The sequence below is a fragment of the Grampus griseus genome (genome assembly GCF_964374135.1).
Source record: "Grampus griseus genome assembly, chromosome: 6".
In the NCBI taxonomy this organism is placed as follows: domain Eukaryota; kingdom Metazoa; phylum Chordata; class Mammalia; order Artiodactyla; family Delphinidae; genus Grampus; species Grampus griseus.
In genome coordinates, this window is record NC_139000.1 from 95,387,060 (window position 1) to 95,531,238 (window position 144,179).

At 38.9% G+C, this 144,179-nt stretch overlaps 1 protein-coding gene across 1 annotated transcript; it reads right to left on the reverse strand.

The window, feature by feature from the left end:
* Positions 1 to 5,477: 5,477 nt before the first annotated feature.
* SPTLC1 (serine palmitoyltransferase long chain base subunit 1) lies at positions 5,478 to 80,389 on the reverse strand. Its single transcript, XM_082657546.1, has 15 exons — positions 80,331 to 80,389; positions 77,572 to 77,679; positions 74,503 to 74,597; positions 53,840 to 53,933; positions 53,195 to 53,267; positions 36,930 to 37,062; positions 29,169 to 29,298; positions 25,466 to 25,555; positions 19,895 to 20,002; positions 17,631 to 17,726; positions 17,176 to 17,272; positions 16,020 to 16,074; positions 11,785 to 11,902; positions 8,486 to 8,559; positions 5,478 to 6,856 (listed from the first exon to the last, which is right to left on the reverse strand). Exons 1-15 carry the CDS (start codon positions 80,385 to 80,387, stop codon positions 6,763 to 6,765), a joined length of 1,422 nt encoding a protein of 473 aa, XP_082513672.1. The 5' UTR covers positions 80,388 to 80,389; the 3' UTR covers positions 5,478 to 6,762.
* Positions 80,390 to 144,179: the final 63,790 nt, after the last annotated feature.

Genomic DNA, 144,179 nt, shown 5'->3' on the forward strand with positions numbered 1-144,179 from the left:
TTTTTTAAAAAAAAATTTTTCTTTGGCTGCACTGTGGAGCATGTGGGATCTTTGTTCCCCGACCAGGGATTGAACCTGTGCCCCCTGCATTGGGAGCGTGGAGTCTTAACCACTGGACCGCCAGGGAAGTCCCTCCCTGTGGATCTTCTAGCATGTTCAGAAGAGGTTTCCATCAACACAGCTGGTTGGAGCATTTGACCTCATCAGGTAGTTTCTGCCTGAGAGAATTAAGGTCTCCATCAACATGTTTGAAGGCTGTATGGTGCAGATACAACTGTGCTGATTTTAAAATATGATAAGTTGATTCTAACATTCTTCCGGAAGAGAAAAAGTGTGAGAATGTCAAAGAACATTTTGAACTAGAGAAAGATAGGAGACTTGTCCTACCAGATACAAAAACATATTAGAAATCAACAATAGTTGGAAAGTTCTGATGTTAGCCAAGGCAAGACAAACGGCTCTCCAAGCAGCTATGGATCCACACGAAGAAGTATTTGAAGGAGAAAGGATGGTCTTTTTATAATTCTGGAGTGGGGACATCTTTTTAGCAAGGCAAAATTTCCAGGCCATAATGGAAGAGACTGGAGGACTTGATAGCATAAAAATTTGAAATAGTTGTAGAGAGAAAGATAACAAACTCAAGAAAAGAAATAAAAAAAAAACTTCTCATATAGATACCTGATAAAACTATTTGTTGGTCTCTATCCAAAGAAAGACTTTGCAAACTCTTGGACTCAAGATTCCAATTCTAAAATCCACATCGTAGAAGCACCCACAGAGGCACATATAGTTACATGTTCCAGGATGTTCATTTCAGCATTGTTTGTCATAGGAAAAAAATAAGAACCTTACATGTCTACAAAAAGAACATTAGTCAAATAAATTGTAACACATCCAAACTACAGAATACTCTTCATAAAGTAAAAGGAATGAGGGTCTGGTATAGAAAAATTCCTAGGTTAAGTCAGAACAAGGAACAAGAACAAGGCTGTTGCTCTGCATTTTAAAAAATCTATTTGAATATAGCTATATATGTAAATAGAAACCGGTCCTGAAGGATCTCCAATGAACTGTGAATAAGAGTTACCCCTGGGAAGGGGAGTGGAATGGGTGGAAATAGGATTTTCAAGTTTTATTCTTCATGCCTCCTCTTTGTTCGGATGTTTAATTTGAACATGTAATCACTGTGTAATTTTAAAAATGTAAACAACAAGAAAGCAAGGCTCCTCATCCCCAGGGACGGAGAATAAGGACTTTGCACATCCATCTAAGCTGGGGAGTCAGACGAGCCAGGAGGCCACCCAGCCACTAAGGGACAGAAAACAGATGTGGAGGAACCGTGGGCCACGTGCACTCACCAATCCCCTGGTGCTCAGCTCCAAGCAGAGACTGTGGGTCGATTGCACAGGGCAAATGAGGGTTTTCTCTTCACTTGAACAAAAGAAATCAAGAATGTGGAAGAGGCAGATGTGACAGCCATAAAATGATGTATCACCCACAGATCTGAGGCCGTGGAAATGGCAACTCGGGCCTGTTCTAACTCAACTCAGCTCAGCGGCAGCAGTGTTAGGATGCTCAGATAGAGAGACATCTCTGCTATCCCGGTAGGGGATTCAGGCCTGCCTGCATGCAGGCAGCCTGTTGCGAGGCCTGGCCTCCTGACCTCTACTTGTTCTGAGCTTGTGAGCTGAGAAAGGGCTAAGCTGAAAATACAAGTCTTGCTTACCTGCAAGGAGCTGGGAAACCCGACAACACACCACACCTTCCCTGCCTCTTTCACTTTCAGTGGCATCAGATCCTAAAGAAACACGCTGGGAATTTGAACAGAGGTCTCCCTCTTCAGCTCCAGCCCCCAGGGTGGGTGGGGCACTCAGTTTCTCAGCTTTCTATCAGCTCCCGTGTGGGAGATGGAGGGGTGGGCTTGGAATTAACTGCCAGGAGATCTGGATTGTCAACAGAACATGCAGGAAGCTGGTTCTAAGCCGTGCATGTGAATTAAAGGGACAGAAATACTCCTTCAGTCTTCAGTATTTGGGGTAGCTTCCATAAAGCAGTTGCAGGAAAAATCATGGACCTGGATGTCATGTAAGTCCTAAGCCCTCCTGGAGTGATTTCTTACTGAATCATATAAGAGGTAAGAGATCTGCACTCCTGTATCGAGTTCTTTTTGCCAATTTGTCTCATTTACATTATTAATAATAACACATATTTTGTACTTACTACACATCAGGTGTGATTTAAAGTATTTGCATGTATCGTCTCACCTAATTCTCACAATGGCTCTGTGGGCTGGGGCACAATTACTCTCATTTCACAGATGTAGAAACTGAGGCACAGTCAGTTGAAGCCACTCTCCAGGTTCACACGGATGGCAGGTGGTGATGCTGGTTCTTGTCTAGATGACCTGACTCCAGGGCTTCCTCTGCACTGTGCATGGAACCCTCAGCAGCCTCCTCAGATGTCACGGGGTCTGTGGACTAAATGAGTGTGAGAGGACAAAGGGGCCCATGGTGACGAGCAGCATGAAGGGCGCCTCCAAGGAAGTTCTTGGAAGCCATTAAGCAGGGGAGAGATGGCGTGGGGCTCAGGGGGACAGTCGCTCTGAGGATAAGTACCAACAATCGGGGGAATAGAACCCTATATTTGAAGTTTTCTGGCTTGTGCATTTTCATCAAAATAGGATATTGGTTGGTGTGAGGCCGAACAAAGGGGCCTCCACATCCCCTGTGGGAAAGTTGTGTATGGGTAGTTCTTTCTCAGTGACAGAGGTCTGGAGCCAAGGAGAATTTTCCAACTTGGCCTGGGAAACACTATGACAGCAGGAGGATTTAAGATAATTCAAATATAGTCCTTCAGCCCAACTCTCTATTTCATAGAAAGAACTTGTTCAGTGAGGAGTAGGGTCTGGTCCAAGGACTCATGGCTATTGAGTAAATGAGCTAGGACCAGACCCTGTTCTGTTTTCGAATTTGCCTTGGGCTGCCTCCTGTTCTGTTATGGCACGTGGGCCACGTGCACTCACAAACCGTGCACATCACAAAGGGGATGAGGAACCCAGCAGGAACCACCTCTGTGCTGAGGCCTGCCAGCCCATGCACGTCACAGACTTCCAAATGTTCATCATGGACAACACAGATAAGAGAGTATTTGCTGTAATGACTGGAAGAAAGTCAGTTCATTAGTAGTTACGTTCATTATCAGAGATTTGTACTTGATTCAACGGTTTCTAGTATATTCAGAGAGTTGTGCGCCCATCACCACAATCCGGTTTTAGAACACCTCCTGGAAAGGTCCCCGGGGCTGACAGTCTTCATCAGTCAATCCCATTCTCACCCCCAGCCGCAGGCAACCACTAACTTATCTTCTTTTTACATTGCTCTGGACATTGAATATACATGGAATCACATAATTTCGTGGTTGTTTTCATCTGGTTTCTTCACTTACCAAAATGTTTTCTTTTTTGAGATTTATCCATTTCTTTTTATTGCTTTTATTTATTGTATTCCATTGTATGAATATACTGCTTTCTGTTTACTCATTCATCAGCTGGCAGACATTTGACTATTATGAATAATCCTGCTATGAATAGGGCTTCCCTGGTGACGCAATGGTTAAGAATCTGCCTGCCAATGCAGGGGACACAGGTTCGAGCCCTGGTCGGGGAAGATCCCACATGCCACGGAGCAACTAAGACCATGCGCCACAACTGCTGAGCCTATGCTCTAGAGCCTGCGAGCCAACTACTGAGCCCACGTGTTAAAACTACTGAAGCCCGCGCGCCTAGAGCCTGTGCTCCGCAACAAGGGAAGCCACTGCAACAAGAAGCCCACGCACCACAACAAAGAGTAGCCCCCGCTTGCTGCAACTGGAGAAAGCTCGCACGCAGCAACGAAGACCCAATGCAGCCAAAAATAAATAAATAAAATAAATTAAAAAAAAATCTTATGAATACTTGTGTACAATTTTTTGCACAAACATGTTTTTCTCTTGGAAGTGGATTTGCTGGCCCACATGACAAATTTATATTAAGAAACTGCCAAACTTTTCCAAAGTAGTTGTACCATTTTACCTTTCCACCAACAATGTAGTTTCCAATTTTCTCCGCATCTTGCCAATATTTGGTGTTATCTGTCTTTTTGATTTTAGTCATTCTAGTGAGTGTGTAATAGTATCTTTGTAGTTTTAATTTGCATTTCTCTGATGACTAATGAGGTCGAATACGTTTTCATGAGTTTAGATATTTGAATGTCTCTCTTGATGCAATGTCAAGTCTTTCACCATTTTAAAATTATGCTTTTGGATTTCTTATTTTGGGGCTGTGTTCTTTATATTTATGGATACACATGTTTTATTACATATGATTGGCAAATATTTTCTCACAGTCTGTGACCTGTCTTCATTTCTTTCAAGCTGTCTTTTGAAGAACAAATTAAACAATGAATTAATGAAGCTTAATTTACTAATTTTTCCTTTTATGGCTTACGCTTTTGGTATTGTATCTATGTTTGCCTAACCAAAGATTTAAAATATTTCCTCCTGTGCTTTCTCTTAGAAGTTTCGTAGTTTTAAGATTTATATTTAGGCCTGTGGTCCACGTGTCCTAACCTGACTCAAAGCCCCACTTTTCCTGAGCTAGAGCCTTCTGTGGACAATAGAAAGGGAGCCGTTGTGGGTGGCTTCCTTCTCCCCTGGGGGCAACTGCTGAGTGGAAACCGGCTCAAAAGGTTTCCATGCTGCTCACCCAGCCACTGCCTTTCTAAACAGAGGTCCGTTGATAGAGCACTTCAGAACCCTCTCTCTCTCACTGTTTCTAAAACAGCAATTTGTAAACTGCTTGAGGTTTGAGATGACTGTTGTTTCTCAACATTTTGCTTGTTTCATACAAATTTATTGCTTCTAGTAGATATTTTCTGTGGTGTGTATTACCAGATTGTGGTCACTCTATAGCTTTAATATAAAGACTCTATTTTTGGTTCGTGTTGATGTGTTTCAAGGATTGAAGTTAAATAATGTGTGAGCATTAAATAATGTTAATAAAGTTAAATAATGTCCACCATCTTTTCCAGGAACGTCCAATCATTTTTTTTTTTGAGTCCAATCATTTTTTAAATGTAGCAATAAACTAGATTATTGCAATTTTGACTTATAGAGTATTATAAAAGTAGCTGAAAAGTTACAATCCTAATCTGTTTATAAAAATAATAGGTCTGGTATTTTTGTAGTCATAAGTGGCCAAGGGTTAAATCAATAGGAACCAAGGAAATTTCAGATATGTACATTGAAGAAAGGCACTAAGAAATTAAATTAATATTTTCCAAAAACCCCCACGACACAAACACACACACACACACACACACACACACACACACACACACACACAGAATACTACCCTAGGCCTGCAGAATTTAAAATCAAGAGACTATTCTGTTGAATAGATTACATATGCAACACACTGATTATCAGGAATGTAGGTTTATTTCATTAAAAAACAAAACAAAACAAAACAGATTCATCCCCCAAAGAGTACTGTATCCTTTAAAGCAGCAGCAATCACAAGGCACATATGTACAAAATACCTCGGGCAAAATAGAAACTAAAAATTAAAAAAATATGTTATTTAAAAAGATGTTGAAGACCATTTGTTAATATGAACATATATTATAAAATGACATTTTTAATATAATTTTATTCCTTTCTCTTTAATAAGAGATGGAGTAATAGCGTAATATTTTTGTAGTACCTTATGGCACATATCACAAACATTTATACCACCCAACTTGGTTTGCTAAAGAAAAAACAAATAGCTGAAACACAGCTTAAAAATTTTATTTTTAGTGCTTTCACATCTTTTTTAGATATCTGGAATTCATAAACTGAAAAGAAATAAAGGTCTCATTTTCTTTAGCTTAGAAAAAAAGCTTGTAGTTATACGTCCCTATACAAAAAACAACACATTCTAGATATTCTAAAATATCAAGGACATGATTTCTATTTTGGGATCATCACAATAATCCTCCTCTGAAAACAGATTAGAAGTCAACACATAACGAATGTACAGGTCAATTATACTAAAATAAAATCGCATTTGATTTAAATTATTGCTCACTTAGGAAGTATAATGACTATTCTCTGGTTAGGGATGCTAAGATTCACTGTTAGAAATGGTGCAACATCAGTATTTAGTGTATATAAAAATTCTAGGATTCAAATATATTATAATGAAAAATTTATAATGATCACACATAAAGTATTCTTTATATATTAGCCACCATTGAGCTTCACATGACGAAGACTGAAAAAGATGTGGTTGAATTAGATCTTCAATACATTTTGTATCATATATGCTGAAGTGCCTCTAAGCTTTAATGTTGCAGAAAATTTTCTATGAGATATTAAGGAGTGCTCACAATCTTTATCATTAGAAGGGAAAGAAGATACACTGAAGCTCCATTTTTAAACAATGACAACAAAAAAAAGAATATAAAATACTAGTATTAATAAAACGTTTAAATAGTACTAAACAGCACAATTTAAATATCAATTATATGCTGTCATTAGTTTTTCTCTTAAGAAAATCAGTTCTTGGGCTTTTGGATTTGTTTTCTTTTAAGTACCCAGCATCCTTTTCATGGTCATACACTGAGTCGATATCCACACCATCTAGTGACACCCTATGTGGTTCCCGCAGGCCCCCTCTGGCTCACTCTGCAGTGACTCAGGTCTGTCTGCATGTTGCGTGGTGAGAGGCCACCAGGCCCCAGACTAAAGCAGCACGGTCTGGGCCACCTTGCTGATTGTGGTCGCAGCTTTCTCTAGTTCCTCTTCTGTTTGTTCCACTGTGACCACAACCCTAATGCTGAGAAATAATAAGGGACACAAAAGACAGTCAAATGAGAGTCTATACCAAGGGTCAGCCTGCCACCTGTTTTTGTGAATAAAGCTCTTCTACTGGAACATGGCCTACTGTCCATAGCCACTTTCTCACTGCCCCGGCAGGGTTGCGTAGTTGTGGCAGGGACCTTGTGTCCTGCAAGCTGAAAGTATTTTACTATCTGCTATTTACAGGAGTTTGCCGTTCCCTGCCTGGACTAGTAGCGATCTAGTCAAGGTAACCTTGCAGTAGGGCTCTGCCCAGGGCCGGCAGGAAACTCTGTCCTTTAAATCTACCGCTGCAAGCAGTATCAGGCCCAAAGCAGGAAGTCAACGTTTCTCATATTAATGAGTGTGTGGTTGTTCATAAGTGTAATTCAATTAAGTCATATAGAGGCTCTACAATACTCTGATGCGAGGCAGAAATTTTCAAGTTTTCAGGAAACTGAAGACAAGAAATATCAGCCTGACAGGGCACTTCTACCCCTGTCCCTCTCACTCCCCTCTGCAAACACCTGCATCAGCCACTGGACACATACACACTGAGTTGGGCTGGGCCCAGAGTCCTGAGGGCACAAAATGACGGTGGCCCCTGTCCTCATGAAACACAGGATCACAACTTTGGATGGTGTAACTAGAACGGAGAGAGCAGGATCTTTAGGGTGCTTTCGAGCTGCTGCCAGAACAGTCTTCCAGAACCCAGCCCAGTGCTCCACGCCTGCACAGCGCTGACTTTGTGTGCTCTCGTGGGTCTCTCCCAGACTCTTCCAGGCTCCCTCTCCATGGTGCCTCTCAAACCTGTGCTCTGGGCTCCCCAGGTGCACCTGTAGGTCTCTACGCCACTGCAGACCCTGCTGGAAGGCCTGATGCCCACCCCAGCTTGTTTGATATGCTTGATTTTGCAGGCTTGGCTTAAGTGTCTCCTGTTCTAGGAAGCCTCAGCCCGTCCCAGGCCAGAACTAACCATGCCCTCCTCCTCTGTGACCTCCCTGACCTGTGTCATGACCCTGAAACCCTCAAGCTCTGGGTGTCGACCTTCTTGGACTACACTGTTTAAGTGCTTAGGGGACAGAATCAGGTGTTGAATGAACGCCAATTTTAAATCATGAGTCAAGGTGCCTTCCCACTGAGGGCTGCTTGAACCTCTGTAGAGGTTTTCCCCACTGTCACTTTGCCTTTCCTTGGGTGTTTAATACATATTTGTCAGATGAAGTACCACATAGTGCTTGGGCCAGAGGTGGGATGAGCAGCAACCCCCAGACTGTGCCCCCTCATACACACCGTAAGGACTATCCTGGTGGCGGAAACAGCTGGCCCAGCACATGCTACCGCAGCACAGTGGTAGGTCGTCGCCAATGCGAACCTGGGCTGTCCCAGTTCGTTCTTGGGATTGCAGATGTGTCATTAAGTTAATTACAGAGTCCTGAGGGCATTTTCAATTAAAATGGGAAAACATCTAGCTTAAGAACAGAAACAGGTGATGTTCTATCTTTTAACAATACACATTCTTCCTTATCCTGTGACAGTCGTTCAAAAAATTTCAAAACATAATACATTTCATACAGAGTTTAAAGTAGAAAACAATGACTCAGGTCATAATTTTAAGTCTACCAACCTTGGAGGAGGGAGATACTTCTCTTCTTTCTCCAGGTAGCGCGCCTGAGTTAACGCGATGCCTCTGTCCATGCACTGTATGAGGAAAAGGAATACATTTGCAACCTGGACTGCAGACACTGATCATTAAAACAGGAAGGTGCAGTGAAATGCTACTCTCAATAGTAGTTTTAATTCATTTTTCCAATTATAACTGCTAGAAGACAGAACAAAATACCACAGAATCATCTTGAGAGCACTGTTCTACAGAACTTCCTGCAATAATGGAGGTGTTCGCCCTGTGCTGTCCAGGACGGCAGTCAGGGGCCCACGTGGCTCTCGGGCACTTTGAGATATGGCTAGTGCAACTGTAACACTGAACTTTGAATCTGACTTAATTTAAACAGCCATAGGTAACTAGTGTTTACCACTTTAGGCAAAGCAGAGTTAGGACAGGGGGAAACAGGACCAACAAAGCCCCGGAGGCTAACCAAGAGCTGCACTTAGTAACGCCAGCAGAATCATTTCAGAGAGGAACTGCTCACACGTCAAATATCAACAACACCTCTGATTCCCATGTGCTACACTCGGACACAGTGCTACCAAGCACAGAAGAGTCTGGTGTCACATTTTGCACAGCTTTCCAATACATCAGCTACCTGCCAACATTTTTTAAAAAATTAAATAATCGCTATCAAAATAAAGCATAAAGTCAGACGAGGGTAATGGTTTATAAGGGTTACTCCTTGGGGTGATGAAACGTTTTGAAATCAGTGATGGCTGCACAACCCTGTGAGGATACTAAAAACCACTCAACTGTATACTTTAAAGAGTGAATTTTATGGAACGTGAATTGTATTTTTAAACAAATGAACAAACAAACTAACAGTCAGCTAGAGCAAGGGGTGTTGTAAAGGAAAGAACAATCACTACCAGCGTGTGGCAGTGCAGGTATTTGCCTGAAGAGGGGCCATTCTGTAAGCTGTGAGGCAAGGTTTTCCTCTGCTAGGAAAAGATGGAAAACAATGGCAGGCAATGTCTTTTGCTGATTCTACATTCTGGAAGTCTACTTGGAAAAGTTAACTCCTTCTGCAAACATCTGGACTGGCTCTGTTTCTAGTCCTGTCTAGTTAAGAAACAGTATAAACCATAGCTCAGTTTGTAAAAACTGTTTTATCAGGAAGTCAACAAAAATTTGGCAGAACTGCTCAGTTCTGCAAAGCTTAAACAAGAACTACGGTGTCATGATCCTTTTTTCTCTTTCAAATATTGAAAAGAAAAAGCAAAGAGGAACAGGACAAAAGACTTATTAAGATGGAAGCTGCAATGATGCAAAGAAACTCTAAGAGTTTTCCTCTTCCTTCCTACAAATGCAGTTTCCAGATAGTATTCTGTTCCCTTCCCCAGAGCCTGTTCTCTCCTCATTCAATTCTCAAGGTGATTTCCTGAAGACAGCCAATATCCAGCGGGAGCCCACAGATGTAATTTTGGGATCTGTGAATTGTCCAGACTCACTTTTTCTTTTTGTTATGAGGATAACCTATGTAAGAGAAGTATCGAGTCACTTGATTCACATGCCCTTTCTGAGTCTCCCTCTGGAACAGAGTTGCAGTAAGACCTTAGCTGTCGCTACTTAGTGAGAAAAGAACCGAGGTGGATCTGACTGGAACTGACACCCTGGCACCTAGAGAAGGCCCACGTCCTGTGACACAAAGTCACCCTGAGGGGGGTTGGAGGGGAGGCTCTGGGATAATAACGGCGTCACCACAGACTCCAACATAGGACATGCAGCTTCACAAGGCTGCTCTGGCGGCAGTCAGCGTCAGTCACACCACCCGGCAACTCAGTTAGAAAACAAACTCAGCTGTCACATGAAGGTAATGTCATAATTTGACTCTTACTAGGCTTGTCTGTTCTGCTTATATTTGTTATAAATTTGTTTTGGTATTACATTTGTATAGGAGCTCTAATTAAAAGGATGTTGTACTTCCTTTTATAGCTTATACATTTAAGTAATATGACAATAAAAACACCGAGGCAGTAAAAAAGGTCTGTGGGATGCTTTTCCCCTTTAAAGAGTTTTTTTTCATGTTTGCAGAGCTGCACCTGAGGAGACATCCGTGACATTTCCTCACCCAGCGAGGCGAGAGCCACTCCAGCCTGTTCATTCATAATCTGACACGTTTCCTTAATTAGGAATCTCATATTCTGGGTTTGGTTTTATTTTGTTTTTTTAGGACAACTGACTCTGGAAGGCCACAAGTTGCAAGAAGCTCTCCACGAATCAATGCTCCACAAATTGCAAGAAGCTCTCCACGAATCAATGCCTGCAGGTACTGTGGTTCACACATCGTAGGGTACAGGTCAGCTGAAGCCAGAGGCTGGCTTAGCACCACAGTCTCCATACTGAGCAGCCACGTGACTGCCTGCTGTGCCACAGCCGGGCAGGGGCACATGGCAGACTTGACCGTCACTACTACCCTGATGCCTGGCAGCACGGACTCAGGGAAGGAGCCTCTGAAAGGAACCGTCAGGACAAGCAGGACAAGGAAATTCTCAAATACATACTCCACGTATTTCAGATTCAAGTACAAGGCAGCACCCCCCTCGGTGCTCAGTGCTGCAGGGCCACTTGACCATTCTTTAGAAGGAGGAAAGTGAGGAGAGAGGACTTGGGTGAAAGCAGCTCTACTGAACAGTAAAAGGCCAAGGGATCTTCCCTAGTGATGTGTTTCTTAGTTAATAACTAAGGTACACTTAGTAGTAAGACTTTCAGAAGTCAGACATTTAAATCAAGCTCCCAAGTTAGGCATGGTAAAGGAGTGGCTCTTCTTCCTTCCTTTTTGGTTACAAGATTATTTCGACCTGTTTCTGAGCTATGCTGGGTGTTCAGCCCCAGTCAGCTGTCCGGTGTTGTGCGCCATCACCATACACAATGCCATCCCCACCTACATGTACAAAAGCCTGGCTTTGTAAATAGTAAGCAACTGGGTTTTCTGGAAGACTAATTATTCAGAGTGGAAGCAAAGTGTATTTTAATACAATGTGGCAAAGAACACAACTTCAATGTGAACTGAAAATTGACCCAATGGAATAACCTGCAGCCTGTCAGCAGAGACTGCTACAGACTCCACTGGGCAGGGACAGATGTCGGGAAGGCTGGGCATCGGAACAATTCCATGTCACCAGAGGGGTAACCACAATTTCTGTTGTACCCAATCTCTTAGGGCAAAGAGAGCATTCTTAAAAATGGCCTTAAAAATTGCTTGGGTTCAGGGTAGAAGAGTACGAAGAGATTCACCCGAATAACTGGATACTCACTTGAGTTACTATTTCCTGAAGTAGTTTAACATCTCTTTCTCGACACCCAGTGCTCTCTTCCAGCTGGAGGTGAAATGCTGGAGAAATGGACTCACCCACCACTTTTAATCCAGAAATGCTGAGGAAGGGTAACACACACACAAGCATAAATCCTCTTCCGAGCTCAGATTTCTCACATATAAATAATTTTACAAAGTCTGCATTAATGAAGGTGACAGAAACTTGGGACTTCCATGGGAAACATCATGTGGTGGGATTCCAGATCTGACAAAGGGAGGTAAAAATGCACGCTCTGGGCAGTGCTTCCTAGTCTAGGACACCCTGCAGCATGGCTGGGAAGAGGATTCCCGGTCCCGCGGGACCCTCCGGCTCACATTTCACAGAGAACACGTGCGTCATCCCCAGCCTCCCACCAGACGGTCTACGCGCCTCACCCACCTTGGCTGGGGCCAACCCCTCCTCGAGGGGCCCCTTGCAGGCCCACTCAGCCCTGGGCCTCTGTCCTGTCGCTTCCTCTCACCTGCTCTCTCCTGTTCTTGCACGGTTAGCACCAGACACGCCCGGTCCCAGGTCCAGGGGGGGCCTCCCTCATCACCCACTTTAGGGAAGTGTCTGCACCATCATTTTCTATTACCTCTGTTTCCTCCATGGATAACATATTATAATTGATAATGTTGCTTCCTTATTTTCTAAATCTTTAGTTTGTATCTTGTCTTTTATAAACAACAGGGATAATTTCTGACACTAAAATTTTATACTTTGATCACCAACAGTATATTTAGGTTGTAAAGCTGTCTTCTTGTGTACATGTTTAATTTTAAATTTTTCTTGAATTACAATTATTTTCTTCTCTCTTAGGATTAACAGCACAGAAATCTGCTGTTTCTCAGGAAGGAAGGGAGATTTCTTTAGGGGTGAAAGCCTGTATTTTCAAATGATTATTGCAGTGTTATGAGAACAGTAGGCCATATAATTTAGCCATGTATGGTTTGATTTCTGACCTATCTCCTAGGACAAAAAGAGTGATACATGTCTATTTGAAATTGGGCTAAACATTTTAAATGGCTTTCATTTAGTCTGCTTTACCTGGAAAGATTTGCTTTTCCCTTAGAATGAAATGAGCACAAAAAGCACTTGCTGGCATATTCGATTCTTCAAACATGTTTAGGACTCAACAAGCTTTTACTGAATGACTACCTGTGCCGAGTATCACATGAAGTGAGGAAGCTAAGCTCACCTGCCTTTCAAACCACCCTTGAACATCATTAATTTGTGTCTACTTTCTTTAAATGTAATGCATCACACTAGGATCTCTCAGTAAATCAGGTTGCAGATTTGAATCATGGAATCTTAGACTCTAGGGCTTCTGGAATATGGGGAAACCTTATAGATCAGTTGTTTTACTACTGTAGAAACTAAGAAATATGCTTTCAAAACCCATTTCTTAGGTGAATTTTGAATGTGTTAAACTTGTACACAAAGAAGTATTAATTGTTTTAGGTCATGTACTCTCAGGGAGAACTTAAAAAATTACTTTTCAAATTGCATTTCATATGAATTAAATGGCCTGGATTTTCCTTGATACAAACAAGGCACCTATAAGCCCAATCGAGCTTATTATTTGATCAAATGGGCTCATCTCACATGTTAGGTGGAGCAAGTTGGTGTGAGAAGGAATGAAACAAAATGCCCTCTTTCTGGCTGCCTGGATGCTGCATTAAAGTTTAACTAAAACCAAATGGACAGAGAATTATAACTTGAGTTCAGAAAGTTAGAAGTTGTGTTTCAGAGCCTGTTATACTTAAAAAAAGCATTTCTGGAGAGCACATTATTTACCATATTATTTTACCCATTTTACCAAATGGAAATACTAAACACTGGTCTAGGTCCTAGGGATAGAACAATCAACAGTTCAGACGTGGTCTCCATCATGTGCTTAGTGTGGGGAAAGCGCTGGACATGAATAATTATCTGTTAGAATTTAGGAGCTCTTCAAGATTCCAGCAAGGACCCAAAGCAGCATAGGCCGCTGACTTCCTCTCCCAAATGCAACCTCAGAGATGAGAGAAGCAAATCACTGATTAGAGGAGACTAAAAAAAATTACTTAGAACTGAACACTGAAAATACTTACTGCCTTTGAAATGTTTATCCTTAAGATATTTATTGGAAGATAATAACACCAATAACCTAAATGTAAAAAGCTAAAAAAGAGTAAAAAAACACAATTCAATGAAACAAGAAAGTAGAGAAATAAGGGAAAAAAAATCAATCAGAGAAAACAAAATATGAGTAAAAAACAAAATCAAACTTAAAAAACGTGCTGGGCAAAATCCTGGACAGATTATCATAAGAATGAAAACGACAGAAACAGAAAATAAAAAGGGGAAATAACAGACACAAGAGAGATAATCACAGACTATGCCCAGCCCAAAGGCCCCAAGTCTAGAGAGTCTTACAGAGGAGTCCTGCTCAACTTTGAAGACACAAATAATCAAGCCTGGTCTTATACAATGGCTCCATAACGCAGGGAAGTGGAAAAACTGCTCAATATTTTATTGAGGCTACCACACATTGATTCCTAGGTTATGTAAGGTTGTTGTAACAAAAGATTATAGGCCCATTTAAATTATAAATATGGATATAAAAATTCAAAATTCTAACAGGGCAGAAAAATATACTGTAATCAAGGAGGGATTTACTCAGGAATGCAAGGATGTTTTAACATCAGAAAATACAGTCATCCCTCAGTAGTCACAGGAACATTCTGGGTAAAGTGCCGTAGAGGTGGGTTTCAGTAGTTTCGAGTGTACATGAGAGGTGAGGATGTGGAGAGGGCATAAACAACTCTGGAAAAAGACTGGCTATAAAGAGAAGCAGAGCAATGGGCTAGTTGCTAGAGGGGAGTATGGGGCCACAGGAAAGAAGAATTTAAGACAAGATAGGGCAGGGTGTACTTGAATGCTAATCAAATGACTCAGGAAAGGGGAGAGACTGAAGAGAAAGGAGAGGAGACAACCAAAGGCACTTGGTCCTTAAGAAAGAAGAGCTGTGATAGATGGAGGAACGTTTCTTTGGCTATAACACGAGGGAAGACTGGTTCGGATACCCGCAGGTGTGCAGGTCTGTGAGGGAAAATGAGGGAGTTCCCAAGCGACAGCATGAGGCAAGGCTGTCAGCTAAAACTGGGTGGAGTGAGACAGAGGGTTAGGGATTTTGGAGAGAAGAAAAAGTGTGAAAGAACTGGGAAAAGTAGAGGATTGGATTTAAAAAATAAACAAATTAACACTCATAGAATAAAGGGCATCTGAGGTAGGTGTTCATGAATTGACAGTGACTCCAATGTGCTAGGCTGAACTGGTTTATTAATATTTCATAAGCCAATGTAACTGGAAACAATAATATCTCTCTACCATAAATCATACAAGGACTTTTGTTAGGATCAGAAAGTCAGACCCAACTTCAATTATTTCTCCCCCTACTTTATCGGGAACATCTGTGACCCACTTATTTATTAACTGTCCTTTTTAGAAAAGTTTCTAGTTTCCATATCTGGCAATAGGGATAGGACTTCCATGACTGAAAAGGCAGGTTTCAACTTGGAAAGGCAAAAAGAAACCACAGGCAAGGTGAGATCATTTTCTGTAAGATAAGAAATCTGCCTGAAGATGTCACTAGCCTCAATTTTTTTCTCAATTCTAGAGGAATCTTAAAGAACTACTCTTGTGTTGTTAAAACAAAAGTAAACAGAACACTCATAAGATTCACTTCTATTTCACTTGTTTCTTTTTCTTGAAGTAGCTTAAAATAAATCAGTAATTTTCTAAAAAGCAGCATGGACAGTATGAACCCACTGTCATCCTTTTATCCTTACAAGATGTGTGGAGATTCGCCAGTGTTCATGCTGGTTATTTCTGGTGGCAGCATGTTGTGTTATTTTTTTTCATCTTTGTTACCTTCTGTACTGCTGTAGTATTTTACCAACGAGCTTGTATCATTTTTAGAAAAACAAAGTTATGATATTTTAAAACAATGACAAAATGAATGCTCTGGTTTCACACACAGAGACAAATTTGAATGAACTGTGTTTTTGGTTTCTTAGCTGCAATTTAGACAAACTGACTCAAGCCTATTAAATGCACAGAAAACCAAAGAGGTGACATTCAAAATTTTTCACAAGTTGTTTAAATGTTGTGCAGATAAACTTTTGAGTTGGTTGAAAATATGTAAAACTCACCCTTGTAAAGCTTTATGAATTCGTTTGCACTTTTCCTTCAACACTGCAAAAATATCTGAAGGAAACAAATACATTAGTACATTTGGAAGACTGCATATACTAATCTAAAAATGTTTTTAAAGATCCAGTTCATCAATTTAAAATGCAGCAAATCCTTCTGCCCACTAATAACACATAAATAGACTGCCAGTAACTCCTCTGAAGGTCCCCAACTTTCATCTGTGGCATATACTAGCTGGCACCTGCTCACCCAACTTTCAGCAAAATCTGGGATGAGGTTTTCCACAACAAAACAATGGCTCTTGTTCTTATTAAGATACTATAAATTATCTGGCCAAGAACAAAAGGGTACAAATATATTAAATATTTCTGGACCCTAAACAATTTGGGAAAAAATAGACATTGCAGTAATGTTTATGATCTCTTCTTGATATTTTCACTTTCTTTTAAGGAAAATCCACAAACTGAAATATCTGAGGAGACAGGAGTGGCAGGTATCTGACAAGCAAGCATGTGAATGTGCACACAGAAACACTCACTTTTACTGATTCTCTGAATTAAAACCAATGCTGAATCTTTAGAAATTTATAAAATTTAAAATTACAAATACCAGGCCTGCTTTTCCATTTTCCTTTTAGCCTTTGGTGAGGAGGCGCTATCACAGCCCCAAACCACATTTTAAATTGAGTCGACTGCCCATTAAGCAAGCTTTAATAGTTGGTAAACCTGTATGGCCTCAGCACCAACTCATGAATCAAAGGCTGATGAGGAAAACTAGACAACAGTTATAAAATTACAAGTACCAAGAATTAGCATACTTCAGCTAATTTCTCAAAAAACCCCGAAAAACTAAAGGATGACTGGCCCAGAGCTAGTCCCTCCTTTTCCTGGCATCTCTGCCCACCAAGGGAGCGAGCTTTGCTTTGGCTCTGCCTTCACCTCCAGAAACACGAGAGAAGCTCTAACCCGAAACCCTGAGGCAGGGACAAAACTTCTTCACCATCATTTTTCCCATAAATTGCCAGATAACGTAATTCAGAGCCAGAGCTTTGTCTGGGAAATCATTTCCTCCAGCTAATTTCTCCAAAAAGGCAAACCAGCAGCATGGCTAACATGACTTGAAATATCTTTGACTTCCTGTGTTTAAAGGTTATACCTGGATTTTCTTCCATGATGTTGAGGGCCTCAATTGCAGCAGCAGCTAAGAGGGGAGGTAATGAAGCTGAAAAGCAGTATCCCTGGCCGGAAAGTCGCTGAGAAGAAACACACAAGTTATAAAACATAAACACTTTTTTTTGTCTTTGTTTTCCTTTGGCTAAAAAAACTAAAGGCACCAAATCTCTGCACTCCCTATCAAATAGCACGTACAAATGGTGAGGTGGTAAGACCCAGGCATGTACAGAAGTTATGTAACAAAACCAAAACTTTTTTAGAAAGGGAGATAATTTCTAAATGTAAATATTTTGAATGATTCTTTAACAAATCTACTTCTAAATAAAAATTGTGTGACAAACTAAGTTAGAATGAAATTTTGTAATAGCAGTTACATTTTTAGTTGACCAATGGAGCAACAGGTTTCAGTTTTTACTTCTGTTTTTAAAAAGAACCCACCTGATGGTCAATTACAAAAGACCTGCCGCAGCAGAAACCCCCAATAGAAGCAAGTGAATTCTCCATGTTGGCACTGATAAGATCAATATCATCAATCTGTCAGAAAAGAGGGACAGCGGGAGTTATTTCTCAATTTAAAGAAAAGTTGGGGGGGAAGGCCAATGTCAATCCTAGAGACAAAATTTCAGCACTAATCATGTCAACATCTGGATTCAAACTACCTCCTTGAAAATAAAGGGTAAGTCATACAAAATCAATCGTTAAAAGGACCAATGTTTCATAGCCCACCTCTGAAGATGTCTCACTTTATACTTTTTTGCCATTCCATCATTCATTGACAATTTATTCACCGTGGAAGAGCTAGATAAAAGATGAAATCTAAAGTTGTTTGATACTAAACATATTCAGAGGTACAAGATAAGATCATTTCCTTGCTAAAACAGTGGTCTCAGCTGTCCTTCTCCACAGAAGGTACTTGAGAGAAATAAAAAGAAATCTATCAGGGTTTTGAACACTTTGGAGCAAGTACTACATTCCATTTACCTTTTCTACCTTTTCAAAAATGAAATCAATTTATCCAAACATGATGGCAATGGGCCATCATGGGCTCTGACCAAAATGGACCAACTGGGCAGTGGATGAACCTAGTGTGCCCACTGGGCTCCTGAGTACCCACTACATTCTCAACAGCTCAGCACTCCTTTGGTCCTCACCTTCTGCTCCAGCCCCCAGCACCAAGTTCCACCCTGCATACAGCAGCCATTCTGTAATTACTCACTGATGGCCATAATAATGACTGGTCAGATCACATCTGGTGTTTTCCCAAGTGTTCCACAGATCCAACAAGGAAACCTGTGCACTATTCTTTTTTTTAACCTTTCATTATGAAAAATTTCAAACATATACAAAAGTATAAAGAATCCCCATCACCAGATTCAATAATTATCAACTTATGGACAATCCTGTTCCACGTATAAGCCCCCTACTGCCCTCTTCATTTCTTTGGAGCAAATCTCAGACTTTTTATGTTTTCATCTATAAATATTTCAGTGTGCATTTCTAAAAGATACGCACTCTTTCAAAAACATTACCACACTTAAAAAATGAAAAATTTCTTAATATCAAATACTGAGTGTTCAAGCATCTGTCTCACAAAGCTTGTTTTTCACAGTATTTGTTTGAATTAGGGTCCAAATAAGGTTCATACATTCTGCACTCTTACTCAAGCCATTATAAATACTACCTCTGAGACAACTGCTGGAAGCAGTGAGAAAACTAGAACAGTGAAATTAGATAGTGCTTTTTCCTTCTTTAAAATGTTCATGCCTTAAAAATTGCTCTGGTGTAAATTTTACTTGAATTACATTTCCATTTATCTTAAATTCTTCAGTGCGTTTCATTGCCAAATGTCAGTTTGTCTTTGAAGAGTATGCTTCAGTCAACTTGGTGTGATATTCATTCTGCTCTACATTTTTCTCTAGGTCTGTATGGGTAGAGGGATGCAAATAATCTAAGGTGAGTTTATGTTTTATAGTTCAACATTTTAACACAAGTTGCAAAACTTTTATGCACAAGATTTGGAGAAAAGCTTCCTTCACATCAACCACACAGAGGTGGGTAAGGACAGGTTCTGCAGATGGGCCCACACTGTTCCTCTCTGAGGCTCTAGGAGCAAAACCCACTAAGAGTGGGGCTAGTTGAGGCTCATTTCCTTTCAGCAAAAGAAACAATGAAAAACTCACTCCAGTTGTCTGGGACCTTGAACGGCTTTGTGAATCCATGCTGGTGGTATTTCTATTTTATATATATATATATATATATATATATATATATATATATATATATATATATATATATATCACCCCCATACACACAAATAAAAATACAGAATTTTAAATATTAGAAAGAACATCTTTTCACTGCTTTGATACTTTCTAAAGGACAACTTAGAGAATTCTTACTGATTTTAAAGAAAAAATGGAAGGCAAATTTAACTGTTTCTAGAGAAGAAACACTGAAAGCTGGGATCAAATGTTACCATGTAAACAGAACACAAATTCTATGATTAGCCACTGAGTTCCAAGGGAAGATAGGGACCCTGGTCTGGCTGACCCAATCCTCTGTGGGCTCAGTGAAGTGACAGACACCAAAGCTGCACCCTGCACATTGATGAGGAACACTGTCTTGTGCCCATGAAACCTGCCCAGCAGGATGGAACTGCATGGTTACTGTAAGAGGGAATGTTCCAAAAAAGGAGAGCTTACATCGATTCCAAAATGTTCAGTGACTCCTCGGCCATGCTCCCCCAGGACTCCAAACGAAAGGCTTTCCTCCAGAAAGATCCTTGCTTTATATTTGTATTTTAACTTAACCTAAGTGGTAAATAAACACAACTTTAAAATACTGAAAATTCATAAAATTCATATTTGTGAATCTGCCTACATGCTAAAATTTATTTGTAACCTCCAAATCGATACTTAGGGCATATTTGCAGGGTGGTGAAAAACTCTGAGTCACCTGAAATGCACCTTCCCAGCTGAGTTAACAGGCTACTGCTTCAGCTTATATTGCAAACAAGTGTCCTTTTCACATTCTGTTTACTGCCACATTTTTCGCATTTTGTGCTTTTCTTTGTGATTTTGTTGTTTAAAATGGCCCCCAAGCACAGTGCTGAAGTTTGGCCTAGAGTCCCTAAGTGCAAGAAGGCTGTGATGTGCCTTATGGAAAAAATGTGTGTGTTACATAAGCTTCATTCAGGCCTGAGTTATAATACTGCTGGCTGTGAGTTCAATATGAATAAATCAACGATACATATTAAATAAGGTGTCTTTAAACAGAAACACATATAAAACAACATTATGTATTGAGTGACTGATGAAAATGTTGTGACTAGAGGTTTGCAGAAAACTAACTCTGTATTTGCCCTAGGAGCAAAAGTTCAGTATTTGCAGCAGTTTTACAGAACATAAATACACACACACACACACACACACACACACACACACACACACTTTATAGAACATAACTACCATGAATAATGAAAAATAACTGTATTTTAGATGCTCTAAAATGGTTCAATTTAACTCAGTAATACAGACAGCACAATGCCAATTTTTAAAGAAGGAACTGTTAAGACATTATGAGTACAGACATGTAACCTATCTGTTAAATACTGGTCTGATTATACATAAAAACTCCTAGAGAAATGTTGTAAATATTCTTCCCTCAGAGGCACTGTTCCAATTTAGATTCATTTTTTTAATCCAGAAAAAGTTTTCATTAATATGTTTTTTAATCTTATTTTTCCCCCTTTGCTTTCCGGCTTATAAGAAAGTCCTTTCCCATCTAAGGTTTAGATGCATATTTATCTATATGTTCTTCTAATTATTTCATAAATTTTTTGGTTTATACATTGGGAGGCTGAACATATGTACAGATTTTTTCCCCCTAGTGTTTAACTGATTTACCCCTTTATGATATGTATGTGATAAGTTTCACAGCTGAATTAAAATACAGTGATTATCAACCACTAAATTTTTATATATATAACATGAGAAGTTGGGCTCTTAAATCTTTCCATGACTCATGTAATCTTCTCTCGTGCCAGAATCATAATTTTAGTTATTAAATGTTTAATTACTATCATTTTTTCCACTGAAACTATAGAAATAATGCACAGAAATATATAAGATGGGTTGATGTCTCATATCCTGAGTCTGATAATTTATTTTTTAACCATCAAGATTTTACAGGCTAATCTTGTGAATCAACATGAAACTGGGAGAGGGGTCCTCACTGGGCTTTTAGCTGAGTTTTCATTAACAATGAACAAATTGATTTGGGGAGAATTACAACTTTTCAATACTGATTCTTTCCCATCCATTAATATGAGGTATTATATGAGTGAGATAGTTTCTAAAAACTACGTTTTAGAAAATATTTAATAATATCATCACAGTACTGGAACACAAATAGACAAGTAAAACAAAACAGGAATCCTTTTGTCAAACCCTAATTTGTATCCTGTAATTTTACATACTAAGTACTTTAGGTACTTGATCTGTTCCTACACTTTACATTTTGTTTCATTGGCTATATATTTGCCCATCAGTACTGCTTTATTATTGTACCCCTGTAACATACAGTTCTAGTATCTTGTGGCCGACTATCTCTCCTACATTATTCTATCAGTCTTTGACACTCACAAAAGGAAGGAGAGGAAAACAAATCTTCTCTTTTACTGACATTTAGGATGTATCTAGATTTCCTCAAGAAATAGTGAAAAACTAAAAAAATAAGATATGAAACCTTTATTTTGAATCCCTACTCAATTGATGGACTCATAGATTCAGATTTTAATGGTCAAATGCAATGGTGGTTTATTACAGGAAAATCAGTGTAATACATCATATTAATAGAATGAAGGATAACCACATGATTAACTCAGCTGAGGCAGAAAAAGCATCTGACAAACCCCAAATCTCTCATGAGACAAGCATTCAACAAATAGGAAATAGGAGGGAACTTCCTCAACTTGATAAAGGGCATTTATGGAAAACCCACAGCTAAAATCATACTCAATGGTGATGGCCTGAAAGCTTTCCCCTTAAAGAGCAGGAATGACACAAGGACACTCACTCTTGTCACTTCTAGTCAGCACTGTACTGGAAGTTCTAGCCAGAGCAATCAGGCAAGAAAAAAAAAAGAAAAGCATCCATCCTTGGAAAGGAAGAAGCAAAACTAGCTCTATTCACAGATGACATGATCTTATATACAGAATACGATCCACAAAAATACTGTTTCAGCTAATAAACAAGTTCAGCAAAAGTTGAACGATGCAAGATCAATACACAAAAGTCATCTGTATTTCTATAATTAGTAGTGAACAATCCAAAAAGGAAATTAAGAAAACCATTCCATCTATAATAGCATAAAAAAGAATAAAATACTTCGGAATAAATTTAACCAAAGAGGGGCTTCCCTGGTGGTGCAGTGGTTGAGAATCTGCCTGCTAATGCAGGGGACACGGGTTCGAGCCCTGGTCTGGGAGGACCCCACATGCCGCGGAGCAACTAGGTCCGTGAGCCACAACTACTAAGCCTGCGCGTCTGGAGCCTGTGCTCCGCAAAAAGAAAGGCTGCGCTAGTGAGAGGCCCGCGCACTGCGATGAAGAGTGGCCCCAGCTTGCCACAACTAGAGAAAGCCCTCGCACAGAAACGAATATGCAACACAGCAAAAATAAATAAATTAATAAACTCCTACCCCCAACATCTTCTTAAAAAAAAAAAAATGTAACCCAAGAGGTACAAGACTTTACAGTAAAAACCACAAACCATACTGAAAGAAATTGAAGAAAACTGAAATAAATGGAAATACATTCCATGTTCATCAATGACAAGACTTAGTATCATTACGACGGCAATACTTCCCAGAGTAATCTAAATATTCACTACAATCCCTATAAAAAAATCTCAATGTAATTTTTTACAGAAATGGAAAAGCTGATCCTAATATTCAAATGGAATTTCAAGGGACGCCAAATAACCAAAACAATCTTGAAAAAGAACAAAAATGGAGAACTCACGTCTTGATTTCAAAGTTTACCACAAAGCTACATGAATTAAGTAATTAAGCATGGTACTGGCATAAGGCTAGACATATAGACAAATGGAATAGAACTGAGAGTCCAGAAATAAACCCATATACCTACAGTCAATTGACTTTGGCAAGGGTGCCAAGACCATTCAATGGGAAAACAATAGTTTCTTCAACAAATGGTACAGGGACAAATGGATAACCACATGCAAAAGAATGAAGCTGAATCCCTCTCTCACAGAATATACAAAAATTAAGTCAAAGTGGATCAAAGACCTAAAATAAGAGTTAAAACTATAAAAATCTCAGAAGAAAACACAGGGGTGTATCTTCATACCCTGCAATATATTTCTTAGATATGACACTAAAAGCACAAGCAACAACAAAAAACTACATAAATTGGACTTTGCCAAAATTAAAAACTTTTGTGCATCAAAGGACACTATCAAAGAAATGAAAAGACAACCTATAGAAGGAGAGAAAATATTTGCAAATCATGTACCTGGAAAGGGTCTAGTACCCAGAATACATAAAGAACTTTACAAAAAGACAACCCAGTTTAAAAATGGGCAAAGGACTTCTACAAACATTTCTCCAAAGATATACAAATGGCCAACACAAGAAAAGTGGCCCAACACTATTAGTCATTCATGAAATGTAAATCAGAAATGCAAATATACTTCACACCCACTAGAATGGCAAAAATTAAAAAAAAAAAAAGTATACATTGGTAAGGATGTGGAGAAACTGAAACCCTCCTCCATTGCTGGTGGGAATGTAAAATGGTATAAGCCACTGTGGAAAACAGTATGGCAGTTCCTCAATAAGTTAAAAATAGCATTACCACATGATCCAGCAATTACACTGCTAGGCACATACACAAAAGAGTTGAAAACAAGGATTCAAACAAATACTTGTACATGAATGTTCACAGCAGCACTATTCACAAATGCCAAAAGGTGAAGCAATCCAAATATCTGTTAACAAAAAAACCAAAATGTGATATACCCACACAATGGAATATTACTTAGCTTTAAAAAGGAATGAAGCGAAGAGTAGCCCCTGCTTGCCAAAACTAGAGAAAGCCCACACACAGCAACGAAGACCCAACGCAGCCAAAATTAAATAAATTAAAAGAAAAAAAGAGGAATGAAGTACTGATAAATGATGCCACAAATTGGATGAACGATGAAAACATTATAAGTGAGTGAAGCCATAGTCATATATTATATGATTCCATTTATCAGAAATACCCAGAATAGGTAAATCCATACAGACAGAAAGCAGACTGGTGGGGGCTGGGGGCAAGGAAAAATGCGGAGTGATTGCTTAATGGGTACTGGGTCTTCTCTGGGAGTGACAAAAAAGTTTTACAACTATCTAGTTGATGAGTGCACAACACTGCGCACGTACTAAATGCCACTGAACTCTACACTCTAAAATGGCTAGTTTTATGTTATGTGAATTTCACCTAAAAAAAAATCTCAACAGTCATGGTTTCTAAAGACAGTGTACTGTATCCCCTTTTAAAAAGCTGAGTTTTAAAAAGTACATATTATATGATTTCATTTATACGAAGTTCTACAAAAAGCAAAACTACAGGAACAGAAAGCAAGTCAACAGTGGCTTGCAGCCAGGAATGGGGTACTGATTACAAAGGGGCATGAGGGACTTCTGGAGTGACAGAAATGTTCTATATCTTGACTGTGGTGGTGGTGGTGATAGGGGAGTATACATCTGTCAAAACTTATCGAACTGTACACTTAAAGTGAGTATATTTTATTATGTGTCAATTATACCTCAATAAATTTGGTTTTATAAAACTGAGTCTTGGGCTTCCCTGGTGGCGCAGTGGTTGGGAGTCCGCCTGCCGATGTAGGGGACGCGGGTTCGTGCCCCGGTCCGGGAGGATCCCGCATGCCACGGAGCGGCTGGGCCCGTGGGCCGTGGCCGCTGGGCCTGCGCATCCGGAGCCTGTGCTCTGTGGCGGCAGAGGCCACAGCGGTGAGAGGCCCGCATACCGCAAAAAAAAACAAAAACAAAAAACCTGTCTTGATTACTCTTTAAAGGTCAGGGTTGGCATTTAACGTTAATCTACTTCCCTAGTATGATCAGAATTTGCTTATGATACCTATTAAGCAAAGCAATGCAGACATTATACATTAAAAATGGTCATAAACAAAAGGTCTAAGTGCCAAATAGTCTGAATACTAAAATAATAAATAAACATGGTTGCTCACCAATTCTGGAAGAGGGCAAATAGTTCCAGTATTCATATACAACCCTTCGACTACGATGAAACGTCGAGTTACACGAGCCTTGCGAGGATTCTTTAAAAGAAAAAAAAAGTAGATGTTTTAAATTTCAGTAACTCCAAATACATAATCTGTTATGTGCTCTCTAGCACTTTCACCCTACAAGATTTATTCACCAAGATAAATCAACAAATAGATAGTCAAATTAAATTAATTTCAAGCTCAAGGTTTGAGATCCTGTTATTTTGAGATGAAAAACAGTGCTTTCTTCTCTCAGACATGTTTTCAGGTCACACAGTCAACTAGGAGGCCTCACACACAAACACAAACTGTTTAGACACTGAGAATACTAAAACACAAACAAAATCCTCCAAGCCCAGAATGACTGGGAAGGGACCCAAGGGAACTTTCTGGGGGAGATGGGGACGTTTTATGTCATGATGGGGGCCATGATACCTGGGCTACACGGGTATAACCACTGGTCAAAACTGTATAACTAGGACTAATGTATTTCAATGTCTGTAAATTTTACCTAAAATAAAAAGAACTCTAATGATGATGACAATCATCATCATCACAGAGATTGAGTGGGGAGTTAGGCGAAGGTTCAGATGATACAAGAATGGCAGAATATTGAAAACAAAGCCAGGAGAAGGGTACAGGGGGCTTCACTATACTACTGTCTCCTTTGAATGTGCCAGAAATTTTCCTAATAAAAAGTTAAAAAACAGACAAACCCTGATCTCCCTTATTTACCAAAAAACAGATGAAACTCTTTTCCTTCCTTACTCCTCACTACTGGTTCAAGTAAAACTGGACCATGACCTCACCCAGTGACGTTCGAAGGTGGTGCAGTGGAGGGACTCTTTCAAGTAACACACACCTTCCCACAACCCACTGATGTCATATCACTAATAAACCACTCCCATTGCTGAATTTGTAGATGTTTCAGGTACACTGCACTGAAAAAATTCCACAGAGTTTGCCGCCACCTTTCTACTCAAAGGTTTCTTGCCTCTAAGCTTCTAATGAACAATTAGAAACTCAAATATCAGAGCTATTCTTTAAGGGGTATTTTAGAACCCACAGCTGTATGTTAATGCTCAGAAAAGTGTCGGCTGAAGCATGCAAAAGTTTACATCATTCTTGGTCATCTTCACTCTGTCACTAACTCAAACCTGAAGGCTGTGGGTCTGCTGGGAGGTCACAGCTGAGGACATGGGGGCATCCCGCCTCTCCCTGCCTTTAAAAAACAAAGTATCTTTCTTATGATCTTAAAATACTCAATAAAGGAATATTTTATTTTTGGAATATTCTTGGGAAATGGAAAAGTACAAAAAAGAATTTAACAAATGAGCTCGTTACACCACACACTAGTAACTTTTTCTTGTAACTACATATCTTTGTGAATTACCTTGTTCAAATCAGGGTTTTAATCATTCTAGGACGTGAGGTTTTAAAATATTATGTTGTGAACATTTTCACATTATTTAATATTATTTAAACCATGATTTTAATGGAGATTTAATATTCCACCTTGTAGATATACCGTAAATTATTTAACTACTCCCACAGTGTTGGATTTAGGTTGTTTCCCTCATTTTGTTTTTTTACATCACGTGAATACCCTTCGATCTTTGACACCACTTCTGATTCTCTTCTAAAGACAGCACTCCAGAGGGTATGGATATTTAAGAATCCCAGAATATACCTGCCCATTTACCCTCTAGAAAGGCTGTGCCAACTGAAGCTCTCCTCAGAGTTTTTGGAAGGCCCTTTGTATCCTCACATACATCAGTGTGGCAGTGATTATTACCATAAAAAGTTTTCCCTAATTGGACAGGCAAAACCTCTTACCCTAATTTTTGTAATTGTTAGTGAAGTCAGACTATTTTCTATTTGCTCAGTTATCTGCATTTCTTCTATGAACTGCTGTTTTTATCAACTGTCTTTTTTTTTTTAAGAAGGATTAATAGGGGATAAGAGAACTCTATAAGAAAAGGAATGAAAAAACATATGAACCCCATTAGTTGGGAAACTGACAAAAAGAGTTTGAGCCAAACTCAGATTATTTAACTTACTTTCAAAGGAAATATAAGCATCTAAGTACAAAATATTTAAAAATTTAACATTTATTATTTTTGTGAAAACAAAATTAAAAAAGAATTATTTCTAAAAACCAAAATGTAAAGTAATTCAGAAAGCCTACTCTTGGCAGGAATACGTAGTATAAATTAATTAGTAAAAAGGTAAAAACTATAAAATGGAAATAAATTTTAAGATAACTTTGTTATTCATTAAAAAAAAAGTCCCACAGATTATAAATCTTACACAACACACACACAGAACTTGAATATGTTGTCTTCCAAATTTGTACAATGCTAACTTGGCAAAGTAACTCTACAGCAGACTGGTTCATTGGTCACACTTTCTAAGGCAGTGTTTTTCAATACGGTAGCATTCCATTACTGAATCAGAAAAGGGACATCTTTTTACAATCTGTAGAAAAAATTAATCGGTGGAATGGTCTCAATTTTAAGATTTTCCCTATAGATTTTTCTAAATTGTATAATTATAAAACACTGTCTATAGCACACTCAGCATAAAATAGCATAAGTCTATACATATTCATCACAAGAATATGTATAATCATGAAGTGCTGCTCTTAGGCTATCACCTCAACAAAGATGATAGAATCCAAAAGGAATAATGCAAATATCTGGAAAAATGGAAATTAACACAAAATTAAGGATGTGATGACCATTTTTATCAGTTACTCTAGTAACGGACGAGTTACACTGGGCAAGTCCACTTGAAAGTGGTGTTTGAGACAAAGGATGTGGTGAATGGGTTCCCAGTACAATCCACACACAGTGGTTCCTGATGGAGAACCACAGACCACAGAACTACGTTCTCTGATCATGTTGTCAGGGGCAAATAAATGCTAATTCTAACAGTGATGCTTTGAACACGATTCCTCTGTTCCACTCTCTATCAGAACAACAAGGAGCAAGTTCCACCTGCCTAATTCCCTCCCTGTTCCAAGGGACTACACAGGTGCTTGAGAAGAAGTGTAAATAGGTTGCAAGGTAGAAGGAAACCATGCTTGAGGCAGCTGCTTCCCACAGGGAGCAGCTGCTCAGAGATCTGGGATGAGGTTGGGGTAGGGAGAAAGAGTCTTCACTTTGTTCATAAATTCATAAATTAAGATCTGCCGCCATAGTGTCTTCCGGTGAATTGATACATGATTTATTCTAATATGAATAAGCCTATTTTGAATTCACTAGATACATCTTGTTAATGCCCTAATGAGTTCTGTTGTTACTTCTGTAGAGTTGAGTATACATCCCTCCACCCCCAAAATGCATGCTGTTTTTCTTTCTCTCTTTTAGAAAGCTGTCTAGATAACCTTCCCTCAAATTTGCCATATATAATTATGGCAATGATGAGGCAATTACTATCAGGCTTGACTCTCTAATCTGAGGTACATTTAATAAGTAGAAACACCCTTATTTAATGTCCAAATGTGATCCACAAGCAAGTTTTCATAAATTACCATTTCACTTATAATTCAGCTGGTTAGAAAGTACAAAAGAACTGCGTAATTTTCTTCAAAAGAATACCTTTTTAAAATTTTATTTTATTTTATTTTAATTTATTTATTGTTTTATTTTTTTAAGAATCATACCTTTTGATCTTCAATTTCTTGTTCTTTCAATAGTCGATCCAGGTCATCCATATCATTATGGTTAAACAGCTTAATGTCACTACGTGATGCCTGTAATCCCTTCTGAATAGCAAAGCAGGCAGCTTTATCTCTGCAAGGAAGAGAGACCCACCAAACTGGGGTTTAAAGGGTCTTGTCAACATTCTCAGAAAAGGAATGCTTGCTTTTGTAAGTTGACCAACATCCACTTGTTAAACTGAACATGGCAAATAAATAAAACATGTTTGAACTTTAATACATTATTGTTTGCACTTCACTCTGCAAGCCTTTCCACATAACTACCATACTGATTCTGTTCCAGGAAGCAAACTCTTGCCATATTTTGACATCTGAGAAATCAGCATGCATCTTACTATATGGATGGCATATTATTCAAAGTACTCTTCTCTTTCTGAAAAATAAATGAAATACTGGTGTACCTCACCATCAGTGGCATCTCTGATTTGACTGGCCACCACTTGCCATCAAAAGGAATACTGGGTTACTGACTCTACATAACCCAGGGGAGAACTCTGAGTCATGCAGATTAATCTTCAGTAAGATCTCCTAAATTGAGTTAATGGGGGGCAGGATATATTTCTTAAATTAAGTGTATTATTTAAAAGTACATGCAACACTTCTACTTCTGAGAAAATAAACGTATTTTCCCTATTTTTCTCACTGGGTACAACCAAAAATCCTGGACATCATGTATAAGACAAACATAAGATGATGCTGAAAAATGGAGAGAAAAGGCAGACCAGCGAGGGACCTGAGAAATGACATGAAACAAGTTCCTGGATTTTTCTAACTTGGAGCTGATGCAGCTGGCAAACTGGAAATGCCAACAGGTAGAGACAGAAAAGCTCTGACGAAAGTCTGCTCTCTGTAGCCAAAGGGATAGGAAAGGGGGCAGCCCGGCAAATGTCTCTACTGCAGCCAAACCACAGAAAAACCTGGGCCTGTCCCCTCCACACTAGCAAAGGCTGAGAGGGAGGCCCAGACTCTAACCGCCAGAAGGCCATAACAAGGCTCCCCAATACCCCTGTGGGCGCTGTCAGCGAAGGGAGCCAGAACTTGTATCTCTGCTGGGTAGTAACAAGTGGCTCCCACTGTGGTGTTAGTGAAGACTGTGTGGAGAGACCTAACTTCCAATTCCCTGCAGGGAGAGACACTCTCCCCTGCCTATGCTTAGGCTGTGTCAGGGGAGGCTCAGAGAAGAGTAGGACTCTCACCAACAACCAGAAGAAATGAAAATAACCCCACCTCAGTGTCAATGGAGGCCCCGTGGGGACCCTGGACTTGTACTTCCACCTGACAGTAATGAGGCAGCAGTGCCCCCCTGCCCTTGTTGGAAGACTGTCAGAGAAAGCCAATTAAAACAGAAAGTTTAAATAAAGCATAAACTATAACAGCATAATATGAAACTGTTCATGTTTCACTTGTCATACCAAGAACCAGAAAATATCACACAATGAAAAAACAAACAAACAAACAAAAAACAATCAACAAATGCCAGTACTGAGATGACAGAGCTGTCAGGATGATCTGATAATGACTTTAAAACAGTCATGATAAAAATGTTTCATGAGTAATTATGAACATGCTTGAAACAAATGAAAAAACAGGAAGCTGCAGCAGAGAAAAGGAAGATACAAAGAAGAATCCTGTGGGGATATTAGAACTAAAAAGCAAAATAGTCAAAAGAAAAAGCATAGTGGATAAATTCAGCAGCAGAATGGAGAGAGGAAAGAATCAGTGAGCTGAAAGATGTAACAGTAGAAATCAAGTCAATGTAAATCGCAGAGAGAAAGTAGACTAGAAAGAAAAGAACAGTCTCATGGACCTGTGAGACTACAATAAAATATGCAGCATTCAAGTCTGTGGAGTTTTAAAGAGAATGAGGGTGGGACTAAAAAGGTACTTAAAGAAATAATGGCTGAAAACCTATAGATTAAAGAATAGGCTTAAAACTATAGATTAAAGAAGCTGAGCAAAATTCTTGCAGGTAAACCCAAACAAATAAATGCCAATACAATTATAGTCAAACTCCTGAAAACTAATGACAAAGAAAAAAATCTTGAAATCAGCACAAGAAAAATGACACCTTACTTGTAAGAGAAAAGCAATTTGAGTGACAGTAGATTTCTCATAAGAAACCATTAACAACAACAACAAAAAACAAGGAACCATTAACACCAGAAAAAAGTGTCCCAATGTATTTCAAATGCTGAAAAAAAAGACCTAGCAACCAAGAATCCAAAACTAGCAAAAATATCCTTTAGGAATGAGGGGGAGAAGACACTCTCAGTTGAAAAAAAACTAAGAGACTCTGTCCCAAGCTGACTTCCCCTAAAGGAATGGCTAGAGAAAGCTCTCCACATAGAAAAAATAAATAAATAAAAGAATCTTAGATTATCAGGAAGGAAGAAAAAACACTGTAAAGAGTATGAACAAACACACTAGGCTTTTCTTCCCCTCTTGAGTTTTCTAAGTTATTTTGGATGGTTGAAGTAAAAATTATAACACTCTCTGATGTGGTTCTCAAACTGTTTACAGGAAATACTTAAAACAACTGTATTATAAATAAGGAGAGTAAGGGGATGTAAAGGAAGATAAAAGATTCTATAACTGAACTGGTACAATAACACCCGTAGAATGTGATAACTTATGCATACATATAACATCATACTTAGAGCAATGACTAAAAAACTATACAAAGAGAAACACTCGAAAACAAATAAATAAAATAAATGAGATAAATAAAAATGGAACTCCAAAACTCATTCAATTAACCCTGAGAAAGGCAGGAAAAAGAGAAAAGAAAACAAAAAACAGAGAGAACAAATAAGAAACAAAAAATAAAAATTGGGAGATTTAAGATACCATATATCAATAATTACATTAAATGTAAATGGCTAAAATATACAATTTAAAGACAGGGAGTGGCAGATTGGATTAAACATGCTGTCTATAAGAAATTCACTTCAAATGTAATGAGATGGGTAGTAAGGGAATGTGTGTGTGTATACATGTAGTTATATATATATAGTTATATGCTATATATATGTATGTATGTTATATACAGTAATATAGGTAGTAAGGGTATACATATATATTACATACAATAAACACACCATGCAAACATTCAAAAGGGAAAGCAGAGTGCCTATGTTAAAATCTGATAAAGTAGACTTTGGAACAAAGAAAATTACCAGAGACACAGAAGGATGTTATATAATGATAAAAAGAATCAACTAACCAGGAAAACTTATCCTAAATATGCACCAAATAACAGAGCTACAAAAGACACAAAAACTAATAAAAGTGAAACAAGAAATTGACAAATTACAACAACTGACAGAACTACCAAACAGAAAATCAGCAAGGATATAAAAGAACTCAATAACACCATCAACTAGAAAGATCTAATTGTCATTTATAGAACACTCCATTCAGCAGAATATTTTTTTTCTATTTAATGATAATGACAAAAACATTTTTTTTCTCAAAAGGTAAATAAAGTTTCATATGTAAATTGCTTTTTGTCTCACTAAAACTTTTATATAAGTATACCTTAGGAAGTCGACATGTAAAACTAGCGCTTCTCTTAGAGGATTAAAGGATAGAAGTGGCAAATGAATGTTCTGTATGTTTTTTTGGTTTTTAATTTGCATATCAGTGGCTTTTAAAAAATAATGGTCAGTGTAACATTTGATCATCGAATACTATAATATGAAAAACAGAAATGTATAAAGAAGGAAATTAATCACATGTGTCCTATCATGGAGTGATACCTTCTCACTGGTGTCCTCACGTGGCCTTTTTCTGTATTTACCAGAATATTCTTTTTTAAGTGACTATGGAACATATTCCAAGATAGACCACATCATGAGCCATAAAACAAACTGTAACAAATTAAAAATTTCCAAATGCCTGGAAACTAAACAACACACTTCTACATAACTCATGGGTCAAAGAGAGAGTCTAAAGAGAAACAAAATACAGAAATGAACTAAACAAAAATGAAAATAAACACATCAAAATTTGTGGAACACAACTATAGCAGTGATGACAGGGAAATTCACAGCACTACTACATTAGAAATGAGGAAAAGTCTCAAATCAGTAATTGAAGTTCTCACCTCAAGAACCTAGACAGAGGAAACTAAACTTCCAATGAGCAGAAGGCAGGAAATAATACCAGAAATCAGTAGAAATGAAAACAAAAATACAATGTAGAAAAATCTATGAAACAAGGAGCTGATTCTTTGAAAAGATCAATAAAATTGACAAATCTCTAGCAAAAATGACAAAAAAAGAGAGTAGACAGAAATTACCAGTTAGGAAGGAAACAGGGATCTGCAGACATTAGAAGGATAATAAGGGACTATCACAAACAATGCTACACATACAAATTTGACGATTTAGAAGAAATGGACCAACTCCTTGAAAAACACAAACTACCTCAACTCACTCAATATTTGAATAGCCTTACAAGTATTAAGGAAATTAAATTCATAGTTAAAATACTTCCAAAACCCCCCCCCAAAAACTCCAGGTCCAGCTGTTTTTATTGGAGAATTCTACCAAACATTTAAAGAACTAACAACAGTTTTATACAGTTTCTCCAGAAAATAAGAGGGAACACTTTCAAATTGACTTTATGAAGTATTACCCTGATGCCAAGACCAAAGTCTAAAAACAGTAAGTATGGTAGCATCAGGGAAATATAGACTAAAACTACAATGAGATATCTGTACACACCTATCAGAATGGCTAAAAAAAAAAAAAAAGTGACAACACCAAATGCTCCTGAGGATGTTGGAGAAACTAGATCACTTATACACTGTTGATGGAAATGTAAAATAATACAGCCACTCTGGTAAAGTTTAGCAATTTCTTAAAAAGCTTAACGCACAATACTTTATGACCAGCAACTGCATTCCTTGGCATATATCCCAAAGAAATGAAAACTTATGTACACAGAAAAACCTATACAGGAATATTTACAGCACCTTTATTTGTAACAGCCCCAAACTAGAAACAGCTCTGATATCCTTAATAGGTGAATGGTTCAACAAACTGTGGTGTATCCATACCATGGAATATGACTCAGCAATCAAAAGGCACAAACTCTTGATTCATATAACAACTCTGGAGAATCTCCAAATAATTAATGCTGAATGAGAAAAGCCAATCCTCAAATGTTTTACCTACTGTATGATTACATTTGTACAACAATCTTGAAATGATGAAATTATAGAAATGGAGAATAGATTAGTGGCTGCCAGGGGTTAAAGAGTGGGTAGAGCAGAAGGGATATGGGTGTGGCAACAAGAGGGATTATCTTGACTTCATCAATGTCAACAGCCCACTTTTGAAACTGTATTACACTTTTGCAAGAGGTGACCATTGGGGAAGACTGGGTAAAGGGCACATAAAATTTCTGTATTATTTCTTACAAGTGTATGTGAATCCACGATTATCTCAATATAAAACATTTCATTAGAAAAGGGTACACAAAGTAACATAAAAAAGACAGAGTGACAAGGAAAAACTTACGTATATAAACAACCATTGTTCTGAGACCTACCGGCAAAGCATTATCACTGTTTACTACAAAAGAAAGAAAATAAAACATCGAACATAGAGTCTATGCCTAATGAATTTATCAAAAACAATTTATCAAATAATTTACTAAACACCATTTTTAACTCTAGCGTTCCTACTTTCAAATGAATTTCAGGTGGAATATTTAAAATTATGTATAAGGGAATAATTAAGTTGTCTAATGGCTCACTAGAAACTGAAGTTCTAAGACACCAGGCATAAGGTTTGAAAGTGAGTTTAGACTAGGTTTCCTAGCAGTGAAAACCAAAAGGACAACATAGTATTTATTATCTGACAAAGGAAGCATACAAGTTCAACTGTAACTGTAAACTTTTTCTGGACTTTAAACTCAAAAAGGAATTTATGGTGGGGGCTTGTATAAAGCGACATTGGCTGACACTGTATTGTAGTTGTCTGCAACTATGCTTTATTAAAAAACTAGAATCACTGTTTAAATCACTGGCTCTCAAATTTGTGATGAGTCTTTATTATTATTGATTTTTTAAACTATGTGCAAGAAATTAATAGAAACATTCATTTTCATGGTCACATTGGGAAACAATTCTACTCCAGGCCATGTGCTGGAGTGCTCCCAGGTAACTGTCACAGGGCTGTGGGGAAGAATGGGACACAAGCACGCTGAAAACCCCTAGGAAGAGCCAGCCCTGCAGCGTGTGCTTGAGCTTGTTGCACTACAGGTGCTCCGACAGTAAGTGAGAAGCAGCAGGATGGTACAGGGACCGAGGTAAGCCTGGCTCTGAAGTCCAGTCACTTGGACCCCTCTTCTGAGCTCCAGCCTCCATTCATTCTCTTACTGAAGGTATTTATTGAGCACCACTAAATGGCACATGCTATCCTAGGCAATGGGCTGGTATAAACTGTTGAATGTGCTATAAAAGAGTACAGTGAGTGTGAGGCAAGATGAGCCAAGAGCAGAGGGTACGGGTGCACATGAGCACACATGCCCACACCTACATATATAAGTTAAGGGAGGCTTGAGAAACTGATTTTGACAGGCATGTAAGTGCCTACATGGTCATGGATTCACAAGGATACCAAACTCCTCTGGCTGTAAAATTTTCTCCACATGCAGCAAGGGGTCTTGACCTGGTCTGAGAGCTTGGGAAAGGCTTTCCTGCAGAGGTGGTATATGTGCAGGATGAGCAGGAATTAAGCAGGAGATGAGAGGAGGAACAATGTTCTAGGCATAGGGACTCAGGGTCTTAGCACATGCAAAGGCCTTGAGAGGAAACTAGCATATAAGGCTGGTAAGGCTACACAGCATGACCACCTAAGGGAAAATGGTAGAAAATGGGTCTAAAACAGCAGTCTAGAATGTACAAGATCATAATAAGAACTTGGATATTTATTTTAGGAACAATGGAAGCTCTTAAATGGAGTGTCTGGATATGGTGTCAAAAAGGAAAAGAGGAAACAAAAGTCACTCTGAGACCTAAATTAAGAGAGTCATTTAATAGTCCACTCAAAAGATAACAGAGGCTCGGGCTAGTGGCAGGTGCTTCTGATGGGTATAACCAGCTGCCTGGGCTATGCCAGCCCTCACTCTACTCCTCTCTGCTCTTCCCCTCCACAGTAAAAAGCAACACCATACATCTAGTGCACATGTATGCAAGTGTGTAGATTTGTTCCTGGACAGTTAAGGAAGTCTGCAACTCATGACTTCTATATTCTTAACAAGCCATGAAGCAAGATCAGCAGAGACCAAGAGTCGCAGCGAGGGTGCTGAGAAGTGGAGTGACTTTATCAGGTAGTGTGAGTGACTAGGTGGGTTATGACCATGGACTCACAAGGACACCACACTGTCACAGAGCTGCACAGGGAAAGCAGACGGCTGGCCCCCTCCTACATAAGTTTGGCCTTCTCAACATCAATAAATAAAATCATAATGGCAGATAACGAAGCATCGACACTTTAAGGCATCCCTCCAGTGGAGGTCTCACTAATTCTGCAGAACTACTTGGCTGGGTGACTATATATTTCTTTAAAAATGAAAAAAAAAAAAAAGTCAATATTATTTTAGGCAGATGACCTCTAACAAAGGAATTCTCTAGGAGGGCCAATATTATTTCCAAAGGAATTCTGGTAAGAAATGTCAGTAAAGATTACTTACACAAACACAATGTCCCCTCTCTTAGAGTAAGCAGGAATAGCACTGGCTATGGTGGCAAACCCATATGAGTATATAATGGCTTCTTCTGTCTTCATAAATTTTGCCAGGCGGTCTTCCAAATCCAAGTGCACATCTAGTTCAAGAGTAAAAAGTCAAATGGTTAAACTGTCTTATAATTCTTTTTCTTTGACTAAAGAATAAATAAAATAACATAAGCAGTTTAGTTGTTAATATTGTCTAAGATAATTCTGGGCCAAAACTGTTTCTGTACTCTGTGAACTGAATCAGCTACTCATTTGTCTATAAATATGTGACTGGGACAGCTCTGACTCTAGGTTTTGCTTTTATATCACTCTAGCAATAAGAATTCAAGGTCCAGTGACCTTGTCTGCTTTAACTTCCCTCAACCAAAAATGCCAAGACTTTACCAATGTACGACATTAATTTATTAACACCTTTTTGCATTTTAGTAGAAGTGACCAAACCAGGCACTAAGACAACTGTCAACCAGCTTTTAAAAGGAAAAGAAAGAAAAAAGAAAAGTAGTTAAGTTAAAAAGAACCCCACATACTCTGCATCAAGAGAGAGGAACTTTTTCAGTTGTGGTGGTCACTCCTCTAACAGTTTGTGTCAGCACTTAGTTGTGGCACCTGCCATCACTCTGCAGGACTGAGTTTCTGTCTGAATTTCTTTTTAAGTGTACTGGTGAATTCAAACGTATAGTACAAAGAGAAATATGGTCCTTTTATGGAAGCAGCTTAAGAAGAATGTTGATGTAATTATAGGGATAAATTGTAATTATTAAACTGGTATTTTTTTTCTCTCTTACATCATGGTTCCATATAGCCTTTCACCTTCCCAGGCTAAGCCATGAGGCTTCACACCCTGGGATGGAGGGACCAGCGATGTCTAAAATAAATAGTGTACCAGCTGGCTGTGAACTGGAAAACTTCGAAGTGTCTGAAAATGAGGCATTACCCAAGAGAGAGAAAAATTTTTTAAACCTTCTTTAGTTCTTTTAACTACAGCAGGACCCAAGTCTGGAGAACAAGATCAGAGTTTTACCACATGCTCTGCGCAAAAAGAACTCAGAAGTTGATACAGGAAGGATGCAGCCAGGCCCCTCCAGCCTTGGAGCTTCATGGGAGAAACGAGAAACTCTGAGGAGTAAAGGCAGACTTTCAGAGCCGTGCCATGTCCACCGAGGGGAACTCAGAAGTGGAGGCAGTGGCAGGGGACCCAGACGTTCCCCAGTGAGGGGTGGTGGAGAGGGCCGATGGCCCGGCAGAGCCCTCCGGCCCAGATGTCGAGGATCTGTGGCTGGGAGCCTCGCTCCAGAAGACCCCTTCAGCATCAGCCTTCCCTCCAAGTATGCCCCTCCCTATCAGAGACATTCCCGGTGAGAAGGGAGAGAGGGAAAAGACCTGAGGGACTGAGATATACAAAAGAAACAACTTAACCCAGCTGGATACAAGGCTGGACAGTGAGTGGACTAAATATTTCCAACAGAGACCTGGTTAGTTGTTAAGTGTGAGATTTCCACCAACTTCCAGGAAGGAACAAGTGAGTAAGGTCAGTTTAGCAACAGGAACAAACAACTTTTTAGAACATGTGAATAAAGTGTCTAAAATCTGTAAACCCACTCACTGATTTATCAGAGGCAAGTTAATCTTATTGTGATGCTTTTAACTAGTAAAAGACAAATTTAAGAATTATAAAAGATACAACTTCACAAAGGACTATATTTTAAAAAGTAGTTAAATGAGGGCTGTCCAACAATCTCATTCAATTGTTAATCAAACATTTAGTAAGTATCACATAAAAATACTCTGATAAGCACTGGATCAAAGAGAAATATAGGGTTTCTGCCACTTGACAAGGTGAGACAGCTAAGAGAGGCACCTGGCAGCTGTCAATGGAGAACTCGGAGCCCAGAGGGGCAGATACAAGGCTAAGCTGTGCCTTCAGTCCCCTGGTCTGAAGCACTTGGGCCCCTTCTACACTCAGAACTACAACACGTTCACAGTGACTTCTGACTAAAGGCACACAGGTCCCTCGATTGTGAACCAAAGGCTGCTGGGGTGGGCGCCAGCTATTGAGTGACAGATGAGAAGACACAGAGGGTCCGAACTAAATCTCAATTTGATGGCAAGAGAGGTGTAGTGAGGAATTAGAAAATTTAGCAGCAATATCCAAATAATAAAATAAATTGAAGACACTTCATTTGTAGACTTCTTAAAGGATGATACAGAATTGTGAAAATGAACTATTTATCCCATTCCAATTTATCCCATCAAGTAATGATAAACAACTAGGCATGCTTCTTCCCATTTATAAGTTAAAATGTATACCAACATAGTTTATTACATAAAAAACACATGAAATACCACTTTATTTCCATTACCAATCAGGTAGTCATTTTTATAGAAGTGACACTTTCATTAGATCAACATTAAATAAATATGAGATTTCACAATAACGTTTAGAAGAATGCATCCCGGTTGATCAAAATGGTACCAAAAGAGTGCTTAGCTCTTCAAGCATCAAATCTGTGACACCAACACCACCAAGTCTGAAGACTTGATCTTGCTCCTGACTGCCCGCCCTTCCACGAGATATGCTGCCAGGGAAATGTGGCAGGCAAAGTCTGGCAAGAACGAGGAAAGCAGCAAAGCACCAGAGAACCAGCTACCTCCATGCAGCTGAGCATGGGCGTGTCTCAGGCATATCTTCCTTTCCTCTTTGTTAGTGCTCTCTGAGCACCCTGCCTACAGATACGTCCCCACCATTCTGTTGCCTCTCACTTCTGATGAGACAGGAGGGCAGGTCCCCCATAGGAGGCCTCCTTCAAATTACAATGCTGCCTCTAAACTGGGAATCATCTACCCCAAATCTCAACAATTTAGCTAGCAGATGGACAACCCAAGCCACAGTGAATTGCTCTCATTCAATATCTACATTTTAAAAAGAAAAAAACATGCTATGTTTACAGACACATAGCTATGCTATACAGACAAACTGTTTTTGGCAACTACAAAAAAGGATTTTAAATCATTCTGTAGCTCTAAATGACTCTCTTCATTGATTAGCAATAAAACAGTAAAACAATCTTGGCTTTGTTTTAGGGCTTTAGAGTTAGCTACCCAGTTGATAAAAATTATGTTAGTATTCTCATTATACATACTCATAGCCATTTTTATGTCATTGCCATAAAGTGGTAAGAAGAATCTCTTTACAATAAATCAATGACTTACTGGTTCTTGCCTAGTCCCAAAAGTTTAAAAAAGATGGGCCTTTCCTCCTCCTATCTAAAGACACTGGGTTTTAGGGGATGTCAGCCGTGCAAAGCAGGTTTTGTGACAGGTAAACACGGACAGTTGCATAACATCTTTTGATGTCTGATAGCTACTCTGCAATGAAGAAACTCTTAACCCAAAGGCGGGGGAGGCAGCAAACAGAAAAACTGCCAGGGCACGTTCTTTGACTTTGGATGCCTATCTTCTGTGTGTATGATCCATTTAAACAATTAGTGCCACAGCTTTGCACGCGTCATTCTCTAATTCACTGCTAGGAACCAATAGGGTAGGCAAGAGGCCACGGAGGAAGGTGACCAGAAAGCCTCTGTGTCTTCTCAGCACTTGTTGCCCTTTCTGGCACCTGCTCCCTCACCAGAATGTAAGAGACGGGAGGCAAGGCCAGGGCAGGATGCCCCACACCAAACACAAGGCCTGGCCATGGCAGTCATCACAGGGGGTTCAGATCTGGGCTCCCTCATTGCCAGGTCTGAACCATGGACAGGCCCAAAACTGCTCTGTGCCTCTCAGTCCTTCCTCTGTCAAATGGTTAACAGTTCTACCTGCCTCAAAGGACTGTTAGGAGAACTGCAAGAGAATGCTTATAAAACACTCAGAACAATGTCTGGCATGGAAAAAGCAACATGCTGGTGTTTGTTCAACTAACTCAATATTTGTAGAATAAAAATAAGCTTTTTTTTTAATGAGATTTAGGGAGATTGTCTTTCAGTGTAGATTATAAATCTATCATAGGATTTTTACTTTCCTTGTCATCCTACTTTATCTGATTTTTTTTTCTTTACATCTTTACTGGAGTATAACTGCTTTACAATGGTGTTAGTTTCTGCTTTACAACAAAGTGAATCAGTTATACATATACATATGTTCCCATATCTCTTCCCTCTTGCATCTCCCTCCCTCCCACTCTCCCTATCCCACCCCTCTAGGTGGTCACAAAACACCAAGCTGATCTCCCTGTGCTATGCGGCTGCTTCCCACTAGCAATCTATTTTACATTTAGTAGTGTATATATGTCCATGCCACTCTCGCTTTGTCACAGCTTACCCTTCCCCCTCCCCATATCCTCAAGTCCATTCTCAACTAGGTCTGTGTCTTTATTCCTGTCTTACCCCTAGGTTCTTCATGACATTTTTTTCCTTAAATTCCATACATATGTGTTAGCATACGGTATTTGTCTTTCTCTTTCTGACTTACTTCACTCTGTATGACAGACTCTAGGTCCATCCACCTCATTACAAATAGCTCAATTTCGTTTCTTTTTATGGCGGAGTAATATTCCATTGTATATATGTGCCACATCTTCTTTATCCATTCATCCGATGATGGACACTTAGGTTGTTTCCATCTCCGGGCTATTGTAAATAGAGCTGCAATGAACATTTTGGTACATGACTCTTTTTGAATTATGGTTTTCTCAGGGTATATGCCCAGTAGTGGGATTGCTGGGTCATATGGTAGTTCTATTTGTAGTTTTTTAAGGAACCTCCATACTGTTCTCCATAGTGGCTGTACCAATTCACATTCCCACCAGCAGTGCAAGAGGGTTCCCTTTTCTCCACACCCTCTCCAGCATTTATTGCTTGTAGATTTTTTGATGATGGCTATTCTGACTGGTGTGAGATGATATCTCATTGTAGTTCTGATTTGCATTTCTCTAATGATTAACGATGTTGAGCACTCTTTCATGTGTTTGTTGGCAGTCTGTATATCTTCTTTGGAGAAATGTCTATTTAGGGCTTCTGCCCATTTTTGGATTGGGTTGTTTGGTTTTCTGTCATTGAGCTGCATGAGCTGCCTATAAATTTTGGAGATTAATCCTTTGTCAGTCGCTTCATTTGCAAATATTTTCTCCCATTCTGAGTGTTGTCTTTTGGTCTTGTTTATGGTTTCCTTTGCTGTGCAAAAGCTTTGAAGTTTCATTAGTCCCATTTGTTTATTTTTGTTTTTATTTCCACTGCTCTAGGAGGTGGGTCAAAAAGGATCTTGCTGTGATTTATGTCATAGAGTGTCCTGCCCATGTTTTCCTCTAAGAGTTTGATAGTTTCTGGCCTTATATTTAGGTTTTTAATGCATTTTGGGCTTATTTTTGTGTATGGTGTTAGGGAGTGATCTAATCTCATACTTTTACATGTACCTGTCCAGTTTTCCCAGCACCACTTATTGAAGAGGCTGTCCTTTCTCCAAAGTACATTCCTGCCTCCTTTATCAAAGATAAGGTGACCATATATGCGTGGGTTTATCACTGCGCTTTCTATCCTGTTCCATTGATCTATCTTTCTGTTTCTGTGCCAGTACCATACTGTCTTGATTACTGTCACTTTGTAGTATAGTATGAAGTCAGGGAGCCTGATTCCTCCAGCTCCATTTTTGGTTCTCAAGATTGCTTTGGCTATTCGGGGTCTTTTGTGTTTCCATACAAAATTGTGAAATTTTTTGTTCTAGATCTGTGAAAAATGCCAGTGGTAGTTTGACAGGGATTGCATTGAATCTGTAGATTGCTTTGGGTAGTAGAGTCATTTTCACAATGTTGATTCTTCCAATCCAAGAACATGGTATATCTCTCCACGTATTTGTATCATCTTTAATTTCTTTCAACAGTGTCTTATAATTTTCTGCATACAGTTCTCCTTAGGTAGGTTTATTCCTAGATATTTTATTCTTTTTGTTGCAATTGTAAATGGGAGTGTTTTCTTAATTTCACTTTCAGATTTTTCACCATTAGTGCATAGGAATGCCAGAGATTTCTGTGCATTAATTTTGTATCCTGCTACTTTACCAAATTCATTGATTAGGTCTAGTAGTTTTCTGGTAGCATCTTTAGGATTCTCTACGTATAGTATCATGTCATCTGCAAACAGTGACAACTTTACTTCTTCTTTTGCGATTTGGATTCCTTTTATTTCTTTTTCTTCTGATTGCTGTGGCAAAAACTTCCAAAACTATGTTGAATAATAGTGGTGAGAGTGGGCAACCTTGTCTTGTTCCTGGTCTTAGTGAAAATGGTTTCATTTTTTCACCACTGAGGACAATGTTGGCTGTGGGTTTGTCATATATGGCCTTTATTATGTTGAGGAAAGTTCCCTCTATGCCTACTTTCTGCAGGGTTTTTATCATAAATGGGTGTTGAATTTTGTCAAAAGCTTTCTCTGCATCTGTTTAGATGATCGTATGTTTTTTCTTCTTCAATTTGTTAATATGGTGTATCACATTGATTGCTTTGCATATACTGATGAATCCTTGCATTCCTGGAATAAACCCCACTTGATCATGGTGTATGATCCTTTTAATGCTGTTGGATTCTGTTTGCTAGTGTTTTGTTGAGGACTTTTGCATCTATGTTCATCAGTGATATTGGCCTGTAGTTTTCTTTCTTTGTGACGTCTTTGTCCGGTTTTGGTATCAGGGTGATGGTGGCCTCGTAGAATGAGTTTGGGAGTGTTCCTCCCTCTGCTATATTTTGGAAGAGTTTGAGAAGGATAGGTGTTAGCTCTTCTCTAAATGTTTGATAGAATTCGCCTGTGAAGCCATCTGGTCCTGGGCTTTTGTTTGTTGGAAGATTTTTAATCACAGTTTCAATTTCAGTGCTTGTGACTGGTCTCTTCAAATTTTCTATTTCTTCCAGATTCAGTCTTGGCAGGTTGTGCCTTTCTAAGAATTTGTCCATTTCTTCCAGGTTGTCCATTTTATTGGCATAGAGTTACTTGTAGTACTCTCTCATGATCTTTTGTATTTCTGCAGTGTCAGTTGTTACTTCTCCTTTTTCATTTCTAATTCTATTGATTTGAGTCTTCTCCCTCTTTTTCTTGATGAGTCTGGCTAATGGTTTATCAATTTTGTTTATCTTCTCAAAGAACCAGCTTTTAGTTTTATTGATCTTTGCTATCGTTTCCTTCATTTATTTTTCATTTATTTCTGATATGATCTTTATGATTTCTTTCCTTCTGCTAACTTTGGGGGTTTTTTGTTCTTCTTTCTCTAATTGCTTTAGGTGCAAGGTTAGGTTGTTTATTCAAGATGTTTCCTGTTTCTTAAGGTAGGATTGTATTGCTATAAACGTCCCTCTTAGAACTGCTTTTGCTGCATCCCATAAGTTTTGGGTCGTCGTGTCTCCATTATCATTTGTTTCTAGGTAGTTTTTAATTTCCTCTTTGATTTCTTCAGTGATCACTTCGTTATTAAGTAGTGTATTGTTTAGCCTCCATGTGTTTGTATTTTTTACAGAACTTTTCCTGTAATTGATATCTAGTCTCATAGTGTTGTGGTTGGAAAAGATACTTGATAAAATTTCAATTTTCTTAAATTTAGCAAGGCTTGATTTGTGACCCAAGATATGATCTATCCTGGAGAATGTTCCATGAGCACTTGAGAAAAATGTGTATTCTGTTGTTTTTGGATGGAATGTCCTATAAATATCAATTAAGTCCATCTTGTTTAATGTATCATTTAAAGCTTGTGTTTCCTTATTTATTTTCATCTTGCATCTGTCCATTGGTGAAAGTGGGGTGTTAAAGTCCCTTACTATGAATGTGTTACTGTCGATTTCCCCTTTCATGGCTGTTAGTATTTGCCTTATGTATTGAGGTGCTCCTATGTTAGGTGCATAAATATTTACAATTGTTATATCTTCTTCTTGGATCAATCCCTTGATCATTATGTAGTGTCCTTCTTTGTCTCTTCTAATAGTCTTTATTTTAAAGTCTATTTTGTCTGATACGAGAATTGCTACTCCAGCTTTCTTTTGGTTTCCATTTGCATGGAATATCTTTTTCCATCTCCTTACTTTCAGTCTGTATGTGTCTCTAGGTCTGAAGTGGGTCTCTTGTAGACAGCATATACATGGGTCTTGTTTTTGTATCCATTCAGCCAATCTGTGTCTTTTGGTGGGAGCATTTAGTCCATTTACATTTAAGGTAATTATCGGTATGTATGTTCCTATTCCCATTTTCTTAATTGCTTTGGGTTCGTTATTGTTAAGTCTTTTCCTTCTCTTGTGTATCTTGCCTAGAGAAGTTCCTTTAGCATTTGCTGAAAAGCTGGTTTGGTGGTGCTGAACTCTCTCAGCTTGTGCTTGTCTGTAAAGGCTTTAATTTCTCCATCAAATCTGAATGAGATCCTTGCTGGGTAGAGTAATCTTGGTTGCAGGTTTTTCTTCTTCATCACTTTAAATATGTCCTGCCAGTTCCTTCTGCCTTGCAGAGTTTCTGCTGAAAGATCAGCTGTTAACCTTATGGGGATTCCCTTGTGTGTTATTTGTTGTTTTCCCTTGCTGCTTTTAATATGTTTTCTTTATATTTAATTTCTGACAGTTTGATTAATATGTGTCTTGGCGTATTTTTCCTTGCATTTATCCTGTATGGGACTCTCTGTGCTTCCTGGACTTGATTAACTATTTCCTTTTCCATATTAGGGAAGTTTTCAACTATAATCTCTTCAAATATTTTCTCAGTCCCTTTCTTTTCTCTTCTTCTTCTGGAACCCCTATAATTCAAATGTTGGTGCGTTTAATGTTGGCCCAGAGATCTCTGAGACTGTCCTCAGTTCTTTTCATTCTTCTTTCTTTATTTTGCTCTGCAGTAGTTATTTCCAGTATTTTATCTTCCAGGTCACTTATCCGTTCTTCTGCCTCAGTTGTCCTGCTATTGATCCCATCTAGAGTATTTTTTCTTTTTTTTTGTGGTACGCGGGCCTCTCACCGTTGTGGCCTCTCCCGCTGCGGAGCAACAGGCTCCGGACGCACAGGCTCAGCGGCCATGGCTCACAGGTCCAGCCGCTCCGTGGCATGCGGGATCCTCCCGGACCGGGGCACGAACCCGCGTCCCCTGCATTGGCAGGCGGACTCTCAACCACTGTGCCACCAGTGAAGCCCTAGAGTATTTTTTTAAAAAAATAAATTTATTTATTTTTGGCTGAATTGGGTCTTTGTTGCTGCGCGTGGGCTTTCTCTAGTTGCAGCGAGCAGGGGCTACTCTTCATTGTGGTGCGAGGGTTTCTCATTGCTGTGGCTTTGTTGCGGAGCACGGGCTCTAGGTGTGCAGGCTTCAGTAGCTGTGGCTTGCAGGCTCTAGAGCACAGGTTCATGGCACACTGGTTTAGTTACTCCACGGCATGTGGGATCTTCCCAGACCAGGTCTCGAACCTGTGTCCCCGGCATTGGCAGGCGGATTCTTAACCACTGCGCCATCAGGGAAGCCCTAGAGTACTTTTAATTTCATTTATTGTGTTTTTCATCGTTGCTTGTTTCATCTTTAGTTCTTCTAGGTCCTTGTTAAATGTTTCTTGCATTTTTTCTATTCTATTTCCAAGATTTTGGATCATCTTTACTATCATTATTCTGAATTCTTTTTCAGTTAAACTGCCTATTTCCTCTTCATTTGTTAGGTCTGGTGCGTTTTTATCTTGCTCCTTCATCTGTTGTGTGTTCTTCTGTCTTCTCATTTTGCTTATCTTACTGTGTTTGGGGTCTCCTTTTTGTATGCTGCAGGTTTGTAATTCCTGTTGTTTTTGGTGTCTGTCCCCAGTGGCTAAGTTGGTTCAGTGGGTTGTGTAGGCTTCCTGGTGGAGGGGACTAGTGCCTGTGTTCTGGTGGATGAGGCTGGATCTTGTCTTTCTGGTGGGCAGGTCCACGTCTGGTGGTGTGATTTGGGGTGTCTGTGGACTTATTATGATTTTAGGCAGCCTCTCTGCTAATGGGTGGGGTTGTGTTCCTGTCTTGCTAGCTGTTTGGCATAGGGTGTCCCACACTGTAGCTTGCTGGCCGTTGAGTGAAGCGGGGTGCTGGTGTTGAGATGGAGATCTCTGGGCGATTTTTGCTGTTTGATATTATGTGGAGCTGAGAGGTGTCTTGTTGACCAGTGTCCTGAAGTTGGCTCTCCCATGGCGGCAGCACCAAGAGCCTTTCATCCACACGGCTCAGAATAAAAGGGAGAAAAAGTAGAAAGAAAGAAGAAAGAAAGAATTAGTAGAAGTAGAAAGAAAGGAAGGAAGGAAGGAAGGAAGGAAGGAAGGAAGGAAGGAAGGAGGGAAGGAAGGAAAGAAATAAATAAAATAAAATAAAGTAAGATAAAATAATTTAAATAAAAAATAATTATTAAGAACAAAAAAAAAATTTTTTTAAAAGGAAAAAAAAAAAAAACCCAGACGGATAGAACCCTAGGACAAATGGTGGAAGCAAAGCTACACAGACAAAATCTCACAAGGAAGCATACACATACCCAGTCACAAAAAGAGGAAAAGGGGAAAAAATAATAAATCTTGCTCTCAAAGTCCACCTCCTCAGTTTGGGATGATTCGTTGTCTATTCAGGTATTCCACAGATGCAGGGTACATCAAGTTGATTGTGGAGCTTTAATCCGCTGCTTCTGAGGCTGCTGGGAGAGATTTCCCTTTCTCTTCTTTGTTCTCAAAGCTCCCGGGACTCAGCTTTGGATTTGTCCCCGCCTGTGCGTGTAGGTCGCCGGAGGTCGTCTGTTCTTCGCTCAGACAGGACGAGGTTAAAGGAGCAGCTGCTTCGGGGACTCTGGCTCACTCAGGCCTGGAGGAGGGAGGGGTACGGAGTGCGGGGCGAGCCTGCGGCGGCAGAGGCTGGCGTGACATTGCGCCAGACTGAGGCGTGCTGTGTGTTCTCCCAGGGAAGTTGTCCCTGGATCTTGGGACCTTGGCAGTGGCGAGCTGCACAGGCTCCCCAGAAGGGGGGTATGGATAGTGACCTGTGCTCGCACACAGGCTTCTTGGTGGCGGCAGCAGCAGCCTTAGCGTCTCATGCCCGTCTCTGGGGTCTGCGCTTTTAGCCACGGCTCATGCCCGTTTCTGGAGCTCCTTTAAGCAGCGCTCTTAATCCCCTCTCCTCACGCACCAGGAAACAAAGAGGGAAGAAAAAGTCTCTTGCCTCTTTGGCAGGTCCAGACTTTTCCCCGGACTCCCTCCTGGCTAGCCGTGGTGCACTAACCCCCTGGAGGCTGTGTTCATGCCGCTAACTCCAGTCCTCTCCTTCCGCTCTGACTGAAGCCCGAGCCTCAGCTCCCACCCCCACCTGCCCCGGCAGGTGAGCAGATAAGCCTCTCGGGCTGGTTAGTGCCGTTCGGCACCAATCCTCTGTGCGGGAATCTCTCCACTTTGCCCTCTGCACCCCTGTTGCTGTGCTCTCCTCCGGGGCTCCGAAGCTTTCCCCCTCCAAAAAAGAGTAATCTTTTATAAGGAAAAAAGGTACGCTATCTGCTAATTACGTTATCCAAATCCTGGATATTAAAGAACTATCTTATATTAAAGCCACTTATTCAAGTTCATATTTATCAGAATAAAAAGAGGTATTATGGCCTTCTTGATTGTTTTTCAGAGGAAAGACTATAAAATACCCAACTTTAGAACAGTTTAAAAACAACCAACTATATTTTCTCTTAAAATCTCCATATTTTTGTGTTACATACCTTTTTTTTTTTTTTTTTTGCGGTACGCGGGCCTCTCACTGTTGTGGCCTCTCTCATTGCAGAGCATAGGCTCCGGACGCGCAGGCTCAGTGGCCATGGCTCACTCCCCCAGCCGCTCCACGGCATGTGCGATCTTCCCAGACCGGGGCACGAACCCATGTCCCCTGCACCGGCAGGCGGACTCTCAACCACTGCGCCACCAGGGAAGCCCTGCAGACTTTTTTTAAATCCCTTGAGACTTGGACAATTTTCTTAAAAGTACAAATGTCACCTATGTACTCATTAAAACGTTAAAAACAGTGCTGAATGTTTTCCAGAATGTTTTCACATACAGTATCTTATTCTTACCAAAATGTTCTAAGTTGTGCAACAAAGATGATTCCCTGCCTACACTGTGAAAACTACAATTCCATGACTGGTAGGAAGAAGTGGCAGATCTAAGAATTTTATGACCAAATGCCCTTCCTACTAAAACATGCATTCATGGTCCTACAACAGAGAGAAAATATTTTTTAAAATAAACAAATGAACAATTGTTCACTATTGGCTCTAGAACACAATTATATGCCACTATCTCTCACCATGAAACTGCCACTAATTGTCTTTTGATTTAGTTTAAGACCAAAGAATCAAGTAGGCATCATGTATGCAAAGCAGATCCCAGGCACAGGGATAAACCACATGTAAATGAGATCTGAATGCATTACAAACAAAACAATCAGAGAGGTTCAACAAGAGAAACTATCAAAGTGCACAGGGACCCCATTAGCCTTAGAGGAAAGGAAGGCTCCACAACCTGATAAAATCACTTGACTGATTCTAAACTACACATTAAAACGATAAGATGAGAAGGTGGAAACACTTCTGATCCACACAGTCCTTACAAGACTATTTTAAGAACCTGCTGGGCCTTTAGGAGGCAGGAGAACATTTAGCCTAAGAAACTAGAAGAATTTTAATTCAACTGTCAATTTTCTTTTTTTGTGTTAATCATCCAGTACCATCTAATATGTTACTATGAAATAATAAACAGAAAATGTTTTAATAAGGAAATTTACTTTTCCAGTAAGTGATTTTCATTCACTATCTGAAAAGTTGAGAAAAGAGCTAGAAGACAGAGCATTTTCATCACTGAAAACAGACGCCTGAGTGATATTAGTACTTCCAGGAAAAGAAAAAGCCAAAATCAAAAGCAACCTATTGGTGGGCCTGGGAAAGAGACCCTAGCCTCACACACAAGCTACTAAAATGAGAGGAAAGGGAAGTTCACTTCTGCTTTAATGCTCAGTACAAAGGGCAAATATCTAAATATTTAGAATAATTTAATTATAGAGGGTATTTTATTTTATTTTTAAAATAAATTTATTTATTTATTTTTGGCTGCGTTGGGTCTTCATTGCTGTGTGCAGGCTTTCTCTAGTTGTGGCTAGTGGGAGCTACTCTTTGTTGCAGAGTACGGGCTCTAGGCACGCGGGCTTCAGTAGTCATGGCGCACAAGCTTAGTTGCTCCGTGGCATGTGGGATCTTCCTGGACCAGGGCTTGAACCTGTGTCCCCTGGATTGGCAGGCGGATTCTTAACCACTGCGCCACCAGGGAAGTCCCAAGGGTATTTTAGAGATTTAAAATATAGCCTTAGCTGACCTCAAGTATCTTCTTGAACTTATCTAACACTGAAATTTCAAGGTAATTTAATACAACTACAGTAATATAAGTGATTAGTTCCAGAATAAGGAAAAACATAGAAAATACCCTGTTGGAAAACCAAGTAAAAATACATACTATATACACATCAAGAAAGGAAAAAAGATGATAAGCAAGCATGGGCAACTGTTGAAAAGGAACAAAACAAGTTTACAGGAAGGACAATGTACTCAGAAAACAATACACATTACTCCAAGCTGTAGGTTTGGTGTCTTATTACAAAACCATCACAGTGCAAATTAACCTTCAACCTTTGTCCGGATACCACAGTCTGTTTGAACCTTTGACTACATTAGGATAAGGATGACACAGTGACCAATAATGTAGTTCACAGAGTAGCTAATACACAACTATGTGTTCATTATATTGACTCTGGTGGCCCATTCAGACACTTGAAAGATCAAATCCAATTTAAATTTAAAACGCACTTGAACAGCACACCACATGTATGTGGTATGCTACCATTTTTGTAAAACTGGGGGGGAAATGTATGGAAGTGGTTTGCACACACTGAAAAAAGCCTGGAAGAATGAACAAGAAACTACTGAGAGTAGCTGTCTTTTTTGGGGGTGGAATGGCAGTGGGGAGAAGACTTCACTATCTCTTTAAATCTTTGAGGTTTATATCTTGGATTGAATTATTCAATCAAGAAAATTAATTTAGGATGGATCAAGAGGGTTTTATGAAAAATGAAATAAGTTGGACAGAGAAAGACAAATAGCATATGATCTCACTAATATGTGGACTCTAAAAAACAAAACAAACAAAATGAAAACAGACTCATAGATACACAGAACAAAGGGGTGGTTGCCAGAGGGAAAGGGGATCAGGGGTGGGGAAAATTAGGTGTAGGGGATTAAGAGGTACAAAGCTCCAGTTATAAAATAAATAAGCAATGGTGATGTAACACACAGCATAAGGAATATGGCCAAAAATATTGTAATAACTTTGGGGACAGACGGTTACTAGACTCCATGGTGATCATTTCATAATGTATGCATGTCAGATCACTATATACTACACCTGAAACTAATGTAATATTGTACATCAACTATATTTAAATTAAAAAAATTAATTTAAAAATCATTAAAGATCCCCCCCCCCCCAAGTTTGGAGGCACACAGCATCCTATTACACATATTTCAGGTGATCCAAATGAAAAACTGACTGGGCAATTAAAACAACATATTTCCATAGTTCTGGGAAAACTGGTCTTGAAGATTTGAAACTTTTTTTTCTCTAAATTTAGCAATAAATCTCTTATCAGTCTTCTCAGATTAACTCCTGAGCAAGAGCCAAGGCCACACATGCAAATAAGATCTACTAGAAAGAGAGGCTTTTAAGAAAGCAATTTCTTTACCCCACAAGCAGATCATGGAAAGAAAGCCTTGTTGATCAGATTACAACAAACAACTTTGTAAAAAAAATGCCTTTTTTAGTTTTCTAATTCTTATGAAGGAAATAATACCCTACCAGTAAAAAGCAGGCAAACAAATCATGTTTGCACTAGGCTAGAGGAAAGAGGGAGCCTCTGATCTGAGCTCTTTTAAGTCTTTGATCTTGCCATTAATATTGCAAATCAGAATACTTATTTTCTAGTTTTAGGGCTGAAATTAATTAGCTATGTGACCATGAGGAAGTCACTTAACCTCTCTGAGCTTTCTGTTCTTCTTCTGAATAGCTGGGATGCTGGAATACAAGATTTTAAAGATCCTTTCCAACTGTAGGATTCTTGGACACCAACTCCCATCATCTGTTTCCAATAAAAATAATTTAACCACTAAATTAGCTAAGGGATAAAGAAAGGTGCTCCCTTAAATAAAAACATCTTAACTGTTAAAGTGAAAAAAACAAAGACCCAGAAATGAAAATGAGTAGAGAAGACAAAAGAGACTTGCCTGGCCCCACTGTCCCCACCCTCTGACATTTTGTAAACCAGAATGTTATTTCCAGTAATATACTTATTTGGAAAATTATTTAACAACATTTTTGAAATTTTCAGAAGCAAAGAACAATATACATTTAATAAAAAACCACCATAAAATTCCAGGGTCTTCTTTGATGACCCTGATTTAGGGAGTTCATCGTGTTTGAAATCACACTCTCATCCTAATATGTAGTTAGCCCATCTCCAGGTCATCCACACACAAGGAAATCAATGATCCTTTGTCTTCATTCCAGAAAGAAAAGGGCTACACAGTCTATGACCTCCCCCATCCCCCAAATCTGTTCTCACTTTCCTTCCGGCACGTGGTGGCTGCCCAGCTAGAGCAATTTTCCAGTCCCTCTGCTGGGAGACATGACCTGGGTAATGTTCTCACCAACAGAATGTGGCCGGAATGATAAGCACCACCACCTGCCCACCTAAACAGGTACCAATGCCCTGCACTCCTGCTCCTCCATACTCATCACTTGGCTTCGGTCACACAAAGATGGTGCCCTGAGGCCTAGAGCAACGAGATAGGGAAAATCTGGGTTCCTGCATGACTACAAAGAGCAGAGCCACTCACAACCGGATGCTTCCCCTTACAACTGTCATGCACAGCAGAAACAGTCTCCTCACACCATGTCTCCTGGGGCAAATGCAACAAGAGCTCAGGCTTCACCCTACTGAGACAGTGTGCCTTAGATACCTATGACTCTTCTCCACAACGGACAGTCAGCCCCAGACCAATGCATCTACCAATGATTTCAAACACAAAATCTAGAAAGTTCACCAGCTTATTTCCACAACTAATTAAGGATACCTTTTCCAAGGAGTTTTGAAATCAAACTGAATCTTAATTCTTGAAAGCAGTAGTCTGAAAAATATGACAGAAAACATACCAAATGTGCCATAAAATCCTCTAGGTCCACAAGTTCCCACACCATACTTCTTTAGAGATGCCAAAGCTGCTGCCTTTGTGAAAGTAAAAAAAAAAAATTAGACTGTAATAATATATCTTTAATAGTTTAAAAATGACATTTCCTATTCTTTAACCCACATAGCTCCCCAGTACCCTGGCTTTTCCTTTCTTAGTACTAAGACAATTCTAACAGGATATAAAGAAAAGAGGGATGGGAAGACTTAGGTATACGACTTAAAACATGGAAAAGTTATATTAGCTTGATCATTAAAACCTGGTTAACTCAATGCATTCGTACTTTCTGGCATTTGTGGGCACAGGTCTTTCCTCAAAAAATGTTTACTGGCCCACAATCCCAACAGGAGATGAAGCAATTTCCTAGACACATCTCCCAACTATTACCTGGGTCTGGTTCATATAGTTCTCTGGTTGTCACCCACCACTAAGCCACATTAGGACACTCTTGCCTCCCTTTGTTGAAAACTAGGTTACAGCTCTGTCACTAAAGAGTAAAGAGTAAGTACTTACACAGCCCCTTCTGATATTCTGCATTTGTCTCTTATTTTATGTCCAGATGCTTATGTCAGTCATGTTATCTGTCCACTTCAGCATATGTGCTACTTACCTTGAGCCTAGGGTTATCCAACAATCCAAGAAAATTGAATGAGGCAAAGTTTATACATTCTTTTCCATTCACCACAATGTTATGGCTTGGAGGGCTGGGGAAAGAGACAGGAGTGGTATACTTCAGCAGTCATTCTTGTTACAGGACACACATTATCAGTTGTCCAGAAGAGGGAAGGTGACAGGACACACAAGTGTTGTCATTCTACTCTATTTGCCTTCTGGCCTCCTAGCTCTCTTTTTATTCTTAAAAAGTAAAATTAGACAATAGTATATTAAAAATCAGATACTCGGTCATCAATTCTACTCTTAATAGGCCACCTAGTAGTACTTAAATAAAAAAAATTGAGCTAGAATTCCAAGATGAATAGATGAATGGCAAACCGTTGCTTTAGTTTTAAAACTCACTTAAGAAAGAAGTTGCTAAATAAAGTACCTGGAATGAGACAAACAGGGAGAAAATATAAAAAGATCAAGATCAAAGGTATGAAGAGGCAGAGCAAGTAACAATCTTACAGTTAAGTGGTTTAAAAATACATGTTACTAGGACTTCCCCCATGGTCCAGTGGGTAAGACTCTGCGTTCGCAATGCAGGGGGCCTGGGTTTGATCCTTGGTGGGGAACTAGATCACACATGCATGCTGCAACTAAGAAGTCCGCATGCAGCAACTAAGACCTGGCGCAGCCAAAATAAATAGATAAATAACTATAAATAAATATTAAAAAAAAATTACATGTTATCTACAGGAAGCCACCAAAAGAATAAGTGAGCTCTGTTCCCAATTTCTAAAGTTAATGCTGGAATACCATTTAAAAGGAATCCCCCTCATCCCAAAAGGGGGGAAAACAGAGTGGCCAGTTGCACAGGAGAAGCATGGATTGAGTTCAGCTGAGACAAGAGATGGGCTCTTGAGGAGACAACCTATTATGTCCTCTGCTGACAAATACTCTAGCTTTAAGTCATGCTTCAAAAACACTAGCCAGAGCTTCCCTGGTAGTGCAGTGGTTGAGAATCTTCCTGCTAATGCAGAGGACAGGGGTTCGAGCCCTGGTCTGGGAAGATCCCACATGCCGCGGAGCAACTAGGCCCGTGAGCCACAACTACTGAGCCTGTGCGTCTGGAGCCTGTGCTCCACAGCAAGAGAGGCCGCGATAGTGAGAGGCCCGCACACCACGATGAAGAGTGGCCCCAGCTTGCCACAACTAGAGAAAGCCCTCGCACAGAAACGAAGACCCAACACAGCCAAAAATAAATAAATAAATAAGTAAACCAAAAAAAAAAAAAAAAAAAACACTGGCCAAACTATGGGACATGAGCTATTAAAGGGTTGTGAGATCAATTTACTTAGTCACAGCCAGCCTATTTCACCTAAAGTAAACCATAAGAATAGAATGGAATGGAAATGCACCAACAGGGCCAGGGAAAGGACGGTGGCACATAACTGTTCTACACATGCATTGCTCTGTGCACTGGGCTGCTCTGTAAAATGCACTGTGGTCAGAAAAGATTGGGAAACACCACTTTCACTAGTATGTTTTAACAGAACTGGTTTTCTATGAGAAAAATAACGAAAGATGCTGGGAAACCAGGGAAGGAAAAGAATGACTACTTGAAGTAAATTCACAAAAGCAGATGAACTCGTACAAGACTCGGTGAAAAGGACATGGTTGTGGAGTCAGGCAGATCCCATCAGTATTATGGCTACTGACCACTTCAGAAACTCAGAGATGTTACCTGGCCTGCATAAGCCTCAGTTTCATTTCTCAACTTGTTCATTATAAGAGGTGTTCATCATATTTTCTTCTTTTTTCCCTATTGCTTCAAGAGCTTCTTCTCTTTCAAATAATCCACTGTGTTATTTAGTTTCCCACTTCCCAGGACTTCTTTAGTTTCATAAGTCCACCCTGATGTGGAGGTGTTGGCACCCACAAAAAGATGAAAAAACAAAATATCCATGTAGACAAGTCTGTACTAACGGTTGCTGCTGTGAAAGTTGAGGCCATTCTACAAAAACTGTGACACACAGAGAAATCAAACTACCAGGAATAAGTACACCCAAAGGCCCTGACCAGTCGATAAGCTGCCAGCATGATGTAGGGATGTAGACATCTTGTTTCTGCCTAGCACATGGGGCAGGAAAAGAAAACAGTTTCCATGAGAACTGGAAGGCTCACACCTGTGCCCCATGCAGGCTTGCAGCAGTAAGCCAGACAGGGCACTTAACACAGGAATTCTGGAGCTGAAGACACTTCAAAGTTCCTCACAGAAGCAAATAAAACCGATACAGAAAGACATCTTCACAACAAGGCTTCAGAAGAGTCAAGGGAGGGAAAATAAAACCCTTCCAGTCAAAACCCACAACCACACTATTACTGAGAGTCAGTAATTACATAAGTGAACTTAGAAATAGGACAATGGTGCTTTACCAGAAAGAAACAAATACTACAGACCCCCATTAACAACAGGTTTGGCACTTGAGGGAGAACAGACAAACGGACGAATGAAAGAATCCAGAACTCAAGAAAACTGTGTATACAGGAACACCTCAGAGATACTCCGGGGTCGGTTCCAGACCACCACAATGAAGCAAGTATAGCAATCGAGAGAACCACATGAAGTTTTTGGTTTCCCAGTGCATATAAAAGTTATGTTTACACCATACTGTAGTCTATTAAGTGTACAGCAGCATTATGTCTAAAAAACAATGTACACACCTTAATTAAAAAATAATTTATTGGGACTTCCCTGGTGGTGCAGCGGTTAAGAATGCGCCTGCCAATGCAGAGGACACAGGTTTGATCCCTGGTCTGGGAAGATCCCACATGCCACGGAGCAACTAAGCCCGTGCTCCACAACTACTGAGCCTGCGCTCTAGAGCCTTCAAGCCACAACTACTGAGCCCATGCACTGCAATTACTGAAGCTGCATGCTTTAGGGCCCGTGTGCTGCAACTACTGAGCCCACGTGCTGCAACTACTGAAGGCTGTGTGCCTAGAGCCCGTGCTCTGCAACAACAGAAGCCACCACAGCAAGAAGCCTGTGCACCACAACGAAGAGTAGTCCCTGCTTGCCACAACTAGAGAAAGCCCGTGTGCACCAACGAAGGCCCAACACAGCCAAAAATAAATAAATAAATAAATAATTTATTGCATTGGGAGTGGCCAAGATGGCAGACTAGGAAGACCCTGCGCTCACCTCCTCCCATGGGCACACCAAAATTACGACTATTTGCAGAGCAGCTATTGATGAGAATGACCTGAAGACTAGCAGACAAGATCTTCCACAACTAAAGATAGAAGGAATCACAATGAGATGGGTAGGTGAGGTGGAGACATGGTATAGTCAAGACCCATACCCGCAGGTAGGTGATCCACCAATGGGAGAATAATTACAATTACAGAGGTCATTCCCAAGGAGTGAGGGGTCTGAGCCCCACAAGAGGTTCCCCAGCCTGGGTGTCCTGCACCCGGAAGATGAACCCCCAGAACATTTGCGTTTTTTTTAAAATTTATTATTTATTTACTTATTTTATTTATTTTTGGCTGCACCGGGTCTTAGTTGAGGCATGCGGGATCTTCATTGAGGCACACGGGATTTTTCGTTGTGGCACGTGGGCTTCTCTCTAGTTGTGGTGTGCAGGTTTTCTCTTCTCTAGTTGAGGCATGCAGGCTCTGGGGTGTGTGGGCTCTGTAGTTGTGGCACAGGGGTTCCAGAGTGCGTGGGCTCTGTAGTTGGCAGCACATTGGCTCTCTAGTTGAGGCACGTGGGCTTGGTGTAGTTGTGGTGTGTGGGCTTAGTTGCAACACTGCATGTGGGATCTTAGTTCCCTGACCAGAGATTGAACCTGGGTCCCCTGCATTGTAAGGTGGATTCTTACTGGACCACCTGGGAAGTCCCAAACATTTGGTTTTGAAGGTCAGTGGAGCTTCCTCTTGGGACAGCCAGAGAGCTGTGGGAAATAGAGACTCTACTCTTAAAGGCTGCACACAAAATCTCAAACACTCCAGTATCCAAGGGCAGAAGTAATATGAAAGGAGCCTGGGTCAGACCTGCTCGCTGATCTTAGAGAGCCTCCCAGAGAGGCAGGAGGCAAATGGGACTCATCCTGGGGACACAGACACTGGCAGCAGCCACTTTTGGGAGATTATCATACCATGGCAACACTGGTATTGGCGAGTGCCATTTTTGAATCCTCACTCTAGCTTATTAGCACTGAAACTGATCCTTGCCTACCAGCTAGTCAGCACCAGTACTGGGAAACACCAGGCCAAGGAGCCAGCTGGGCCGGGACACAGTCCCACTCACCAACAGGCAGGCTATCATAGGACCCCCTGAGCCCCAGGCAATCCAGGACTAGCCCTGCCCACAAACACTAGGCCAACACTAGCTCTGGGACCCCTGGCCCTACAGCCAGCTACTTTGTGACCTGGGCCCACCCACCAGCTGCTTGGCACCAGGACTGGGACTCCCCTGGCCATGCAGCCAGCCATGCCAGGATCTGGGCATGCCTACCAGGGGCCAGCAACTTCTGCACAAGGCAGGGTCTGGCAACCAACTGGACCAAGGGCCAACCGTGGCTACCAAGCACCCATAGTAGTTAGTCAGCACACCAAAACAGAAAGACTCGCTCAGCACACACACAGGGCACACTCGGAGCACGTAGCTCTGGTGACCAGAGGGAAGTGTGCTGTTGCAAGTTTAAAGCAATATAAGACTACCTCAGGAAACAAGAAAAAGTTCAAATAAACAACCTACACTTACACTTAAAGGAGCTACAAAAAGAACAAGTAAATCTCAAAGTTGGTAGAAGGAATGAAATAATAAATATTGGAGCAGAAATAAATGAAATAAGAGACTAAAAAACAATAGAAAAGATCAATGAAGTTAAGAGTTGGTTCTGTGAAAAGACAAACAAAATTAATAAACCTTTAGCAAGACTCATCAAGAAAAAACAGGGTCCAAATCAATAAATCAGAAATGAAAAAAGAAGTTACAGACACTGCAGAAATATAATGGACCATAAGAAATTATTATGAACTAAACGCCAAAAAATAGACAACCTAGGAGAAATGGACAAATTCCTAGAAATGTACAACCTCCCAAGACTGAATCAGGAAGAAGTAGAAAATATGAACAGACCAATTACCAGTAATAAAACTGAATCAGTAATAAAAACTCCCAACAAACAAAAGCCCAGGACCAGAGGGCTTCACAGGTGAATTTTTCCAAACCTTTAAAGAAGGGTTAAGACCTATCCTTCTTAAACTATTCCAAAAAAACAGAAGAGGAAGGAATGTTTCTGAAATCATTCTACAAGGCCAGCATCACCCTGATACCCAAACCAGTGATATCACAAAAAAAGAACATTACAGGCCAATATCACTGATGAACATAGATGCAAAACTCCTCAACAAAATATCAGCAAACTGAATTTAACAATACATTAAAAGGATCATACACCATGATAAAATGGGATTATCCCAAGGATGCAGGGATGGTTCAATATCTGAAAATCTATCAACGTGATACATCACAATAACAAACTGAAGAATACAAATCATGAACACCTCAGTAAGGATAAAGACAAAGTCTTTGACAAAATTCAACAATCACTTATGACAAAACCTCTCAACAAAGTGGGTATAGAGGGAACATATCTCAACATAATAAAGGCCACATATGACAAGCCCATAGCTAACATACTAAATGGTGAAAAGCTGAAAGCATTACCTCTAAGATTTAGAACAAGACAAGGATGGGCAGGGTATCTGAATAGATATTTTTCCAAAGAAAACATACAGATGGCCAATAGGCACATGAAAAGATGCTCAAGATCACTAATCATCAGGGAAATGAAAATCAAGACCACAATGAAATACCACCTCACACCTGTCAAAATAGCTATCATCAAAAAGACCACAAATAGCAAATGTTGGCAAGGAAGCGAAGAAAAGGGAACCCTCATGCACTATTCATGGGAATGTAAATTGGTGCAGCCACTATGGAGGACAGTATGGAAACTCTGCAAAAAATTAAAAATAGAACTATCATACAATCCAGCAATTCTACCCCTGGGTATTTACCCAAAGAAAACAAAAACACTCGTTAGAAAATATTCTTGCACCCCTATGTTCATTTCAGTATTATTTACAATAGCCAAGATGGGGTAGCAATATCTGAGTGCCCATCGATATATGTACGGAAAAAGATTTGCTATATATGCATGGTGTGTTGTGTGTTATTAAGTGAGTCATGGATATGAAATGTACAGTGTGGGGAATATAGTTAATAATTACTGTAATATCTTTGTATGGTAACTAGACTCATCAGGGTAATCATTCTGAAATGTACAAAAATATAAAATCACCATGTTGTGTGCCAGGAACTAACAGTGTTTTAAGTCAACTATACTTCAAAAAGAAACGAATAAACAGCATTTTCAGTCAATTATACTTCAAAAGGAAAAGAACTAACAGTGTTTTAAGTCAATTATACTTCAAAAAGAAACGAATAAACTCATAGGAAAAGAGATCACATCTATGGTTACCAGAGGCAGGGTGAGGGGAGGGGGAACAGGATGAAGGTCAAAAGGCACAAACTCTCAGTTATAAGATAAATAAGTACCGGTGATACAATGTACATCATGACAAATATAATTAATGCTGCTGTTAAATTATGTATGAAGATTGTTGAGAGTAAATCCTAAGAGTTTTTATCACAAGGAAAAAAATTTTTTCTATTTAATTTTGTATCTAAATGAGATGATGGATATTCACTAAACTTAATGTGGTAATCATTTCATGATGTGTTTAAGTCAAATAATTATGCTGCACACCTTAAATTTATACAATGCTATATGTCAATTATATCTCAATAAAACAAAAATTTTTTTTTTCTAATTTTAAAAATTTTATTTATTTTCTAACATTTTTATTGGAGTATAATTGCTTTACAATGGTGTTAGCTTCTGCTTTATAACACAGTGAATCAGCTATACATATACATATATCCCCATATCTCCTCCTTCTTGTGTCTCCCTCCCAACCCCACCCCTCTAGGTGGTCACAAAGCAGCGAGCTGATCTCCCTGTGCTATGCAGCTGCTTCCCACTAGCAATCTATTTTACATTTAGTAGTGTATATATGTCCATGCCACTCTCTCACTTCGTCCCAGCTTACCCTTCCCCCTCCCCATGTCCTCAAGTCCATTCTCTACATCTGCATCTTTATTCCTGTCCTGCCCCTAGGTTCTTCAGAACCTTTTTTTTTTTTTAAGATTCCATATATATGTGTTAGGATATGGTATTTGTTTTTCTCTTTCTGACTTACTTCACTGTGTATGACAGCCTCTAGGTCCATCCACCTCACTACAAATAACTCAATTTCGTTTCTTTTTATGGCTGAGTAATATTCCATTGTATATATTTGCCACATCTTCATCCATTCATCTATTGATGGACACTTTGGTTGCTTCCATGTCCTGGCTATTGTAAATAGAGCTGCAAAGAACACTGAAACATGACTCTTTGAATTATGATTTTCTCAGGGTATATGCCCAGTAGTGGGACTGTTGGGTCGTATGGTAGTTCTATTTGTAGTTTTTTAAGGAACCTCCATACTGTTCTCCATAGTGGCTGTATCAATTTACATTCCCACCAACAGTGCAAGAGGGTTCCCTTTTCTCCACACCCCCTCCAGCATTTATTGTTTGTAGAATTTTTGACGATGGCTATTCTGACTGGTGTGAGGTGATACCTCATTGTAGTTTTCATTTGTATTTCTCTAATGACTAGTGATGTTGAGCATCCTTTCATGTAACTATTGGCAATCTGTGTATCTTCTTTGGAGAAATGTCTATTTAGGGCTTCTGCCCATTTTTGGATTGGGTGGTTTGCTTTTTTGATATTAAGCTGCATGAGCTGCTTGTAAATTTTGGAGATTAATCCTCTGTCAGTTGCTTCATTTGCAAATATTTTCTCCCCTTCTGAGGGTTGTCTTTTGGTCTTGTTTATGGTTTCCTTTGCTGTGCAAAAGCTTTGAAGTTTCATTAGGTCCCATTTGTTTATTTTTGTTTTTATTTCCCTCTCTCTAGGAGGTGGGTCAAAAGGATCTTGCTGTGATTTATGTCAGAGTGTTCTGCCTATGTTTTCCTATAAGAGTCTTATAGTGTCTGGCCTTACATTTAGGTCTTTAATCCATTTTGATATTATTTTTGTGAATTGTGTTAGGGACTGTTCTGATTTCATTCTCTTACATGTAGCTGCCCGGTTTACCCAGCATCACTTATTGAAGAGGCCTTCTTTTCTCCATTGTATATTCTTGCCTCCTTTATCAAAAATAAGGTGACCATATGTGGTGGGTTTATCTCTGGGCTTTCTATCCTGTTCCACTGATCTATATTTCTGTTTTGTGCCATTACCATACTGTCTTGATTACTGTAGCTTTGTAGTATACGCTATAGTCCAGGAGCCTGATTCCTCCAGCTCCGATTTTCTTACTCAAGATTGCTTTGGCTATTCGGGGTCTTTTGCGTTTCCATACAAATTGTAAAATTTTTTGTCCTAGTTCTGTGAAAAATGCCATTGAGTTTGATACGGATTGCAATGAATCTGTAGATTGCTTTGGGTAGTACAGTCATTTTCACAAAGTTGATTCTTCCAATCCAAGAATATGGTATATTTCTTCATCTGTTTGTATTATCTTTAACTTCTTTCATCAGTGTCTTACAGTTTTCTGCATACAGGTCTTTTGTCTCCTTAGGTAGGTTTATTCCTAGGTATTTTATTCTTTTTTTGCAATGGCAAATGGGAGTGTTTTCTTAATTTCTCTTTCAGATTTTCATCATTAGTGTATAGGAATGGAAGAGATTTCTGTGCATTAATTTTGTGTCCTGCTACTTTACCAAATTCATTGATTAGGTCTAGTAGTTTTCTGGTAGCATCTTTAGGATTCTCTATGTATACTATCATGTCATCTGCAAACAGTGACACCTTTACTTCTTCTTTTCCTATTTGGATTCCTTTTATTTGTTTTTCTTCTCTGACTGCTGTGGCTAAAACTTCCAAAACTATGCTGAATAATAGTGGTGAGAGTGGGGCTTCCCTGGTGGCGCAGTGGTTGAGAGTCCACCCGCCGATGCAGGGGACACGGGTTCATGCCCCGGTCCGGGAAGATCCTACATGCTGTGGAGTGGCTAGGCCCGTGAGTCTTGGCCGCTGAGCCTGCGTGTCCGGAGCCTGTGCTCCGCAACGGAAGAGGCCACAACAGTGAGAGGCCCGCGAACTGCAAAAAAAAAAAAAAAAAATAGTGGTGAGAGTGGACAACCTTGTCTTGTTCCCGACCTTACAGGAAATGGTTTCAGTTTTTCACCACTGAGAACGATGTTGGCTGTGGGTTTGTCATATATGGCCTTTATTATGTTGAGGAAAGTTCCCTCTATGCCTACTTTCTGCAGGGTTTTTATCATAAATGGGTGTTGAATTTTGTCAAGATTTTTCTACATCTATTGAGATGATCATATGATTTTCCTCCTTCAATGTGTTAATATGGTTTATCACATTGATTTGGGTATACTGAAGAATCCCTGCAATCCTAGGATAAACCCCACTTGATCATGGTGTATGATCGTTTTAATGTGCTGTTGGATTCTGTTTCCTAGTATTCTGTTGAGGATTTTTGCATCTATGTTCATCAGTGATATTGGCCTGTAGTTTTCTTTCTGAAATCTTTGTCTGGTTTTGGTACCAGGGTGATGGTGGTCTTGTAGAATAGTTTGGGAGTGCTCCTCCCTCTGCTATATTTTGCAAGAGTTTGAGGATAGCTGTTAGCTCTTCTCTAAATGTCTGATGGAGCTTGCCTGTGAAGCCATCTGGTCCTGGGCTTTTGTTTGTTGGAAGATTTTTAATCACAGTTTCAATTTCAGTGCTTGTGATTAGTCTGTTTATATTTTCTATTTCTTCCTGGTTCAGTCTCATAAGGTTGTGCTTTTCTAAGAATTTGTCCATTTCTTCCAGGTTGTCCATTTTATTGGCATATAGCTGCTTGTAGTAATCTCTCATGATCCTTTGTATTTCTGCAGTGTCAGCTGTTATTTCTCCTTTTCATTTCTAATTCTATTGATTTGTCTTCTCCCTTTTTTTCTTGATGAGTCTGGCTAATGGTTTATCTATTTTGTTTATCTTCTCAAAGAACCAGCTTTTAGTTTTATTGATCTTTGCTATTGTGTCCTTCATTTCTTTTTCATTTATTTCTGATCTGATCTTTATGATTTCTTTCCTTCTGTTAACTTTGGGGTTTTTTTGTTCTTCTTTCTCTAACTGCTTTAGGTGTAAGGTTAGGTTGTTTATTTTAGATGTTTCTTGTTTCTTGAGGTACGAAGAAACAAGAAACATTACTATATTGCTATAAACTTCCCTCTTAGAACTGCTTTTGCTGCATCCCACAGATTTTGCATCATTGTGTCTCCATTATCATTTGTTTCTAGGTATCTTTTTATTTCCTCTTTGATTTATTCAGTGATCTGTTGGTTATTTAGTAGTGTATTGTTTAGCCTCCATGTGTTTGTAGTTTTTATAGATTTTTTCCTGTAATTGATATCTAGTCTCATAGCATTGTGGTCGGAAAAGATACTTGATATGATTTCAGTTTTCTTAAATTTACGAAGGCTAGACACAAGATACGATCTATCCTGTAAAATGTTCCATGAGCACTTGAGAAGAAAGTGTATTCTGTTGTGTTTTGATGGCAAGTCCTATATCAATTAAGTCCATCTTGTTTAATGTATCATTTAAAGCTTGTGTTTACTTTCATTTTGTATGATCTGTCTATTGGTGAAAGTGGGGTGTTAAAGTCCCCTACTATGATCGTGTTACTGTCGATTTCCCGTTTCACGTCTGTTAGCATTTGCCTATGTATTGAGGTGGGTGCATAAATATTTACAATTGTTATATCTTCTTCTTGGATTGACCCCTTGATCTTTATGTAGTGTCCTTCTTTGTCTCTTGTAATAGTCTTTATTTTAAAGTCTACTTTGTGTGACATGAGAATTGCTACTCCAGCTTTCTTTCGATTTCCATTTGCATGGAATATCTTTTTACATCCCCTCACTTTCAGCCTGTATGTGTCCCTAGGTCTGAAGTGGGTCTCTTGTAGACAGTATATATACAGGTATTGTTTGTGTATCCATTCAGCCAGTCTATGACTTTTGGATGGAGCATTTAATCCATTCACGTTTAAGGTAGTTATTGATACGTATGTTCCTATTACCATTTTCTTAATTGTTTTGGGTTTGTTATGGTAGGTCTTTTCCTTCTCTTGTATTTCCTGCCTAGAGAAGTTCCTTTAGCATCTGTTGTAAAGCTGGTTTGGTGGTGCTGAATTCTCTTAGCTTTTGCTTGTCTGTAAAGGTTTTAATTTCTCCGTTGAATCTGAATGAGATCCTTGCTGGGTAGAGTAATCTTCATTGTGGATTTTTCCCTTTCATCATTTTAAATATGTTCTGTCACTCCCTTCTGGCTTGCAGAGTTTCTGCTGAAAGATCAGCTGTTAACCTTATGGGGATTCCCTTGTATGTTATTTGTTGTTTTTCCCTTGCTGCTTTTAATATTTTTTCTTTGTATTTAATTTTTGATAGTTTGATTAATATGTGTCTTGGTGTGTTTCTCCTTGGATTTATCCTGTATGGGACTCTCTGTACTTCCTGGACTTGACTGACAATTTCCTTTCCCATATTAGGGAAATTTTCAAATATAATCCCTTCAAATATTTTCTCGGTCCCCTTCTTTTTAACTTCTTCTTCTGGGACCCCTATAATTTGCATGTTGGTGCCTTTAATGTTGTCCGAGAGGTCTCTGAGCCTGTCCTCAATTCTTTTCATTATTTTTTCTTTATTCTGCTCCGCGGTAGTTATTTCCACTATTTTATCTTCCAGGTCACTTATCCGTTCTTCTGCCTCAGTTTTTCTGCTATTGATTCCTTCTAGAGAATTTTTAATGTCATTTATTGTGTTGTTCATCATTGTTTGCTCTTTACTTCTTCTAGGTCCTTGGTAAACATTTCTTGTATTTTCTCCATTCTATTTCCAAGATGTTGGATCATATTTACTATCATTACTCTGAATTTTTTAGGTAGACTGCCTAGTTCCTCTTCATTTGTTTGGTCTGGTGGGTTTTTACTTTGCTCCTTCATCTGCTGTGTGTTTCTCTGTCTTTTCATTTTGCTTAACTTACTGTGTTTGGGGTCTCCTTTTCACAGCCTGCAGGTTCATAGTTCCTGTTGTTTCTGGTGTCTGTCCCCAGTGGGTAAGGCTGGTTCCATGGGTTGTGTAGGCTTCCTGGTGGAGGGGACTGGTGCCTGTGTTCCGGTGGATGAGGCTGGATCCTGTCTTTCTGGTGGGCAGGACCACGTCCAGTGGTATGTTTTGGGGTGTCTGTGACCTTATTATGATTTTAGGCAGCCTCTCTAATGGGTGGGGTTGTGTTCCTGTCTTGCTAGTTGTTTGGCATAGGGTGTCCAGCACTGTAGCTTGCTAGTCACTGAGTGGAGCTGGGTCTTAGCACTGAGATGGAGATCTCTGGGAGAGCTTTCGCTGTTTGATATTATGTGGAGCCAGGAGGTCTTTGGTGGACCAATGTCCTGAACTCGGCTCTCCCACCTCAGAGGCACAGGCCCGACACACAGCCGGAGCACCAAGACCCTGTCAGCCATACGGCTCAGAAGAAAAGGGAGAAAAAAAGGGAATAAAAAGTTATTAAAAAAATATTAAAAATTAAACAATTAAAAATAATAATAAAAAAAATGAAAGAGAGCAACCAAACCAAAAAAGAAAACCACCAATGATAACAAGCACTAAAAACTATAATAAAAGGAAAACAAACAAAAAAATAAAAAATGGACAGCTGGAACCCTAGGACAAATGATAAAAGCAAAGATATACAGAAAAAATTACACAAAGTCCACCACCTGAATTCTGTGATGATCTATTATTTGGTATTCCAGAGATGCAGGGTACATTAAGTTGATTGTGGAGATTTAATCTGCTGCTCCTGAGGCTGCTGGGAGAGATTTCCTTTTCTCTTCTTTGTTCGCACAGCTCCCAGGGTTTAGCTTTGGATTTGGCCCCGCCTCTGCATGTAGGTCACCTGAGGGTGTCTGTTCTTTGCTTAGACAGGACGGGGTAAAGTAGCAGCTGATTAGGGGGCTCTGGCTCACTCATGCTGGGGGGACGGAGGGGTATGGAATGCGGGGCGAGCCTGAGGTGACAGAGGCCAGCATGCTGTTGCAACAGGCTGAGGCGCACTGTGTGTTCTCCCGGGGTAGTTGTCCCTGGATCACAGGGCCCTGGCACTGGCGGGCTGCACAGGCTCCTGGGAGGAAAGGTGTTGATAGTAACGTGTGCTTGCACACAGGCTTCTTGGTGGCTGCAGCAGCAGCCTTAGCATCTCATGCCCGTCTCTGATGTCCACGCTGACAGCCGCGGCTCGTGCCCATCTCTGCAGCTTGTTTAGGTGGTGCTCTGAATCCCCTCTCCTCACGTTCCCCGAAACAATGGTCTCTTGCCTCTTAGGCAGTTCCAGACTTTTTCCTGGACTCCCTCCCAACTGTGGCGCACTAGCCCCCTTCAGGCTGTGTTCACGCTGCCAACCCTAGTCCTCTCCCTGGGATCTGACCTCCTAAGCCAGATCCTCAGCTCCCAGCCCCCACCCGCCCAGGCGCGTGAGCGGACAAGCCTCTCAGTGCTGCTCTCAACCTCTGAGTGCTGGTTGGCACCGATCCTCTGTGTGGGAATCTCTCCACTTTGCTCTCTGCACCCCTGTTGCTGCACTCTCCTCCGTGGCTCCAAAGCTTCCTCCCCGCCACCCACTGTCTCCATCAGTGAAGGGTCTTCCTAGTGTGTGGAAACTTTCCCGCCTTCACAGCTCCCTCCCAGAGATGCATGTCCCGTCCCTATTCTTTTGTCTCTGTTTTTTCTTTTGCCCTACCCAGGTACGTGGGGAGTTTCTTGCCTTTTGGGAGGTCTGAGGTCTTCTGCCAGCATTCAGTAGGTGTTCTGTAGGGGATGTTCCACATGTACATGTATTTCTGATGTATTTGTGGGGAGGAAGGTGATCTCCACATCTTCCTCCTCCACCATCTTGAAGGTCTTCCTTTTTTCTAATTTTTAAAAGATACTTTATTGCTAACAAATGATAACCATCTTCTGACAACACAGGGTTGCCAGAAACCTTTAATTTGTAAAAAGTGCAGTATCTATGGGAGTGCAATAAAGTGAAGTGCAATAAAATGAGGTGTGCCTATATATAAATATATGGCAAATGACATCAGTTGCCCCCACTAACTACTAAGTTACACATATTTCTTTCTCTATGGAGAAAAATAAAATTGAATTACCATATTCAAAGATGAATTCCACACATATTAAAAAAAAAACTAAAAAGTATTTTGGAACAGAGGAAAATTTAGAAGGTCTTCGTGACCTTGGAATAGGAAATGATTTCTAAAACAAGTATGCAAACACACAAACCATGAGGCGAAAATGGATGAATATGACCAAGTCCAAATTTAGAATTCTGGTTCAATGAAGATACCAAAGACAAAATTAACAGACAGGTGATAAAGAGATTTACTAGATTTCATGAATCTAAGATGGCATCGACTGTATTTTATCTATCACTAAGGAGGAAAGACACAGCCAAGTAAAATGCAATGATGCAGGGACTTCCCTGGTGGTGCAGTGGTTAAGAATCTGCCCACCAATGCAGGGTACATGGGTTCAAGCCCTGGTCCAGGAAGATCCCACATGCCACAGAGCAGCTAAGCCCATATGCCACAATCACTGAGCCTGCGCTCTAGAGACCATAAGCCACAACTACTGAGCCCATGTGGGATAACTACTGAAGCCTGCGTGCCTAGAGCCTATGCTCCACGATGAGAAGCCACTGCAATGAGAAGCCCATGCACTGCTACGAAGAGTAGCCCCCACTCGCCGCAACTAGAGAAAAGCATGCATGCAGCAATGAAGACGCAACACAGCCAAAAATGAAAAAAATAAAATAAAACGCAATGATGTTTTCTTATCATTTATATTTTAGTTCATATTTAATGAAAGGGCTATCTTGACACAGATTTTTGTCATTCTACTTTTGTATCTATGAAAAGAAAAATATAAGCAAGATCAATCAGGTAAGACATTCATAACTTCTAGTCAGCAGTTCTGTCTGCTCTCTGCTACGTAATGGATACCATGGGTATTCATACTCCCTGCTAACATATTCTGCTCCCTGCTGACAGAAGGATCCTGGCATTGCTTAGGAGGATGCTCTGCTATCACCTCTGGGATTACTTGACAAGTCAGTATCACCCATTCTCTCAGTTTGATGCTGGAACTTTCCTACTGGACTAAACTCTTAGTTTCATCTTTATGCAGTTGAATCACGTTTCTAGAAAGTAAACTGTTATTACCCAAAGGCAGTAGGAGCTTGACAAAGGAATGTTCAAAGCCTTAGTCCCAGTAGCCTCTGTTCAACTGTCTGGAGGAATCTGGCCATTTCTCCTTCCATCAGCTGATTTACTTACAAGCAGTGCACAAAACTCAACTGAGGTGCTGGCAGTAAGCATAGCCATGACCAAGTTCATCAGTGTGCAAGAAATGATACCCTCACCTGCTCCCAGCTGACAATGACTCTCAGCAGCTGTAAGATTCATACATGTTTCAGAGATCTTAAAATCGGAAAAAAAAAGTTTCTTAGACTCATTGTAATAGACTACTACTCAAAAACTGACCAAGGATTAAAAGCTACACAATACTGGGGACTCTTGATAATCGAAAGATAGACTGGGAATCAAGGAGAAGAAGAACTAAAAGATATGAAGAGGCATTCACAGGGGGAAAAACCCCAGCAGCTAATAATAAGTAGATCAAACGATACTTAAAGGCTCAAATAATCAGAGAAATGCAAAATAAAACAATGTTACCAAACACAGCTGTGGGAAACTGAACACCCATATACTAACTCAGGAGAATCACAATGTAGGAAAGTCCCAAAGGGAAATGAGACAGGCATATAGAGTAGTACCCAATTTCTGGTCCCACACCCCTAGAGAGACTCAGACAGGTCCACAAGAGGACATTAATCAGGTTTAATCACCAGGTTTTTTTGTGGCAGTGGGGAGTGGGGGTAGCTTAGGTATCCATCATGAGGAAAATCACTAAATTTACCCATCACTAAGTAAAACATCGTGGCCATACACAACAGAATAATATGTAGCAGCTGGAAGAAATGAACAGGAAGTCCATCTAGCAATTCCACCTCTCTGCCCTGCTTGATATTTCTTCATACTGCTCAACACCAGCTAACATTGTATTTATTTCATTCTTGGTCAGCCTGCCCCAAGAGAACTAAGATTTTGATTTATCGCACATGCTCATCAGCACATTCCTTAAACATGGCAGGCACTCAAATATTTGTTGAAAAATAAGTGCTGAGTAAACAACTTGTAAGAAAAAAACCAGAATGAAGTCTAGAGCACAAAATTAAAAACTTTCATAAAACATTAAGATTACATGGTTTCAAGCATACATACGTAATAAAAACAATAACATATATGACTTTAATAACATAAAATAATAAAAGAAAGCAAAATACACGTATTACAGTGGGATACCTTACTGGGGAGGAGAACAGATGCAGGCACTGGGGATGAAGGAAATAATAAAGCAAATGAGAATGCTGCCTTACATGGGTGCTGATGAGAGCGGTGCTGAAGGGAGAGTCAATGCCTTTGCAGGAAAGGCCCAAAATGAAGAAAATAAAACAGAGACTCAACTAAACCAGAGGATAAACCTTTGGCAAATTTGAGTGAGAAAGGAGACACAAATGCCTGCAATGGAGACAAAAATCCATAGATGTGTTGTTATATATATCTATATACAAAGTTATACGTATATATTTTACATGTAACTTCCCAAGAGAATCCTATGAATTACTTCATGCCAATGCATTTGAAAACAAAAGAAGAAATGAACAATTACTAAATGGCAGTAACCAAAACTTACTCAAAAAGGAAATATGAACAGCTTTAAAAACTCACTGAAGACATTAAATTCATGATTAAAAATATATGCTCAACAGAACAAACAACAAATAGTGCTGCCAGGAAAACTGTAAGACTAATATACCTCTGATACCAAAGCTGGGCCAGCACAGTAAGGGAAAAGAAAAAGACTAAACTCATTTTTCAATACTGATGCTAAAAATAACAAATATTAGCAAAAAAAAAAATCCAACAATTAATAAAAATTAACCAAATAGTCATGCTTAAATAGGGTTTATCACTGAGTTGTAAGAGTTCTTTTTATATATTTAATATTTTGGATACTAGCCCCTTAACAAATATGTGACTTGAAAATATTTTCTTCCATTTTGTGGGGTTTTGTATCATTTCTCTAGTAATGGGCTTTGAAGCACAAATGTTTTCAATTTTAATGAAGTCCAGTTTGTCTATTTTTTCTTTTGCTGCTTGTGCTTTTGTGTCATATCTAAAAATCTCTGGCCAATCCAAGATTATGAAGATTTACTCTTTTGTTTTCTTTCTTCTAAACTAAGAACTTATAGTTTTTGCTCTTAAACTTAAGCCCATGATTAATTTTGAGCTAATTTTTACACATGGTGTGAGGTCAGGGTCCATCATCATTCTTTTACATGTGTATATCCCGTTGTCCCATCACAATCTGTTAAAAAGAGTATTCTTTTCCCACTGAATTGTCTTGGCATTCTGTTGAAAATCAATGGACCATAATTTAAGGTTGTCCACCCATTTTTAAGAATAAGACACTGAAATGCTAATTGCAAGCACTGTGTAAATGGGCTTGGCTTCTTGACTGATGGTGGGCTTCACTCTATGATAATGAGACATAGACTTGTTTATTCATCTGTGGAGACCGCAAACTCAAAATTTTCTGTTTTTACTCTCTTGACTCTGAGTTTCACCAGAGAGGAATCCTCCAGTGAGGTGTATATGAGGATATAAATCTGGTTTCCAACTTTCTGAAAGCTGAGTTGGAGGAAACGGGATTATCATCCCATTATTCATTATATACTTGCTTTCTGTTTTTAGAATGGCACTCACCTCCTCACACATTCTTAGGACTTTCAATTTATATTTAGCCTTTCCAGAGAGTAAATCTCCCATCTTTCTGCAAGTCTACAGAGCTGGAATCTGGGGTGAGGATGAGTGGCATGGTTGCTTGCAATTTTTCTCATAAAAATTTATGTATATGCTTAATTAATGTAAAAAAATCAATCAGTACAATTTAATATAGTAATGGATTAGAGAAGAAAAGTCACAACCATCTCAATAGATAAAGAAAAAATTTAATAAAATTTAACACTGACTTTAAAACTAACAAAAAGTTCCCTTAGCAAACTAGGAAGAGAAAGGAAGGCTTGTAACACCATACAGGTTATCCCTTAAAAGCCATCAGGAACAGGATACAGAGGCCCTTGTTACCACTCCTATTCAACACTGCATGGTAGGTATCCTAGCAAGTGCAATAACACAGAAACAAGAAGAAAATGATGCTTCATGACAGAAGTGAAAACTCTCTGGAACCCAGAGACGAAGCTATTAAAAGATATGCAATGTTAATTTCCTGGTTGTGATACTGTACTATAGTTAAGCAAGATGTTACCATTGGGGGAAACTGACGAAGGGTATATGAAATCTCTCTGTATTATTTCTTACAACTGCATGTGAATCTACTATTATTTCCAAATAAAAAGCAGCAAAAAAAAAGTTAAGCAAAATCTCTATGAAGAATGTTATGCAACTTCTCTCAGAGACATAAAAGACCTAAGTATACAAGTGACACACAAGGTACGTGGTGAAGAGATTCAGTATTAGCAATATACCAATTCTCTCCAAATTAATCCATAAATTCAATGCATTACTAGTCACAAACCCAAACCCATTTTCTGGTCAAATCTGATCAGCTAAACCTAAACTCATAGTGAAGAGTCAAGGATAGCCTAGACAATTGTGAAGAACAAGGAGGTGAAGGACTCACTCTAGTCAAGGCCTATTATTAAGCTGTGGTATAAGTGAGGTTCTGGCACAGGGAGAGATAAATATACCAAAAGAATAGAAATAAAGCCAGAAACAGATCCTTTATAAGGGAACTTGACATATGAAAGAAGGGAAATTTCCAATCAGTAGGTAAAAAATGGACTATTCAACTAATAATGTTGGGACAACTGACTGTCATATGGAAAACAGGCAAATTAGACCTTTGTGGTAGGAAGGATTTTATAACCATAACATTAATGATTGGTCAGTCTGATTTCAGGAGAAGTAAAACTTTCATGAGACCAAAGAAATTCGCGAAAGTGAAGAATACAAGCCTCTCTCAGATCAGACCAGAAGTAGAAGGACATACTCAGGAGAATATCCTACATCATATTTTAAAATAGAATACTAAACACTTTCATGGCAACAGGCATGCTGTGGCAAAAGTATAAATATAAGCAAAGGAAAAACATCTACCAACTTCAAGATGGTGGTTATCTTGCCTGGGAGGCAAGAGTAAGTGATAGATGGGAAGGGATTTCTTTAGTGATACAATTGACCACTGAACAACATGGGTTTGAACTGTGCAGGTCCACTTATACACAGATTTTTTTCAACAGTAGATACTACTGTACTACATGATCCACGGTTGGTTGAATCCATGGATGTAGAACCACATATTTAGAGGAACTGGGTATCTGGAGGGCTGACTCTAATTTATATGCAGGTTTTTGACTGCCCAGAGGGTCAGGGCCCCTAACCCCCATACTGTTCAAGGGTCAACTGCATTTCTAATGCTTTATTTCTTTTAAAAAATAGATTTAAAGTAAAGATAGCAAAATGTTAATACCTATTACTTCTGGGTGGTAGATACGTATGTGACTGATATTTTCTGTATACTTAAAATTTAAGAAATAAAAATAAAAATAAAACATTGGAAGCCAGGAGGTAGGTAGCATAAGTGAGCTGGTTTCATAATTCATATTGTGAAAGTCAACAGGCACTGCCTATCATTAATCAATCAAGAAACAGTAATGTAAGCATACTGCTAATATCTAGTTATGAAGGTAAACTTCAACAGACCTAAAATCAGAAACAATCCAGGTGGGAAAAAGTAGGAATGCTGTTTTTCATTTTAACTGTCTTCCCATTTGAAATATTATGTGTGTGTATTACTTTTTTTTTTTTTTTTTTTTTTGCAGTACGCGGGCCTCTCACTGCTGTGGCCTCTCCCGTTGTGGAGCACAGGCTCTGGACACGCAGGCTCAGCGGCCATGGCTCATGGGCCCAGCCGCTCCGCGGCATGTGGGATCTTCCTGGACTGGGGCATGAACCCGTGTCCCCTGCATCGGCAGGCGCACTCTCAACCACTGTGCCACCAGGGAAGCCCCTGCTTTTAAAAATATATATATATATTTTTAAAAAGGGACAAACTTGGAAACCCAAATTGGAGACTATTAAAAAAGTTTCTGATCTCCAGAAATTTCTAAAAGTCTTATATCAGTTAAAAAAAAAAGGAATACTATATAAACCACTGTATACTTTGTTGAGTTTACCTACAGGAAACCAAATATAAGCCCTTGACTAGCAAAACCAATTTACCCTGAAACGATGTTGTAGTTGAGAGCAGGATGGTCTTTTGAGACAGGAGGAACAAGAGGTTCTGGTTGCCACTCTTCAATCAATTCTTCCTTTTCCTACAGGAGAAAAGCAGTTAAAATACAGTGCAGTGCTACTTACTGGACAGCAACTCTAGCGGTATCTAAACTGTTTGTTGTAATGGAACCATCATAATGAACACACTGCTAGACACAGACGTCCAGCTGCTGCGCCTGGAAATGACACAGAATCACTATTGAGTTTTGTGCACTTAACCCCTCACCTCTTTCCTTATCTCAGGCTAAAGGTTCTTTTTCCATGAAGCTTTGTGGCTGACTGGAAATTTCTTAAAAATTTTATTTCTATGTTCAGGATTTTTCACTGTGGGAAGTAGGAAGTATAACTGCTACTGATGATAAAACTAAAAGTCTGTAACACAAAGGTGAGAGGCATGACTGCAGGTAAGGGAGCTCAGCCTCTACTGCAAGATATGACAGACAGCCATGCCTTAAGTTCTTACAGGCATGGCTGCCACAGGAAGGGATCAACTAGACTACAAAGCACTGTTTCTACAAGCCATTGGCAAGGATTCAGAAGTAACTGAAATATACCAAAAGACTCTCATAATAATTATTGTAACAGGATTTAGTTGTTTGGAAATTTCTCATAAAAAACTACTTTATTCCTTTTACCTGTTATTTCATGCATTCCAAGTATTTTGACTATTTTGAGTTTCTTACCCTTTCTTGAACTAGAAAACAATGTAATTTTGAAAATGTAGTCTGGATGTACAGGATGAGATGAGGCACCTGATGAACATGACAGCCACAGCAAATCTTGCCTTACATAGGCCCACTCTCAATACTCCTATTTTCACACTCCTGTTAAATGCTTCTGTGCATTTTTCTCCTAACAGGCAATTCTAGGGCATGGCTAGGAGCATATTCACCTGATGCTCAGGCACTCAAAAATGCTGGCTGAATAAATCAGTCAATAAATTCCTCATCTATTTCTGCCAATGACTGCACAGAACAGCAGCCTGAACAAGCCTGAAGTATGTATCATGCACACTGTCCACTTGCTACCACAGAGACAGATTTGAGAATCAACTCAGGATTGCCTGGTATTCAAGAGTCTCTGCAGGGGACTTCCTTGGTGGTGCAGTGGTTTAGAATCCGCTTGCCAATGCAGGGGATATGGGTTCAAGCGCTGGTCCGGGAAGATTCCACATGCTGCAGAGCAACTAAGCCTGTGCACCATAACTACTGAGGCTGTACTCTACAGCGCGTGAGCCACAGCAACTGAGCCTGCCTGCCACAACTACTGAAGCCCGCACACCTAGAGCCCGTGCTCCGCAACAACAGAAGCCACCATAATGAGAAGCCTAAGCACCTCAACGAAGAGTAGCCCCCACTCGCTGCAACTAGAGCAAGCCCACGCTCAGCAACGAAGACCCAACATAGCCAAAATAAAATAAATAAATAAATAAATAATTAAAAAAAGAGACTCTGCACACCTATAAAACCGAGAAGGTATTTCTTCTTTGCTGCCATAAGTTAAGGTTTAGAAACACTCATAAAGTTTTTTTTTCTTCCACAGCTTTTAGGGTAAGATGTCAGTGATTACTGAACCTTGCTCTAGGTAAATTCTGCTTTTAGAGGGTTATCCTAAAATTATGTTTCAGTATCCTTCTTTTAAAATGCATATTTGTGTGGATTGACTTGTCTAAAATTAAACTAAGAATATTAGGAATGATCAACCCCTTACAAAGTTGGGCTATAAATCTATTCCATGGCCTCATAATCATTCACGTGGAGCTCCTAAATACCAAGGGAAAAAAGTAGAGACAGGATTTCTGGCCCAGATAGCCCAATCTTACTGCAATACTATCAAAAGAGTGTTCTAAGGCACACTAATCCCACAGGTATTCATTAAAAAAAGGGCGGGGGTGGGGATCTATGGTCAAGTTTATGGCAGTTCTCCAAACAGCGGTTCAAATATCCACTGGCATATTAAAGGTTACAAGAAATCATGCAATGAGACACCTCTTTAGTCTTCTTTAGCCAGGTTTCGAAAACTTATGTGCCCTAAGAACCATTTGTTGCATATCCCCTATCCTCTAGGGGGGATACTGCCTGACCATCTCATGACAAATATTAATGATCAGGACAGCAGGGGCAGCCAGTGAAACCAGGGGAACAATCGCCACATTGCTGTAATTCCATTCCACTTGCACTTCCTTCTGTGAATGCTCCAGAAAAGAGCAGTACTCCATCATTGTGCCACACTCAATGCTGCCTTGTGAACCAAAGTTTCAGGCATTTTTGTGGGAAAACATCTCTCACCATCTCTGTATCCCTAAGTAGTATTCTGGCACATTGCTACAGAGGCTGGATAAGGAAACAATCCAAGTTACAGAAACCACACTGCAGTCAAAACTGCTCTTCCTCTCACACCCAGGGCACAGTTACTAAGTCTTCCTACCTGCATGAGAAGGTAGGGGATTCCACAAACCCCTTGGTCCCTCGTACTAACAGACTCGAAGTGGTCAGGACTGCAAGTCCTCTCGACACTTCTGCTTCCTAAGGTTTGCCTAGCTTGGGCTTGAGCTGGGTCCCTTACCATATAGAACACATCAAAATTTGATTTGGGGTGGGAAGGTGGAGAGCAGTGGGATGGGGAGGATCCTTTCTAACTCTGAATTTCCTTTATAAAGACCACAGGGGAAACTTTCATTCAGGCTTCAGAAATAGTGGTGCTTTTCCTGAGCAACTCATGTAATCCTTCTTGTATACGGACATTTAAAATCCAGCATGCATCCATGCTTCCCGTCCAGCATCTAGTACGTTCCCAGACTGCTGTTTACTCCTAGCAAAGTAAAAAGGCCTGTAACATGGTACTCCTTTGTGTATTCACTTTATCCCTGGCTTCCCCGTATTTTGCTTACCCTGATTTCCTTACATTCCAGAAAATATTTTAACATTTATAGTTGAGCCACCACAAGTCCTGTTTCGAAAGATGTAGCAACTATAATCATACACCGAATAATAAAATAGAGATTTAACTTCTTACCTTGACTGTAAGATCAGATCGTTCTTGTAACTTGTAAGTTTTAGAGAAAAGAAGTCTGATTATCCAGAGTATTAAAATTCCTTCCAAAATAAGATGATAAGCAGGAGCCTAGGAGTGAGTCAAAAGCAAAAGCATAACAAGAAGGGAAATAAACATTTCCAAAACCTGCACATAAAATTTAATTCATCTGCATATACTGCTCCCATGACCTTTATACCTATTTATTACTTCTTAAAATTTACTTTCAAAGCTCACTTCACGTCTACTCATTCGTTTTCCCATTTCTAACAGAAGGCAATTTCTCCTACATGAAAAATCTCTAAAACTGCAGTGTTAGGAATAAAAATTAATTTTAAAAATTAAATCTGACACAGAATTCCAATAGTCTAACAATATCAACTATCAGATCCTTCAGGTAATTTATATTTTTACTGGTGAGAAATAACTGTAACAAACATATCGCAGCTTCACAAGCCTTCTACAACCCCCACATACCATGGATAAATTGAGAATTATTTGGACACCATAATTCTCAAAGACTTTTGCACAATTTACTATATTTCCTGTATCCCCAATAGGCCTCTTTAAGTTCTCCTTGGAATGTGGCAGAGAAAAGAAGACTTTATAAGTGTTTAAAGAAATAGCAGGTCTCTTTTCTACCAGTTCCCCCAAAGTATGTAGTGTTTTCCATGTCAACATCCATAAAGGTACCTTAATGAAATTATCCGCATCAGGTCTTCTTTTCAACTGTACATTTCCAGGATAAAAGCCAGGCTGACTTTTATGTCTTACACAACTAGATACAGTAAGTGCATATAAAAGATTCCAGATACCAACTAAACCTCCATAAGTCAGTTATGGGGTGCTACATTCCAATAGGTTGTCATCGGAAAGTCATTTAAAAGAGGTATTTATGCAAGAGGGAAGAGATATGGGGATATATGTACATGTACAGCTGATTCACTTTGTTATAAAGCAGAAACTAACACCACTGTAAAGCAATTATACTCCAATAAAGATGTTAAAAAAAAAAAAAGAGGTATTTAGAAACGTAAATACAAATTATTTTCAAACATTAGACAAAAAGAAAGCAATGATGATTCACAACAGTTAAAAAAGTTCAGAAGGGGGGATCAGGGAAACTGCTGGCAATTTCATAAATAAACTTTCAGGTCATTGGACAAATAACTTTAAAACTATATACATGCTACATATGTATGGGTACACAGCAAGACTCCTCAAATTCTGCATACACTGTGCACAGAAATTAGAAGCAAAACAAGAAATCTAAGACTATTTTTAAAATTTGCTGATCCCTCCTGACTATAATTCATTTAAGAATGAGGACTCTACTAAAAAAATCCTTTTAGTTTTATCAATAATTGGATTATAGTTGACAAACATAAGTCCAAGTCACTAAACATTCCACTCCACAAAGAAATCCTAAGAAAAATTGAAATGTCTACTGAATTAATAAAAATCACAAATGTGGCTTCTTTTCTTCCCTAGGAAATGTTACATCAAGGAGACCTTCTCTCAAGTCTCACTCATGGTCAATACCAGGGTATGAGAAGTTACATAGTCAAAGGGCAGTCTTCAAAAAGGCAGCAACAATATATAGTAGAAATTATTCATTTCTAAAAAAGAAAAAAGGAAATCTTAAATTTTAGTGGTTCTTCTTAGTCACTATAATCTACCTAAGGTTGGACATCACCTAGGCTCTATTTGCTCTAACTGTTTTTTTTTCCAAAAAGTCCTGATGGGTTTTGCAATAATACATCTTGCATCATCACCCTTACCAGTAAGCGCTATATTAAGTTTTAAGAAAATTATCAAAAGAAAACAGATTCACTTTAAGTGAATGTAAGCTCTGTAAGCACAGGGACTTTTACCTGTTCCCTCATTGCACTATTCCTAGCATCTAGATCTCTGCTGTCCAATACTGTAGTCACTAGCACCATTCAACTATTTAAATACACATCTAAATTAAATTAAATGAAAAATTCAGCCCCTCAGTTGCACTAGCCTCGTTTCAAGTGCTTAACTGCCACATGTGGTTAGTGGTCTACTGTACTGAACAGCTCAGAGAACACGCAGAAAAGTTCCATTGCACAATGCATGGAAACTCACTAAATGTCAAATGAATGAACATTCTCCAAGACTGACATTTAAATTTTATATTACCTTTCAAAAAAGCTCCTAACTGGTCTTTCTTTAAAAGTTTACTAAAATAGTTGTATCTTTACAAGACAGAAAATGGGACGTAGGCGGAAGAATGACAAACTATTTCACATACCTAAATCATTCGGCTTCCTTTCTAACCCCACGTCCCAACAAAAACAAAGTCCAACTTATTACAATTCTTTTCCCTATTCCCTGCTCCACAGTTCCGAGAACCTGTCTTCCCTAGGACCTCACCAGACTGAGATTTTCCACTCTACTTTCATCACTCCGTTTTACCATCAGTCCCAACTCTTGTTTTTGACTAGCCTCTCTCCTGTATCCGGGCAGGACCTGGAGAGGGCTCCGTGCTCGCAGCAGCGCAATACAAGACCCCCCGGCTCCGGCTCCCGCCCGTGCCTCCCTACATTCCGCCACTGGGAAATGTGTGCGCCTATGAGCCTTTCCAGCGAGGGACGCCGGGGGTCCGGGCATAACCGGGCCAGCCCCGCCCAGGCCTCAGACCAAAACTCCACACAAAACGTCCCACTTCCCCAGGGCTGGGTGTGGTCGTGGACCCCTGGGGCCGCCAAGCTCACCTCGTAGAGCGCCTGTACCATCTCCACCAGCACCCACTGCTCCGCGACCGTCGCCATAGTTAGCCACCAGGGTTTCCTTCCGGAAGGCGGGCCACAGGCACGTCAGATATTGCGCGGCGCGGTCCAGTGACGTCTATACGCCCGGAAGGCGGGGCTGCCGTCTGTTGGGCACCGCCTTCTCGCGCCTGTGTACTGGGCGGCGGTTGGCTGCGCTGGCTGAGGAAGGTTTAGGGGTGAAAGGTCAACTTGGGGTCTCGCTTGGGTGCCGGGAGGGGTGGGAAGCGGCAGGCAGGTCCCCGCAACAGGTGTTCACAACGCGGCCATTCTGTGCCAGACCACGTGTTGGGCTCTCCGGATGGAGAGATTTTAATAAATGGCCCTCGCGCTTGGCAGGCAGTTGGGTGCAGGGAGTTATTAATGCAATCACAAACATATTCTTTACTTTTAAATTACATAAGTAATGCAGGAATGCATTATCGTAAAAAAAAATAGACAGCTCTTATATAGCACTTACCGTGTATAAAGCCTAGCCTAAGGCTTTGCAGGTATTAAGCCATAATAGGAGTTTGGTGTGGAACCTTCAAGAGCCTATGTATCCCAACGTGGTGTGCACACACACTTCGGTTGGATTTCTTAAATTTAACCGGGAGCATAGGGACAATATTGTTCTACAATTTGCTTTTCTTCCATTCTTTTTTTGGCTGTAAATCTTGTTTTTAATCAACAAAGAAGCCTATTTATTGGAATAATTTGTTATGTATATTTCTCTTTCCATTTTATTTAAACATTTTCCTATTGATGAACACTTAGGTTTTTTCTACTTTTTCACCTATTACAAACAATGCTACAGTAAACATCGATGTGCCCTATTGTCTTTCTGTGTGTGTTGGGGTATGTCTGGCAAGTTTCCTCAAAGTCGAATTTTACTCAATATGCATGTTAATGCTGATAAATACTGCCATACTGCTCTCCAGAATGGCTCAACCAATTTTAAATGTTCGAAAGTGTATCCATACTCTATCTCATGATGGATATTATCAATCTATTTTTGGCCAATTTAATTTAATGGAGATAAAATGTCTCTTCACTGAATTTTACTTTCCATGCTGCTGGTTATTCATGGTTATTCTTATATGTTTATTGGCATTTGTAGTCCGTTCGTGAATCATCAATTCATATTCTTTGCCCAGTTTTCTATTAGTTATTTTTCACTTTCTAATGGATGTATGGAAGCTCTTTATGCATTCTGAATATCTTATATTTTCCTATTTCATATGTGACAATTATTTTTGCCCAATTCCTGTCTAGATGTTTATATTGTCTTTTGTCATACCTATATTTTAATTTTTATGTAATGTGTCAGTATGTTCCTTTATTGCCTGTGGGTTTGTATCTTGCTTAGAAAGACCATCTAATTTCATATGTGACAATTATTTTTGCCCAATTTCTGTCTAGTTTTTTACATTGTCTTTTGTCATACCTATATTTTAATTTTTATGTAATGTGTCAGTCTGTTCTTTTATTGCCTGTGGGTTTGTATCTTGCTTAGAAAGACCATCTTCACCACACTTAGGTTTTCCTCCCATGCTTCAGTTTGTTGTTTATAGTTAGCTCTTTAATTATTCTGGAAATTATATTTTTGTATGATGAGAGTTATGGGCCTTTATTTTTTCCTAAAGGAATAACAATTTTTCTCAGTGCCATTTATTTTAGTAATCCTGATTTCCCCAAATTATGTGAAATGGCACGAGCACTAATGCACTGCCCATGAAGTTGCCACTATGTACCCGATGATGTTGGTGACCTGGGATCCAGTACCATGTTTGTGCACACTGCCTCACCCAGGTGCATTCACTCCCAGCAGCCAGCTCCTGCAATCTTCAGAGGCGTACCTTCAGTCTGCCAGAACCCATGTTTCCTACTCTCATGGAGAACTGGAAGGATCTGAGAACATGTTTTCTCAGGCAGCCCTTTACTGGGTGGGTGACTGATGGTTGCTGAGGAATAAAATATTGGAGCTTCCTGGCTGCACAGAGCAAGACGATTCTGAGGGGTAAACCTCACCATCTCCTCTAGATTGAGTCAGGTGTACTGTGTGCAAATTCTTTGACACACCCATCAAGAGGTAGAGTCTATGTTCTCTTTGCTTGAATCTGGATGTACCTTGTGACAACTTCTACAGTAGATTGCTGCTGCCACGTGGAGAGATCACGTGGGGACCGCATACACACGAAAAGAGATGGCAAAGTGACCCCACCTGCTCCAGCCCCCTGTTGTTTGAGTCTTACCAGTCCAGGTGCCAGACATGTAAGGGAAGTTGCCTTCAAGATGACCCTGGCTCTAATCACCCTCTGGTTCAACCATCTGAGAGACTTTGAGTGAAAAATGTCTAGCTAAGCTCAGACAACCCCAAAATTTGTAAGCAAAACAAATGATTGTTATTGTCCTAAGCCACTGCTTTGGGATTGGTTGCTATGTAGAAGTTATCTGCTACAATAGATCACTGGAATGGGTACCCTGTGGAACCTTGCAGGCTTTTTCACTCTTGCATGGTCCCTTTATTATTTTCCTCAGGTTGCCATAACAAATTATCAGAAACTGGGTGGCTTGAAACAACAAAAATTTATTCTCTCACAGTTCTGGAGGACAGAAATCCAAAATCAAGTTGTCGACAGGGCTGCACTCCCTCCAAAGGCTCTGGGTAATAATCCTTCCTTGTCTCTTCCAGCTTCTGGTGGCTCCTGGCATTCTTTTTTTTTTTTTTTTTTTTTTTACTGTACACGGGCCTCTCACTGTTGTGGCCTGTCCCGTCATGGAGCACAGGCTCCGTACGCCCAGGCTCAGCGGCCATGACTCACGGGCCCAGCCTCTCCATGGCATGTGGGATCTTCCCGGACCGGGGCATGAACCCGTGTCCCCTGCATTGGCAGGCGGACTCTCAACCACTGCGCCACCAGGGAAGCCCCTGGCATTCTTTAGCTTGTGACTGCACTACCACAATCTCTGCCTCTGTATTCACATGGTCTTCTCTGTCGGTCCTATATGTGTCTCTTTACAGACACTTGTCATTGGATTTAGGACCCATCCTGATAATCCAGGCTAATGTCATCTCAAGAGCCTTAATTTAATTACATCTGCAAAGAAACTTTTTCCAAATAAGACCATATTCACAGGTTCCAGAGATTATGACATAGACATGTACTTTGGGGGCCCACCATTCAACTCAGCTACAGTCCAATCTCTGGCCCACAATTCACCTCTGTCCCACATGCAAAATACATTCACTCCATTCCAACATTTCCAAAAGTTTCAACCCTCATCTAAATCAGTTCAAAAAGTCCAAAATCTCATTATCTAGGTCATCTAAATCAGATATGAATGAATCTCTAGGTATAACCCATCCAATGGCAAAATTCTCCATCTGTTGACCTGTAAAGCCAGAAGGTCACATACAAAGTACAAGGGTGGGACAGGAATAGGATAGACATTTCCATTCCAAAAGGGAGAAAATGCAAGGAATAAAGGAGTCATCAGTTCCAAGAAAGTTAGAAATTCAGCAGGGCCAGTTTCATTTTGTTTCAAGGCCTGAGAATAATTCTCTGTGTTATGAAGCTACATCATCTGGACACACAGCTCCATAGGCCTCTGTACCTATGGTAGATTGGTAGGCCTCTGCTCCTACATCTCCAGCTTCTAGCTCTCGAGTCCATGGCTCTGCCCTTATAGTCATTCTTGAAGGGGAGCATATGCTTATAGCTAAGCAGCTCTAACAGCCCTGTAGAATTCTGGAAATTCAACAGCACTCTTTCACTTTGTCCTGTCTCTGTCCCTTCAGGCCAAGCTGACCGTGTTTCTGCTGATACAACATTCTCAGAAACCTTGTGGGTCTCCCACGTATGTCATGAGACTGTGCCATAGACAGAGAGTCCTCCAGAGATCTTTTCTGAATAACCCCATCTCTACTTCTGGCTCTGCTGAGATGATTGAGTGGATCCATGGGTCACATATTTAATCTCTTTACAAAAAGTTTGTCCAGCTGCATCCTTGACCCTCTCTCCAGAGCATATTTTCCCAACAGTGACTCTACTAATTTTTTCATCCTTTGCAATATGGATAACCCAAGAACCTCCCAAGTCATCAAGTGCTGTGTTCTTTTTTGCCTGACAGTTCCTTCCTCAGTTTACCTCTTTCCTCTCATATTTTTGAAGAAACAGCATGAAGGAATCAGACCACACTTTCAACACTTTGCTTAGAAATTTCCTCAGCTAATTATCCAAGTTCATCACTTAAAAGTTCTGCTTTCCACAGTAGCTACAGGACACAATTCAGTTAAGTTCTTTGCCACTGTATCACCACAATTGCCTTTCCTCTAGTTTCTAATAACATGTTCCACATTTCCTTCTGAGCCCTCAACAGAAATGACTTTAACATCCATATTTACTAACATTCTGGTCATGATGGGATCCCCATTCTCTAAGATGATAGACATTTTCTCTACCATGCTCTTCACTTTCTTCTGAGATCTCACCAGAATTATCCTTAAAGCCCATATTTCTACCTGTAGACTCTTCAAATCTTTTTCTCTCATGCACCTCAAAATTCTTCCAACCTCTACCCATTACCTAATTCCAAAGCCACTTCCATAGTTTTAGGTATTTCTTACAGCAGCACTTCACTTCCTAGTATCAAAATCTGTATTAGTTTCCTAGGGCTGTCATAACAAATTACCACGAATGGGGTGGGCGAAAAAAAAAGAGAAATTTATTTTCTTATATTCTGAGGGTCAAAAATCCAAAATCAAGCTGTTTTCAGGGCTGTACTCACTTTGAAGCCTTTAGGGGAGAATGTGTCCTTTCTTCTTCCAGGTTCTGGTGGCTCCAGGCATTCCCTGGCTTGTGGCTGCATCACTCTAATTTCTATCTCCATCTTCACATGGTCTTCTCCTCTTTCTCTGTGTATGTCTCCTCTGTGTTTCTTATAAAGACACTGTCACTGGATTTAGGACCCATCTGGATAATCCAGGATGATCTCATCTTAGAATCCTTAATTACACCTGTTACAGCCCTTTTTCCAAATAAGGTGACATTTACAATGTAGGATTAGGATTGGGATAAGACCATGACTTTGGGGGCCACTATTCAACTTACTACAGCCTCCTTTCTTTTCTGATCCTACCACCAATCTCTCCCACCAGTTTTTCCTGAGAATGCTTCTTAACAAATCATTTTCACACATATCCTTGTCTCATAGTCTGCTTCTGGAAACCAAACCTGATAGAGTTTGTATCTGGAGCATCTATTTGATTCCATTAATCTATTTTATTTGTGCCCATTCTGATACAATATTACTTAAAAAAATAAATTACTTATTTTGAAATATTTTCAGGTCCATACGGCATTGTAAGAAATAAATCAGAGAGATCTCATGTCCCCTTTACCCAGTTTTCTTCAATCATAACATCTTGCAAAACTATGGTACAATATTAAAACCAGAATACTGACATTGATACAGTCAGGATACAGAAGCATTCCCTTGTCACAAGGATCCCTCATTTTGCCTTTTTATGGCTACATCCACTTCCCATTCTCCCTCCTCAGTCTCTGGCCCCTGACACCCCCTAATCTGTTCTCCATTTCTATAATTTTGCATTTTTAGAATTTTATATAAATTGAATCATACCATAGGGGAAATTTTAAGATTGGCATTTAAAATTCAGCATAATTCCCTGAAGATTCATCCAGGAAGTTGTATGTATCAATAGTGTTTCCCTTTTCATTACTGAGTGGTATTCTCTGATATGGATGTTAGGTCATTGTTAGGCCATTCACATGTTGAAGGACACTTGAGTAGTTTCCAGTTTTAGGCTATTAAGAATAGAGCTCCTATGAAGATTTGTGTACAGATTTTTGTGTAAACATCAATTTTCATTTCTCTGGGATTCATACCCAGAAGAGAAATTGGTGGGTCATATGGTAATTTTATGTTTAGTTTTACAAAACCTGCCAAACTATTTTGCAGAGTGCCTGTACCATTTTGCGTTCCCATCAGCAACGTATCAGTGATCTAGTTTCTCTGCATCCTCACCAGGTGTTGTCACAATTTTTTACTTTGGCCATTCTGATAGGTATGTAATTATATCTCACTGTAGTTTTAATTAGAATTTTCCAATTTTCATATGTTTGTTTGTTATCAAATAAGGATGAGAGAGATCTGTTTATCGTCTTTGGTAAAATGTCTATTTATGTCTTTTGCCCATTTTCCAATAGTATTTTATGTTAACTGTTCAGTTTTAAGAGTTCTTTGTGTAATCTAGATACTATTCCTTTGCCATTAAGTGGTTTGCACCATGTTTTTTTTAATTCACTGTAGTTTTGTGGTATTTTGTTCTTGGTGAATGTAGCAATTCAGTTGGCTCATTGTTTCTTATTCATAAGTCAGTTCTTCTTTCATGAGGTTACATTTTCTTTTCATTTACTCTTTCAACTGATATTTAACCAGTACCCACTATAAGCCTAAGGAGATAGGGACAAAGAAGTGAACAAAATAGTCAAAGATCTTTTTCTTCCTGGAGCTTATATCCTACTAAGGGAACCAGAAAGAAACAAGACAGGCAAGGAAAATATATAGTGTCTTAGATAGTGATAAATGCTAGAGAGAAAGTAATAAAGCAGGGAAGGGGGATATAAATTGTTTGAGAGGTTGATATTTTAGATAGTATGACCAGGGAAAGCTTACTGAGAAGTTAACTTTTGACTTAGATACTAGTTGCAAATGAAAGAGCTAGCCATGCAGATACCTAGTTGATACTATTGTCCTTTGTGCTACACACTGCAAAAATTTCTCAGCTCCTATGAACTTTGCAGGTAGAGAGACTAACAGGTGCAAGGCCTTAAGGTTGGAGCATTCTCAGAGTGCTCAAGGCAGAATGAGGGGCCCATCTGGCTGGATTGGATTGAGCCAGAGGGCAGAAGAGTAGGAGGTGAGGTTAGGAGTGAGGAAGAAACCTGGTCTTATGGGGATTGTAGGTCGCTCTCAGGACTCTGCCATTTCCCAGATGACATGGGGGCTGTTGGAGGTTTCTGAACAGGAGAGGGACATGCTCTGGCTTGCATTTGCCAGGATTTCTCTGCCAGCTCTTTGAAAATTGATTGATGGGATCATTTTAGAAGCAATGTATCAGCTAGGGTCTAACAAGGAAAAATAAACCACTTGAGTGGTGAGAAAGCAAACCTGACACTTTGCTCTGAGTCAAGTTTGCCCTGCCTGAAGTTCTTTAGCACTTTTAATGGCAGCTGCCACCTAAGCAAATAGCTCTGCTCAGGGGCAACCTCACAGCACCTATGTCTAGCAAATATTGCTAGAGGCAGAATAAAGTGGAATCAGAAAAGGAAGAGTCATGGGATTCATCACAGAGGGATGAAAATCTTTTGATAATTATTAAGAAGTGGGATATATAAAACAAATACTGATGTGGTTACTTACTCCCCTACTCATCCCCCCAACATTAAAGGGCCCCAAACAAGTCTGCTCTATTTACCTCAGTTTGGAGAAAATGGGAATATTTGAATGGGCTTTATGTAAAATGGTTGTGTCTCTTTTGCCTGATTGTTTTGTGGGAGTGAACTTTGTGTCTCACTGTGGAATGCTTCCCCTGCCTGGTATTGTAAGACAGGCCATATACATCCACCTTTTGGACAACGTAGTACGTGAATTGAACATACTAAAAGAAGTCAATAGGGTTGCCTGATCCCACGTAGTGTAAGGTGGAAACTGGGGATTGACAGGAGTAGTGGCGGAGGACTTTTGTCCCTAGCGTGAACTGGTTTAGGGTTGACTTATGCACTCAGATAGAGGGCCTTTGTTGAGTGCCTTGTGCAGATTTTTTAAAGATGTGGTACATAAACCCCGAAATTCTAGAACATAGAAATATTTTGATTTCCATTTTAGTTGTTGGAAATCTCCTTGATATAAAGAAGCAAGTGAAAGAAAATGTAATTGGACCAGCAAGTCAGCCTTTTCATATCATTTAGGCGGCAACCCAGTTCTTTTGGGGAAATTGAAAACATTGTCTTGTAATCTCTACCTAAACAGAAATGTAAACACAGCTCACTATTGCCTAAGACTGGACCCTGTTACCTCAGTCAGGTAGTACCTGAAACCAAAGGGGGAAAAAAGAGGGAAAGAGAGCTTTAAAAAGTGCAACCTGCTGGGGCACTTCCTTGCCCCAAAATCTAATTCATAGTCTCTGTAAAGATTTTTCAAGGACAAATGCAAATCTTAAAAGTCTCTTCCACAAATATTAAAAAGCCTTAGTCTTCTGAGCAGATAAACTTAACTTATTCCAACTGTTATTTATAAACTAGTGAGTTTTATATTGCAATACCTGATTCATGACTAAAGTTTTAAAATGAAACTATGAGATCACTGGTTGTGTCTGTATGTCTGTGGTGTATGTTAGAGATATGGTGTTTTTTCTACCTCTGATAGTATTATTGAAATTAATTTGTAAAAGATTCATGACTAAAGTTTTAAAATGAAGCTGTGAGATCACTGGTTGTGTCTGTATGTCTGTGGTGTATGTTGGAGATACGGTATTTTTTGAGTTCACTGGTTGTGTCTGTATGTCTGTGGTGTATGTTAGAGATATGGTGTTTTTTCTACCTCTGATAGTATTATCAAAATTAATTTGTAAAAGATTCATGACTAAAGTTTTAAAATGAAGCTGTGAGATCACTGGTTGTGTCTGTATGTCTGTGGTGTATGTTGGAGATATGGTATTTTTTGAGTTCACTGGTTGCGTCTGTATGTCTGTGGTGTATGTTGAAGATACGGTATTTTTTTCTACCTCTGATAGTATTATTGAAATTAATTTGTAAAAGACCTCTGTTTACTTTGCTTAAAAGTGCTTACAAATTAAATATTTTTAAATGTAATAGAAACAAACCCAAATATTTTTCAAGTTCATGTGATCCAGGATTAATCTTTAACAAATAAAAGTATATTTAAGGTTATCAGTTCAATTAAAATAGGCATGTGTTTAGAGTTGTCAGCATTAAATGTAAAACTTTTATTCAACCTAGGTTTATCAAAAGTCAAATAAGTTTATGTTATCTCTGATACAAAATTTGTCAGCAAGAAAAATAGCTTGGGATGTTGACCAACTTTGTCTAATGTCTCCTGAAGTTTTCAAGGGTGATCTAAACATAATTTTTGAGAACAGTGATGTAGATAAATGTAAGTAAGCTAAAACTTAAAAACAGCTTCCAAAATAATTTGGAAACAAAATTGTACAGTTTTGCTAACTTAAATTAAATGATGAAAATTCATCGAATGTCTAGATCATTTCCAAATATGATAAATATTAATTGCTAAATGAGTATAAATATACTTACTTTTTGTCTTCTTATTACAGAAAAACTAAATATGTTTAGATTTATTAGAAACATGTCATGTACCACATTAAAAAAATATTATGTTATGAGGAAATGTATGTTTCTAGAAATTATGAAATGTATTCACATGTTTGCCAACCAAAAAATATTGGTATAACAAACAGGTCACAATTGCTTACTCCTTAGTTTTCACTAGAAATTAAGGCTTCTAAGGGTTAAGAACTCTAATTAATATAAATAATTAAAATAATTAAAATTAATAAGGAAAACATCTTTATATGTAAGGGGAAAAAAGTATAAGGAATGGAAATGAATTTTGTTAAAGGGAAAACAAATAATTTTGTCCTAAAAAGAAGTTAAAAGAAAAAGGAGAGAGAGAGAGAAAGGGAAAGCATAGGACAAAATTTGAATATACAAAAGAAAGGTGTTATAGAGGTTTATGGAAAATAAACCCTGAGAAAAATTTTTGTGCATGGTTAAGACTGGCTAAGAATAAAATAGAATAAATTTAGAATAAATATAATAAATTTAATTGAGTGAATGAATTTTAATATTAAAACTAAGCTGTTGCAAAATTCGAATTTGAATTTTTCTCTCTGTTAAGGGGACAAAGTTATCTTGCATTATTGATCTGTTTTTGATAGCAGATTGTAAAAGTTCTTTACCTTTTAAATAATCTGTTGTAATTTTCTGTATTTGCCTTTGAAATTTTTTTTTTTTCTTTTTTTTTTTTTTTGCTGTATGCGGGCCTCTCACTGTTGTGGCCTCTCCTGTTGCAGAGCACAGGCTCCGGACGCACAGGCTCAGTGGCCATGGCTCACAGGCCCAGCCGCTCCACGGCATGTGGGATCTTCCCGGACCGGGGCACGAACCCGTGTCCCCTGCACCGGCAGGCGGACTCTCAACCACTGCGCCACCAGGGAAGCCCTGCCTTTGAAATATTTTATTGTCACTTTGTTTAAGTGAATAAGTATTCTTTCACAGTGACCTATGATCCTATTTGACCAAGTGTTTTAAACCTTTTGATATCTTTGACAAATTTCCCCAAATCAAATTCTAGATGAAGTCTTTTTGACCTCTAGCTAACTTTGAGGTTTTCAGAGAGCCCCTGAAAAATCTCAAAGAGAGATATTAAACTTATTAGGCTTATTTGGTGTGTTAAATTACATGGAAAGCATTGTCAAATGAGTGATAATTTGAGATAAACCTTAGGTTATATTGTATGAATGAATGTTATTAATATAAATGTTATAGAAATTATATAAAATTCTTAAAACTCAGATATGTCCTGGTATAATATCAATCACAATTCGAGTTATTATTTTATAATGTTGTATGTCACAGAAATAACCAAATTTCCTTGTCAATTGCATTATAATAAGATCTTTAACCATACCATTTTAAGTATTTTGTCATTTATAGACAGTTACTGTTTTACTCTGATGCTTTCACAAAAATGCTTCACGTTCAAGAAGATTTATAGAAAGAATTTTTTGACATATATACCTTTCTGATAACTTTCAAATCATATACTTAACTGAGTCAGAAATTACAGAACTCTAATGAAAACCCTGATGGCTTCATAAAACTGCTAACAAAGATCAAGATCAATAAGAATTAATTATACCAAACTGAATGAACTGATGAACATGATCATAATTTTTATGATTTTTCATCTGAACTATTACAGGCTTTTTAATCTCTGCTTTCCAGATATAAGGAAATCTTTCCTCTTAAGCTAACAATATTATAGCTACTTGGTAAATTATACATTTGTAAGTAGAATTGAAACATTTATCTTTTTTTATCCCTACCTGATTGCTCCAGAATTTGGAGACTCTTAGTGAGTATTCTTATTTTCATGGCAATATAGTTATTTGTATAAGTTCACTAAGAATATGTTCCCTTTATAACAGGACCCAATTGGAAACTTTGGCTATGGCTTTGGCTGGAAGGTCATTTTTGAGAATGTGCATAGAATCAGATACATCCAGACAGCTTTAAGGAACTGAGGTTGACTTTAGGGAGCCATAAAATCCCTTAGAAAGTTAGCCTGGTGCCCTGCTAACAGGTTCTCAGTGGCCTTACCAGGTGAGTAAGGAAGATCACTTCCTGGCAGGCACAAGAATCTCAGAATATTTTGGGGACCTCAAGAAGAGAGGAATTCACCCAAATAGATAGGTATTACAGGCAAGTCAGATGGCAAGTCCTTGGTGTGGCTTCATGGCTTCCTGGCCTCCATAGGCTAAAAAAAATTTAATCTGGAATTCCTTGTGAAAAGTTCCAGCAAAGCAAATTTAAAATAGTCTTTACGGTCAATCACTATTCTTTCTGGATTTAAGTAATCAGGCTAGGTTTAATAAAACTAAATTTATTTAGCAAACAAATTAAACGTTAATTCAGCTAGCTTTGTTAGAAATAAGGGTGACTTTAGAGAAAAAAGTTGTTTTTCAGTAGAACTTTAATACACAGTCATGGATATTAGATGCTAGTTCTGTTAATTGTCTTCAAGGTTTTGCTTTTCCACTCGTTAGCTGGTCTGGATCCTGAATTCTTCTAGCTTACTCAAATTTTTTACTACAACTTTTCAAACTAATGTTTCTAATTTTTCTCCCACTTTGGACGTGGAATCATTGAGAACTAAAACTGCCTTTTTCCTGAAGCCCTGTGAACTGAACAACTTGATATAAACTTAAGAGAGGTTACCTCAATAGCCCATGTTTAGACAATCTTTGTGCTTATTGCTGTGTAAGGCACTCAGAAAGTTTAGCTGAACGCGTGATGACATCCTCAGAGACATTTCAAATTGCAAAAGATGCTTCAACCCTGACATCAAGAAATCTTCTGGACTGGCAGCAATCAGAACTCACTCAGACAGTGAGTTTATAACTTGCTCCAATCATTAACTATTGCTTTTCTTTTGTCTCCATAGAAATGCCTCTTATTAAATACCCAACTTCTTACACCCTAGAGGCCTAGCTTTGGGAGCCCACCTGCATTTCTGCTTCCTGAAATGAGTAACTGAACTGACCTATTAACAGGACTAAGATACTGGTTCAATGAGTTATAAAGCAATCTATCAACTTAACTTCTGGACTGTGAAACTTAAGAGAAGTTTCAAAAGTGGGACTACAGAGGAGCAAAATTTCTCACCCCAAAATATTTCTTTGGCATGCAGATTATTTTGAGTTGAAAAAATTCAAAGCCCAAAAGACTCAGGAAGAACCTTTGACCTTCCTCGTAACTGCCTAAAGAATGTAGATAGAGGACCTGTTTCAGGAAGGGAGCTATCACCATAGATAACTATGGTATGAACTGGGTGTGTACACAGGGGGGAACCTAGCAGTGTGTTTTTTAAAATTCCTCTCTGTCTCACTGTCTCTGCATGGCCAGCAAACATTTGTTTACCAAACAGTTGCTTTTCCATCTCCATGTAAATTGCCTTCCCCTTCTTTGAAGTCCCAAACTGCTATCCCCAACATCCTATTTTGTCTTTAGTTGAAGATGATATGTAAGGTGAGGTTTCTGCCATTTTGGTGAGTTATCCTGTTTTCCTGGGTCTCTCCAATGTATACATGTTATTAAAATTTTGTGTGATTTTCTCCTGTTAAGCTGTTTCATGTCAATTTAATTCTTAGACCAGCCAGAAGAACCTAGAAGGGTAGAGAAAAATTTCTTCCTCCTGACAGAGTGAACCTGCAAAACCCTACACACATGAACCTTGGACCCTAACAAAGGCAGAGACCCTGATTCTTGCTAGGTTCTCTCTCTCTCTCTCCCCCCAGATCCCTCCCTCCCTTCCTCCCTCCCTCTCCATGACCTCACAGTGTGGTCCTGGAGCTTGCGGTGTACCCTCCAAGACCTGTGAGTAATAAACCTTTTTCCTTAAAGTTCCCTGATGGTTTTTGCTGAAGTGCATCCTGCAATCATAATAAGAACTACAATGACCAGACCAGCCACAACTTTGGATCAGGTCAGGGAAATGTCTGTGGGGACTGACTGCTTGTAATATAGGCCCTGGGCAAGTGTCTTAGGCATTCCTAACCATGAGCATCACTATCAAGAATCTGAGACTAACACAACACACACACACAAGTATTATATGTAGTAATGTTGAACATTTTTCATTTATTTTGCTGGTTACTAGGTGGTTTCTTTCAAGCTGAAGCATTATGTCTTTCTTCAGTTCTAGAACAATTTTTTTGACTATTTCTACCTCATTATTTATGTTACCTTTAAGACAGTTTTTTATTTATGGGAAAAAATATTTGCAAACTACACAACTGATAAGAGATTAATATCCAGAATGTATAAAGAACTCCTGCAACTGAACAAAAACAACAACAAAAAAAACAAGTTAAAAAATGGGCAAAGGATTTGAACAGATATTTCACCAAAGAAGGTATACAAATAGTCACTAAGCACATAAACAGATGCTTAATGGTGCTGAATTATACACTTAAAATGGTAAATTTTGTTATGTATGTATGTTTTACCACAATAAAGGATTTCTTTATATGTATGTATTTAAATTTTATATAGATTAACTTTTTTCCAAAATTTCCAATTTTTGTCCTTTTAAGCTTCATTTTGGTAAAATTCCTGGTGTCAATATTCTAGTTCACCATTTTGTCTTTAGTTGTGCCTATTCAGCCCATCAGTTCATTGATTTAAAATCTAATTTCAGTGATCATTTTTAATTTCTAGAGATGTTATTTAAAATTCTAGATGTGGAATTCATCAACATTTATTTATTGAGCACTTACTTCCTAAGGCACTGGAGCATAGAAATGCACAAAAAATGTCACATCCCTGCCCTCCTGGTGCTTACACTCTAGTGGGTAGACAGGTAATAAACAGATAAACAATAAAATTATGGCCTAATGTCATGAAATGCTATGAAGAAAGGGAAAGTATGTATAGAGATAAAGAATTACAGAAAGTGGACAGGGAAGCCTCTCTAAAGAGTTGTTGTGTGGACAGAACTTTTAATAAAGGAATGAAATTTATGAATGTTTGGTGAAAGAGTGTTATAGGTAGGGGAAAGACTAAGTGATGATAAAATGTTTTGGGAGTTCAAGAAATACCAAAGATGAGAGTGTGGCTGGTGTAGGGTGAGGGGAGCTACTGCAAAGGTCCTGACTTAGTTAGACGCTGGTGGTAGAGTTGAATGAGGTGAGAAGTCATCATACCAGAGACAGTTTGAAGATAGAACTGATAGGATTTGCCACTGTGGGATGGGAGAGAAAGGTAGATCAAGGATTCTCCAAGGTCTTTAGCCTGAATCACTGAGTGAATGGCATTACCATTTTCTGAGATGGGGAAGACTGAAGGTGAGCAAGTTTGAAAGCAGGTGTTAGACATCTACATGGCGATGTCCCATAGGCAGGTGGATGTTTGGATCTGAAGTTCAGAAAAGAGGTAAGGAATAGAAATGGAAATGCGTGTAGATACAGGAGAAAAGAGGTATAAAGGCTCTGCCTTAAAGCACCAGTTTCTGGGTATATTAACTACATTTACTTTAAACCTGTTTTCCCTATTAACCATATTTCCTCAGATATTATTTCTATTTGGTCATATTAGGTATTAGTTTCCAGTACATTTGAAAAACATTTCTAAAAATTAAAAAATTTTTCTAAAATTTTAATTTTTTCCTACCTTGGATTGCTGCCCACTCAGAGACTGAATAAAGTGAATGTTAATATAGAGACAGACTTTACTATAGTCACTGAAAAGACTTTTTAATTAAAGCCCAGTAAAATCCCATTTACTTTATATATCAGGATTTTCCCTATTAACCATATTTTCCCTATTTACCATATTTTCCTGTTTTCCCTATTAACCATATTTCCTCAGATATTATTTCTATTTGGTCATATTAGGTATTAGTTTCCAGTACATTTGAAAAACATTTCTAAAAATTAAAAAATTTTTCTAAAATTTTAATTTTTTCCTACCTTGGATTGCTGCCCACTCAGAGACTGAATAAAGTGAATGTTAATATAGAGACAGACTTTACTATAGTCACTGAAAAGACTTTTTAATTAAAGCCCAGTAAAATCCCATTTACTTTATATATCAGGATTTTCCCAATTCTTAGATATTAATGGTCATCCAAGAGTCACCGCAGAGTTGAAAAAATAATTTAACATGAAGAAAAACACCAAAACAAAGAATAAAAAGAGCTTGGCACAATTGGCTTTGCAATTGTGACAAATGCATCATACTTGTATAAGCTGTTTAATAATAAGGAAACTACTTGTGAGTTATATAGGAACTCTACTATCTTCACAATTTTTTCTGTAAATCTAAAACTATTGTAAAATAAAAAGCTTATTAAAAAAAAAGGAACTTGGGGAAACAGGGTTAATGTGAAATGAAGAAGAATATAATGGAAAGAAGAAGAATATAATGCAACCATGAGGCAAGAGCCATATGTCATAAAAAGGAACATCTAGGTAATAAGGAAGAGTTCTTGGGAATTAAAAACATGGAAGCAGAAATGAAAGAATGTGTTAAAAGTCTTGAAAGATAAAGTTAAAGAAATGTCCCAGAAAATATAACAAAAAATACAAAGAGATAGAAATTAGGGAGAAAAGACACACAGATGAGAGAAACAGTTCAGGAATTGCAAGATTCATATACTTGAGTTCCAGAAAGACAGCACATAGGAAAAGATGGAGAGGAAACAATCTAAGACATAATAAAAGAAAATTCCCCAAAGGACATGAGTTTCCAGATTGAAAGGCTCCCTCAAGTGCCCAACATACTGATTATAAGAAGTCCCACAGGGCTTCCCTGGTGGTGCAGTGGCTGAGAGTCCGCCTGCCGATGCAGGGGACACGGGTTCATGCCCTGGTCTGGGAGGATCCCACATGCCGCAGAGTGGCTGGGCCTGTGAGCCATGGCCGCTGAACCTGCGCGTCCGGAGCCTGTGCTCCGCAATGGGAGAGGCCACAACAGTGAGAGGCCCACGTACCACAAAAAAAAAAAAAAAAAAAAGTCCCACAACTACTTATACCATTGTAAAGTTAAACATAAATGAAAATAAAGAAAGCTCCTAAATATTCTAAAAGGGGGATCGGAGGACAGGTCATATAAAAAGGATCATGTGTAAATGTAGGGTCAGACTTCTCATTAGCAATATTAGAAGCCAGACAGCATAGACCGATGCCTTCAAACTTTTTGTTTTTAATTAATTTATTTTATTTATTTTTGGCTGTGTTGAGTCTTCACTGCTGTGAGCGGGGGCTACTCTTCCTTGCAGTGCGCAGGCTTCTCATTTCAGTGGCTTCCCTTGTTGTGGAGCACCAGCTCCAGGTGTGCGGGCTTCAGTAGTGTTGGCACATGGTCTCAGTAGCTGTAGCTCGTGGGCTCTAGAGCGCAGGCTCAACAATTGGGCACATGAGCTTAGTTGCTCCGCAGCATGCAGGATCCTCCTGGACCAGGGATTGAACGCCTGTCCCCTGCATTGGCAGGAGGATTCTTAACCACTGCACCACCAGGGAAGTCCCCAATGCCTTCAAACTTCTGAAGGAAATGATTTCCAACAAAGGAGTCTATCATTAACTATTATGCAATAATAAAAGTAGAATGAAGACATACAATGTGTATCAATTAGGATCAGTTAGGTGATGTTACAGTAACAACCATCCCCCAAATCTTTGTGGTTTATTATAACAAGTTTATTTTTTGCTTATGCTACACCCCTTTGTAAATCTGAGAGTAGGGGAGATCCTGCAACACTGCCCTTTTTCATGATCCAGGTCAACACAACAGCCACCATCCTGGACATCACCTATCATTGTGTTAGTGCCAGTTTCACACTAGCAATTAGTGCTATGGCATGAAGGGAACATGCCACTTCTACTCATGTGGCAAGGAGGTGTGATGTTACTCCATGTCTGGAAAACAGAAAAGCACTGATGCCCGCACACAAGTTCTTAATAACCAATCCACCTTGGTACTCTTTCTCAAGAAACTCCTGGGTGATATGCCGCTCCCAAATGAGTAGCAAAACAAGAAAGAAGATGGCATGGGACACCTCACACAGAAAAGAAGGGAAGGAGATTCCAGGATGACAGCTGTGGGCAGGCCTAAGTGTGACTAGGCAAAATTGGATTAACGGGATGGAGGACAGAAGGAATGGATCTAAGTGGGTCCAACATCAAGAAAATTAACAAAAAGAGACAATTAAACCCAGAAGAAAAATGTTATAGAGAGGAATCACTATTTGGCTTGACAGTGAACAATGTTTAAAGTCATTTAATAATAGAAACACTGTGAATGAACTTAACTGAAAAATGGGTTCAACTATATTGAGAAGATGGGAGTTGGTGAAATGTTGAAATGTGTGTGAGGGATAATGTTAAGACACCTGAATCTTCATCTTCTATAGCATGTTGTTAATGAACAGCAGCAAAATGAAAACATCATAAATACCAGAAGAGCAAGCTACTTAAAAATATAAAGAAATTTTTAGAAGTAACTAAAAGAAGTAGTTGCCTTTTGGAAATGGGAATCTGGGATGGGGAAGGGTGGGCCAGGACAGATTTTTATTTTTATAAACCTCATGCTTTTATCTGAATTCTTAAGCTATAATATACGTAAGTATATATGTATATGCATATATAGTATATGTACTAAATGGGAAAAAAATCAAAATTAAGCAAAGTTGTATCTTTAATTGTTCTTTATAATATTTTACCTAACGTATTTAGCATTATGTGTCAGTCACTATTATCAGTGATTTATGTGTATTGAACAGTGGAATAATATCTTATTGTGGGATGTAGAAAAATTTGTTTGGATCTAAAATCAAATAGATTTGTTGGCATAATATTAAAATTAACTGAAAATCCCTTAAATCTCCCATTACCCTGCAATATATCAAACAGGTAGTTTTGTATACACACCCTTGAATCCATTCCTGCAACCTTTCCTTAGATAATATTTCTTAAGGGCTCTCAATTCATTATTATTATTTTTATTATTGTAGGGGTATAAAGTTGAGTTATTCAGACTGCTAAGTTTATAAATCACTTGTAGTCTCTTTATTCATTCATCCATTTTTTCCCCCCACTTTGTCTCCAGTCCCGACTCCCATTCTCATCCCTTGTCCTTCTGGACACCTGCTCTAATGTCTTTAATTATACCTGTAGCCTTGCAAAATATGCAGTGATAATCAATCAATCAAATAATTTTGAAAAATTTAAAAAGTGAGGTTCAGGTCATCCCTGGATAGCTCCTGTCCTGTGGCTCAACAAAGCTATTGAAGCCTCTGGTTCTTCTGAGATCTTTGTTCCACTACCCACAGTATTAACTTCTTTGTAAGACCAATATCAAGATAATTTTAAGACCAGTATTCCTCACTGGCTATAAGACAGCAGCTGATGGTAATCAGTCCTGCATGATTCCATGTTCATGTCCAGCCAAAGAGAAAGACTGGTTTCAAGAGGTTTTTTCTTAAGAACAAGGAACAAATTTTCTAAGAGATCCTGAGAGTTCTGCTCAAGTCTCCTTGGTCGACATTGAGTTGGATCTGTCCACACCTGAATCAGTAAGTGTAAAGGAGAGAAGGGATGATTTGCTGATACACAATGGGAGGCACAGAATGGATATTGGAGTCAATCACAATCCTAGAAAGCCACTTCACTGGTCTCCCTTTTATCTTCCTTTCCACCGATCCATTCGATACAGCAACCATCTGACTACACCACTCATCACTTAAAATCCTTCAACAGTATGGAAGCTAGTCTTCAAAGATGACCCTCCCACTGAATTACACCTCCTGGTATTCACATCTTGAATCTGGGTTGGCTCTGCAATTTGCTTTTGACCAATGATGCCATGTGACTTCTGAAAGTGGGTCATAAAAAACTTTACTGTTTCTGCTAGAACACTGTTTTTTAGAATACTCCCTCTAGGAAACCAGCCACCATACTGTGAGCTGCTCAAGCTGCATGACAAAGCAATGAATAGGCGCAATGTTGACAGCCCCAGCTGAGCACCCAGGCAACAGCCACATCAGTGAGCCACCTTGGGCATCCAACCTGGTCGAGTTTTCACATGACTGCAGCTTTTGTATGATGGCAACCACCTGTAAGACTTCCAGTGAGAACTGCCCAGCTGGGCACAGTCAACCGACAGAACTGTGAGAGATAATAATAAATGGGTGCTTTATGCCATTAAGCTCTGATGTGGTTCATGACTTAACAATAGACCACTGAAACAAATGTCTTCCCGCACATATCAGTTTTGGTTGCATCTGGCTGTGAATAAGAGGACCTGAGCAATAATGACTTAAACAAAGGCCTTCAATGATCCTACATATCAAGGGGCCTGGGGGAGGCAGTTCCAGGGTTTGCCCAGAGGCTTGGAAATGTCAAGGACCCAGGTGCTACTTTTCCATTCTGTCATCCTCCACCCGGTGGCTTTGTGTTTTTAAGATTGTCATGCATTCCAGATGACCACAGTGCCACACTGTCACATACAGTCAGGACAAGAGGGGCAAGGCAAAAAGGATGTCTTCTCTTGATCTCTGAGGTTTTATTTGAAAATCTAATTTTTCCCAAGAACCCTCCAGCATTCTTTCATTTTTCCTTTATTGGTCAGAACTGGCCACTTGCCAACCCCTCTCTGGTCACTGGGAAAGGAGGCAAAGAATTAGCCAATCAGTTATGACTTATCTTTTGAGTCTGGGAGCTGGGCTTACCTTCACTGAGATCAAGGGGTCTCTGCCTACTGCCTGAATAAAGTGGGGTTCTGTTTTCAAGAAAGAGGGAGTAGAATTGGATGTGCCACTGTGCCAGCCACACCATTACCTAAAGCCCCATCCTTAACTATCCTTCCTTCTGTGTCCCATCCCCACTAGCCCTTCCTTTCCTCTTCTGTGAATCTTGGCACATGTACCTGGAATGCACACTCTGTACTTAGAATGCTCTCATCTCCCAGCCAAGATCTGAGATATATATCCTTCAGATCTCAGCTCAAACACTACTTTCTCAGGGAGCTCTCCCCTCCCTGAGTTATAAGCTCTCTTAGGACTCGGCACTTTTTTTTTTTTTCCAGGACTCTGCACCTCTTGGTTTCACGTAATAAAACCTAAGTATGTAGTTGTGTATGTATGAATTAATGTCTGCCTTCTCCATTGACCAAAGGTAGGAGCTGTGACAATATTTTCATCACTGTATTCACAAGTATCTAGTGCATACTCAATAAATAATTATAAAATATATGAACACTGTGTTTTGCTCTTTCACCTTCACCCACACCTCCCTATGCTGGTGTTGTATAAACACTGAGTCATTTTAAAATGTTATTCTGAATCCTAAATCCTGAAAAACTTCAAAAGGGTGATCTTAGATTGTCCAAGCAATGATTGTCCAGCATTTTACTTAAACGAGAGCTTTTTTTTTTTTTTTTTTTTTTTAGCGGTACGCGGGCCTCTCACTGTTGCGGAGCACAGGCTCTGGACGCGCAGGCTCAGCAGCCATGGCTCAAAGGCCCAGCCGCTCCGCGGCATGTGGGATCTTCCTGGACCAGGGTACAAACCCGCGTCCCCTGCATCAGCAGGCGGACCCTCAACCACTGCGCCACCAGGGAAGCCCCAAGAGCTTATTTTATGCTTGGTGAAATTATTAGGTTTCAGTTCAGGATACTACAAATAAACAATTTATAATGTCATAGAATCCTATTCCTCTTTCAAGTTTTGGATAACTACGTTACACGTTTTTTTTTTTAAGTGCAGATTAACATAATTAGGAGAGCCCTCTTAAAGAAGGATAAATTAATTGCTCTAGAAACGAATGTATTTTATAGTATACCCAACCTGAGGGTCCTGGGGTGATGCTGTGACTAGGTTTCTTGGGGAACAGAATCTTAGTATTGGAGGAAGTTTTGAAAGGTAGATGATTTGGTATTGGAAAAATTTCTGTGCCAATATTCTACAGATAGTTGTAAAAAAATAGTATTTCCATACTTTATTTTAAAGGAGAAACCCAGGTCTAAGTTATCGTTTGTGCTTATGAATATCCCTCCTATACATACCAGCTCTGTGACCTTGGGCAAGTTGTTTAATCTCTCTGTGCCCCAGTTTCCTCAATTGTGAAATGGCATGAGACCATTGTGAGGATTAGGCAAGTTAGTATATGCAAAGTGCTTAGAACTGTGTCTGGCTCCTGGTAAGTGCTGTGTACCTGGGGTTGTTACTCCAATGTCTAGCATAGTGGCAGGATCTCAACGCAGAGCCTCCAAAAGCATGGGTTTTCAAAGTTTGAATCCAGGCTCTACCACTTAACCAGCTCTAGGAACTTTGGTAAATCATTTATTCTCTCTAAACCTCTGTATTCTCATCTGTAATGGGGATATTAATATCTACCTCATGAAATACAGTTTAAATTAAATCAAGTTGTGGCTGCAAGTACCTCGTACACCATGCTGCTCTCACTTGATGCCTCAGACACCAAGAAGCCATCATCCCCTCATGGCAGCCCAGAGTGCCCTGTACTGTGGGGCCTGAAGGGCATGCAGGAGCCATCAAGTTCAAATTCAGTCATTGTTCAGAGGGAACAACTCAGGGGCGGAAGGAGAGGGGATAAAGTGACTTGTTCAAAGTCACCTAGCTAGTTAGAGACAGAGACACGTTGTAAAAGAAAAACAGTTGTGCACCTCTCTGTTTTAGGATAACATTTTATTTTATTATATTTACATTGTGTTAATTTGTAATTCCCTTCTTTTCTAGGAGTTGCAAATACTTCCTGTGGTCCGGTCATTACCCATCAAGGTACAGAGAAGCAGGAATAAGTTAGTTGCATGAGCTGGGACCCCTTAACCCCTCACTGTGTTTTAGGAGACCTGTTATAGACAGGTTTTCTCCACTCCTCTGAATAGGAGTCGATGGATTGGAGCAGCTCTGGGGAACACTGTGGCAGAGGCCGTCTTGGTTCTGAAGTCAATGAGAGGACCGAGGGCCAGGAGTCCTTGGTCCTTAGCAAACTCTATCTCTGTTCCCTATAATGAGCAAAATATAAACATTCTTTCTAATGACTATATTAGTTTTTAATTAAAATGTCTTCTCTTAATTGGTGATCTTTAATACTACTACTATGCACCTATAGAGAATATCTTTATAAAGGGCTCAAAGGTCATATCAGATAAATATCTGGAATGTAGAAAATGATCCTAGTAGCCTACCTTCTCTTGAAGGTTCATCGAGCCAAATGGGGGAGCCCAGAATGGCCCCTGCGTGATCCCTGAGTGAGCTGGCCATGTCCGAACTGGAGGCAGCTCCAGGGCCCACTGCAGGTCAGTGCTTCTGCCAGGAGTGAGCGCTGGGCCCTGAAATGCATCTGGGCCACCAAGGAGACTCACCCCAGCAGCAGTTGAGGGATTTTCATCTCTCAGATGGACGGTTGCCCAGTGTGGTTGCCCCTGAATCAGGCACTGCAGCTAACCCAACGCCAGCCTGGAATCAGCCCAGATCTTCCCTGGGTTCTGCAGGTGAACTTTTCTCCACTTCCTGAGAAGAATAGAATTTTACCTGCGTAAAAGTGTTAAAACTGCTTATAGGAAACTTGAAAAATGAATTTGAACTGCTAAAATGAATACACTCAAGAGAAAAAATGCTGTTGATACTGTTGTTGTTCTCCGGTGTTGTGCTTTTGTGCTAGGCAGTGGGAAGCATGCTGTTTAAAGGGAAATCCCAGGTACACTGCAATTCTCAACTGTGCTGGTCATACAAACAGAACCGTGAACTTAAAATCACCAGGGGCTTTGGGCTTTGGGCTTGGACAAAAGGAAATGCTATTTTAGGTGCAAACTATTATATATAGGATAAACAATAAGGTCCTACTATATAGCACAGGGAACTATAATTAATATCCTGCAATAAACCATAATGGAAAAGAATATGAAAAAGGATATATATATATATATATATATATATATATATATATATATATATAAAACTGAGTCACTTTTCTGTACAGCAGAAACTAACACAACATTGTAAATCAACTATACTTCAATAAAATTTAAAAAAATTTTTTTAAAAAGGAAATCCCATTTTGAAGGTGAACCTTCTGACCTTAAAAGGTCTGTGCTTAGTGTTGGGGAGAGCAAGGGGGTGCAGAGTGGTCTGGAGGATTGGTTAAGCCCCATACACCCTCTTCCTAGTTGTGCACCTCGTTCCCTCATCTGTCAAGCAGGGATGATGGTGGAACTCATTTCCAAGGATGACTGTGGGGGAATAAAAAAGACAGAACAAGACAGCACATGCTAAGTGCTCAGAACTGTGCCTAGCACATAACCTACATTCACCTAGACCCTTACTACTATTGTGTGGGAAAAAAAATCCAGATGTTTTAAAATGAAACATTTCTACAAGAAACTTACATTATTGCTTTTATTTTGCTTCCTGTTCTATGTTATTTCCAGCATAGTCATAGCAGTCTTCATTGTTGAGTACCTGTCATGTTTTAGACTTAGTGCTGGGCGCTTTTATGTAACTTATCTCCCTAACTCCTCATGACAATCTCAACAATAAATAACAGTAAAGAAGAACTCATTGTATAGGGTTTCAGACAAGAAAAGAATTGTGAGCTTGTGTTGATCAGGAAAAAATTTCCTGGAATAGGAAGACTTAAGCTGGGCCATTTAAGGAGGAGGAGGATGAACTGAGGGGTTGAGTAGGGAGTTGGGGATGAGGTTTTGAAGAGACAGGAACAGCATGCACAAAGGCACAGAGGCAGGGGCGGGGCACTTTCCACCCAGCACAGTTAACGACCTGCCCCAGTGACAGGGAAAAAGAGAAGTCGGAGCTACTCAGACCCCACCAGGTGATCGTGGGATGCCCAAGTGACCCCTCTTCCTGTTCCACTGGTTGAGACGGATGACTTACATTTGTCATTCAGGAAGCATCTTTTCACATGCATTTAGCATTTCCACTTAAATGACTCACAATCAAGTACAACCAATCCTTACTAGTTTTGTACATTAGAGTCAAATATATACATTGCATATATATTCATGTCTACACACTCCTGCATATATACATGCATTCATGTGTTTGTATGTGTATGCATGTGTGTATGTATGTGTGTGCATGTATGTATTGATGCACTGTTTTGCACTACTATGAATACTCCCAGGGTAGTGAGATGAGCCGGTATAGGGAGGTTTGCTTTAGTATCATTCTCTCTCCCTTCCTCACTTCTCCTTTCTTCTCTCTATTTTTCCATCTATTACATGTCTTTATTAGATGAAGACCCTGAAACAAAGTAATCACACCAATCTTTATTAGATAGTCAAGGAGCCCCAGGCTCTGGGTCTAGCTTGGGTTCCAGGTGTGATATGTTCATGGAATAAAAGAAAGATTTAAGTTTGATTCTTTTGGGAAGGCCGCAGGCCCATGTCTGGGAGCTGGAGTGGGGACAGCAGGCCACAGTACCCAGAGCGGGGGAATGAGTGTAGTCCAGGCCCAGCTGAATGGATCTGGCCTCCTGTCCTAGATTTAATACTCTCAGCACATTTGAAAGAATCCCTCTGCTTTCTCAGTTTTCTCATCTGTACCATGGAAATGGTAATTCCCCCTTGGATTATCATGAAGATAAAATGGTTTAATAAATATGAAACACCTAGCACAGTAATAGACGGTAATAACAGGCAGTTATTATAATCACTGGAGAAGTTCCAGTTTCAGTGGTGACAGAAGGGCAGGGACCCATTACCTGGAAGTTGGAGGATGCGTTCAGAGCCAATTTAGGGAGTTACTAGGTGACTTGCCAGGATCCCCAGCAGAGATGGACCAGACAGGCACACCTGTGGCTTCATCTGGGTCATCTAGGTTGAAGAAAGCATTCATATGTACCCTGAACAAAAATACGAGCAGAGAATAAGGCCAAAGGACTCTCCGTGTCATGTTCATATTTCACTTCCTTTCTTCCTCCCACCTCAATCAGCAAGGTTTAAAGGAAGGAGTCAGAGGGTTGGCACAATTCATCTTGGCACAGTGAACAAGGGTAACCTATTGGTGACCGACCTCCCTTCTGTGCTTGCTGCTTATTTGCTTGGTGTCCTCAGGTGAGTCATTCCACCTTTCTTAACCCAGTTTCCTGATCTGTACATGAAGGGGTTTGACAGGGTGCTCACTAAGATTGCTGATGTCACTGGAAACAATGAATAAACCAATCTATAATAAGAATAGAGGAGAGTTTTATTCAAGCCAGACTGGGGACTGTAGCCCAGAAGACAGCTTCTCAGATAGCTCTGAGGAAATGCTCCAGAGAAGCGTGGTTTTCAGGACAGTTTTATATTTTGTCGGAACAAAACATCAAACCTGATGGGGGTACATTTCTTCAAGGTTTCAAAAAAGACAGATTGGCACATACACAGCGAGTCAGTATGGCCTTAGCTCGTAGGAAGGAAGGCTTATCATCAAAGGAGTCCCAGGAAGGGAGGCATTTATCTCTGTTTTCCAGATGGACACTCTTTACTCCTGGACAATGCACCCTTTTCTTTAATGGTTAAAGCAGATGTACAATGTATGTTTGATAGACCACAAGACGGGTTGCTCTAGTTAACATAAAGTTCAAGCCAAAGTATGCATAGGGCAACATAAAAGCCCATCATGAGCTGCCATGTTGGTCCAAGTGGTAGGGACTCAGAGAGGCGCTCAAAATGAGGTGGTGGAATCAGGGCAGCGCCAAGCAGAGGCCAAGGGGGGCTCTAAAGTCCTTACAGTCCCTATTCTCCTCATTTCTCATAATTACCTGATTTGAAAGTCGGCTTGTTCTCCATCTTGAACAAAGTGTCCTCCAAATGCAGGGTCCAGACCCTCCTAGGTGGAGCCCCGAAATCCTTCCTTCTCCCAAATCCTGGACCGAGTTGTGTTCAGTCAGATTTTTAAAGTGAAATCCTGTTGTGCTTTTTGTCTGCATCCCGAGCTTTCAAACTGAGTTTGTTGGTTTGTTTGTTTTTTATGTCACAGACTGGAGGAAATAAATAACCACTCCTTCTTCATTCCAAACATATGAGTGTTTGTGTGTGTGGCAATGCTAGTCCTGAGCCCAGAGCACATCTTATTTCTGTTGGAAATGGTGAAGGAGCCAAGGAAAGTAGGAGTGTCCTGTGTCTTTTAGAAAATCTTGATTAAAATTAAGTGTCAGGTTTCTGGAGTCAAACATTCAGGATCCACAGGGAGTAGGACAAGTTTGACAACATGCCGAATCCCCTTTGCTGGATTTCTTTGAGCTGGATTTCTCAATGGCAGTTTTGCACAATAGTGTTTAAGACGTTTGCAAGGCTACCCACTTAACACTGTGTTCCTTTTTATTTCTGTGATTAAATGTGGATTTAAATCCTAAAACTGCATTTCTATGGAGAGTAAGTGGTTTTCCCAATGAGTTCTAAAACCTTTTAGAATTCCCAAGGGAATGAGCAGGTGGTTAGCAAGTTACTAATATATCTAAAACATTTCCTCACTCCCTGTAAAGAAAATAAGCAATGTAATCACCATAAAAATAACAACAGAACAATATTGTTCATGTCTTTGCTACCTGCGGTTATGTTTTCTTTTTTAATGAATAAGTTCTTTTTTAGAGCAGTTTTAGGTTCACAGCAAAACTGAGCAGAAAGTATAGAAATTTCCCATTTACTCCCTGTCCCTACAAGGCACAGTCCATTCCACTATCAATATCCACTACTAACGTCCCCGACCAGAGAGGTATGTTTGTTGCAATTGATGAACCTACACTGATACATCATTATCACCCAAAGTCCATAGGCTATATTAGCGTTCACTTTTTTTTGCTTTGTTTTGTTTGTTTGTTTTGTTTTTTGCGGCACGCAGGCCTCTCACTGTTGTGGCCTCTCCCGCTGCGGAGCACAGGCTCCGGAGGCGCAGGCTCCAGATGCGCAGGCTCAGCAGCCATGGCTCACGGGCCCAGCCGCTCCGCGGCATGTGGGATCTTCCCGGATGGGGGCACGAAGCCGTGTCCCCTGCATCGGCAGGCAGACTCTCAACCACTGCGCCACTAGGGAAGCCCTAGGGTTCACTTTTGATGTTATACATTCTACTGGCTTTGACAAATTTATAATGACAGGTATCCACAATTATAGTATGATACAAAAGTTTTACTGCCTAAAAATCTTTTGTGCTCCATCCCTTGCTCTCTTCTAACCTTTGCCAACCGCTGGTCTTTTCACTGTCTCCATAGTTTTTAGCATTTCCAGAATGTCATATACAGTAGTTAGAATCATATGGTTTGTAGCCTTTTTAGATTGGCTCCTTTCACTTAGAGATATGCATTTAGGGTTCCTCCATGTCTTTTCATGGCTTCATAGCTCATTTGTTTTTAGTGCTGAATAGTATTCCATTGTGGATGTATCACAGTTTATTTGTCCATTCTCCTGCTTAAGGATGTCTTGGTTGCTTCCAAGTTTTGGTAATTATGAATGAATAAAGCTGCTATACACATTTATGTGCAGGTTTCTGCGCAGTCATACATTTTCAGTTCATTTGAGTAAATACCAAAAAGTGCTGTTGTTGGATTTTTTGGTAAGAGTATGTTTGCTATATACACATACATACACACATAAGCATACATAACTGAATGCCTTGCTGCTAATATTATTTTGAACAAAAGAATAAGAAAAATATGTTTTTATTTCACCTTCAACTTATTCATTCTCTGATGCTCTTTATTTATGTAGATTTGAGTTTCTGACCTGTATTATTTTCCTTCTCCCTGAAGAACTTCTTTTAATGTTTCTCACAAGGCAGGTCTACTAGCAACAAATTCCCTTAATTTTTATTTGTCTGAGAATATACTTCTCCTTCAGTTTTGTTTTTTTTTAATAAAACACTTTTGACTTTGTTTTAAAAATTTTTTTTGTCTGTGTTGGGTCTTCATTGCTGCGTGCAGGCTTTCTCTAGTTACAGCGAGGGGGGCTACTCTTCATTGCGGTGTGTGGGCTTCTCATTGCGGTGGCTTCTCTTGTTGCAGAGCACGAGCTCTAGGCGTGCAGGCTTAGTAGTTGTGGCGCATGGGCTTAGTTGCTCCATGGCATGTGGGATCTTCCCAGGCCATGGATTAAACCCATGTCTCCTGCACTGGCAGGCGGATTCTTAACCACTGCGCCACCAGGGAAGCCCTCTCCTTCAGTTTTGAAGGATAATTTTGCAGTGTTCAAAAATCTAGATTAGTGGGGGGTTTTTCCCTCTCAACACTTAAATATTTCACTACATTCTCTTTTCCCTTGCATGGTTTCTGAGAAGTCAGATGTAACCCTTGTCTTTGCTCCTCTACAGGTAGGGTGTTTTTCCCTCTGGCTTCCTTCAAGATTTTATTTTTTAATCTCTGATTTTCGGAAGTTTGAATATGATATGCTTAAGTGCAAGTTTTTTGTTTTTTTTACATTTATCCTGCTGAAATGTGCTTTAGTGTCTGACGTTAATTCAGAGATATTCTTAGTCATTACTGCTTCAAATATTGCTTCTGTTTCTTTCCCTTTCTTCTCCTTCTGTTATTCCCATTAGTTGTATGTTATACCCTTTGCAGTTGTCCCACAGTTCCGAGTTATCCACAGTTCTCGGATATTATTTTTTATTTTTTCAGACTTTTATCTCTTTACTTTTCAGTTCTGGAAGTTTCTGTTGACATATCGTCAAGCTCAGAGATTATTCATCTGCCATGTCCAGTCTACTATTGAACCCAACAAAGGCATTCTTCATTTCTGTTGGAATGTTTTTGATCTCTGGTGCTTCTTTTTGATTCCTTGTTAGAATTTCTTCTCTCTGTTGCCCATATGTAATTGTGTGCTTTCATATTGTGTACTTTTTCCATTAAAACCCTTAGCATATTAATCATAGTTATTTTAAATTCCATGGTCTGATAAGTCCAACATATCTGCCATGTGTAGGTCTGGTTCTGATGCTTGCTCTGTATTTTCAAAGTGTATATTTTGCTGTTTGGTATGCCTTGTAATTTTCTTTTGGTGGCTAGACATCATGTACTGGGTAAAAGGACCTACTGGAAATAGGCCTTTAGTAATGTGGTGGTGAGGTGTGGGAGGAGGAGAAGTGCGAGTGGAGCAGAGGGCATGGGGCAAGGTGTGGAAGGAGATGTTCTGCGACTTCCTTTTTAAAATTTAAACATATCTTAGGGACATTTCCTCATCAGAGCATTCATTGCATTCATTGCATTGCTTCTTTTTCACAGACAAAAGCTGCATAAAGAGATTTTGCTAGAAATGGGTCAGAGTGGATCATTGAATAGATATTACATACATTAGAGATGTGTGTGTGTGTGCGTGTGTGTGTTTGTGTGTGTGAGATGAGCATGCTCTGTGGGATAATGCTGGAAGGAAGGAGAGGGGTGGATCATTCAGTCATATATTTGATACACATTTATTCAGCATCTACTATATGCTGGGTACTGTTTAAGACCTTGGGATACAACTGTAAAGAAAGCAGTCAAGGTCCCTGCCCTCATGGAATTTACAGTTTGGAGACATCAATAAAGGAGGTGAGATGAATGAAAACATAATACAATCAAGAAAAATAAGTAGGGCTTCCCTGGTGGCGCAGTGGTTGAGAGTCCGCCTGCCGATGCAGGGGACACGGGTTCGTGACCCAGTCCGGGAAGATCCCACATGCCGCGGAGCGGCTGGGCCCGTGAGCCATGGCCACTGAGCCTGCGCGTCCGGAGCCTGTGCTCCGCAGCGGGAGAGGCCACAACAGTGAGAGGCCCGCGTACCACAAAAAAAATAATAAAAAATAAAAATAAGTAGTGTTGGAGGTGACTCTATTCCCACTAGGTTTCTGAAACTTTTTCTTTTGATAACTCAAATATGGCCTGAGGAAAAGAGGTAAGTGGATATGCTGGCCAAGGGGAGCAAAAGAAGTCCAAGACCTGACTAAGAAATTCTGGATGAGGTCATTGTTATGGGCTGAATTGTGTTCCCCCAAAATTCATATGTTGAAGTCCTAAACCCCAACACGTCAGAATCTGATTGTATTTGGAGAAAGAGCCTTTAAAGAGGTAATTAAGTTAAAATGAGGTCACTAGGTGAGTCCTAGTGTGAGCTGACTGGTATATACAAATCTGACTTCTTATAAGGATATGAAAAGAGGAGATTAGGACACAGACATTCACAGAGGGATGACCATGTGAGGACGCAGAGAAGAGACAGACATCTACAAGTCAGGAGAGAGGCTTCAGGAGAAATCAATCCTGCCAACACCGTGATCTTGGACTTCTGGCCTCTGGAACTGTGAGACAACACAGTTCTGTTTTTTTTCGTTGTTTTTTTTTAAAAATTTATTTATTTTTGGCTGCGTTGGGTCTTCGTTTCGGTGCACAGCCTTCTCACTGCTGTGGCTTCCCTTGTTGTGGAGCATGCTAGGCGCGCAGGCTCAGTAGTTGTGGCGCACAAGCTTAGCTGCTCTGTGGCATGTGGAATCTTCCCAGACCAGGGCTCAAACCTATGTCCCCTGCACTGGCAGACGGATTCTTCACCACTGAGCCACCAGGGAAGCCCAGTTCTGTTGTTTAAACTACCCAGTCTGTGGTACTTTGTCATGGCAGCCCAAGCAGACTAATATGGTCATTATAACCATGTTTTGCTCATACTTTAATTTAGTGTCCACACCCTCTGATTTCTGAGCCCATCTCACACTGAATCAGAAACTCCAGGAGTGCACTCAGCAATCTGTGCTGTAAGAGCTGCCAGGGGTCTGACACTCAAGTTAGTGACCCCCTCCTCATTGCTCTTCTGCCCATCCTCCAATTCAGGGTGGGGGGAGCTCTTAGAAGCCTCCAGAAGGCTAGAGCATGACACCAGTAAAGGGACTTTGAGCTTAAACTCTGCTAAGCTCTCAGGAGAGAAATGAGTACATCTGGGACTTCCTGTGTGGCTGTCTCTCCTCTGCATGCAGCTCCTGTGTGTGACCCAAGAGCCAGGTGCCTTGGCCAAGACTGGCTGGATCTATACTGCCACCCACAGAACTGGCAAGAGCCTGTAACCCTGCTTCATGCCCACACGGAGTACTTGTGAGTCTGACGATGGAGAGATGAAGGAGTCTTAGTGGATTTGACTGCTGGTTCCTCATTTCCAATGAGGTGTTTTGTGCTGCTCACTGCCCATTTGTAAAACTTCTTCAGGGCATCGTTTGTTCATAATTTTACCCATTTTCCCATAAGGTTCTTTTTCTTTTTCTGTATGATTTGATGTATTTTTTTATATTTATCTCCTTTTATGTATGTTGTACCTATTTCCCTACATTGCATCTCTCAGTGTTTTTTAAAAAAAAACTTTGTTTAGGTATCTTTTATTGTACAGAATTAAACATTTTTTTGTGGTCAAATTTGCCATTCTTTTCTGTTTTCATCCCAGTCTTATTGAGATATACATATAACATTGTATTAGTTTAAGGTGATTTGTTATATGTGTATATTGCAAAATGATCACCACAAAAAGTTAACATCTGTCACATACACATTTTTTTCCTTGTGATGAGAACTTTTCAGATCTACTCTCTTAGCAATTTTCAAATATACACTTCAACTTTCAACTCACATTTTAAAAAATTGTTCTCTTCAAATATTTTTACAATTTTAATTTGTTTTTAATGATATAACTGCACTTTATTTTGGTGTGCAGTGTGGAGGAAGTACCCAGCTTTTTCCCTCGTCTTGCAAAAACCTGAACAGTTAATAAACATAAGAAATTAACTCGTTATCAGAGTGGGAGACCACTTTCCAGCTCTCTGACGTACAGGACTAGAAAGAGATTCTGTCACGTGCTGGTGGTAGTGTGGGTGAGACTCCATGGGTGGACAGGACTAGAAATGGTTTTTAATCCTGTGATGGTGTGGCTGGAACTCGATGCACTGCTGGCGAGGCTGTCAGTCAGGGCTGCGCCTGGGAAGAGCAGTCTGGTTGAGCTGGGGAAACTCAGCACACACGTCCCTTAGACCCAGTAATTCTACTCTTGGGCCGTATATTCAGGAACCCTCCCACACAGGATCATAAGGGGCCAGGAGCCAAGGATATTCAATACAGCACTATATGTGGTAGCAGAAAGCTAAGGTCTGTCTAAAGCGGAATGATCATGAATGATGCTGTAGCAGAGGCTGTTTGTACCTCCTTCCCACCCCACAATGCCCCCAGCAGTTACAGTTTCTCTGCCAGTATCTGCAACTCTTTGCCAGGGGATTCATCTGGCGGCTGGAGTCACCTTTGCCTGCGTTCAAGGCAGACCAGAAGTGCCAGAGAAGAAACTGATTTCCTTCTCTCCCTGCTCCACTTTCCCACTGCGCTCAGGAGTTTCTAGGGGTCATGACCCAAATGAGCCACTTGTATCCACATTCTGAGATGCACTCACATCTCAGGGTCTCCCTCGCAGGGGTCCTGAATAAGACAGATGCATACAATGGAATCTGACATAGCTGCTGACATATAAGTGCACACACACACACGCTTATCAACATAGATACAGCTTTAAAACTGAGTACCAGGTGAGAAAAGTAGGAAACAAAATGAGATTTTAAAGCCCATGCCATTTGTATAAATAAAAAATTCTTACAGATAAAATAAAATAGCAGGATGTACTTTTCGAGGCTACATATATAACCAAAGACTTATACTAAACACATTGTAGAAAGAAACAGGAGTCAGCTGTCACAGATGAAGTGTGAAACTAGGCTGTGAACTGAAGTTTATAGTTTTATATATATATATATATATATATATATATATATATATATATATATATATATATATATAAAAATCACAGCTCACACTCACATTTTTGGGTTCCAGAGAGCTGGTCCTCTGGCTCATCCTGCCATGTTATGTATGCCAAAATCAGGGTCCTGGCCTCCCCCATGTGGCCAGCTCAGGGCATTTGGGGGAGGAGACTATGAATGCAGGTTCCCGAGTGGCCTGTGTAGGCTCAGATCCTGATTCCACCTCTTTCTAGTTGAGTGAATGTGGTGAGCTAATTAACTCTCTGCCTCTTAGAAGACCTTGGGAGTCTGTATGTCCTACTACCCAGGGTTGCTGTGGGGATAGAACAAAACTAACCTTGTAAAGCGTTTCCTGGAACATCATATGTGCTCAATAACCCTTGGCTCTTAGCCCAGGGCTTCAGTGATATTCCACTGCTCCAGCCAATGCTTGGCCTGGGTCTTGAGCTGTTCTTGTCCTAACAAAGGTTTGCCTCAGTTTCTGTTATGTGCATTCTCTAAGGAAAGGCTGAAAATGCTGCTAAATGTGCCATAAACTCTTTATGCCAATGGGCACAGAACATTCTTTGGTCCATTTTGGCTTCAGTTTGAAAGATCACTGTGGAGGTCATTTTTTTTTTTCAGGTTTATGATCTTTAAAATGGGGAAGTAAGGGTCTGCCTTCTGCACAGATGACTGTGAGGTCCAAGCAAAATCATCAACATGAAAGCACATGGAAGACTACACTCCAGAGCTCATACTTCCAAGCTCTGAAGGCTTGAGCAGTCCCCTCACCCACACACCTGTTTTCAGGAACTCCGTTGCTCTTTTTTATTATGGTAAAATACACGTAGCATAATTTTTGCCATCTTAACCATTTTCAGGTGTACTGTTCAGTGACATTAAATAGATTAGTATTGTTGTGCAACCATCCCCACCATCCATCTCCAGAATTCTTTTCATCTTGCAAAACTGAAACTCTCTACCCATTAAACGATAACTCCTCACTCCTCCTTTCCCCCAGGCCCCCAGCATTCTACCGTCTGTTTCTATGAATTTGACTACCCCAGGCACTTCATATGAGTGGAGTCACACAGAATTTGTCTTTTTGTGACTGGCTTATTTCACTTAGCATAATGTCCTCAATGTTCCTCTATGTTGTAGCCTGTGTTAGCATTTCCTTCCTTTTTAAGGCTGAAAGATGTTCCAATGTTTATCCATTCATCTGTCGATGGACACTTGTGTTGCTTTCATGTTTTAACTATTTTATTTGTGGTTACCTTGGGGATTACATTTAACATCCTCATGTTAAATCACTCTAATTTGAATTTATAACAGCTTAAATTCAATAACATAAAGCAACTCTGCTCCTTTTCAGCTCTGTCCCCACTCCTTTCAGTTAGTGATGTCATGAAATTACATCTATACATTGTGTGTCCAAAAACATGAACTAATAATTTTTAAAAATGCATTTATCTCTTAAATTATGTAGAAAACAGAATGTGGAGTTACAAACTAAAGTTAGAATAATATTAGCATTTAGACTAATAACTTTTTATGTATTAGTTTCTTAAATCGTGGAGGAAACAGAAAGTGGAGTCACAAACTGTTGTTAGAATAATGCTAGCTTTTATAATAGCCCATATATTTACATTTCTTGAGGATTTATTTCTTCATGCAGTTTTAAACTACTGTCTTATGTCCTTCCATTTCAACCTGTAGGACTCCCTTTAGAATTTCTTGCAAGGCAAGTCTAGTGTCACAAACTACATTATTTTTTGTTTACCTGAAATGTCTTAATTACTTTCTCACTTTTGAAAGACAGTTTTGTTGGTTATAGGATTGTTAGTTGTTAATTTTTTTTTTTCTTTTAGCACTTAGGAATGTATCAGCCCACTGTTTTCTGGCCTCCAAAGTTTCTGATGAAAAAAATCTACTGATAATTTTAGGATCCTTTGTATGTGATAAGTTGCTTCATTCTTGCTGCTTTCAAGATTCTCTCTTTGTCTTTGTCTTTTGAAAGTTTAATTATAATGTGTTTTGGTGTGGATTTCTTTGAGCTCATCCTAGTTTGAATTTGTTGAGCTTTTGGGATGTTTTTATTCATATCTTTCATCAAACTTGGTAAGTTTTCAGCCATTATTTAAGATAATTTCTCTGTCTCTTTACTTTCCTCCTAGGACTCCCAACTATGGGTATGTTGATCTGTTTGATAGTACCCCATAAGTCCCATAGGCATTTTTCACTTTTCTTCAGTCTTTTTCTGTTCATCAGCTTCAATAATTTCTTTTCTTCAAGTTCACAAATTCTTTATTCTGCCTGCTAAAATCTGCCTTTGAATTCCTTTAGTGATTTTTTTTTTTTTTTGCCAGTTGTAATTTTCAGCTCTATGATTTCTTTTTGGTCTTTTTTAATGTTTTCTATCTCTTTATTGACATTTTCCTTTTTGTTTGTACATTGTTTTCTTGACTTTAGCCACATCTTCCTTGAGTTCTTTGAACATCCATAAGACAGTTATTTCAAAGAGGGTTGTCTTTATCTAGTAGATCCACCATCTGGTGGATCATATGGTATTTCTAAGTTTAACCTTTTGAGGAACTGCCAGACTTTTTCCTCCTTCTTAAAAATTGTGTTAAAATACACATAACGTAAAGTTTACCTTCTTAATTATGTTTAAGTGTAATGGTATGAAATACTTTCACATTGATAGATAACCATCACCATCATCCCCTCCAAAAAATCTTGCAAATCTGAAACTCTATTACCTATTAAATAATAACTCTCCTTTCTCCCTTCCCTCTAGCCCCTGGCAACCACTATCCTACTTTCTCTCTTTATGATTTTGACTACTCTAAGTACCTCATATAGGTGGAATCATATAATATTTGTTTTTCTGTGACTGGCTTATTTCACTTAGGATAATGTCTTTAGGGCTCAGCCATGTTGTAGGATATTGTAGAATTTCCTTCTTTTGTAAGGCTGAAAAATCTTCCACTGTATGTATGTACCACATTTTGCTTATCTATTCATTGGTGATGGACATTTGGGTTGCTTCCATATTTTAGCTATAATGAATAATGCTTCTATGTACATGGGTATGAAGATATTCCTTGAGACCCTACTTTCATTTCATTTGGATATATACCCAAACATGGAATTGCTGGATCATATGCTAATTCTATTATTAATTTTTCAAGGAACCTCATAGTGTTTTCCACAGTGACTATACCATATTGCATTCCCACCAACACTGCACTGGGTTCCAATCTCTCCACTTCACCACCAATGCATTGTTTCGTTGTTGTTGTTTTAGATTGTAGCTATCTAAATGGGTGTAGGGTCGTATCTCATTGCAGTTTTCATTTGCATTTCCTGAAGGATTAGTGAAGTCGATCATCTTTTCATGTGCTTATTGGCCTTTTGTATAGCTTCTTTAGAGAAATATCTATTAAAGTCCTTTACCCATTTTTGAATCAGGTTTTTTGTTTTTGTTGTTGAGTTTTAGGAGTTCTCTGTGCATTCTGGATAATTATCCCTTATCAGACATATGATTTGCAAATATTTTATTCCAATCTGTGGGTTGCCTTTTTACTCTGTGAATAATGTCTCGACAAAAAATTTTTAATTTTCATGAATTTCAATTTGTCTACTTTATCTTTTGTTGCCTGTTCCTTTGATGTCATATCCAAGAAATCACTGGCAAATCTAATGTTGTGAAGCTTTTGTTCCATGCTTTTTTTCTTTTTTTTTTCCCCAGAGTTTTACTGTTTTAGGTCTTACATTAAATCTTTGATCCATTTGGAGCTAATTTTTATATATGGTGTTAAGTAAGGGTCCAACTTTCCAACTTTATTCTTTTGCATGTGGATATTCAGTTTTCCCAGCACCTTTTGTTGAAAAGACTGTCCTTTATTGAATGATCTTGGTACCTTGTCAAAAATCATTTCATCATATATTAAAGAGCTTATTTCTGACTCGTTATTCTATTCCTTTGATCTATATGTCTGTCTTCATGCCAATGTTGCACTTGTTGCACTCTTTTGATTATGATAGCTTTGTAGTAGGTTTTGAAATTAAGAAGTGTGAGTCCTCCAGTTTAGTTCTTTTTCTTTCAATATTGTTTCAGTTATTTGGGGTCCCTTGAAATTCTATATGAATTTTAGGATGGATTTTTTTATTTCTGCAAAAAAATCTTTAGAATTTTGATAGGGATTGCATTGAATCTGCAGATCGCTTTGCATAATACTGACATTTTAACAATATTAACTCTTCCAATCCTTTAACGTGGAATGTGTTTCCACTTATTTTGTCATCTTTCATTTTTATCACCAATATTTTGTCATTTTCATTGTAGAAGTCTTTCATTTCCTTGTTTAAGGTTAAGATAATTCCTAAGTATCAATATTTAATTCTTTTTGATGTTATTGTAAATTGAATTGTCTTTGTAATTTCCTTTGCAGGTTGTTCATTATTTGTGTACTGAAATGCAACTAATTTTGTGTGTTGATTTTGTATCACTTGGTTGAATTCATTTATTAGTTCTAACAGCTGTTTTTGGAGTTGTCAGGATTTTCTACATGTAAGATTGTATCATCTGCAAACAGAGATAATGTTAATTTTTCCCTTCTAATTTAGATGTCTTTTTTTTCTTTTTCTTGCCTAATTGTTCTGGCTAGAACTTCCAGTACTATGTTGAATAGAAGTAGTGAAAGTGGGCATGCTTGTCTTGTTTCTGATCTTAGAGAAAAAGCTTTCCATCTTTCATCACATGTTTACTATAGGTTTTTCATACATGGCTTTTATTATGTGGAAGTAGTTTCCTTCTATTCTTACTTTGTTGAAGGTTTTTATCGTAAAAGGATGTTCACTTTTTTTCAAATAATTTTTCTGCATCAATTTAGATGATCATGTGTTTGTTTTCCTTCATTTTCTTGATGTAGTATATTACATTGATTGATTTTCATATTTTTAACCATCCTTGCATTCAGGGAATAAATCTTGCTCGGTCAAGGTGCGTAATCCTTTTAATATGCTGCTGAATTTTGTTTGGTAGTATTTTGTTGAGGATTTTTGCATCAAGGTTCATAAGAGATATTGGTCTGTAGTTTTCTTGTAGTATCTTTGTCTGGCTTTGGTGTCAGGGTTATGCTGGCTTCATAGAATGAGTTAGGAACTGTTCCTTCCTCTTTAATATTTTGAGAAATTTGAGAAGGATTGGTATTAGTGCTTTTTAAAGTGTTTGGTAGAATTCACAGTAAAGCCAACAGATCCAGGGCTTTTATTTTTTGGGAGATTTTTGATTACTGATTCAATTTCCTTACCAGTTACAGGTCTATTCTCTTTCTATTTCTTTGTGATTTAGTCTTGGTAGGTTTTGTGTTTCTAGGGATTTGTCCACTTAATTTAGGTTATTCAATTTTTTTTGAGTACAAAGATTCACAGTACTTTCTTTTTTTGTTTTTCACAGTACTTTCTTTTTTATTTCTGTGGAATTGATAGTAATGCCCCCACTTTCACTTCTGGTGTTAGTAATTTGAGTTTTCTCTCTTTTTTTCCCCTTGGTCCATCTAGCTAAAGTATTGCCAATTTTGTTCCTCTTTTGAAAGAAACACTTTTTGGTTTTATTGATTTTCTTTATTGTTTATGTATACTGTATTTCATTTATCTCTGGCTTAATCTTTATTTCCTTCCTTCTGCTAGATTTGGTTTCAGTTCGTTCTTCTTTTTAAGTCCCTAAAGTTGTAAAGTTAGGTTGTTGATTTGGGATCTTTCTAGTTTTTTAAATGTAAGCTGTTATAGCTATAAATTTCCTCCTTAACACCACTTTCACTGAGAGCCATAAGTTTTGGTATGTTTTTGTTTTCATTCATCTCTAATTTTGAATTTCCCTTGTGATTTCTTCTTTCACCCATTGGTTGTTTAAAAGTGTGTTGTTTAATTTCCACCGTTTTGTGAATTTTCCAGTTTTCTTTATGTTATTGATTTCTAAATCTATCCCACTGTATTGGTCTCTTAAAACATACAGAAAACAAAAAGTAAAGTTACAAACCATTGTCACAACAATGCTAGCTTATATATTTGTCCACGTATCTATCTTTATTAAGATTTTATTTCTCCACACATCTTTGAGTTACCATCTTTGTCCTTTCATTTCACTTCATAGGACTTTAATGATCATTTCTTGCAGGGAAGGTCTGGTGGTCAGAAACTCCCTTAACATTTGTTTCTCTGGGAATGTCTTGATTTTCCTCTCACTTATGAATAAGTTTGCCAGATATAGTATTCTTGCTTGAGAGTTTTTTTCCTTTTAGCACTTTGAATAAATCAACCCACTGTCTTCTGGCCTCCAAAGTTTCTGATGAGAAATCTGCTTATAATCTTACTGAGGATCACTTGTAAGTGATGATTAATTTCTCTTTTGCTGCTTCCAAGATTGCTCTTTATCTTTAACTCTCAAAAGTTTGATTCTAATGTGTCTTGGTGTGGGTGTTTTGTGATCATCTAAGTTGGAGTTTATTGAGTTTCTTGTATGTTTATTTTCATGTCTTTCTTCTAATTTGAGAAGTTTCCAGTTATCATTTCTTCGAGTATCCTCTCTGTCCATTTATCTTCTACTTCTTCTAGGACTCCCATGATGCATATGCTAGTTCTTTTGATGGTGTCCCTGTTTCTCTTAGGCTGTGTTCACTTTTCTTCATTCTTTTTTTTCTTTTTGTTCCTCAGTCTTGATAATTTCCATTGTCCTGTATTTAAGTTTACGGATTCTTTCTTCTGCCTGCTCAAAATTGTCTTTGAATCCTTCTAGTAAACTTTTAAACTTAAGTTGTTGTAATTTTCAGCTCCAGAATTTCATTTTGATTTCTTTTAAGGTTTTCTATCTCTTTATCGATATTTCCATTTTGTTCATACATCGTTTTCTTGATTTTTCCACATCTTCCTTTAATTCTTCATGCATCTTTAAGACTGTTATTCTGAGGACTTTGTCTAATGTGTCTTATGTTAAGTCTTTTTCAGGGACAAATTTTGTTGAATTATTATTTTCCTTTGGATGAGGCATACTTTCTTTTTTGTGTGTAATATTTTATTTATTTATTTATTTTTATTTATTTCGGCTGTGCTGGGTCTTAGTTGCGGCATGTGGGATCTTTAGTTGTGGCATGTGGGATCTTTTTTTTTAATATCCATTTATTTTAAAAAATAAATTAACTAACTAATTTATTTTTGGCTGCATTGGGTCTTCATTGCTGTGCACAGGCTTTCTCTAGGTGTGGTGAGTGGGGGCTACTCTTTGTTGTGGTGTGTGGGCTTCTCACTGTGGTGGTTTCTCTTGTTGCGGAGCACGGGCTCTAGGTGCGCGGGCCTCAGTAGTTGTGGCACACAGGCTTAGTTGCTCCACGGCATGTGGGATCTTACCGGACGAGGGCTCAAACCCGTGTCCCCTGCATTTTCAGGTGGATTCTTAACACTGTGCCACCAGGGAAGTCCGGCATGCATGATCTTCTGGTGGCATCATGCGGACTTCTGGTTGCAGCATGCGGACTTCTCTTACTTGTGGCATGCATGTGGGATCTAGTCTCCTGACCAGGAGTTGAACCCAGCCCCTTTGCATTGGGAGTATGGAATCTTACCCAATGGACCACCAGGGAAGTCCCTGGGCCATACTTTCTTGTTTCTTTGTATGCCTTGTGGTTTTATGGAACACTGGACACTTGAATTTAATAATTTGGTAACTCTGGAAATCAGGGTTTCCAGCCTTCCCCAGGGCATGTTATTTTTTGTCATTGTTTTTGTCTATTGGTTTTGTTTTTGTTGACTATTGTAGCCTCTCTGTGCTGAGCATCAGCATGTGATATAAACCTAGTGTCTTCTTCTGTCTTTCCTGATACTTTAGGCATGCACAGAAACTTTCTAAATTTTTCCTGTATGTGCACTTGTTTTTGGATGTCCTAGTCTTTAATGTCTGGCGTCTGAATGAGGAAAAGCAAAACATGTAGTGGAATAAAATGGCACCATCCCTTGAAATTTCCTGGAAATCACATTAGCCAAAAGAGGAGGGGCTTGAAACAATGGGCGGAGGTGCAGCAACAATGATTTCCTGACTCTTCATCTGTGCCTCTGTGACCAGAAGCAGCAATCCACAATCAGAGCACACTATTTACAATAGCCAGGACATGGAAGCAACCTAAGTGTCCAATCAACTGATGAGTGGATAAAGAAGATGTGGCACGTATATACAGTGGAATATTACTCAGCCATAAAAAGAAACAAAATTGAGTTATTTGTAGTGAGGTGGATGGACCTAGAGACTGTCATACAGAATGAAGTAAGTCAGAAAGAGAAAAACAAATACCATATGCTAACACACATATATGGAATCTAAAAAAAAAAAAACTGGTTCTGAAGAACCTAGGGGCAGGACAGGAATAAAGATGCAGACATAGAGAATGGGTCTGAGGACAAGGGGAGGGGAAAGGGTAAGCTGGGACAAAGTGAGAGAGTGACATGGACATATATACACTACCAACCATAAAATAGATAGCTAGTGGGAAGCAGCTTCATAGAACAGGGAGATCAGCTCGGTGTTTTGTGTCCACCTAGAAGGGTGGGGTAGGGAGGGTGGGAGGGAGATGCAAGAGGGAGGAGATATGGAGATATATGTATATGTATGGCTGATTCACTTTGTTATACAGCAGAAGCTAACACACCATTGTAAAGCAATTATACTTCAATAAAGATGTTAAAAAAATACATTACAAAAAACCCCCAAAACAATTAGAGCACAGATCCCCCCATATTTGGAGGATAGAGTCCTTTTTCCTCATCCCATCTCCTACAAGCTCTGTTCAAGTTGCTCATAGAACACGTGCACAGCTGCCTGCCACATGGCTGTAGTTGGGGGATGGGTAGCTGCTACTGTGGTAAGAGCTGAAATTGCCCCAAATTGACTACAATTTACCATCCAAGACTTCCCTGGAAGTTGCAAGCCTTCAATAGGCTCCAGATTTCCAATATAGTTACATCAGACAGATTCTGTCAGTGCAATTTTTGTCTAGATGGAGAGACAGACTCCTGGCACATCCTACTTCACATGTTCTGTGAATTCCCTCCTGACAGACTTTATTCTCTAATAATTGCACCATTGCATATTCCCACCAGCATTGTATAAGGGTTGCAATTTCTTCACATCCTTGCCAAAACTTTTTATTATCTCTCTCAAAAACTGTCTTTTGATCAATGACCAAGTGACCGGGAGGGACAAGAGAAACAGAAAAGAACTGTTGAGAAGAAAAGGTATTGAGTGAAAATCCTGAAATAAGTGAGCAGAGGGGATGGGGAGAAGTGGTAGGGACTGGGTAGGAAAAGGCTGGAGGAAACAAGGGTATGAACAGGGGCAAATATGAAGTCAGGGGAAAGACAGAAGCAAACGTGTGGGCTGGGAAAAGGCCACAAAAGTGGTAACAATTAGACAGATGTGAGTGTCTGGGGTACCTGCTGGATAATGGGGGACTATGAGGACAGAGGCCAAGGCTGTAGCTGGGTTTGGCTGTAGCTGCACTGACAATGGTTTGGGACGTTATTAAGGAAACTCAAGCCTGCCTGGTGTTCAGTGGACCCTTGGAAAATACCACTTTGCAGGACAAGATTTTTGGCCATTTGTGCTGTAACAATTCTTTTTCATTTCAGGAAAGATAGATATGCCAAGCTGTCACTTGAGAATACCATGAGGCGGGACCATTGTCTTCCCAGAAGACCATTTACATAAGTTACAAGAGAGGGAATAAAAGCATGAGAGACCCTGTGAAGTCTGTGTGTCTGTTCTTTGCCAAGGGAACTTTTATACGCTTCCTACTTGGTGATATTTCCCTTAAAGGTGGCCCACTTCCCTGAGTCCCAAATGAGAAAGAAGGAGTTAGAATCAGATATCATTACTGTCAGTCATCTCAGACATGAATGAGTGAGGCAGGGGTCTGAACTCCATGTCATGTTTATGGAGTTGTGTGTACACAAGTCTGTCTCTTTTTCTGCCTGTCTCAGGATGGGTGGGTGACGGCTTTTTCCATAAACCATTCAAGGAAGGGAATATCACCCACAGAATAGATGATTATTACTAATGTTGAGTAGAAAATTAAAGAAAGTTTGCTGAAAAATTCTTATGGCCGTACCTGTCCCTTGCTGTACTTCATCTTTCACTCGCTACTTTACCACGAGAATTAACAATTAATTAATATGTAATAGAGATTACATATTACATATAGTCAGTTCACCTCAAACCTTCTGGTGCAGTTGGGCCATAGCAGAAGGCTCTAGGAAACCTTAGTACCTTAGTTGTGGAACTGACCCACCTGTGGATTGATGATAGTTGTATAAAATATGCTAAGTGCACAGGTTAGTATGTTTCTCCTTTTTCCTTTTCCTTTCTTGTATTTAGTAATCTTTTAGTGCAGTCAAAATGTAGGATACTTGGACAAGACTAAAGGGAAAGCCCAAATGAGAATTTTCCATTCTCAAGTGGCCAATTATGAGATTGGTTCATTGAGCCACAAATGAGCCAAATGGGGAATGATTCCTAGCTCACCCACAACTGTAGGGAAATTTTGTTTTGCATTTTATTTTATTTTTTATACAGCAGCTTCTTATTAGTTATCTATTTTATACGTATTAGTGTATACATGTCAATCCCAATCTCTCAATTCATCCCACCACCACCACCTCCCCTCCCCTGCTTTCCCACCTTGGTGTCCATACGTTTGTTCTCCACATCTGTGTCTCTATTTCTGCCTTGCAAACTGGTTCATCTGTAGCATTTTTCTAGATTCCACATATATGTGTTAATATACGATATTTGTTTTTCTCTTTCTGACTTACTTCACTCTGTATGACAGACTCTAGGTGCATCCACCTCTCTACAAATGACCCAATTTCTTTCCTTTTTATGGGTGAGTAATATTCCATTGTATATATGTACCATATCTTCTTTATCCATTCATCTGTTGATGGACATTTAGGTTGTTTCCATGTCCTGGCTATTGTAAATAGTGCTGCAGTGAACATTGGAGTACATGACTTTTTTTTTTTTTTGCGGTACGCGGGCCTCTCACCATTGTGGCCTCTCCCATTGTGGAGCACAGGCTCTGGACGTGCAGGCTCAGCAGCCATGGCTCACGGGCCCAGCAGCTCCGCGGCATGTGGGATCTTCCCGGACTGGGACATGAACCCGTGTCCCCTGCATTGGCAGGCGGACCCTCAACCATTGTGCCACCAGGGAAGCCCTGCATTGTTTATTTTAACTTATATTATTTAAAAATTTTACATATAGTAAGTCAACTTTCTTTTGTGTACAGTTGTATGAGTTTGAACACACGTATAGAGTACTGTATAAATGGAATCATACAGTATATAATTTTTTGAGGTTGGATTTTTTCAGTCAGTGTAATGTCCTTAAGTTTTGTCAAAGTTGTGTATTGTAATAGTTCAGTTTTTTTTATTATTCACTAATATTCCATTGTATGGATGTATCAGAATTTACTGAATAACCTATTAAAAGACATTTCTCTAGTTGGCAGCTTTTGATGATTTATAAAGAGTGCTGTTATAGACATTTGTGTATAGATTTTCGTCAACATGTTTTTATTTATTAAGAATGAATACATAGGATTAGGATTGTCGGGTCATATAGTGTTTGTATATTTAACTTCTTGAACTTACCAAGCTCTTTTCCACAGTGGTTGTATCATTTTGCATTCTTACCAACAATGTATGAGAATTCAAGTTACCCTGTGTTCTTGCCAGACATGGCATTGATATTTTTAAAAATTTAAGCTGTTCTAATATGTGTGAAACTATAACTCATTATGATTTTAATTCACATTTCCCAAATAGATAATGGCTAATTATACTGAGCATCTTCTGATGAGCCAACAATACATCTTCCTTGGTAAAATGTCTGTTCAAATGTTTTGCCACTTAAAAAAGTTGGTTTGTTTTATTACTGTTGAGATTTGGGAATTTTTTAAAAAATATATATATTCTGGATATAAGTTCTTTGTCAGATAAGTGTTTTGTAAATGTTTTCTCCCAGTCTATACCTTGTTTCTTCATTCTTTTAATAATATATTTTACAGAGCAAGAGTTTTAAATTTTGATGAAGTCCAATTTATTATTATTTTTCTTTTAAAACATGCCAAGAACACTTTGCTCAACCAAGGTAATTAAGATTGTCTCCTATGTTTTCTTCTAAAAGTTTTATAGTTTTACATTTTACACGTAGATCTGTGATACATTTTTGAGTTACTATTTGTATAAGGTGTGAAGTTTAGTTTGAGGTATTTTTTCTTTTGCATGCAAGTAACTAATTGTTCTGGCACCATTTATTTATGAAGATTTATTTCTTCATTAAAGATTTGATAGTATTTTCCAGTGAAACTATTGGGGCCTGTAGTCTTTTGCAAAGGGGTATTTTTAAATTATAAGTTTAATTTCCTTGTTAGATATAGTACTCTTTGGCTTGTCTAGTCTTTCTTGGGTGAACTTTAGTATAGTTTATGGCTTTCAAGGAACTCATCTATTTTATCTAAGTCTAATTTATGTGCCTAGAATTGTTATATTGCTCTCTTATTATCCTTTTAATATCTGTGAGGTCTGGGGTGATATCCTTTTTTTTCCACTCCTGATATTGATAATTTGTGTCATCTCTTTCTTTTTCATTGTTATTTTGGCTAGAGGTTTATCAAAGTTATTAATTTTTTTAAAAAAATCAGTTTTGGGTTTCATTCGTTTTCATTACTGTTTTGCTGTCTTCAATTTCACTGACCTTTGTTCTTATCTGTACTAATTCTTTTTTTTCCACTAGTTTTGCATTTTTTCCTTCTCCTTTTTCTAGTTTTTAAGTTGGAAATTTAAGATTACTGAGTTGAATTTTTTCTTCTTTTCTAAATAAACAGTTAAATCTATAAATTTCTCTCTAGTGCTTTAGCTACATTCCACAAATTTTGATGAGCTATATTTTCATTTTCATTCCGTTCAAACAAAATATTTTCTAATTTCCCTTGAAACTTCCTCTTTGCACATAGGCTATTTAAAAGTGTGTTTTTTGTTTCTAAATATTTGGAGAATTTTCAGTTATTTTATCATTGATTTCTAGATAGTTTAATTATGGTCAGAGAACACATTCTGTCTGATTGTTGAGGTTTGTTTTATGACCTAGGATATGATCTCTCTTGATGAAAATTCTGCTCCTGTTGGATGAAGTGTTCTATAAATATTAGATCAAGTTGTTAGATGACGTTGTTCAGTTCTTCTATATTCATGCTGATTTTCTCTCTGATTGTTGTGTTGATAATTGAGAATGGAATATTGAAGTCTTCAACGGTAACTGTAGATCTGCCCATTCTTTCAGTTTTTGTTTCATGTGGTTTGAATCTCTGTTGTTTGATGCATACACATTAGGACTATTATGTATTCTTTGTTATTTGACACTTTTGTCATTGTTTAATGTTTTTCTTTATTCACGTTGTTTTTCCTTGCTCAGAAATCTACTTTGTCTGATATTAGTGTAACCTCTCCTGCTTTCACCAGTGTTTGCACGGTTTATCCTTTTTTCATCCTTTCCCATTTAACCTGTGTGTATCATTTATTTAAACTGCATTTCTTCCAAACAGCATACAGTCAACTCTAAATCCATTCCGACCATCTCTGTCTTTTAATTTGTGTGTTTATATCATTAACATATAACATAATATTGATATGTGTGCATTTAGGTCTACTCTCCTATTACTTGTTTTCTGTTTATTCTGTTTATTCTGTTTTCTATTCCTGATTACTCTTTCTTGACTTCTTTTGAAGTATTTGACTTGTTTTTAGGTTTCCATTTAAAATTATCTATTGAATTTTAAAAATAATATTTCTGTAATTTTCTATTGATTGCTCTAAGTATTAAAATATACATATTTAACATTTCTCATTATACTAAGAATTTTACATTTTACCACTTCAAGTTGAATATAGAAACTTTACCACCACATAAGTCCATTAACTTCCCCCATTTATGTTGTAGAAATATATTCATAATCCTATAAGACAATGTTATAATTTTTGATTTTAGTTGTCACACATATTTAAAAGAACTTAAGCAGAGAAAATTTTAAAATATTTAAATAGATACTTACTATTTCTTTTTCTCTTTTCTTATTCCTGAAATTCTATATTTTCTTTGGGTGTTATTTCACAAGAACTCTTTTAGCATTTCTTTTACAGAGGGTTTGCTGGTGACGAATTCTCTTAGTTTTCCTTCATCAGAGAATATCTTTTTTATTGCCTTCATTCCTGAATAATATTTTACATGCACATAGATTTTTTTTCTCCTAGCATAACATGTGTTCCACTGTCTTCTGACCATTATGGGGTTTTTTTTTCGTTTTCTCAACGTCTTTATTGGAGTAAAATTGCTTTACAATGGTGTGTTAGTTTCTGCTTTATAACAAAGTAAATCAGCTATACATACACATATATCTTCATATCTCCTCCCACTTGTGTCTCCCTCTCACCCTCCCTATCCTACCCCTCTAGTTGGTCACAAAGCACTGAGCTGATCTCCGTGTGCTATGCAGCTGCTTCCCGCTAGCTATGTATTTTACATTTGGTAGTATTTATAAGTCCATGCCACTCTCTCATTTCATCCTAGCTTACCCTTCCCCCTCCCCGTGTCCTCAAGTCCATTATCTATGTCTGCGTCTTTATTCCTGTCCTGCCCCTAGGTTCCTCAGAACCCTTTTTTTTTTTAATTTTTAGATTCCATATATATGTATTAGCATATGGTATTTGTTTTTCTCTTTCTGACTTACTTCACTCTGCATGACAGACTCTAGGTCCATCCACCTCACTACAAATAACTCAATTTCATTTCTTTTTATGGCTGAGTAATATTCCATTGTATATATGTGCCACATCTTCTTTATCTATTCATCTGTCAATGGACACTTAGGTTGCTTCCATGTCCTGGCTATTGTAAAGAGCTGCAATGAACATTGTGGTACATGACTCTTTGAATTATGTCACTATGGTTTTTGATGAGAAACATGTCATTCAAATCACTGTTTGTCTCTGTGTTATGCATTATTTTTCTCTGTTTTTTTTTTTTTTTTTTGAGTAGTTTGCTCATGATGTATCTGTGTACGGATTTATTTGGATTCACTGACTTTCTTCAATGTGGAAGTTTATGTCTTTTGCCAATCTTGGGAAGTTTTTAGTCATGATTTCTTAAAATAATTTTTCTGCACACTTTCTCTTCTCTTCGAGGACTGCAGTGACACAAATATTAAACCCTTTGATGTTGTCTAATAGGTCTGAGGCTCTGTTCCTTTTTTGTTTTCCAATCTATTTTTTCTCTCTGTCGTTCAGTGCATTTCATTCCACTATATTCATTTTTCTATTGCTGCATAACAAATGGCCTTAAACTTAGTGGCTAAAATAGAACATACATTTATTATCTCAGAGGTTATGTGGGTCAGGAGAGTCCAGATAAAATTTAGATGAGTCTTCTGCTTAGTATCTCATATGGCTGCAGTCAAAGTGTTGGTCAGGCTGTATTCTCATCTGGAGGCTTAACTGGAGAAGCATTTACTTCTGGTTCATTCATGCTGTTGGCAGAATGTATTTTCTTGCAGCTATATGACTTTCGCTGGCTATCAGCTGGAGGCTCCCTCAGATCTTATAGGCCATCTGCTTTTGTCATGTGAGCCTCTCCAGCATGGATACTTACTTCATCATGCTCTGAAGGAGAATCTATGCTAGCAAGATAGAATTTTATATAAGGCAATATAGTCACAGGTGTAACATGCTATCACTTTTGACATATTCTATAGGCTACAAGCAGGTCACAGGGCCCACCCACCTTCAGCAGAATGGAATTATACAAGGGCATGATAGCAGGCATAGGATAGAAGCTTTAGACATTGTGATTCAAAATGAGGAAAAATGGAAGGTAAAAAACTAGTCACTTTATCATACACGTTCTGAAATCTAGCCAGGCAAATATTGGGGGTTCCTCAATTAGGCTTCAAGGTCTAGAAATAACTCTACTTGGCCCTTGACTTCACCTCTTGATCTGATTCTCCCCCACGAGTCACCCTTCTTTATTGTCAAAGGTAGATCAGAAAGAAAAGGCTTCTCTTAGAATTCATTCTCTCTATAACTTGTGTGCAATTTCAGGTTTCAAGTTGACTTTGAATTCAGGTCAGGAGATACCAAAGGTCGGGGGGGGAATATCTAAGAACCTTATTGCTGGATTGTTCTTACTTGGATTCTGGTTTGTTTCTTCAATCTACCTTTTACGATTTACATTTCAGAGTCCTCAGATAGCTGTTCCATTTATTCTGCCCTAGGATTTTATTTGCATTCAATAAGATGGAGTGTGCTTGTTCCATCTTTACCAGAACTGGAAACTTCCAGTGTTTACTTAAAATAATTTAATAGACAGAATAGATAATAAATTAACAAGATACAAAAGAGCATACAGTGAAAAATCTCCCTTATTCTACTGTTTCCCACTTAATGAATTCCACTCCCTGCTGGCAAGCAATATTATTAATTTCTAACATATTTGTTCAAAGAAAATTTATGTGTACATTCAGGGAAGATACAAATACTCATATATACTTTTATACTCTCCTTGTCACAAAAGATAGCATACTGTGTATTCTGTTATATATTTTGCTGTTTTCACTTAAGAATATAGTGGTGATCAATCTATCAATACATGATCATTTCCTTGATATGGCCACTTAGTATTCCATTGAGTCAAAGTATGAAAATTGATTTAACCATTTGCCATCCTTAAACAAAGCCACAGATAATAATGTTATCCGTACATTCTTGCAAACATTTGAGGGTTTATTTGTAGTACAAATTCTTATATGTGGAATAGTCAAGTAAAAGAGTATGTGAATTTGTAATTGTTACAGATAGGATCCATCATCTCATATAGCTAAAAAATGTTTTTTTCCCCATGTGATGAGAGCTCTTAAGATTTACTGTCTTAAAAACTTTCAAATATGCCATACAGCCATGTAAATGATACTCATCTTGTTCCATATTATATCTCCAGTATAACCACATGCTTTTTTGAAGTATATTCTTTACTGGGTATAGAATTGTAAGTTGGCAGTTAAAAATTGTTTTTCCTTTATTGACCAAATAATGAGAGAGATACTCCCATAATTTTTATGGAAAATGTTATTGTTTTCCGTTTGAAAGCAAAATGATTCTTTTCCCCCTCTTTGTCACTGATTATTGGCAATTTTAGTAAGATAAACTTAGATTTGGCTTAATTTTTGTTTGTCAGATTTGAGGTTTGTAGAGCTTTCTGAATTTGTCACTTGATATTAATTTTGGAAAATTCTTGGTCAGTACCTATTCTAATACTACTTTTGTCCAATTCTCCCTCTTCATTATTCTTGCACTATAAATACTTCTGTTATACTTTTTCACTGCTTTTCATGTACAGTCTTCAAACTTTCTATATTTTCCTTCTCCCTTCCCATAATTTTTCTATCAAAAAAAATTTTATTGACCCATCTTCCTGTTCACTAATATCCCATCTGTTGAATCTCTGTTTCAAGTTACATGTTTTGTGTTCTAGAATTACCATCTTTGGTGGCCATGAGAATGCACCTCTCATCTCCCAAAGTAGGGACCATATTTAATAGGCCATTGGTCTCAGCTGCTGCATTCTAAATTCATCACAGTGTTTGTACTGGGGTTGTGATTCCCACAGGCTGATCCCAGCCAGTGAGCTTTGTGGGAATACCAAGGGCAGGATGGTCCTGAGAGGTGGAGGACTAAGTTGCCAGGAGAGTTTGCCTTAAGGTGTCCCCGACATCCTTGCCAGGCATACCTTAGAACTGCACTTCAGTATAAGGTCCTTCCACACATGTTCTTTTCTTCTCTCTTTCCTTCTCCTGGGGTCATATCTGGGTTCTCCCAGGGTCCCTCTCCATTTCCTCTCTGTTTTGGTGGGTAGCTTGGATTTGGTTTAATTAGGTATGGTAAGATGACAGATATGGACTGATGACTGCCTTGAAGGAGGAGTTTATTGCTTAAAATTCCCAAGGGGAGGGAGCATACTGTACCCTGCAGGGCCACATGGGGAAGCACCAGAGTCAGTCAGGAGGGAGAAGGAGAGGGGAGAGCATGGGCCAGAGAATTTATTGTGGTTTCATGGGGAGGAAAGGTAAGACAGGCTAAGCATCTGAGCAGGTCTAAGATTGGATAGTTTGAATGATTTTGGTGGACTCTGGGCTATAGAAGTCATCCCTAGTTGTCTGGTACCTGTTACGGAGGTGATGTAGGGCAGGAGGAGTACTGGCTTGGTGTGTGTGAGAATTAGATAAAGGAAGTGGTTGGAGGTATAGGCTCTGGGTTAGTTGGTTTGCATATCAAAGGCATGCTTTCAGGCAAGTTGTTTGCTATCTCTAGGAGTTAGCTAACCCTGCAAGGGTCAACCTCTCTCTGGGTCCATAAGGCTTCAAGATAACAAAGCATCATAAAATATAGAAAATAATAAACATGATTAATACACTCTTACAAGTGTTTCTCCTAATAAATATCTTGCACATCGAATCTTGTCTTGGCTTCTGTTTTTTCATATGTCCCAATAACATGACATCTTTTTAAAATCCCAGTTTAGTTTTATCTATCTTTCATCTTTTATATATCTTCTTGAACATGTGATGTGTACCCACATTCCCTCTTCACTGAAACGTTTGTTGGCTCCACTTCTCGGAGTTCTGTCAGCAGACTACTTTCAGCTCTCAGTAACTCCAGGGATTGCCTGAGCTGTAGATGCAGAACCACTTTGCCAAGGTTTTACCACCCTAGGGAAGCCCACATCCATTGACTGATGAGTAACATAAATGCCTGCCTATCTTTGCACAAGTTGACACAACTCAGAAAGCCCATTCTTGATCTAGAGTTCTCCATGGAGTCAGTTTAGACTGTAATTGGGTCTTCATGATGACTCAACTTCTCTTTCTTCCCAGTTCTCTACTGTACCCTCCCTTCCATAATTATTGCTCACGAGTGCATTTCTGAATAAATTCTGACTCACAGTTGGCCTCTGTGGGACTGGAGACATGACAAGATATGGTTTACCTGTGGGTTTTCTCTATTGTCTGTTTTTACTTTTGTATTTTTGATTACCTAATCATGTTTCCTGAATTCTTAGTGCACTGCCTTTTCATTAAATAACAGAAATTTCATAAGCAATTATAGAGGTTCAGGATGAAGCTGTTTTTCCTTACATTGGATTTTCTGTTGGTAGGCAGATAGAGAGTGGATAGTTCACCTGAATCCAGTTCAGATGGTATTTCAGACATTGTTAAAGCTGGCATTTTCTAGTTTGTTCTGACTCCCATGGTGGAGACTTTCTGAGGTCTCAAAAGAAAACCTCGAATGTTGACAAGGACTTCTGCTGTTTGATAGGCTCTGAACTCCAACTTCCATTTCTCCAGCACTATTAAACAGCTGAAACTCTGTTTTCATTTTATAGTCTCTTAAAACTGCTTTTTTGCTTGTCTTCTTTGTTCCATAGGTACAGCCTAGAATATATCAAATGCCCTGTGAAGAAGGATGTTGCATGCAGAATGTCAAGTCCTCTTTGGTTCCCTTTCTTCTCAAATTTTGGCCATCAGCTCCTGCAGCCCAGTAAGATTGCTGTAAGCCCTGGGCTGCTATTTTTTGTTTTGTGTCTGTGCACAGGATGGCAAACTAACAAATGCTCTGAAGGAAAGGGTTGTGGTGAATATAAGGCCCACTCTATGTATTTCCCTTTACTCTGGTATCTTGGTGGCTTTGGCTGTCCTCAAATGGCTTCAAAGACCTGGATTTTTGTTTTATGCTATTTTAGTCTTATTTTATAGTCATTCTGGGGTAAACTTAGCTGAGGGTTGAAGTTTTAACATTTTTCTTTTTGGCTTAAGATAGGGAGAAACTAGAGCTTGTTGGAAGAGGTTAGAGGAGTTTGTATACGATTTCTACACAGTTCCTCTTATCCAGATGTATTAGTGAACACAGTATTCTGGAAAGAACCATCATTAAAATGTTTTCAATAATATTGTGTGTGGTTGTGTATGTGTGTAATCCCTCACTAACAAGCAAAACTTCATATGGTGGCAGATAATCATTTATCTTCCTTGAATTAATTAATTTTCTTAAACAATTTGATGTATGTAGAACAGTTTCCAATTATACTTTTCAGACCAACTGGTCCTTATTTACTCTTGTCTTGGAAACCATCATCTGGAGTGTCCCTGAGCTGACCCACACTGGATGGTCTCATTGATAACATACATCATTCAGCAAACATTGATACAGCATTCTTTCACACTGTCTTCCAGCCTTCTCTTAGCAGATTTTAGAAAGTCCACTAAAATGTTATGAGTGTATCAATCCTGCCCTCAAAGATTACATTATAAAAAAGATTTATAATATAGAATACTACCTATTAATTTAATATAGCTAAGAGCATTGAATGAACTGCATTTAATTCTCATTTAAATGAGAATTTCCTCATGGTCTAGAGTTGAGATTAAGGGACTAGATTATGTCCCATGGAGTCTTGCCTTCCACTGCTTGCCTCTTTGTGCATAATTCAGTATAAGCCCAACCAAATGAAGGCTGTGCACTAGCAAAGTCCCCAAGGAAAACAGATATTCATCTCTATGTTTTATAGGCTAAGAGTTGTTGTTATATAGCCATATTTATTCCAACATTAAAGTAAATGTGAATGACCTTTGTGACTATAGGAGTAGAGATTTTGAACACAGAACATTTAAGACTCAAGGTATTGCTAAGAGATACAGCTGCCACTCTGCTTAGCATGCTTCACAGCTGTTTCTCAGGTGAACAGGTGTGGTAAGAGTCAATGACTCCTGATTCTATGAGGTTTGCCCACCATGTTGCCTGGCTCCTACTCCGTTTCCTAAGAGATATGCTTCTGTAATAGTGTCAGGTTCAGGAATCAGATTTAAAATGTCTATTTTGTGTTTCATCTTATTATTTTTACAAAGCTTATATACATGTATATATGTCTGTGCCTCTGTGTCTGTGTGTGTATATATAAGTTTGTGCATGTGTGGTATGTGTACAAGCATGTGTGTGTACATGGGTACGTGTATTTGAGTGGTATGTGTACGTGTATATGTATGTTTGTATATGTATATGTGTGTGCGCATATATGTATATGCGTGTGCACATATCTGCATGTTCACCTAGTTCTTTCTGCTGAGAGGAACGAGAGCAGGGATAAGCCAGTAGCAATGAGCAATAAGCCAGTAGCAAGCAGCACATATAGTGTGCTGTTTTCTAAATATCAATCCCCACAAAAAGAAAAAGTGGTCCTCGGAAAATTCTTGATTCCATATCTAGGACAGTGAAAGAACAAGATGACCTTGGTACATCTTATGCCAGAAAACAATTAAGCCTTCAAATAATATTGGAGCTTGTGAAAAGGACTTAAGAGTCTGCTTGAAGTGTTTCCCTCTGACCAATAGGAGATAATTGTCCAGACGGGATCAATATTTTTTCCCCTCCTAAATTCATATGTTGAAGTCCTAACCTCCAATGTGATGGGATTTGGAGGTGGGGGCTTTGGGAGGTGACTAGGTTTGATGAGGTCATGAGAGTGAGGCACTTATAAGAGACATCAAAACCGTTCTCTCTCTCTCCAAGCACACACGAAGAAGAGGCCATATGAGCACACAGTGAGACGGCGGCCACCTACAAGCCAAAAGAAGAAGCCTCAGGGTGACACTTACTTTTATGATGCCTTGTTCTTGGGCTTGTAGCCTCCAGAACTGTGAGAAAGACATTTCTGTTGTCTAAGCTACCCAGCCTATGGTGTTTTGTTACAGTACCCTGAGCTGACTAATGCAGGAGACAATTGAGCATCAAAATAAATAAGGAATAAGATGAAATCGGATCCCATTAGTATATTCAGGTATAAATAAATTAAAGAATACATAATAAGTGAGAGAAAAAGAAAAGCTGTTTCTTATAGTGAATGCCAATTAACAAACGTAGAAGGAATGACGACATTGGAAACCTGTCTTCAGAGCATATTAATAACATTCAGGTAAGAATGGTCAGTGGATGAAAGTTTGATGAGGAACAGGATAACTGCTGAATTTTGAAATATTTTCCTACAGAACAGCTTATTAGTTAGAAATGGAGAACAGAAAATTTACAGTAAAGAAGCAATCTGGTTACCCAAAGTTAATATCACCAACAAATGGGCAACAAGTGACCCTGGGGTGCATGGCGTTGGAGTTTGTGCCATCTTATAGGGTGCAATTGGGCAGAACGTCAGTTTTACGGAATTCCTTTCCAAGCTGCTAACATGGATCTAATCATGTGGAAACCAAACTGAAAATAATTGATCTGTATTTGTCAAAGTCTCCAAGTCATAAAAGACAAAGACAAACTGAGGAATGTCTCCAGATTAAAGATGTCCCCTAAATGCAGCTAGCAGTCCTGGATTCCGTCCTGAACCTGGAGAAAAATAATTACAAAGGACATTATTAGATCAATTAACAAAATTTGAATAGAGGCTATATTTTAGTTAATAGTGTTGTGTTGATGTTGAATTTCCAGGTTTTAAATTTTGTACTGTGGTTATGTAAGGAGTGTCCTTATTCTTAAGTATTTCAGGGGTAATAAAGCGTAATGTCTGTGACTTACTTTCAAATGATTCAGAAACAAAACAAAACAAAACAAAGAAACAAATGGAGCGGGAGAGTAAGCAAGAGGTAAAGTAAATGGGGCAAAATATTTAAAATGGTAAATTTGATAAAGAATTTACAGGAGGTCTTTGTCTATTCTTAAGCTTTTCTGCAAGTTTGAAATTTTATCAAAATTAATGGTTACCAAAAGGAAATATCTCAACAGCAAAACAGAATAAAAAAGTTATGAAACGACTTATAGCAATTTCTTCTTGTCATATATATATATACATAAAATTATATATATTTTGTATATATATGTATGTATATGAAAGTTCAGAGTTCAAAGGCTATGTTGAATGATTCAGTATCACAATGTCATCACCAGAATGTCCTTTTGGATTTCTCCCACCCTATGATCCAGGGAAGGATTTCCTCCTTTCCCACAGGATGGGCCATTATACTTGGATGCCCATCAAGCCTCTACAGTCATGTCTTCTCATTTAACTGCCACTGAGGCCAGTGCCTTCCTTGGAATCCTGAGGCAGGATCCTTCCAACCTCAGGGAGCAGCAGTTGGCCTCACACCGGCAACTCCTTTGGACAGTTGCAGGACTTGGAGCTAGACTTTCAGGCCTCCCTGCTCCACCAAGATCTCCAGGAGGGGAAAACCTGGGACTGTTTGTGTCACTATGAGCAAGGACAGAACGCCCTTATTCTGTAGGGTGAATGATTTTATGCCCCTACAGAATGCCTCAGGAAGATACTTAAGGCCAACGTCTGCAGTTCTTTTCCTATTAATTTACCAGTAATAACTCAATTACACTTTTTAAAAATATATGCTAAATAGTGTTTATACTTAGAGCTGGGTTTCAGGGCTTCTGCTTTCAAAAGAATACTTATTTTTTTAGCTAAATTTCTATTTTCTTTTCTTACAAATTATGACAGGAAATGGTGCTTTGAACTACAGGTAGCACTATATTTAAATATATCATGAAATTAATGAATTAGGAAATTACATGTGTTTATTACTCTTAGACATTCTTCAGCTCACTTTCCTGAATTATCAAGTTTTGACTGAGATTAAAAATTAAGACAATTTCTGTAAGCTAACTCTTTTTTGGTGTGTATTTAACAATAACAACAAAAAAGCTGTGTGTCCACAATGTGCAAATATATATATATACACACACATATTTATAAAGAAAATTAATACAATTTAAATATAGGCTATATTTTAGTTAATAGTGTTGTGTCGATGTTGGATTTCCAGGTTTTTATTTTTGTACTGTGAGTATGTAAGAAGTGTTCTTTTACTTAAGTAGTTAAGGGGTAATAAAACATAGTGTCTGTGACTTATTTTCAAATGATTCAGAAAGAGAAACATATGGAGAAAGAGAGTGAACAAGAGATAAAATAAATGGGGCAAAATGTTTATGTGTATATATGTATATATATATCTATCTTCTGATGCATGTATACACACACACAATTTTTTGAATGTATATATTTCAGATGCTTTTAACTACTCTGCCAGGTAAATACATATTAACACTCCATTTTGTGTCTTAATTTAGAGATGCTTTTTAAAAATTTTATTTCTTATTTTTATTTATTTTTTGGCTGCTTTGGGTCTTCGTTGCTGCACATGGGCTTTCTCTAATTGTTGTGAGCGGGGGCCACTCCTCTTTGCGGAGCGCAGGCTTCTCACTGCGGTGGCTTCTTTCATTGTGGAGCACAGACTCCAGGTGCTCAACTTCGGTAGTTGCAGCACGTGGGCTCAGTAGTTGTGGCGCACCGGCTTAGCTGCCCCTCAGCATGTGGGATCCTCCCGGACCAGGGATCAAACCCGTGCCCTCTGCATTGGCAGGTGGATTCTTAACCACTGTTCCACCAGGGAAGTCCCCAGAGATGCTTTTAATATACTTAGGTTCACATAAATCCTAGCAGCTAGAACCAAATTGGTTCCCAGGAATACGTGACCCAATGCCTACACTAGTTTCACTGTTGTCTCTTCCCTGCACATATTTTGGTTTGTGTTTGTCTTGTGTCTTGCCTAAACTCTTTCAATTGTGATTTGTTCGTAGGCAGTTATTTCCTTTAAAATTCCATAAGAATTTGTTCAAGCATTGTGCTCAGTTTGCTTCTTTGATTATTAACATGCAGGAAAGCCACACAAGAAAATATTTTTTCTCCTGAAAGCCCTTCATATCATGTATCACATGTAAGTATATGTGAGATGCAGCTTTATTTCAAAAATTTCCACTATAATCACACTTAATACAAAAACAACATAATTGAGCCTAACAGAGTTTCTGGAGATCAGATACGAAGAAATGTATTTTTCAAGTTCAGTTATATGAGAATCTGTGATATTACCTCTTACTGTAAAGATACAAGATGCTCTAAGTTTTCATTAAAAATAAAAATATTCAAAATTGTGTAATCTGTTTCTATAGGGCATGTCTTTTCTAAGGTGCTCAAAGAATTTGCTTATTTACTGGTAGGCATTGATTGTGATCCAGCAGAGTCATTATTCTATGATGACTGCTGCTTCACGAAGATTGAATGGCCAGTGGAGACAGTGAGAGTAGGGCTCTTGTGTTCTCCCTGCAATTGGCCCAGAACTCTGAGAGTTCCACTCCAGATCTAACACTGATATCATATGGGATTTTAGATCCAGATTATAATTTATTGACAGTATTTTAGACTTAATCATAAGTTACAATTATAGTTGTTGCCACTGTTCTTGTATCCTGTTTCCCTCTCTCTTGAATTCGGCTTTTGTTTTGCACTAGAGAACATCCTGGAAGAATTCTTTCAGAAAAGTTTGTGTGTTGTAAACTATCTACCTCTTTGTATGTCTAAAAGTTTCTTTCGTTTACTCCTATACTTGAGTTTTCATTTGCCAGCACAGAACTTGCTGGGGAGTGATGGGACTAACCATCTCATTAACTGAGCGATCCTTCTGCGAATGGAGGTTTAAGGCTGTTACAGTAATAAGTGGTATAGACTGTACATAACGCTTACCAGTAAGCTATTTTACAGTTGGGTGTAGTGTAGATTTTCAGTGCTTACATTAATATTTACATTAATCTCTAATTAAGAATAAACAGTTCAGAATAGTGACATTTCTTAATTAAGTCCATAAAACTGTCTTTGCCTTGAATTAATGATTTCCCCAACTACATGGTCTGAACCTAGGAATTCGTCTACTCCTGTCCAATGTTTCTTAAATCCAGCCAGCCACTTCACATTTTCTAAGAGCATTGTGAAAATCCAGGGCTATATATTTTGGTAGCATCTCTAGACTTTAACTCTTTTCTGTTGGTTGTAAATTATTTATGACTCCTTAAATAGTCTTATGCTAAGATTTGCTGTCATGTATCTTTCTCATATCCTCATTTAGGTTGATTAATTTTTTTCCATGTTTGCATTTTATATTTGTTTTTTCTTTCTATATTGCAGCAACAAGGATGAAAAGGATGCCCAGGACTTGATCTTAGAAAAAACCAAAGAAGTGGAGTCTTTACGAAATTCCAGCTTCGTTATAGGAGCAAGAGTGAGTGTCAGTCACATCGCAGGAAGACTCATAGAATGGAAAAAAGGAAAGCTAAAAATGATGATAATAAAGTTGCTGAATAATGTCAATTTGTCTAGATCTCAACCTGAAAAATGCCTTTTCATAAGAGATGAACCCTGCTTTTTTGGGAGGGGAGGCAGCTATCATGGTTATAAGCAGAAAAATGAGACTGTTCATATGAATCTTTAATAATATCCCCAAATTTAATGAAAATAATGCAATTTAACAATCAGTTTTTCTATTTACTATTCAAGAAAACTAATGTTTCCCAGCACCTCCTAAGTTTTTCTAGAAGTGATTTAAAATTTTGTAAGTATAAGATGGAAATCAAAACCTACTTATCTGATTTTGTAGAAAATGCCAGGGGCAATGGAGCGATTTGATAAACTGGATATGTCAGCTATGCTTAAGTTGGAGTCGGCTTTCGACAGCGAATTTCCAGAAAGATCCTCCCAGAGGCTGCTCCAGCCACTCTAAACTGGTGAGACCGACTGACACCATTTTTAAAACAACTTATTTACAATCTGGTTGCAAAGTACTTAAAGCATAGTTATGTGTTTAGTTTCTTCCTATGACATAAAGTTTAGTTTTTTTTTTTAAAGAAAAGCTTTTTTTCTATGAAATGAAAAGTAATGAAAATTTGAAAGCAATTAGTTACTTTTAACATATGTACTTTCAACAGGCTTTAATTGATTCTGGCATCTCTACAAAATCGTATCAATAATACTGAAAACTGAATCATCTGTGAATGCCGTTTCTGTTGTTTTCTCCTTATTTGCAAAATTTCCTTGATTCACAGGCACCCAAAATCCTCTAGTAAGAAATACCTCGTATATGTAGAAAAAAAATTTTTGAATGAAAATAGAATGAGGTAAACTCAAAATGTGGCCTATTTCCCATAGACCTTTAACTTCTAAAGGGTCTACTGAGGTAGGTTTTCTCATATTTTTAATTATAGCTTGTAACTTGTATATTGCAACATGTGTATTTTTTTTTTTTTTTTTTTTTCGGTACGCGGGCCTCTCACCGCTGTGGCCTCTCCCGCTGAGGCGCACAGGCTCCGGACACGCAGGCTCAGCGGCCATGGCTCACGGGCCCAGCCGCTCCGCGGCATGTGGGATCTTCCCGGACCGGGGCACGAACCCGCGTCCCCTGCATCGGCAGGCGGACTCTCAACCACTGCGCCACCAGGGAAGCCCAACATGTGTATTTTTTAAAGGGCTCCTCTCTCCATTCTGTTTGCTGGTTAGTGAAGCAGTTTGTTTCATTCTTACCACAAAAATAGAGCAAATTAAACTCCAACACTGTGAATGATAATATGATAATCATACAAATAGACAATAAACATAGCTAATGAATACATCAGTGTAGGTGAGGTGGTGTAATATTGGAGAGTAAAAGGAATAAAAGAAAGAAAATTCAAACCAGTGTGAAAAAATATATATGACATCCATTTCTTATGTAAACGTGCTCCAAAAGAGTCATTTTAGTGAGATGAGAAGAAACATAAGCCTCTGAGGGCCACTTTCATGCCTAAAGCCTTATTCACTTAACTGTAATCGTTAACATGTGGATCAACTTCAATGCAAGAAGTTGAATTATTAAAAGCCAAAAGCTTTATATGCTGCAAATGATACAGTTATAAGACCAGTATACTTTATAAAACATGAAAAGGAAAAGACATTTCTCATTGTGTGAATGATACAGTGTAAAGAGCTATCAAATAACATCTGTGTAATCGTCCACAATAAACATGTTATTTCATATTATATTTAGGGCATCTCAGTTCACGTATTTGCTCAAAAGTAGGCATGTAAATCAGATTGAAAGTTAAATAATATATATACACATTTATTTGCTCCATTATTTTGGTTCCTTAAGAAACAAACCTTGATGCAGTTGCCAAATCTCTTTCAGCGGAACTACTTTTTTTTCAGCATCATGATATATTTCCTAAAAACATGTTAGTAATTGGTAAAATTTTTCAATTCATATCAGTCACGTCCCAGTTTTGGAATGCTCCCATGTGTCGCAGCATGAGACAAACCACTGGCAATGGGGAAGTCAGCTTTTGTTCAAATTGGACAGAGTCGAGGCAACACAGGTCTGTGTGTTCAGAGCTGTAAGAGGAGGCAAAGTGGGATACGGCAAAGTGCAGCTGCGGAGACCTCATGGGAGACATGGGAGACTCCCTCAGACTTGCATCAGGATGCTCCTGATCCTCCTCCACTTTTCTTTTTCTTTTTTTTTTAAAACATTTTTATTGGAGTATGATTGCTTTACAATGGTGTGTTAGTTTCTGCTTTATAACAAAGTGAATCAGCTATACATATACATATATCCCCATATCTCCACCCTCTTGCGTCTCCTTCCCACCCTCCCTATCCCACCCCTCTAGGTGGTCACAAAGCACCGAGCTTATCTCCCTGTGCTATGCGGCTGCTTCCCACTAGCTATCTATTTTACGTTTGGTAGTGTATATATGTCCATGCCACTCTCTCACTTTGTCACAGCTTGCCCTTCCCCCTCCCCATATCCTCAAGTCCATTCTCTAGTAGGTCTGTGTCTTTATTCCTGTCTTACCCCTAGGTTCTTCATGACATTTTTTTTCTTAAATTCCATATATATGTGTTAGCATATGGTATTTGTCTTTCTCTTTCTGACTTACTTCACTCTGTATGACAGACTCGAGGTCTATCCACCTCATTACAAAGAACTCAATTTTGTTTCTTTTTATGGCTGAGTAATAGTCCATTGTATATATGTGCCACATCTTCTTTATCCATTCATCTGATGATGGACACTTAGGTTGCTTCCATGTCCTGGCTATTGTAAATAGAGCTGCAATGAACATTTTGGTACATGACTCTTTTTGAATTATGGTTTTCTCAGGGTCCGCATGCCCACTTTAAGCCATTTTCAACTATCTGTTAACCTTTTTGTTCTCCACTAAGATTTCCTGACATTTGCCCATGACTCTGGAAGCTAAGAATGTGTCACCCTTTTCAATACACGGGTTTCTTAGATTCTTTTCATTATGAGGGTATTTATAATACGAGAATTTAATAAAAAACAACTGTGGATGTTACCTTTAACTGAAGGGATATTTTATTGTCTTAACAGAAGCCACTTCTTATGCAAATGAGTTAGTGGAGCTTCTACCTGTCTGAGTTCCTCTTTCCTTTCTTGCCACAGTTTTTTGGCTCACATTGGACTGGATTAGAGTCCAATGACTCTGAGCCTGCGCCAGTGATGAATATTCTGGAGGGGAGGGAGTAGGCTCATAAGGAATTCAGGATAGGAAAACTCTGGAAGTAAATAAAATTGTCCTATAAATATTTGTGAGTGGACTTTTTTATGGACAATAGAAGAAACAATTAAAGAGAACTTGAGTACCCTTGCAAAGATGAGAACCAAGACAGGTTCTAATTCAAGAGAGGTGTAGGAAGCACTGAATATAGGATAAGTGATGTAGTGTGCTTAGGTGGTAGCGGTCCCAGGGCTGAGGCTCCAGCAAAGAAGTCAAGGCCAGAGTATTGCTCACTACACGGAACCAGCGGATGGGGTACTTTGGATAACAAAACATTTATAGGTGGGAAAGACTATATATATATATAATCACAATACTTTATCAAGTTAACATTTTTATCCTGGAATTTTATTTTTACCATTATTTTTTCTCTAAATGCTGCAGAGCAATACAATCCTTGTGCAGTATTATGTGGCATTTCTGAACACTCTTCCTTATTTGACTATTAAGCAATTGTGTTTAGTGATTTATAGCTGGGAAATTCACACTCCTGGCAATGTCAGTTGCTAAAGGTATGCTAGTTAGAGAAAGTCTGAATTTGTGCTTTTTCTTTTCTCATATTTAAGTAAAATTATAATCTTACAATAAGACTTCATTTTGAATATATTTAAAGTTAGTAAAACTGCTAAATGATAATGCATGGAATTTCTTTAAAATTCCTTTAAGGAAAAAAACCTTGTAGTTGGATACTTTATTCTGTCTAAATAAATAAAGCCTTGACAATATGATAAAAGTTTTAAGTATAATTAATATTTGTTTTATGTCTGCCTGTGTTCTTCTTATAGAAACTTAGGCAAAGAAGTGCATGCGTTTGACTCTCCATATCTGCGGGTTTCGCATCTGTGGATTCAACCAACTCAGATCAAAAACATTAAATTAAAAAATTCCGGAAAGTTCCAAAACGGAAAACTTGAATTTGCCATGCACCAGCAACTATTTACATAGAATTTACGTTGAATGTGCCACCTGCCAGCAACTATTTACATAGCATTTACATTGTATTAGGTACTATGAGTAATCTAGAGATGATTTAAAGTATACAGGAGAATGTGGGTAGGTTATAAGCAAATACTACATCATTTTATATAAAGAACTTGAGCATCAGAGGACTTTGGTATCTGCAGG

Coding starts and splice junctions, on each gene's coding strand:
- SPTLC1 (XM_082657546.1), bottom strand. CDS start 80,387: ATGGCGACGGTCGCGGAGCAGTGGGTGCTGGTGGAGATGGTACAGGCG. Junction 37,063..53,194: donor AGGATTTTATGGCACATTTG/GTATGTTTTCTG, acceptor CTCTTGAACTAG/ATGTGCACTTGGATTTGGAA. Junction 16,075..17,175: donor CATCATGGAAGAAAATCCAG/GTATAACCTTTA, acceptor TGTTTCCTTCAG/ATATTTTTGCAGTGTTGAAG.